At 48.8% G+C, this 121,896-nt stretch overlaps 1 protein-coding gene and 1 long non-coding RNA gene across 10 annotated transcripts; one reads left to right on the forward strand and one right to left on the reverse strand.

The window, feature by feature from the left end:
- Positions 1 to 66,936: 66,936 nt before the first annotated feature.
- On the reverse strand, positions 66,937 to 78,382 carry LOC142924341 (uncharacterized). Of its 4 annotated transcripts, none has more exons than XR_012941544.1 (4): positions 78,278 to 78,382; positions 73,213 to 78,235; positions 70,355 to 72,807; positions 66,937 to 70,195 (listed from the first exon to the last, which is right to left on the reverse strand). It is a non-coding gene; the product is annotated as an uncharacterized LOC142924341 (long non-coding RNA). The 4 variants fall into 4 exon arrangements; XR_012941546.1 differs by having other exon boundaries at positions 73,213 to 77,625; positions 78,278 to 78,344; XR_012941543.1 differs by lacking the exon at positions 78,278 to 78,382 and having other exon boundaries at positions 73,213 to 77,412; positions 77,455 to 77,559.
- A 487-nt stretch (positions 78,383 to 78,869) lies between these two features.
- On the forward strand, positions 78,870 to 120,043 carry LOC116941570 (tripartite motif-containing protein 54-like). 6 transcript variants are annotated; one of them, XR_004402695.2, is made up of 11 exons: positions 78,870 to 79,319; positions 88,280 to 88,452; positions 98,016 to 98,187; positions 99,804 to 99,899; positions 103,127 to 103,360; positions 104,296 to 104,318; positions 106,081 to 106,205; positions 109,992 to 110,212; positions 114,113 to 114,308; positions 115,810 to 115,966; positions 118,075 to 120,043. XR_004402695.2 is itself a non-coding variant. In XM_032952749.2 (10 exons), exons 1-10 carry the CDS (start codon positions 79,155 to 79,157, stop codon positions 118,101 to 118,103), a joined length of 1,434 nt encoding a protein of 477 aa, XP_032808640.1. In that variant the 5' UTR covers positions 78,870 to 79,154; the 3' UTR covers positions 118,104 to 120,043. The 6 variants fall into 6 exon arrangements, 3 of the variants coding, with proteins under 3 accessions (XP_032808640.1, XP_032808641.1, XP_032808642.1); XR_004402696.2 differs by lacking the exon at positions 115,810 to 115,966 and having other exon boundaries at positions 114,117 to 114,308; XR_004402697.2 differs by lacking the exon at positions 118,075 to 120,043 and having other exon boundaries at positions 114,117 to 114,308; positions 115,810 to 115,921.
- The last annotated feature ends 1,853 nt before the right edge of the window (positions 120,044 to 121,896 follow it).

Genomic DNA, 121,896 nt, shown 5'->3' on the forward strand with positions numbered 1-121,896 from the left:
AATGTCTGCATTTTAATTACCATGCCAAATCTGACTCGGATGTTTTGTTTTTCCAAACATCTGGTTAGTTTGTCAGTTACTCCCGCAATGTACGGTATTTTAATAGTTTTAATTACTTTGGCAGTTTCAATGCTCGTGTTATTGATTTGGTTTTGGCATTAAAAGCTCTGTTGATTTGTGCATCATTGTAACCATTGAATTGCAGCGCTTCTTTAACATGTTTAGTTTCATTTCTCAGACTGTCACCATCTGACACTTTCTTAGCCCGATGAATGAGCATTATGATGAGAGCAGATTTCTGTGCAGGGTGATGGTGTGACTCTGCATTCAGATAGGCGTCAGTGTGCGTTTTCTTTCGGTAAACGCTGTGCGGTTATTTTACCATTTTGACCCGTCTGAGTAGAATATCCAGAAATGGTAGAGTTCTGTCAGCTTCCACTTCCATGGTGAACTGGATGGATGGGTTTTGCGAGTTGAGATGATTTAGACATTCGTTAAGTGTATATTTACAGTGTGGCAAGACCATTAATGTGTCATCCACATAAACTAAGAAGAGGGTTTTAGTGTGCTTGAAGCTATCGCTTTTGTTTCAAAATCTTCCATGTACAAATTCGCTTTCACAGGAGACAAAGGAGAGACCATTGTTGCTCCTTGCTTTTGTTTATAGAAGTCACATTTCCACAAGAAGTAGGTGTTCTTTAGACAGTGTTCAGCTAGTCGTGGGATATCTTTAGCTAAACCTTTATTCGTTACCAGAGTGTCGAGTAATTTAATTGACTCATTGACCGGAACCCTCGTGAATAGAGAAGTCAAATAAAAACTTACGAGAATTTCATTAAGGTTAAGCTTAATATCTTTCATTATGATTACGAGATGTTAAGAGTTTTTGATGAACGAAGAGGTCCTACCGATGTAAGACTGTATTTGTTTCATTACGTATTGTGCTAATTTCTATGTGGCAGAGCCTATTGTACTAACTCTGGGTCTTAATGGGACATCAGGTTTGTGAATCTTTGGTAGCCCATAAAGTCTTGGTGGTTTTGATGCCCTTGGTTTGATCAGGTATTGCTCATCCTTGGGAATTGATGTCTTGGTAATGATTGCTGTTGTTTTACGTTCTAAGGTGTTGGTTGTGTCTCGTTTAATTTTAAGGTAGGTACCTTCATCACAACAGTTGATCGGCCCTTATCAGCAGCAAGAATTTGGATATCTTTATTTGCTCATAATTCTCTTAAGGCTTTTGCTTCACTGAAGATAATATTTGTTTTTGGCAATTTTCTGTTCTCACTAATTTTGGCAACCTCATTCGTAGTCATCTCAGCTTGATTATGGGGGATGTCCTGGGCCGGCCCCGGGGTCTTCACCCAGCAATACATATTCTTAAAAATCTCAGTGAAATTAGCATTGCGCCAATATATTTCAGCAGAGTTAAATATCAAATACTCTGGCCGTCCATAACACAAAAAAATAATCTAGATCGTTGTAGTCGTCAAAAGGCAAGAAACCCCTCACTGAGCATCAAAGCGATGAGTCTCGGTCCAGTCTGCATTCATTCTCGAGATTGATCCAGAACAGCCCCAATGGAGTCTCAAGACTCATGTTGATGGGGATCCTGCTCGGAACATTCGAACAAATTCCTTGAGATTTGTTTTTTGCAATGCAAGGCGAATCCAGGGTGACATCCGCCTACGTACGGTGCGAAAGAAGTTAAACAAACATACGTACGTACGCACATACATTCGAACAGCACACTGCTTGCTGTACTGCCTGCTCACGGCCATCTCACTTTCTGATCCTGGGTTTATTGTCAATATGTCCACCCTGCACGGTGTGTTTACGAACACCCGGTCAGGAACAGCTGAACCCGTTACCATCTGTACCACATTTGTCAGATTTCCTTGTCTAATCGGCCAAGGATAATACTATCGTCACTTTCTCCATTGTGTTAATTTGTCCACGACTCTCAATGCGGTCAAAGTCCAACAGCAGCATCAAGGCAACTTGTGCATTTATATCGGCTTCAGCCACGAAGGTCTCTCAGCGGCTGTGCGATGTCATCATCCACAGGGCTAGGCAACTGTGTCCTCCAGACAGGCTCGTCCCTTCACCTGATGAAGGCCGCTTGTGTTGTGGCCGAAACGTCGTGATTTTTTGTTATTGTATTTTCACCTACGTGACTTTACCCAATAGAACCAAAGAGTATGGATCCTAGCAGTCACGAAAGCTTTAAATCTAGAATTGTGTACTAACGAACCATGCTTATTCTACCATTTAAGGCCCACTGAGCCATATAGCTCTTTTTCAGAAGCGACCTGGCCGCAAATGATAGCTTAACGAAGTGGCTTATCGCGTGGAAATGTATCAAGAGCCAAATACTCTCAAAGGATGTGTGTAAATTTGGAGGGAAAAATCTGAAGAACCCAGAGAAAAAATCCACGCAACCAAGGGGAAAACATGCAAACTCCAAATAGATAGGCATTGTCAGGGTCGGGTCGTACCCACGAGCTCCTGTATACCAGGCAAGGTAGTTAACATCTCACCACCACGGCGCCCCACGGACTAGAGATATACACTACAATCACGACTCGGGAGATGGACACATTCTGAAGATTCCTAGCTTGGATACACAATTATATTATCGTCGATAGCGTGAGCGCCATCGGAAAGTACAATACAGCCGATGCCCACGTCGTACGTTTCAGCGGTGATGTTGATGGATACTGGACGGATGCAATCGGGGACCCAGACACCAGCTGGTCGGCATCGACAAGAATCACTCCTAACACACGTGACCAACGGCTCGTAGCGATGGCCCAGTGGCAACGCCGTTCGACCGCCGCTTGTTGCAAAGGTTCCGCGATTTTAATCCAGCAGGCCACCCCGGGTCTTTACTGCGATGCATAATCAACCGTAAAAAAAAAACTACGTGCCATATTCTCCAACAGTGAATGTTCAAGATCCAGTGGTGTCATTTGTGTGCTGGCATCACGGTTCAAATTTGCTAAATTCAATAAACTATCCACAAATTATTCAATTAGGGTTACGCATAGCAGCAATGATCACGCTCTACTCGCGGACTGCCCAATTGCAGGCGAGTTGCTGAGTCGCCTTGTGCCCACAGGAGCAGCTGTTACTGGGGGTGCCCATTCAAATGTCTTGAGATGAGGTGTAAGTCACTTATCACGTGGACGGCGCATTAAAACACATTCCTGTGGAGGGAGCTGGTAGGAACGTTGGGTTGCTCGGTCAATGGCCAGGGTCAATGGCGGCACCACGTGGTGTATTCCGCAAATATGCCCGACTGTGAGGGCGGGCACAAGCCGGCGTGAGTAGGTGAAACGTTGAGTTTTATAAGGGCACTACGGGGTGAGCAGCCCCTCCCCACCCAGCCCCTCCTCACCCTCCCCACCCAGCCCTTCCCCACCCTCCTCTCCCCACCCAGCCCCACCCTCCCCACCCAGCCCCTCCCCACCCTCCCCACCCACCCCCTCCCCCACCCTCCCCTCTCCACCCAGCCTCACCCCTCCCATTTTTGGATGCACGACGGACGGACACAATAATCCCCTGTGGGCTGGTGTAACCAGGAGGTTCCTACCAGCATAACAAATGCCTGCAACGGGAATGTTGAAATAGAAACTGCATAGACATTAAGGTCTCCTTCCATTGATCGATGGTATCTGGTCGACTTAACTAAACCATTGTAGATCACAGCGTGAAGCAGTGGCAGGGGCCTGGGCTCTGTTAATGGTACGACCCGACTCGTAATTGATACACACAAACCCACTACCAGCGTCCGCGTGCAGAGTACACACATTGTGTCTGTATGTGTATATAGCGGTAGTGTAGCAGTTAGCGCGCTGCGCTACAAACCCGTAACCCAAGGTCGATTCCCGCTCACGGCCAACACCAGTAACGACTATCTGAACATGTCCTGGGCCTCCCCTAGATCGACTCTGCCACAAATTATTATCTGGTGCGGTGCGTAAACATCGCCACTGAGAAGACAAAGGCGGCCGGGCGTGGTGTTGGCCTCCCACCCCCTCGTGTGCCGTTCCGGCCTTCATAGGTGCTCGCTAATAACACTTGCCCTAAAAGTTTGTTAAGGCTATACGGGGGATCTTTGTCTTGTATTTCGAGGCTGCACTAATGCACTTAAAAACGCGCCAGTCAAGTGAATGACAAACAACAAGATCCCCCGTACATCTTCAAACATACTGTTGGGGTAAGTGCTGTTCGCGATGGTAGCTGTGAGTGGAAATCGAACTTGGGTTACCCCAATACAAAATAAGACTAAGCTTCCCCGTATAGCCTGAACAGTCTGTAGGGGCAAGTGCTGTTAGCGAGCACCTATGAAGGCCGGAACGGCACACGAGGGGTGTGTGTCCAGCACCACGCCCGGCCGTCTCCCAAGTGGCGATGTTTTTACGCACAGCACCAGGTACTCATTTGAGGCTGAGTCAACCTAGGGGAGGCCCAGGACCGATTCAGATAAAAATCATCATCGGTGTTGGCCGTGAGCGGGAATCGAACTCGGGTTGCCGGGTTCGTAGCGCAGCGTAGCGCTAACCACTACACTACCCCAACACACACACACGTGCGCGCGAAACACGCGCGCGGACGCATGCGTCTCCACTGTGAATCTGGTTTTTAATCCATGTGAAGTGATTTTTGACGGGATGGACGCCCATGTAGATTCTATATTTACTTCTTGCAGCCATGAATATATGAACACGTGCAGCCATTAACGTACGTACACATGCATGCAAAGATCACCCGTGTAGCCTTAAGAGGCTGTTGAGGCAAGTGCTGTTAGCGAGCACCTGTGAAGACCGGAGCGGCACACGAGGGGGTGGGTGTCCAGCACCACGCCCGGCCGCCTTTATCCTCCCCAGCGGCGATGTTTTTACACACCACACCAGGTACTCATTTGAGGCTGAGTCGACCTAGGGGAGGCCCATGACCGGTTAAGAAAATCGTCACTGGCGTTGGCCGTGAGCGGGAATCGAACTCGGGTCACTAGGTGCGTAGCGCAGTGTAGCGCTAACCGCTACACTACCGCTCCCCACACTCACGTGCACACACATACACACGTTCGCAAACGCATGTGCATACGCTCACACGCGGTCAGAGTTATAACCGGCTCCCAAAATTTACCGAGGTCATGAGTCAGTGGTGGCACTAGTGGTTGAGGTTTCATATGAACCACGTAAGTATATGGTTTACCATGCGTGTGTGTGTATGTGTGTGTATGTGTGTATGTATGTGTGTGTGTATGTGTGTGTGCTGGGACGGCAGTGTAGCGGTTAGCGCGCTGCGCTATGAACCCGGCCACCCGAGTTCGATTCCCGCTCACGGCCAACACCAGTGACGATTATCTGAACCGGTCCCGGGCCTCCCCTAGGTCGACTCAGCCTTAAATGAGCACCTGGTGCGGTGTGTAAACATCGCCACTGGGGAGACAAAGGCGGTCGGGCGTGGTGCTGACAACCCACCCCCTCGTGTACCGTGCCGGCCTTCATAGGTACTCACTAACAGCACTTGCCCCATATAGTCTGTGAAGGCGATACGGGGTATCTTTGTCTTTGTGTGCTGGTCAGCAGACTGCTATGAGTTGACAAACGCAGGTTGAATTCCTGACCACTCTCCGTACACTGCATAGTGGCAACTGGACTCTGAACCTACCCTGAGCCTCAAATAGGTCACGTACAGCCCAATGGTCAATCAATTCCTGGATGAGGGACACCCCCCCCACCCCCGCCCCAGATCGTGTTTGTCGTGGGAGTCATTTGACCATACATCACCACGCTGGTCGGTGCAGGTTGAAAGCAATGAGCGTTGACGTGGGGCGTCCAGGAGTACAGCACAACTATGATACCCACCGCGTAACCCCGCAGCCAGTGAATCAGAGTCCGATGAGCTATGAAGCTCTTTATTTCCACAGATGTTCAGTAGTTTTTCACAGATGTCCAGTGACAGCACCCATCCCGAGTACTATCCAACCTCAGCCCTGGCCCAGCATTGGGGGTCATGGTTATGGTGACTCTTTGTCGGTGTGCTCATTCTTGGCATTTGGTGGATTGGTCTCGTGTGTGTGTGTGCACGAATCTGCAAGTGTGTCCATGGGTACATGAGATCGTGTGTGTGTGTGCACGAATCTGCAAGTGTGTCCATGGGTACATGAGTCCGTGTGTGTGTGTGCACGAATCTGCAAGTGTGTCCATGGGTACATGAGTCCGTGTGTGTGTGTGTGCACGAATCTGCAAGTGTGTCCATGGGTACATGAGACCGCGTGTGTGTGTGTGACATGCGTAATGTGTAACATGACATCAGCGTATTTACAACAAAGCGGGTAGAGTATTTAACCACGGCTATTGAGAACCGAGTCATATTTTTATTTTATTTTAGCACAACGACAAAGATCTCCGGTATAGCCTTCAACAGACTGTCGGGGCAAGTGCTGTTAGCGAGCACCTATAAAGTCCGGGACGGCACACGAGGGGCTAAGAGATCGGTGGCAGAAAGACGTTGCCACTACGTGAGCTAATCGGCACAAGACGGAGAGGAAAGTGGAAACCAAATGACGAAATGTGCAGTGGATACCGACGGGCTATCTGAACCATGGAAAGTGATGATTATTATTATGGGGCCGCCCGTAAATGACGTCACACACCTGGGGGGGGGGGTGGGGGGGGTCAGACATTTGTGACGATGTGTGACGAGGGGGGGGGGGGGGTTGAGAAATGTGACGTCACGTAAAAATGCGCAACTTTAAATAAATATAGACAACACGTTCTACTTAATTAAATATACTTTTTAATAATTGTTTTATCCTACAACATCAGAGTGCAGCGCCACATTCAATACGCACTACAATGACAATAGTTTAAAGCAATTTGAAGCATGTTTTATTTTTTTGGGGGGGGGGGGCGCAGAGCTTTGTGACGTCATATTTGAGGGGGAGTCTGACTTTTTGTGACGCTGTGTGTCAAGGGGAGGGGGGGGGTCAAAAATCCTCCAAAATCGCGTGACGTCATTTATGGGCGGCCCATTATGGGAGACGCAGCATTTGTTCAAATATTCATCCCTTCTTGGTGGTGAGCGCGGAATCGAACACGTGGTCGCGTGGATCTGTCGCCGGGTCCTCCGGGTTTTCCATCCCCACGTTCTGAGCCAACGTGCGTTGAGAGTGCTTGGCCACTGTCAATGTCCACGCGACAAGCCAGTTGGGTCGAGCTATCATTTGCGTGGCCAGGTCGCTTCCGACAAAGAGCTGGATAGCTCAGTGGGCCTTATCTGGTTAAAAAAGAAATATATAGTTTCGTTTAATAGTTTAGAACTCGGGCCACCGAGCTCAGTAGCGCAGTGCGGTAACTGCTTCGCCACCACTCCCACCCAACCCCCCCCGCCCAAAATCCGTTGAGCACACACGAGGACACGTAACGGGCATAGACCAGTTGTGAGCGCACAGCCACTGCGCACACACGCATTCACATCACGTGCAGGTCCTATGCCCAGGCTACCACTACCAGTTCCATTCACCCACCCCACACTCCACCCCCATCAACACCCCGCCCCCTTACATCCACCAACCCCAAACCTCTCAGCAGCCTCCACGATCCGCTCACAAGCGGCTAAGGAGCAGGCGGGCAAGCATAAACACATACCCAGAGCATGCAGACACACACACAGTCTGCAAGTTCTGACACACACTCGGGCTGCAACGCTAATGCGACTTGTGGTCACATTTAGACGCTACATAAATCCACATGTTTTTTTTTATTGGGCCATTGTCTTTGGGTGGCGTGAGCTGGGCAGATGCCCCCACCCTATGCTACTCCTCTTCCCCACTGTCTCTGCGAGCCGAGCCACTTCACCACGTTGCTGTGTGCGTTAAACAAATTGACTATTTTGATTGATGTCATAACATTTTTTTGCGATGATTTTGCGTGTTTATTTTCGAGTACAATTAATATATTGAGTGAGGTTCGCACACAGAGTTCAGGATCGACCGCATTAAATCCACGCGTGACAGCAACCGAGTTCAGCGACCTACACCCAACTAGTGCAGCCAGAACGGTCGTCTGCCGGGAGTTTTCCGAATTCCCAAAGCCACGTGTTATTGCTACCAAATGTGCTCACGTGAAATCTGTTTTTTTTAAGGCACGTGTTTTATATTGTCTTTGTTTTAAAGTTGTTCGCTTTTGATCGCGGAGGTTCGTTAATTTAATTTGCACACATTGCCCCTCGAGGTGCCACGTATTGTTGTTGTTGGCTCACTGCTCCTGAGACTGGGTTACCTGTGGCCCCGTAATATACGAGAATCGTTCGAGCGCATGGTCAATGTTTTCACGAATGTTAGGCTTGTTAAAAAAAAACCCATTAGAGACTTTTAATGCCTCTTGGAAACTCATTGTCTCAGCGAGATTTGAATCATTTGCGGCGTGGCAATGACCGGTAAAAAAAAAATGTCCATCATGATTTTTCCACGAGGTGACAGACGTGTCACATGATCAAAGATGGCGGCAACCCTTTCACCACTGCACTTCAGAAGTGCAGCGAGCCATTATTTGTTTTGTCTCTCTAAATGTGCAGAGGCAAGTGAGATTCATTGAAGAATAATGCCGCAATGTGGTTGCAAAAAACGCATGAATCGCGGAGATGTTTACGAACGCGTGGGGCGGCTGCAATCGTTACGTAAACTTCTCGTGATGCCGACAGGAGTTGATAGGCCATCACACAAACACATTTGGCTCATGTAGCTCTCCAGTAGATTTTCGGTTTGTTCCGCGTGGTTTGTTCGGGCACGATGTTGTCCGACGTTTCAAACGTCGCTTTATGGGCATCCTGAAGGAAGCTCCCGGCACGAGGTGAAAAACGTCGGAACACCACGCCGAACAAACACGCGGCACAACCCATAGACACGTCCGAGACCTATACAGCACAACCGCGTTGCGAGCTTCGCCTTTTAAAAGAACCCTGACGTTGATTGGAAATGCCGGGGAACTGTTGAGAACGGAGTGGCCTTTCAGCGCGACGACGCACGAGCAACGATGGACTCTTTGGGAAAACTTGGGAAGGGGACGTTCAGTAACAGCTGACACAGCTCAGACCGCGCGCCCCTTCAGGCTCCCGATCTGTGCGGACTTTCGGCAAGAGGAGCCGTTTGTGGAATGCGGTTCGCCATTGACGAGGCTGCGAAGGCGGACCCAGAGGCCCACGGATTCACATGGAGACCCTGGGCCTCTACACAGAGACCCACAAACTCATCTCTGGAGCCACGTGCGGCTCTTCGAGGAAACCGCTTCGTCACGTTATTTATCAAGGACCACCGCCGTCTCGTTTTCACCGCGGACATTGCGGCTCTTGAAATATTGAGGGTATTTTTTTGTATACCGAATTACACCACCACCCCCCCCCCCCCCCCCGGCCAAAATATGTCTCTTCTTGTTATTTTGGTTGCCGACCCCTGCCATAGACTAACACAGAAGCTACCACACTCGCATGAGGACCCATAGGCTGACACGGGCCTCAGTGGCGTGGCGATCGAGCGCGCGGGTCGTGGAACTGCACCGGTGCCCACTGGCCGGAAGGGCCTTAGGCACCGAGCTATGAAGAGGTGGGGGGCGGAAATTAAACAGGGGTGGGGGGGCGAACCCCGCTGCATCACTGCCACAGCACCCACTGAAACGCACCGGCGTCCACGCCGCGTGTCGGCCACATTGTAATGCACACCTCCGCTTAAGCCCTGGTGACCTGAATGCTGACAGCAGATAAAGATCCCAATTGCTGCGTTCCCGGCAAATGCATCTGCTCCGCGCTGCGTGGCATTGCGCGCCAGTATGACCATAGCTCGTGGGAGAGGTCCGCCCGTACCTTACGCGCAAAAATTGCTGAATTCCTGCAGGATCTGATGGGGCACGTTTGAGACTTAAACATTGCGATTACAGTGTCCGATAATCCTTTTTTTTCTTATAAAGAAGTTATCGTGCGTAAGTGAGGGCCCCCGCGGTGCCGGTGTGGTGCTAAAGTAAATGAATGAGCTGTCTTTCGCGCGGATTTAAGATTCCGGTTATTGGTCGAGCCGTTCGCAGCCCGGTTCCTAAACAATTCTACGTCCGAAAAGACCTCGCCAACAATAAATGCCTTTGCACTTTTTAAAGGTAACGAGCCCCAGTCATTTGTATCAACCGTTTGCCATTCTGTGCGGTGCAATAATTTTCACACCATCCTTGCAAAATGTAAAAATAAATATATATTTTTATTTTAACCAGTTAAGGCCCACTGAGCTACATAGCTCTTGTTCAGAGCGATGGCTCAATACATTGGCTCATCATGTTGACATTTCCAGCAGCCAAATATACTAAACTGGCGTTGATTCTAAATGCGGAGGGGAAAACCGGAGGACCCGGGGAAAAATCCATGCAACCACGAGGAGAGAGACACGCAAAGTCCAAATGTTGTAGTACAGAGGGTTGGGTTCGCACCAACGATCACCTGCATAACAAGCGAGGTAGTTAACATCTCGCCACCGCGGTGTCCAATAACCGTCTCAATGGGTCCTCACCTGGATGAATAAATATTAACAATTATTGTCGCGTGAATTGACCTACAGAAACCCCAGGAGAGGTGCAGAACACCTATTGTCACTGGTGTTTATGAATCCGTGGATCGAATCCTGATCACTGGGTGTGGGCTCAAGTGCTGTCTTTATGCAATTCATAATAGCTACAACGCGCAGCGCATAATGCCGACGTCTACACACTGCACCACGTAATCAGTTAAGGCTGAGTCCCCTTAGGGGAAGCTGTGGCCAGGACTCATGCTGTTGAGTTTGTAGAGCAATGTGCCAACCTCTGTGACACCGCTCCTGCATATACAAAGACAAAGAACCCCCATGTATAGCGTCGACAGACTTTTGGGGCAATTGCTCCATTGAAGGCTGGAACGGCACACGAGGGGGCTGGGTGGCCAGCACCACGCCCGGCTGCATTTGTCTCCCTCGTGATGATGTTTACCACACACCGCACCAGGTACTCATTTTAGGCTGAGTCTACCTAGGGGGAGGCCCAGGACCGGTTCAGATAATCGTCTCTGGTGTTGATCGTGAGCCGTAATTGAACTCACGGGTCTTCACACACAAACAACACGCACACCTACTGTTCATAAAACACTTTGCACGCTTAATTACTGGCTTAACACGCGACACGTAGACGCGCTGGCGGAATCGGATGTCTTAGTGCTGGTGTTTTCTAAACACCGAATCGCTGTGCGTTTGTGCCGTATCCAGGGGCAGCAGTAGCTGCTGCTACTCCCTCTGCCAGAGATGAACTCTTCTGCACGACTCCCCCTCCACCCCCCACAAAGCCTCGCGCGATGCCGGACACTCCGGGTTAATGTGCCGCCGCTTCCGAGCGAACAAGAATTTCTGCTCGTTAAATTCCCGTGAAATATTAAACTCGGCTGGTGAAATGATCACCAGAGTATTTATTTCATGGGCCAAGTCTTGCCCGACATTAATAACGCTAATTATTTACCCAGGGAAAAAAAAACTCGGATGAGTCTAGAGACTCCTCTTTTTTCTTTTTAGAAGGGTGCTGCGAAAATTGGGGTGTTTGGCCGATATCATCAACGAGTAAAACACGTGCGGCTTTCGCGGTCAATAATATGACTTGGGACGTCACCGTGACTGCCCGGATTATTTTCACTCTGCTGGACATTGTCCTGGAGATGTCTGGCGCAGTTTCAAGCGAAACGTCGCCCCGTTATCTTTTTGCTGCTAAATCTGCCTCTGGGATTCGCTCAGCTCCCGCGGTGAAACGATCACAGTCGGCGCGTCGTTGTCAGACGCGTGCACATCGCGTGATAAATTAAGTCTGTCTCAAAAACTCCCCCTTTTTAAACTGACCTCTAGCCCCTAGTTCCTAGTTCTGGCCGTTTACCCGGCAGGTTCTGTTATTTATCCTATGATCACCGTTATGTTGTTTTTATCGCTCTATTTAGGTGATTTCGAAAACGTTTTGGTTTAGCCATATTTGTTTGTTGTAGTACAGTGTTAGACTGATAACTTTAATCTAAATTATCTTATGGTTGTTATTGTTTGCCTTGCATCCCACTGGGATTTTTCCACACAGCGTTGATACACGGTGCTTTTTCTGGAAGACTTTGCTGGGTTTTTTTCCTGGATTTTTCTGTTTGCGCGTAGTCACTTTAAGATGTTTTCTTGTTCATGTTTTTGTTTGTTGCGGTTGCACCTGAGTCAAGAGCCGCATGGCTGACAGGGCTATACCTAATAAATGGACTGAACTGAACTGCTTTACATATACGGTGGCGTATTGGGATCTACGGATGAAATACCCCTTACAAATGTAAATTATTATTATTTGACTACATCAGGTGGTGGGTGGGGGGGGGGGGGGTCTTACGACACACTAAGTATCCAGATCATTGTTAATGGGTGTATTGGCTTCTTGTGGGAGGAATCGAGAGCGCTCAGAGAAATCCCACCACCACCGCATGCAAAGTGGTGCCACTCAACACTGCCATCCACTGGTGACCACCTCTATGGAGATTAAGCCACTGCAAGATGGGACAGGAGTTAACGGTCCACCAAGTAGGGGTCACTGTCCCATGAATACGCACTTCTGAGTTGTCAACCCCATCGTATGCATGGCTTTTTTTCTCAAATGGGATTGTGCCCAGCATCTCACGGGTAAATAAAGCACGACGTGCCTTCATATTAACACGTGGGCTTTTGCTATCAATATCATCCGTTAGAGGTTTGTGCGTTAGATCGCCTAAAACATAAATTTGTCAACGACATAAAGCCATACCTTCATATGTGTGTGTGTGTCATGTAAAGCCGCGCATAGATTACGCGAGGCAGGTGGACGCAGATGTTGTCTGTGTTCACGGTGGCGAGATGTTAACTCCCTCGCCTGGTGTACAGGAGGTTTGCCGAATGTCTCTCTCCCAGTGGTCGCGTGGATTTTTCTCCGGGTCCTCCGGTTTTCCGTTCCACATTTAGAAAACACGCGTTTAGGGTATTTGGCCGCTATAAATTTCCACGCGATAAGCCACTTCATTGAGCTATCGTTTGTGGCCAGGTCGCTTCTGAAAAAAAGCTGTAAAAAAATCGTTTAGTTTGGGTTATTGTCACAAGAAAATCGAGCGATACCACAACGGATCGACAGTTTATTAAAATCGTATGGTATGTTGAGCTTCTTTCGCACCAACCGTGCTAATCGGAGGTGTGAAATAGTAACCCGCTGGTATCGCTGCAGCGGAGCGAGGGTGACAGCCCGGCTGTTAGGACGCTGCACCATGAACCCAGCCAGCCTGAGTTTGAATCCCCGATGAACCATTGCTGACAGCCCATCCTACACCAACCCACACTCGTTAGCGTGGTCAAGCAACCCCCCCATGACTTACGCAGCATGGGGAGGCCTTCATCCAGCAAAGGGCCATCAATTAACAAACATTATTTGATCACTGGGGCATATGAACACCGTATGCGTATTTTTTTTACGCATCCTAAAATAACGTTAACACCCCCAAATCTTCGCGTATGTAAAGTTTGCTGATTTAAATCTGAAAGCCCGTCATGTTTATTAAAAGGTGTCCGCTTCACCGCAACACTGCACGCACGCGCCTACAGTACGGCGTGTTGTGTAGCATGCAGGGCTGTGTTGCGTGGCTGTCTAGGGGCCTCATAGCCAGAGATATGACGCCAATGTTTGACGGCACCGGGGCGCACTCTGGGAGCCACATGTGCGCGCGACACTCGGGAGGCTAAACTCGACGCGCTCATGCACACGCACGCACGCGCGCGCACACACCAAGATAAAGATTCTCCCCGGGTATAGCTTTCCAACAGGATGGTGGGGTTACAGTGCTGTTAGCGAGCACCTATAAAGGGCGGCATGGCACCACGCCTTTGCCCCCCCCCCCACCCCTCCCCACCAATTCAGCAGTTTACGCGTCCACACCAGGTGCTCATTTAAGGCTGAGTCGACATAGGGGGAGGTTCCCAGGACCGGTTGGCAGATTCTTCACCGACATCGGTTGGCCGTGAGCGGGGTTCGTCGTGCGGTGCGCTAACCACTGCGCCACCGCTCTCCCCCCCCGCCCCCACATCCCCACCCACTGAAACCACACGGCACACACAGAAGGAGGCCCCATACGCACACGCGCACACAAAGAACCCATGTAGATATGATGAGTGTACAGGCTGCCAGGGCAAGTGTGGTTAGCGAGCACCCATCACTGCTGATAGGGCACACGCCGTGGTTTTGGGTGTGTGGCCCCGATCAAACTCGGCCAGCCTCGTCTCTCCTATCTGCGCACTCGGCACCCACCTTCGTGTGCTCATTTTAGGGCTGAGCCGACCTAGGTGTCGTGGGCGCGGCCAGGACCGACTCAAGAGACGTGATCACTCGCCGCTGACGTTCGGCCATGCAGGGTTCCGCATGCGCGTGAACACGGCAACGCGCGTGGACACGGCAACGCGCGTGAACAAAGCAAAACGGCGTGCACACGGCAACGCGCGTGAACACGGCAACGCGCGTGAACACGGCAACATGTGTGGACACGGCAACGCGCGTGAACAACGTTGCGCACAGCCCATGGTGGTTGGTGCATTAGAGGGGATGGCCCGGCTCTTGTTATTTATTGTGTGTCCCCCTCTTTGTGCCTGAGATTATCAAAGGAAGAAGATGCTTCCCTGTCCATGGCAACGTGAGTTGGACTATGGGGGGGGGGGGGGGTGGAACTGATTCAATCCGCAGAAATAACCAAAAAAGAAACGTGCACACTTATCCGTGCATCGTTACGGATACTACGATCGATTATTTCGTGGTGTTTTCTGATTCGTGGGGGTAATCGAAGCAGTTATCGGCTGATTAATCAATTACTGAAGTCATGTGATAGCCCAGCTGCAATGTGAGTATATTCCTTTGTTAATTAGCAGTTACTTTTATTATGTAAAAAAAAATGAGACGGGGAATTGTGACCCAAAATGAGAATCCGTCGTTACAAAGTGGTGTGTGTGTGACACGGTGTGTGTGTGTGTGACACGGTGTGTGTGTTGTCCGGCAAAACAACCCCCTACCTCCTCGCGGTGTCGTGGACAGTGCTGTGGGGGGAGGCCCAATTTTGATTGGCTCCTCCCCTCATGGCATATGTGTCCACCACAGGGGCTAAACGGGGGCTCTGGACGGGTGCGAGGGGCTGGTAACCCCTCTACCTTCAATTAATTACCACTAAACCACGAGTTAAACTGAAATATGTAACTAATAAGCTTGTGCCGGAGGCCCCGGGGGGCCAGGCATCTATGACGTCTCCTGACCAAACCCTAATTGGCGGAGCCAGGAGATTGAATATCTACCCTCGGGGTTCCTCCAGAAACAACGAAAAGCCACTACGGGTGGCCACGTGGAATGTTCGAACGCTCACTGCGGAGGAGAAGCTGCCACTCCTCTGTCGGGAGCTGGACCGGTACCGCCTGGATCTATGTGGCATTCAGGAGGTCCGGTGGACCGGCTCTGGCTCCTGCCACCATGAGGGGTGGACAGTCCTCTACTCGGGGCAGCAGACTGCCAAAAAACAGGGTGTGGCTCTTCTTTTGAACAAAAGAATGAAGGGGGCGTGGGAGCGTGGCGGTGAGGTGTGGGAAGATGTAAGCTCCAGGCTACTTTGGGCTCGCCTTCCCATCAACCGGAGGCGAGGAATGGTGGTCGTGGTTACTTATGCCCCCACCGAAGATGAACATCCGTGGAGGGATGCAGGCAAAGCCGATGAGTCAGATGCCTTCTATGACCTCCTGTCACAGGTGCTGGCTAAAGTGACCCCTCGGGATAGAGTCATCATGTTGGGTGACTTCAATGCCCGAGTTGGTCATGATGCTGGCACCTGGTCTGGAGTGATTGGAGGGCATGGGCCAGATCAGCTCAATAACAACGGTAGGAGGCTGCTAGATTTTTGTGCAGCCCATGGGCTTGTAATTACCAACACGCTGTTCCGGCATCGGCGCATCCACACAAAATCATGGATGCATGCTGGGTCCAAGCAAGAACATCTGCTGGACTACATAGTGACGGACCAGCGGATGCGAGCCGATGTCCTTGACACCAGGACCCACCGTGGAGCTGATCTGCCCTCTGACCATCGACTAGTCATCTGTAAGATGCGCCTGCCATTCTTCCACTCCGGTGGTGGGTGTACACCCAGGACCCCATTCCAACCTAAAGTGGCCTGTTCTCAGTTATCTGATGAAAGTTGCAAGCGAGAATTTCATCATTGCTTGCGGCTGGGATTGGCATCGTCCCCGACTCCTCCTGATGTCGAGGGTAAATGGGCGAGGTTTAGGACTGTGACTCATGCAGCTGCAATGGCTGCTTTGGGTACGCGGTCCAGACCTCCCCAGAGACCCTGGCTGACAGAGGAGGTGTTCAGGATGGTTGAGAAAAAGCGACAGGCCCACTGTCATCGGCTACAGAATCCCACGTCAGAGAATGAGGAGGCTTACCACAGCCTTCGCTCGGAGGTTTGGAGAGCCGTGAGGCGCTTCAAGGATGGGTGGTGGTCGCGGGTTGCTGAGGAGATGGAGTCTGCCTCAGTGGCCCGTGATCACAAATCTCTATTTAACTGCATCAAAAAAGTAACCTGCAGCGCCACACCTATTACCATCATTAGGGGAAAAAACGATGATCCAATCTCCGACCCCCAGGAACAGGTTTGCAGATTTGCTGAGCATTTCTGTGAGGTCCTGGGGGAGGAAAAATCCCTCAGCCAGGAAAACATCGTGGCACAAAGTGAGGATGACCCTTCTGAGGCTGCGGTGCCTCAAATATTGGAAGAAGTCACCCCCTGTGAGTGACAGGCTGAGGTGCCATCTGTTGAGGAAGTACTGAAGGCGATCCGGAGTCTGGGACCAGGAAAGGCAGCGGGCAGAGATGATCTCCCAAGCGAAATGCTGAGGGAGGGTGGCGTTTGTGCACAGACTGCCCTATATGACATCATAAGAACGGTCTGGACCACTGCACGGGTTCCACAGGATTGGAAGGATGCCTTGGTGGTCCCCCTTTTTAAGAAGGGGGACCGCACAAACTGTAACAACTACAGGGGCATCTCACTCCTCAGTGTGCCGGAAAAGGTCCTGGCAAGGATTATTCAGCATCGCCTTGCCAGGCACGCTGAGGAGAGGCTTGCGGAGCCCCAATGTGGTTTCAGGAAAGGGCGGTCCTGCACAGATGTCATATTTTCTGTTCGTCTGCTGCAGCAGAGGTGTAGGGAATTCCAACAAGACCTACATCTCTGCTTTATTGACCAGGTCAAGGCCTATGATACCATCAGTAGGCGTGGGCTCTGGGTTGTTCTTCGCGCTTTTGGAGTCCCTGACCCTCTGCTCACGATCATTAAGGACCTTCATGATGGTGAGCGGGCCCGGGTAAAACTACGTGGCCGGGAGTCAGAGCCATTCCCTGTACACCTTGGGGTGCGACAGGGATGTCCTCTGGCTCCCACATTATTTAACATCTATTTTGACCACGTAGTTCGTGAAGCCTTCAATAGCTGTACCGGGGGAATCTCCATATGGTACAGATATAATGGGAGGCTGATCGATGCCCGGGTGCGGTCAAGGGATGGCTCCCTATTGCTCAACCACGTTATGTATGCTGATGATTTGATAATAGCTGCTCAGTCAGAGGAGGAGTTGGAGACGCTGCTGCTGAGACTGGAGCGTGCCACTAAGAGGTGGGGCCTTACCATCAGCCCCACCAAAACTAAGCGCCTGCCTGGGTATTTTGTACCATCGGACACTCCACCCCCACAACTCCCAATCGGTGATGGGGCAGTTGTGGAGAGAGTGGAGAGTTTCCCATACCTGGGCAGTGGGCTTATGACTGGCTCCAGTTTAACAGCAGAGGTCTCACTCCGAATCAGACGAGCGGCAATATCTTTTCATCGGTTGCGTAACGCTGTGTGGAAGCTACCTGGTCTGTCGCTCTGCACTAAGCTTCAAGTCTTCTCGGCCACGGTCATTCCCTCCCTTCTCTACGCTTGCGAAACGTGGACCCCCCTAATGGAACATCTTCGCCGGTTAGAAACATTTAGGCTGGCCTGCCTACGATCCATCCTGGGTTTGACCAGACTAGATTGTGTGAGGAGCTCACAAATCCTTGAAAGATCTGGGCAAGGTCCCATCGGTGAGCTCCTCCGGCGGGCAAGGCTGCGATGGCTGGGTCATGTAGCCCGCATGCCCAGCCAACGCATGCCGAAACAGCTTTTGTTCGGCCGGATTGAGGGGGCAAAGTGGGCGCGGCACGGGCTAGAGAAGAGATGGAGTGATGTGGTACAGGAGGACGTGGAGCTGAGTGGACTTGCCGATGACTGGTACCAGCGGTGTCAAGATCGGCCTCTGTGGAGGAGGCTCGTGAAGGACGCTACTGGGCAGTTGGAGGTAGTCGCCCTCCAACAACAACGGAGGGCGGAGGAGCGACGCTCAGAACAACGAGCGGAACGCCGGGTGGCTAAAGCACAGCAGGTTGGCACAGTAGGGGGCACAGGTGGTGCATCAGCCAGTCATCTCAGTCAGTCGACCCGTGGCACCTGGGTCTGCCCCGTGACCTCATGCCAGCGAGCGTTCGACACTTCACGTGGCCTCAGGGTGCACATAGCCTGGCACAAGCGTCGTGGTGACGTCACCGCCACTTAGTGGCGAATGGCGGTTGTTGTTGTTGTTGTGTGAGACACGGTGTGTGTGTGACACGGTGTGAGAGACACGGTGTGACACGGTGTGTGTGTGACACGGTGTGTGTGTGAGAGACACGGTGTGTGTGTGTGACACGGTGTGAGAGACACGGTGTGACACGGTGTGTGTGTGTGACACGGTGTGTGTGTGTGTGACACGGTGTGTGTGAGACACGATGTGTGTGTGTGCAGGCGACGCTAATGTGTTTCTTGGTGGACGCACTGTGTTGATCTGACGCGATAACATGGAAACAGCGACAGGCGCACACACAGTAACTACCAATCCAGCATCACCACAACCACAACCACCACCACACGATACGCACACACAGTAACTACCCATCCAGCATCACCACCACACGACACGCACACACTACAACCACCACCACACGACACGCACACACTACAACCACCACCACCACCACACGACATGCACACACTACAACCACCACCACAACCACCACACGCACACACTACAACCACCACACGCACACACTACAACCACCACTACAACCACACGACATGCACACACTACAACAACCACCACCACCACACGACACACACACTACAACCACCACTACAACCACACGACATGCACACACTACAACCACCACCACCACACGACATGCACATACTACAACCACCACCACCACACGACATGCACTACAACCACCACCACACGACACACACTACAACCACCACCACACGACACACACACACTACAACCACCACCACCACCACACGACACTACAACCACCACCACACGACACACACTACAACCACCACCACACGACACACACTACAACCACCACCACCACACGACACACACTACAACCACCACCACCACACGACACACACTACAACCACCACCACACGACACACACTACAACCACCACCACCACACGACACGCACTACAACCACCACCACACGACACGCACTACAACCACCACCACCACACACACACACTACAACCACCACCACCACACGACACACACTACAACCACCACCACCACACACACACACTACAACCACCACCACACGACACGCACTACAACCACCACCACACGACACACACTACAACCACCACCACCACCACACGACACACACACTACAACCACCACCACCACCACACGACACTACAATCACCACCACACGACACACACTACAACCACCACCACCACCACACCACACGACACTACAATCACCACCACACGACACACACTACAACCACCACCACCACACCACACGACACTACAACCACCACCACCACACGACATGCACTACAACCACCACCACACGACACACACTACAACCACCACCACCACACGACACTACAACCACCACCACCACACGACACTACAACCACCACCACACGACACACACTACAACCACCACCACACGACACGCACTACAACCACCACCACACGACACACACTACAACCACCACCACACGACACACACACTACAACCACCACCACACGACACACACTACAACCACCACCACACGACACGCACTACAACCACCACCACCACACACACACTACAAGCACCACCACCACACACACACTACAACCACCACCACACGACACACACTACAACCACCACCACACACATACACTACAACCACCACCACACGACACCACCACCACCACACACACTACAACCACCACCACACTATAACCACCACCACCACCACACGACACGCACTACAACCACCACCACCACACGACACTACAACCACCACCACACGACACACACTACAACCACCACCACACACACACACTACAACCACCACCACACGACACACACACTACAACCACCACCACACGACACACACTACAACCACCACCACACGACACGCACTACAACCACCACCACACGACACACACTACAACCACCACCACACACACACACTACAACCACCACCACACGACACACACACTACAACCACCACCACACGACGCACACACTACAACCACCACCACACGACACACACTACAACCACCACCACACGACACACACTACAACCACCACCACCACACGACACACACTACAACCACCACCACACGACACACACTACAACCACCACCACCACCACACGACACACACTACAACCACCACCACACGACACACCCTACAACCACCACCACACACACACACTACAACCACCACCACCACACGACACACACTACAACCACCACCACCACCACCACACGACACACACACTACAACCACCACCACACTACAACCACCACCACACGACACGCATGCACGCGCGCTGCCCCCCCCCCACGCTCTGCAGTCACGCACGGCTTGAAACAAACAGCGCTGTGGGAGAGAGCGCGGCTCTCCAGCTGCCTTGCACACACACGCGGACACACACACACACACGGACACAACACACACACACACGCAGACACACACGGACACACACACACGCACGCAGACACACACACGGACACACACACGCAGACACACACACAACACACACGCAGACACACACGGACACAACACACACACACGCAGACACACACACGCAGACACACACACACGGACACAACACACACGGACACAACACACACGGACACAACACACACACACGCAGACACACACACGCGGACACACACGCAGACACACACACACGGACACACACACACGCAGACACACACACGCAGACACACACACGCAGACACAAAGATAAAGACAAAGATCCCCCATATAGCCTTAACAGACTGTAGGGGCAAGTGCTGTTAGCGAGCAGCACTTATCAAGACCGGAACGGTACACGAGGGGGTGGGTGGCCAGCACCACGCCCGACCGCCTTTGTCTCCCTAGTGGCAATGTTTACACACCGCACCAGGTACTCATTTGAGGCTGAGTCGACCTAGGGGAGGCCCGGGACCGGTTCAGATAATCGTCACCGGTGTTGGCCGTGAGCGGGAATCGAACCCGGCTCGCCAGATTCATAGCGCAGCGTAGCGCTAACAGCTACACTACCGCTCCCCACACGCAGGCACACACACACGCAGACACGCACGCAGACACACACACACGCGGACACACACACACTCCCACACACTCCCACACACACACGCACACCTACACACACGTACAGTACTCGCAAACATACTCACACACACAAAGACGACCATCCTCCACATGGCCTGTGACAGGCGGTTGGGGCAAGTGCTGTTAGCGAGGCTTTAGAACACAAGGACACACGCACACACGTACCGTACACCTACACACACACAGACGTACACACACGTACGGTACTCCCACATACACACACACACGTACACACACGTACGGTACTCCCACATACACACACACAAGTACTCACACACACACCGTCTCACACAACAACAACCGCCATTCGCCACTAAGTGGCGGTGACGTCACCACGACGCTTGTGCCAGGCTATGTGCAGCTTGAGGCCACGTGAAGTGTCGAACGCCCGCTGGCAGGAGGTCACGGGACAGACCCAGGTGTCACGGGTCGACTGACTGAGATGACTTGCTGATGCACCACCTGTGCCCCCTACTGTGCCAACCTGCTGTGCTTTAGCCACCCGGCGCTCCGCTCGTTGTTGTGAGCGTCGCTCCTCCGCCCTCCGTTGTTGTTGGAGGGCGACTGCCTCCAACTGCCCAGTAGCGTCCATCACGAGCCTCCTCCACAGAGGCCGATCTTGACACCGCTGGTACCAGTCATCGGCAAGTCCACTCAGCTCCACGTCCTCCTGTACCACATCACTCCATCTCTTCTCTAGCCCGTGCCGCGCCCGCTTAGCCCCCTCGATCCGGCCGAACAAAAGCTGTTTCGGCATGCGGTGGCTGGGCATGCGGGCTACATGGCCCAGCCAACGCAGCCTTGCCTGCCGGAGGAGCTCAACAATGAGACTTTGTGCAGATCTTTCGAGAATTTGTGAGCTTCTCACACAATCCAGCCTGGTTAAACTAAGGACTGATCGTAGGCAGGCCTGCCTAAATGTTTCTAACCGGCGAAGATATTCCATTAGGGGGGGTCCACGTTTCGCAAGCGTAGAGAAAGGAGGGAATGACTGTGGCCGAGAAGACCTGAAGCTTAGTGCGGAGCGACAGGCCAGGTAGCTTCCACACAGCGTTACGCAACCGATGAAAAGATATTGCCGCTAGACTGATTCGGAGTGAGACCTCTGCTGTTCGTTTTGGTGGGGCTGATGGTAAGGCCCCACCTCTTAGTGGCACACTCCAGTTTCAGCAGCAGCACCTCCAGCTCCTACTCTGAGTGAGCGCAATTACCAGGTCGTCGGCATACATAACGTGGTTGACCAATAGGGAGCCATCCCTTAACCGGACCCGAGCATCGATCAGCCCCCCATTGTATCTGTACCAGATGGAAATTCCTCCAGTAGAGCTACTGAAAGCTTCACAAGCTACGTGGTCGAAATAGATGTTAAATAATGTTGGAGCCAGAGTACATCCCTGTTGCACCCCAAGGTGTACAGGGAATGGCTCTGACTCCCGGCCAGGTAGTTTTACCCGGGCCTGCTCACCATCGTGAAGGTCCTTAATGAGCGTGAGCAGAGGGTCAGGGTCTCCGAAAGCACGAAGAACAACCCAGAGCCCAGGCCTACTGATGGTATCATAGGCCTTGACCAGGTCAATAAAGCAGAGATGTAGGTCTTGTTGGAATTCCATACACCTCTTCTGTAGCAGACGGACAGAAAATATGGCATCTGTGCAGGACCGCCCTTTCCTGAAACCGCATTGGGGCTCCGTAAGCCTTTCCTCAGCGTGCCTAGCAAGGCGATGTTGAATAATCCTTGCCAGGACCTTTCCCGGCACATTGAGGAGTGAGATGCCCCTGAAGTTGTTACGGACTGTGCGGTCCCCCTTCTAAAGAGGGGGACCACCAGGGCATCCTTCCGATCCTGCGAAACCCGTCCAGTGGCCCAGACTGTTGTTATGATGTCATGTAGGGCAGTCTGCGCACAAATGCCACCCTCCCTCAGCATTTCGCTTGAGAGATCATCTCTGCCCGGTGCCTTTCCTGGTCTCAGACTCTGGATCGCCTTCAGTACTTCTTCAACGGATGGCACCTCAGCCAGCCACTCACAGGGGGTGACTTCCTCCTCCAATATTTGAGGCACCGCAGCCTCAGCAGGGTCATCTCCACTTTGTCACATGATGTTTTCCAGGCTGAGGGATTCCCCCTGCCTCAGGACCTCACAGAAATGCTCAGCAAATCTGCAAACCGGTTCCTGGGGGTCGGAGATTGGATCACCGTTCTTTCCCTTAATGATGATAATAGGTGTGGCGCTGCAGGTTACTTTTTTGATGGAGTTAAATAGGGATTGTAATCGCGGGCCATTGTGGCAGACTCCATCTCCTCAGCAACCCGCGACCACCACCCATCCTTGCAGCGCCTCACAGCTCTCCGAACCTCCGAGCGTAGGCTGCGGTATGCCTCCTCATTCTCTGACGTGGGATGCTGTAGACGATTAGAGTGGGCCTGTCGCTTTTTCTCAACCATCCTTAACACCTCCTCTGTCAGCCAGGGTCTCTGGGGAGGTCTGGATCGCGTACCTAAATCAGCCATTGCAGCTGCATGAGTCACAGTCCTAAACCTCGACCATTTACCCTCGACATCAGGAGGAGTGGGGGACGATGCTAACCCCAGCCGCAAGCGATGATGAAATTCTCGCTTGCAACTTGCATCAGCTAGCTGAGACCAGGCCACCTGGTCTCAGCTAGCTGATGGTTGGAATGGGGTCCTGGGTGTACACCCACCACCGGAGTGGAAGAATGGCAGGCACATCTTACAGATGACAAGTCGATGGTCCGAGGGCAGATCAGCTCCACGGTAGGTCCTGGTGTCAAGGATATGGGTTCGCATCCGCTGGTCCATCACTATGTAGTCCAGCAGATGTTCTTGCTTGGACCCGGCATGTGTCCATGATGTTGTGTGGATGCGCCGATGCCGGAACAGCGTGTTGGTAATTACAAGCCCATGGGCTGCACAAAAATCTAGCAGCCTCCAACCGTTGATATTGAGCTGAACTGGGCCATGCCTTCCAATCACTCCAGACCAGGTGCCAGCATCATGACCAACTCGGGCATTGAAGTCAACCCAACAAGATGACTCTATCCCGATGGGCCACTTTAGCCAGCACCTATGACAGGAGGTCATAGAAGGCATCTGACTCATCGGCCTTGCCTGCATCCCTCCACGGATGTTCGTCTTTGGTGGGGGCATAAGTAACCACGACCACCACTCCTTGCCTCCGGTTGACGGGAAGGCGAGCCCAAAGTAGCCTGGGGCTTACAGCTTCCCACACCTCACCACCACGCTCCCAAACCCCCTTCATTGTTTTGTTCAGAAGTATAGCCACTCCCTATTGTTTGGCAGTCTCCTGCCCCGATTACAGGACTGTCCACCCCTCATGGTTGCAGGAGCCAAAGCCGGTCCACCGGACCTCCTGAAAGCCACATAGATCCAGGCTGTACCGGTCCAGCTCCCGACAGAGGAGTGACAGCCTCTCCTCCGCAGTGAGCATTCGAACATTCCACGTGGCCATCCGTAGTGGTTTTTTGTTGTTTCTGGAGGAGTCCCGAGGGTAAAGATTCAATCCCCTGGCTCCGCCAATTGGGGTTTGGCCAGGAGACGTCATAGACGCCTGTCCCCCCGGGGCCTCCGGCACAAGCTTGTTAATTAAATTTTTTTGTTCGTGGTTTAGTGGTAATGTATTGAAGGTGGAGGGGTTACCAGCCCCTCGCACCCGTCCAGTGCCCCCATTTAGCTGCTGTGGTGGTCACAGACGCCATGAGGGGCGAGGCCATTCGGAATTGCCCCCCTCCTCAGCACTGTCCACGACAGCATTGCCCATCCATACACACACACGTACTCACGCGCGCACGTGCACACTCACTCACGTCCACCACGAAGCTCTATCGGCACCAACGGCATGGGTACGAGAGCTCTGGAACCCATGCTCTTGCCTTTTTGAGTCCACGTTCGTCTCGTGTTATTTTTCGAGGAATGTCCGGTATGATGACGTTAGTTACATGTACAGTATGTTTAACTTCTTTCGCACCGTGCGTAGCCAACCGTGCAAATCGGAGGTGCGGGGGAAGGACAACACACTAAACACACAAAATGCAATCCTGCAGAAATGAGTTTTCAATTTAGATTTAGAAATGCATAGCCCGAGTGGCTTCTTAATATCGGACGATATACGACTGAGGATGATGATGCTTCTTTGCCGTAAGATGATGATCCGGTAGAGTTAAATTCTACAACTTACAGCGGTGCGAAACATCCTCTTAATCTGTGGAATATATTTGATTAAGATCGTACGTGAAGTTCATATTGCAGCATGAGCGGAGAGTATAATATAGCGGATAGGACTGCTCTTCACGAAGACAAAGCCATAGGATCAGAGAAGGTCACTGTTGCTTCCGCACGCACCAAAGACAAAGTTCCCCCGTGTAGCCTTGACAGACTGTAGGGGCAAGTGCCGTTAGCGAGCACCTACGAAAGGTGCTCAAGCCTCACACGCGGCCGCCTTTGTCTCCCCCGGCACTGACGTGTTCGCTCACCGCACAAGTGACTCAATTTAAGGTTGAGTCGACCTCGCTGCTTGTCGCAGACCGGCTCCGAATATCTTCCCCCAACCGCTGTTTGGTCGCTCCCCTAAAACTCGAGCACACGCAGCCCACAACACAAGCGCCGTGCATACATCATCCTGTCACTTACGCGCATGACTACACAATTAAATGGAGAGAAACACCCCCCACCACCACCACCACGCGCACAGGCGAAAGCGTCGCAGAAGCTCCTCGACCTCCCCCTTCGCAGGGGAGGCAAGGGAACCTTGCAAGACTCCGTGCACTCACGGCACACACGAAACGCACCACCCTTTATGGACAAAGACAAAGTTCCCCCGTGTAGCCTTAACAGACTGTAGGGGCAAGTGCTGTTAGCGAGCACCTATGAAGGCCGGAACGGTACACGAGGGGGTGGGTGGCCAGCACCACGCCCGACCGCCTTTGTCTCCCCAGTGGCGGTGTTAACACGCCAGGTACTCATTTGAGGCTGAGTCGACCTAGGGGAGGACCGGGACTGGTTCAGATATTCGCTATCACTGATGTTGGTGGTCGTAAGCGGGATGCGAACTCAACGTTTGGATGATGCGGTGGTGGTGATGGTGCACACTCCCTCGTGATCCAGCACTTTTTTTGGGGGGGGGGGTGAGAATTGGTGGATCACGCAGAGAATTGTGAAGCTTTAAACCCCACGGAGATGGCAGCACAGACAGTGGGTTGGAGGCATTGTCGGCGTCTGTGGCCGTTGTTTTGAGTGTTGTCGTCACCCCTTGAGAGGGTGAGTTTTCTCCGGGCACTCCGGTTTCCCGCCGCCGAACACTCTAGAATGGAAGTGGTAAAAAAAAAAAACAACCCCCATCACAGTGCAGGGTCTGAAGACTCGTGAGGCTTTACGAGACGAACGATGGCTAGGAGATGTTAACTGCGTCGCCTATCGTGCAGGAGGTCGTGGGTTCGATCTCGACTCCGACGCCTGCTGTGTGTGTGTGTGCAGTTTGCATGTTCTTCCCGTGGTTGTGTGGATTTTTCTCCGGATCCTTCGGGTTCTCCCTGCACGTTTAGAAACGTGCGTTCAGAGTATTTGGCTGATATAAATGTTCGCGTGATTAGCCGATTCCGTTGGGCTATCATTTGTGGCTGGGTCGCTTAGAAAAAAATGAGCTATATTGCTCAGTGGGCCTTACCTGGTAAAATAAAAATAGCTTAGAGTTTATTTTTTTAAAATAGTTTTATTGATAGTACAATATCATCATCATCATCATCATTCGTGTTATCCAACTCTGTAGTGCCCAAAAATTGCGCTATTTGTAAATAATTTTTTAACGTCAATTGTAACGTCAAGTACATGCTGTAAAAACACACACACAAATAGCTGTTATTATTGAATTACATATGATTATACATGTAAATATATATTCTAGCCCAGTGTTCTTCATTGCAAGGCCCGCGAGCCATTGACGGCCCCCTGGTGGCCTTTAGTGCGGCCTCTCAAGAGCGGCCCCCAGACAAGACACAAATGGTAAAAACACCCCCCACATAATCAGTTTAACACGTAGGCTTTCGCGACCAATATCATCCATAATAAGAGGTTTCACCATCATCATCATCATCTTGCTGCTGTCAAACCCCCCGATGGTTTCAAATGTGTGCGGCCCTCACACTGACGATGTCTTTATTAGCGAATGTGCCTCCCCTCCCCCCACCACCACCTCTGAAAATCAGTGAAGAACTCTATTCTAGACTGTAATGCGTTCATGTTTCACGCAACCACCACTCTCTGGAGCAAAGTGGCACTGCAGACCCAACGCAAAAAAAAACACACACGCGCACAGTCAGACACAAATATCTCTCGGCATCACAAGGTGACGGGACCCGCGCCACCAGCAAGAACCTCTTATTCAGAGCCAGCACAGCAATACAATGGGGGTTGCTGTTGCCAGCGCAACACCTGGCCAACTTTGTCTTCACGGCGCTGATGTTTACACGTTGCGCAAGGTACTTGTTTACGTCTGAGCGACACCGGGAGAGTGACCCAGGGTGCAAGGTTTCAGATGCCAACTTGCCACGCGCTCTTCCATTGTTCAAATCCGCGACTGGGAGTTGAACCCCGGTGGCTATGATCGGGAACGTGTCGCAGTGGTAGTGCTGCTGCGTGCTTGGCCAGCCACCGTGGGCCACCACTCTCCCACCCCACCCACCGATACGACATTCGCAGACACTGCAGATACACAACATATCCAACCACCGCCACTCACATATTCATTCGCACGCACGCAAGCGAACACAAGCCATCCCCACCACAGGCACGCACGCACCGAGACAAAGAGCCTCCTGTATAGCCTTAACAGACTGTTGGGGCAAGTGCTGTTAGCGAGTAGCGCCTATGAAGGCCGGCACTGTGGCACACGAGGGGGTGGGTGGCCACCACCACGCCCGTCCACCTTTTGTCTCCCGAGTGGCGATGATTACACACCGCAAACCAGGTACACATTCGAGGCTGAGTCAACCTAGGGGAGGCCCAGACCCGGTGCAGATATAATCGTCACCGGTATTGGTGGCCGTGGGACCGTGATCGAACCCCGGGTCGCCGGGGTTCGTAGCGCAGCGCGCTAACCGCTGCGCCACCGCTCCCCACAGTGGCACGCACGCACGCACGGACGCGCACAGACGCGCGCGCGCGCGCCCGCACGCACGCGCACACGAGCGCGCTCGCCGCCCCGGGGCATTGCAGGAGTAACAAGCCCACGCCGCACGCTCCACGGCAAAATGCCATTCCAGGCACGCAAGGTGGTGGTGGCGGCGGCGGCGGCGGCGGTGGTGCTTAAGTTGCATTACAGCTGCGTTTTAGCAACGCACGGTCAATGACCACGACTCAAATCGTGCCTCGCACTGTACGGTACACGCTCGGGGTAAGGCTGAATTGCCATCCCAATAATAATAATAATAACAACGAAGGCGAGGATTCCGACAAAATTCATGTTCGCCGGGGGACAAAAGAAAAACGCACACAGACACACACGGTCGTTTTACGTTTCGCCCCTCGTGGCATTTGTGTGCGTGGCGGGCTGCGTTTCAAGTAACGGGTCCGTTTGACCCTCTCCGTGTGTTGGTTTCAGGGGTTTGTCGCACGAACGGAATTTCATTCTCATATATTAACGAATCGTTTTGGCTTTAGTTGTTGTTGTTATGCGTGTCTCTATCCCAGATGTATCATGTGGGGAGCGATGGTGCGACGGTTAGCGCGCCGCCCTACGAACGCGCCCCCTCCCCCGGAGTTCGATTCCTGCTAACGGTCGCCAACATCCGTGGCGAATGTCTGAACCGGTCGTGGGCCTCCTCCAGGTCGACTCTGCCTAAAATGAGCACCTGGTGCGGTGTGTAATAAACATCGCCACTGGGGAGACAAAGGCGTCCGGGCGTGGTGCTGGCCACCCACTCCCCTTCGCGTGCCGTGCCGGCCTTCGTAGGTGCTCGCTAACAGCACTTGCCCCTGCTGTCTGTTTCGCCTATACGGGGGATCTTTGTATTTTTGTCATGCGGAGCTTTGGGAGGGGGGGGGGTGTTGACTCTGCAACAACTAATGGGATCTCACACCGGGAAAGGAAGCTATGGCGAGGCGTGGTGGTTTAAACGCAATTGGTTGATGACCTCCTGCCGTTGGGTGAGGTCAGACGAGCTCAAAGAGACGTCCTTGGAAGTCACGCAGCCAGCAGAAGACCCCTTGCGCTGTGTGAGCGAACATCCCTGGAAGATGATGGCACAGGACTACCTCGGGACCCACCGCAGTCGACCTCCCTCACCCACAACTTGGTGCCAACCCTTTTGTGCGCTGTCATCGTCAGCCATGGTCGATCCACTGCTCGATGCAGGCCTCTACAAGCCGCCGCCTCTTAACGACGCTGCGATGGATGAATCCACCCAGGACCTGCACCCTTAACTGGTTTATTCGTTCCATCTCCCCGGTCGATGAACCTCTCCGGACGCGTTCCATGGCCTGAAATCAATGTTGATCACACAGCAACGACCGTACGCTCTGTACTTTGTTATGTCTTTGAGCAAGGAAATTCATGTTTTTCGTCCGATCGTCCATGAAGAAGAGGCTGGTTTGAAAAATGAAGTTCCTCGTCTCCGATTGGCACATTTGGCTACGTACGGTGCGAAAGAAGTTCAACACACATGCATGCATGCATTGTGTCCTGTACAGCATTAGACGGGCACTCCAAATCCGCTCCTTGTACATCCTTCCTCACTGGGTTTTCAAAAGAACCAGGAAGTTACCATTACACATAAGAAACAAAGCCATATGTATTTTCCCCGCATAAGAACACAACTCAGAGAGGTGGTGTCTTCCCTTTCAGGCAGTTGAAATGTTAATTGTATTTTTAGGCTCGTTTAACCAAGAAGGCCTCACTTGAGCAACGGTAATTTGGGTCCTGCTAAATTCTCGCAGAGAGGGGGCGATTATCGCGATGTATACTCCAATTGAGTCTTATTTGGGCGCAAACATTTAGTGTTTGCGCGCAAAAAATGTGGCAAATTTGGACCGTGACGCCGCCATGCGATGGGCCGCTCTTGGGAATGACGTCACGGGACCTTGACGTCACTGTGAAGCAGACGGCGCATGGAATTTTTAATGATCGCTACACTCGCAGCATTAACCAGGGCGGCCGCTGGAATTCGAACCGTGAACTTCTGCAACAACAAGGAGCGGCGGAAGCTCTACTAGTGGACCCAAGATCACGGACCAATTGGCACGAAATGTCATCTGCCCTCAAACACTTGATCAAATGGCGAGCTGAAGCTTTAAACTAAAACTACGCAATTTTTTGTTTTATTTTACCAGGTAAGGACCACGTGAGCTATATATCTTTTTCAGAAGCGACCTGGCCACAACTGATAGCTGAATTAAGCGGCTTATCACATCAACATTTTTTTATACAGTGAGGGAAAAAAGTATTTGATCCCCTGCTGATTTTGTACGTTTGCCTACTGACAAAGAAATTATCAGTCTATAATTTTAATGGTAGGTTTATTTGAATAGTGAGAGACAGAGTAACAACAACAAAAATCCAGAAAAACGCATGCCAAAAATGTTATAAATTGATTTGCATTTTAATGAGGGAAATAAGTATTTGACCCCCTCTCAGTCAGAAAGATTTCTGGCTCCCAGGTGTCTTTTATACAGGTAACGAGCTGAGATTAGGAGCACACTTAAAGAGAGTGCTCCTAATCTCACCTTGTTACCTGTATAAAAGACACCTGTCCACAGAAGCAATCAATCAGATTACAAACTCTCCACCATGGCCAAGAACAAAGAGCTCTCCAAGGATGTCAGGGACAAGATTGTAGACCTACACAAGGCTGTAATGGGCTACAAGACCATTTACAAACAGCTTGGTGAGAAGGTGACAACAGTTAGTGCGATTATTCGCAAATGGAAGAAACACAAAAGAACTGTCAATCTCCTCGGCCTGGGTCTCCATGCAAGATCTCACCTCGTGGAGTTGCAATGATCATGAGAACGGTGAGGAATCAGCCCAGAACTACACGGGAGGATCTTGTCAATGATCTCAAGGCAGCTGGGACCATAGTCACCAAAAAAACAATTGGTAACACACTACGCCGTGAAGGACTGAAATCCTGCCGCGCCCGCAAGGTCCCCATGCTCAAGAAAGCACATATACATTCCCGTCTTAAGTTTGCCAATGAACATCTGAATGATTCAGAGGACAACTGGGTGAAAGTGTTGTGGTCAGATGAGACCAAAATGGAGCTCTTTGGCATCAACTCAACTCGCCGTGTTTGGAGGAGGAATGCTGCCTATGACCCCAAGAACACCATCCCCACCGTCAAACATGGAGGTGGAAACATTATGCTTTGGGGGTGGTTTTTTGCCTAGGGGACAGGACAACTTCACCGCATCAAAGGGACGATGGACGGGGCCATGTACCGTCAAATCTTGGGTGAGAACCTCCTTCCCTCAGCCAGGGCATTGAAAATGGGTCGTGGATGGGTATTCCAGCATGACATTGACCCAAAAACACACGGCCAAGGCAACAAAGGAGTGGTTTAAGAAGAAGCACATTAAGGTCCTGGAGTGGCCTAGCCAGTCTCCAGACCTTAATCCCATAGAAAATCTGTGGAGAGAGCTGAAGGTTCGATTTGCCAAACGTCAGCCTCGAAACCCTAATGACTTGGAGAAGATATGCAAAGAAGAGTGGGACAAAATCCCTCCTGAGATGTGTGCAAACCTGGTGGCCAACTACAAGAAACGTCTGACCTTTGTGATTGTTAACAAGGGTTTTGCCACCAAGTACTAAGTCATGTTTTGCAGAGGGGTCAAATACTTATTTCCCTCATTAAAATGCAAATCAATTTATTAAATTTTTGGCGTTTTTTCTGGATTTTGTTGTTGTTGTTATTCTGTCTCTCACTGTTCAAATAAACCTACTATTAAAATTATAGACTGATCATTTCTTTGTCAGTGGGCAAACGTACAAAATCAGCAGGGGATCAAATACTTTTTTCCCTCAATGTAGCAGCCAAAAATACCCTAAACGCACGTTGATTCTCCATGTGGAGGGGCAAATCGAAGGACCTGGATAAAAATCCACACGGCCACGGAGAGAGAGAGAGAGAGACATGCACACTCCAAATATACAGGAGTCCGGGTCGCGATCGAACCCACCAGGCGATCACTGGAAAGCCTACATACGTCCGTCCCTATGTTCATCCATCCAAAGACACTCGGCGCATTTTCACGAAAACAACAAAAACCCAAACCCTATCGTTTACAGGGCTCACCACAGCTCACCACTACCAATGCTCAGATCTATATTGTGTGTTCCCCCCCCCCCCCTTTCAAGATCGACAACAAATAATGAAACAAAGCGCTTCTATATATATTTAAAAAAGGAAGAGGTCAGGAACGAGATGAACGGGGACTATCAGCGATAGAGGACATAATGGCAAGGCGATGATTGACGTGGTTGGGGTATAACACCTCGAGCGTACGGCCGAGAACAGCATCGTGAGACGCGCACGATGCAGGGACGCAGAGAACGGGCGCACGGGAAAGAGGAAGACCGGGAAGGGGAATTGTTTGAGGCGTGATCGACAGCGATTTAAAGGTCAGCGCGTTGTCACGGAACGGCGCGGCCAAAGCTGGCCGAAGGCCGCACAAGTTGTGGCCAGGTGGTCTGTGCTTCCCTCTGGCCCCGTGCTGCGTCTTGGGCCGAGTGGCTCGACACCGGCACGGTTGCCGGAACGCGAGAGCGAGGGCGTGAACGCACGACATTTTAACGTCGCGGGCGTCCGCTCCTTTTGCGTTTTGCGCGTGTCTTTTTTTGTTTGTTTGTTTGTTGTGCGTGTGTTTCAGCAAGCAAAGCACAAGCGTCGGCGGCGTGTTTGTTTGGACGTTTTTTGCCGCAAGCACGTGCGGACTTGATGCATCGCAAACGGGTATCTAGCATTAGTTGATCATCGATTATCCAGCTGCTGCGCGATTATCCGGATGCTTCCAACATTATCCGGCGGTCCCGGGCCGATCCCGGCGAAACCGCTCCAAAGGGCTGTAACCAGGTAGGTGATGAATAAAAAAAAGTAGCTACGCTTGATTCATCGTGAAATATCATGAACCCCCCACCCACTTTACGCAAGAGCGCAGAAGGGTGGTCACCACATCCACGTCTCTATATAAGGAACGAAACAGTTCGACTTCTCCACACATCTGCCTGTCGCCTGATGAAGCTAGTTGTAATTACCTGCGAAACGTCGTACTCAGATTGTAAATGTTGTGGCTTGGCTCTCCAACACACCGGTGTGCTGTACTAGTGACGAATTGGCCACGTTCTGTTTACGAGACAACCCTTACTAGTTGGCCGTGTCGGGTGGTGGCGGGTTTTAACGACACAACATTTATATATTTACGCGATCTAACCCAAACAAACCTCTATTATGGATGAAATATTACATACGGCACATTATAAACTACATACAGCAATGTAAAACAATGAAAATGCTGCATGTAAATACATTTTCAATTACTAAATAACTAAGTTCCTAAAAACATAATATATATGCATAGTGCGATCTGGCAAAAAGTGCGTGTAATTCGATATGAGGCCGCATAAGTCCGGTGATCGACAAACATGGTTGTGTTGAAACAAGAGCATAGTACGCACATCATCTTCGAGATTGGAGTGGTTAGTACGGTGCAGAAAATAGGTCATTTTAAAAGTCTTTTTTTTGTCTACCTGTATGTTTATTTACGACAATTTCATAGAGTAAACACATTTTAAACACGAAATAAAACACATGCACAACATCGAAAAACATAATGGCATGCAAGAATGTGCAATAATAATGATGCTATTTGCCATCTTTTGCAATCCGGCGCCCCCCTCAATTACCCCCCCCCCCACCCCCCGAAGTCGCCGGATAATCGATGATCTACCGTATTTTAAAATCTTAACAGCTCCTTTTTTATTGCCAGAAAGCGTAAAGCCAATTATAATTTTTCATCATTTTTCAAAACTATAGCCAAGGGCTCACGGTAGCTCTAAGGCCCCCACTGCCCCCCTCCCACCTGGCAATGCAACTCCCTGATACAAATATGTAACCACCATGAGTTCATCACAGGTAATAAGATGCCAACATAATTAGAATAGTAATCAGCCAATTGCCTGCATTAGTTCACGCAACTATACGATCATAGCTTGTTCAACGTATCATGTTTGTCGCCGAGCAACGCACCAGACAAAATTGAAGTGTCTGGCTTTTTGGGGTCCCCAACAATTGGCTGGTAACCAACGCTGCTGGATACTAATTGGCACCGTCAAATCGTCCCGCAAAAAAAAACCACACACACACACAGAGGCTCCCTCAATGCGCTGGTGGCCTGGTCAGCTTGTTGACAGCGACCACGTGTTGTCATCGTCGTCATCATCCACGTCACAGAGGGAAAAGACAACGGAGCCACGACTTTCTGCGGCGTCTCCCTCTCTAATAACAACGCGATTCATTGCGTCGTTGTCCCCCCGCCCCCCCCCCCCAGTTGTCAATTGTCGTCTCATTGTTTAAAGAGGCTCTGGGACGGCACGGGGAGAGAGGAGCACGAGGCTGGGGAAGGAGGTGACGGCGGTGGCCGGGCAGTAGAGAGGTCCCAATTGCGTGTGACGTCGGGCAGTAGGATTAAGTACAGTGCGGTTAATTAAGGTACGGTACTATATATATACACACACACAGCGGGCGGTAGGCTTTCCAGGCCAATATTATCCAGCAGGATTTATTTAAACAAGAAAAAACTCTTGAGCGATGTTTTTTTTTCCCTCTTATTCACGGGTTTGGATCTCGTGACCAGAGTGAGGCTTGACGCTTTACTAATATCCCAAGCAAGCCTCACTGAGTTCGCAAGGCTCTTTCAAAGAGGGTCCTGCCAATGTTATACCGGACGTCTGTGAAAAAAAGAGCTCCATAGCTCATCGGATTCTTCCAGTTTAAATAAATATTCTGATTCTGTTTTAGCAGTAGGGGATGGAGGTTGCTGTACGCAATGTAAATTGAGTCAGTTGCAGTGTTTTTATTCGAACGACTAACTACTCTCTTATTTGACCAGATAATGCCCGCTGAGCTATATAGCTCTTTTTTTCAGAAGCGACCTGGCCACAGATTACAGCTCATGGAAACGTCTTATCACGTGGAACTTTATGGCAGTCAAATACTCTAAACGAATGGCGATTCTAAATGTTGAGGGATGAAGACCGCTTGTGTTGCGATCGAAACGTCGTGGGGTTTTTTTTGTTGCTTTTATTTTATTTTAAATTAGATTTTTTTAAATAATATTTTTATTTATTTTTGAAATTTTTTTTTTTTTTTTATCTACGTGACTTTACCGAAAGAACCAAGAATATGTTGAGGGAAATCCCAGAGGACGCAGAAAAAATCCACACGGACACGGGAAGAACATGCAAACGCAATGTACAGGCATCCTCAGGGTCGGGATCGAACCCCATGTCTTGTCAATCCCTTACCAGTGCCCTCTACCTTATTGCAGACCAATTTAGACCTTATTGGTCACTCCGTGCCCCTTATAAATTTCAACGTTCATCATACAAAGTCGCATCACGAGGGAGAAACACAAACAAATATAATTTTTGTTGAAATATTTTTCTTCACCGTGTTGAAACGGCCGCACGCCGTATGGACCTTGAAAACTCAATTTCCTTGTACAAGAATACGGGTAAACCGTATGGGTTGACACGTATAGAACCCACGACCTCCTGTATACAGCTAACATCTCATCACCGCGGTGCCCAGATGTATGCTGCGTGAGCTTCAAGATGTTATAGGCAAGAGCACTCCATCTAAACCACGGATCTTGTCACTGCAATGAGTTGCCGTTCCGAATTATGCATGTGAAAATAGGTTATCAAAAAAATGTTCCCACACTTGTCTATCCACGTAAATATTACATTTTTTGCCGATCAGACTATTGACTTTCCAGATCTCTATGTGAACCAGAGGATTTAATACAAACAAGCAAACTCTATCAGTTTCGCCCTCTTGGGTCTCATTAGCAGAGTGAAGATTGTTGAACCACTGATGCATTGGTCTGGAAAGTTCATAGGCTGATGGAGGTAAAAAAAAACACGTAAAATTTAAATTTAGATTTAAAGCTTTCGTGACTGCAGTAATTCATATTCTTTGCTCTTTCGGTAAAGTCACGTTGAAGGGAAACAATAAAATAAATATATATATAAAACAATACAAATATATAACACAAAAAATTGATATATTTTATTATTTTATTGTTTCCCTTCAACGTGACTTTACCGAAAGAGCTAAGAATACGTAAAATTTAGTTTTAATTTGCAGAGATAATCAAAGGTCCGCTCATTGTATATCCCTTTGAATATTGGTGTGCTCACAGCACCAATTGACATTGGGAAGGTTGTGAATTAAAATCCTGGTCAGGGGTAAATTCAACTCATCATCTCTCTGGGGTTAATAAATTAAGTACCACTTTGTGAGAAGTCAACAGTTGTTGATCTGTGGATAAAAGTGTCTCTGCCGTAGCAATGTGGAATTTCGACTAATATTTGTGAAATGGAGACATGTACATTGAATTGTCACAAACAGTGGCAATTCAATCTACACTCCATTGACACTCATAACTTTAGATTGTTACGTTTCAAGGTATGCCGTTGTTGTTCTTGCTCGGTGCTGATACACCACGGATCTCCCCTGCAAACTATATGGGTAACTGGCTAAATGGAACTTTCCGTGTATCAAGTAAATGCTGATTGATTTATTGATAAGCGGCTCAAGATGCTGCAGAGAGTAATTAAGATTTTAAAAAAATACAAACTCATGCACGCAGATACAGAATACAATTGATACAATAAATGCATAACAGACTCAACAAAATGACATCAGAGCGAATGCAGAGGGTGTAGTCAACATTATTGGATATTATTGTTGAGAATATGTGGCTTTGGGATTGAGTGATAGTCGGTGATTAGCAACTTGCGCTATAAACCCAGTCACCTGGCTATTTCTGGCCACGGCTAAAATCTCTCCACAACCACCACCTTCAGCAACCCGCATTGACCAGCATGGTCAAGTATGGTCGAAACAGCCCCCAGGGCTGTCAGTGTCACAGGGAGGCCTTCATCCAAAAGTATTTTGCCGCTGGTCTGTTAAATAATTGATTGCATAATTAATCAATTACTAGACTAATGAAAGATTTAACTAAGTGGCTTTCCAAACATGTATCTGATATTCTTCTTGATATGTGCGCCACTAATATAACGCACACATTTTACTTAATAAATGTTACTTTATTCATATAATAAAAATACTGATCATTTTGCATCCTGCAAAATATGGATTTGGAAAGGTAAGCACACAAAAAAGTCAAATTTTCAATCGAAGACATCTGTCGGAGGGGCACAACTGAGAGACTCAAGAGAGTCGGTACATGACCAGGGCGCTTACTGAATGAATGAATGTATGTGTGTAGAACTTCTTTCGCACCGTACATAGCCAACCGTTGCTAATCGGAGGTGCGGGGGGGGGGGGAACAACAAACTCATTTGCGAAACAGCAGTTCTAATTAAATGAGTTTTCAATTTAGAGGCACGCCAGCAAATTTTACTGAAGGCACACACCAGCATCGGAATGATGACAGAGAGGCGGACCGGAGAATCTCGGAGCGCTTTTGTAAAACTGATCTTCAGAGTGAAAAGCAGCATTGCCATTTATTCAGAGCTTATACTGTCTAGGAACCTCCTGGTTACACCAGCAGCCTACAGGGGATTATTCTGTCCGTCCGTCGTGCATACAAAAATGGGAGGGGCGGGGCTGGGTGGAGAGGGGAGGGTGGGGAGGGGCTGGGTGGGTAGGGTGGGGCTGGGTGGGGGGTGGGGCTGGGCGGGGGGTGGGGCTGGGTGGGGAGGGGCTGGTCACCCCGTGGTGCCCTTATAAAACTCAACGTTTCACCTACTCACGCCGGCTTGTGCCCGCCCTCACAGTCGGGCATATTGTGCGGAATACACCACGTGGTGCCGCCGTTGACCCTGGCCATTGACCGAGCAACCCAACGTTCCTACCAGCTCCCTCCGCAGGAATGTGTTTACTTTGATTTGTCCCACGGATGACGGTGCCGTTCAGCCAGTTGCCCGGCTCTTTCACACGGGAGATCCGTGGTGCTGCGTGAGTACAGCATAAGGAGCAGCAGTAATAACAAGAACAACAATCACGCTACAAAAACCGTCAACATTGCATCGAACGAGTCCTTAAATAATATTTCACAACAAACGAGGTGTTTAATGGTCGTAAACGAACTACTACGCGAATAAATAAATAAAACTGTGCAAATATAAAAAAACGACAGCAGCAAGAGGCACCAGAAACAATTTTAGATTACAGGGGCAAAAGAAGGACATTTTTAATCAGCGCATGAACACGGATGGACAAAAATATCGTCAAAGACAAAAACGAAATGGAACAGATGCTGACAAATGCGTGCCGAAGCATGGAGAGACACGTCACATCCGCTTGGAGTAACTCTGAGACACAAAGGGGTGCACGATGGATCGGAGAACGCACGTTAGGGGGTCCTCCATAAATGACGTCACGCACCTGCGGGGGGGGGCGGGTTCAGACATTTGTGACGATGTGTGACGAGGGGGGGGGGGGGTTGACGTCACGTCAAAATGCGCAACTTTAAATAAATATAGACAACACGTTCTACTTAATTAAATAGACTTTTTAATAAATGTTTTCTCCTACAACAGCAGAGTGCAGCGCCACATTAAATACGCACTACAATGACAATAGTTTAAAGCGATTTGAAGCAATTTTTTTTGGGGGGGGGAGAGAGCTTTGTGACGTCATATTTGAGGGGGAGGGGGTCCTGACTTTTTGTGATGCCGTGTGACGAGGCGGGAGGGGGGGGTCAAAAATCGTCCAAAATCGCGTGACGTCATTTATGGATTGCCCCTTAGGGACATATCGGATTTTGAAGGAAAGTGGGCTTGGGGCAGGTCACGGCACGAGAAGGGCTGATGGCCATTGGACGAGACTGGTAGCAGAGCAGCAGCCAAAGGAGAGCGAGGCCACCGACACAGAGCTGAAGAGAGGGGTGCTGCACGTGGAGGACGGATTGTTAGACGGACCGATTGTCAGTCACATCGCGAGACCGTGAAGGATAGCGACAACTGAGGAGGCATTCACGTGGCAGTGGATAGAGACCGTGGCTGATGATGATGACGATGATGACTGTGGGTTGGGTTCCAACCCTGACGCGACGCCCGCTGTGTATGTGGAGTTTGCATGCTCACACGATCGATGATAATAATCTAATTGTGACTCCAATCTCTGAATTTTGAGAATGTGCCCATCTCTAGTTGTGGTCGTAGTGTCCATCGCTAGTCCGTGGGCTGCCAAGGTGCAGAGATATTAACTACCTCGCCTAGTATATAGGAGTGCATGGGTTCGATCCCGACCCTGACGCTTGTAGATTTAGAGTTTGCACAAAATCCCCGTGGTCGCATGGATTTTTCTCCGGGTCCTCTAGTCTTTCCCCTACACATTAAGAATGAACATCACGCGTTTTGAGTATTTCGCTGCTAGAAATGTCCACACAATGAGCCACTTCTTTGAGCTACCATGTGTGGCCAGATCGCTTCTGAAAAAAGAGCTATATAGCTCAGTGGGCCTTACCTGATTAAAAAAAAAGTTTCGTTTAGTTTATACGATTTTACTACATTCACTGCCAAGCTGTGTGCGCTGAATGGACAACGCAAGGCCCTCTCTGTCTTCCCCCTAGTGGCCAGTTTGTGTAAGCGCACGCGCGGTGAGTGGGTATCTGTCGGCGGCTTTGAGTGATTTTCAGGTTAAATGTGGACTTTGTTATCAGCACTGGCAGCCGGGCAAGAGCCAAGCGATTTTAATTATACACAGATGCTCACGCTCTTTGATATGGCGCTCATAGGTGAAACCTGCTTCAGGCGAAACACAATCAGAAACTTTGCTATACACACACGGTATATTCTGTGCACGTGTTGGAGTTATTACATGATTATGCGCATGCGTTTGTGTATGTATGTGTATACGTGTATACAGAATTAAAAAAGTAATTATATTATGGATAGACTAGCCCCTGTCGTCAAAATGTGAAATTTCCACTGCTGGTTCATGGATATCAATGGAGATGCAACACGACCCCCATGCGAGTTTTGAGGAGAGGAAATGTCAAATCTCTACCCAGGAAATCCTAATCGAGTCCCAAGACTCGTTTCAGGAGGCCCCGGCACTTGGATGTTTTTGTCCAATTTCGCGAGTGAGCGTTTGGCATTTCGAATGAAATGAAAGAAACCTGGGGATCACCCACGCGCACGCGGGTGTTATCACTTAGAGCGCTTCTCTCTCCACGCCAACTCGGAGGGCCCACGCCTTGAACACATGCCTGCATCACCGTCAGAAAAGTCGCTGCTGTCACAGTCCCTGGTACAAACTGCACACCAACCACTGCCCCACCCCCCTCCTCACAGACCTTCAGGCCATGCTTCCACCCCCATATGAATGACGCCGTGCCACCCCCGGTTGTGCACAACCCTGCCAAGCCACGCCGTTGCCCTCCCCCCAACTCCCCGCAGTTTCCAGAACATCGCTCCCTGGACAGAAGCTCCCTTCTTCACTCTGCTGCCCGGATATGGAACTGACCTCCATGATGAACACTGTCGGCGAGATCACTTGATTCTGGTCTGCAGGCCCTCAAATGCCGAGCACATGGACATCTCCTAACTTCACCACACGCTTTGTAGGAGTGAGTCTTCGAGCTGCAGTGAAGCAAAGATTATGCCGATGAGATGTACTCATGTTCGATGTGGCTGTTGTTCAGAATTGCACCCAATAAAAAAAGCCTCTTCGTCATCTATCCGCATACCTAATTATCACAATATGTGAAACGTTTAAGCTGAAGGCAAAACTAAACTTCACAACTTTTGATGATACCAGGCAAGGCCCATTGAGCTATATGGCTCTGTTTCAGAAGCGACCTGGCTATCACAAATGATAGCTCAATGAAGTGGCTACGGTATGCGACAATGTAGACCAGCACAAATACTCGGAACGCACGTTGATTCTAAATGTGGAGGGGGAAAAAAAAAAAACAGAGGACCTGAAGAAAAATCCACACGACCACGGGGAGAACACACGAAACTCCAAATACACAGGAGTCAGGTTTGGGATGGAATCCACGACCTCCTGCATACCAGGCGAGGTAGTTAACGTAGCGCCCGAAAGACAACCAGCAGGAATACCACTGTAGCTGTTATGTCAGCTAGCACCGATTAAGATCAGCGCGGGACTCAAATGTGTGGTGTGACCGTAACCTCGCATGCCCAACCACGTTTCGCCCCACGGCTGACGATGAACACCCCACCACAGGCATCGACCCGATGGAGGTCCGCTCGCCCGTATGCCACGTCGCTCGGACCGAATCTTCCTGATCATGAGACGCACCGGCGAGTAAGATTCACCCCAAACCCGTGTCTCCGGTGTTGACAAAGTTAGACAACAAAAATTCCGGTCACACACGCGCGCACGCACACATCTGTCTAACGGAGTGGCTCTGAACCTGGGATGCACGCACCCCCTGGGGATGCGAAATGCTCTCTCTGAGGGTACGAGACATGCCAACAAAATGTTTTCGAAGGTAAATAATCCAAACATAATTCAAGCACGGGCACGTAAATACAACTACTTTTTATTCTTGGTTCTTTCGGCAAAGTCACGTAGAAGGGAAAAAATAAAATAATAAAAATATGTTTTTTTATTAAAAATATTTTATATTAATTTTTTCAAAATATTTTATTGTTTCCCTTCTACGTGACATTACCGAAAGAACCAAGAATATGAATCCCTGCAGTCACGAAAGCTTTAAATAAAAAAAATACAACTACTTTGTTTCATCAAAACCCTAGATATTTATTTACATTGTACATTTTTTTTACGATTGAGAAGCAACGGTATGCAAAGGCTGCAGGAAAGGTAAAGAACCACTGAGCTATCGGATTATAAGACGCACTCTCAACTTGTAAATAAATAACAGGGGGGAGGAGGGAATGATAATCTAGAGAACAAAACTCGATGCTTGCTAACACTACACACACACGCGTGAAGTACGTGCACTCTGTATTTATATATATTTATTTTAAAAGTATTGTCTCGCGCATTGAAGTGAGGGAACACCGAGCCTCTGATGAAACTAATTAATCAATTAAGTAATAACGCCATCAATCACACTAATCTCCAAATCACTCAATTCAGCGGCAGGAATGTATCTGGCCCCGGGAGAGAAAAAAAACAAAAAATCAAAACCAAAAAATCGGAGTGAGAGGAATGTTGGGCCATTTGCGGCCGAATTTCACTCAGCGGCTCAATAAACGACGCTCCCCAGCCTCCCTCGGCTGATTCTCCTCGCACGGCTCATTGGTTAAGCCAATTCTTTTCACTGACGCGAGCGGTACAGAGAAGGAGAAGCCCCCGAGGTTGCTTCGGTTTATTTATATAAATTATCATTAGGAGGGTCACGTGGGGGGAGGGGGGGAGGAGGGGGCGCACACTTGGCCGGCCTGGGGCGGGTTCAGAAATGCTCGATGCTCGTTGCGTTGTCATTCACAACTAACCCGCTGCCCCGAGACCTCGGTTACCAAAATCGCGACTCGCGAGTGGGCCACCTGAGGTTAAAAGGAATAGATTATTGCAGCGTAAGGTAATCCCCGCGGTCTTCATATGGTCAGAATGGCTGCTCTTCATTCAGCCGAAGGGTAAATTTGTATACTGGCAGATTTGGTGGCTGGCGCGCGCGTGCAATCTGGACACTCACTGGACTCGAAGGCGGGGGATTGGTGGCACAGGAGCCTCGCGCCAGACACACCGGTCGGGTATGGCAGCGGTGAAGTATGTTCGTGACCTATCGGCGTGTTCGAGTGAGGTTTTCATTTTTTCCCATCATCGGAATGAATTTTCATCCGGGCACATCGTCACGCCAATCGAAGCGTCGTGCTGCCCTGCCCCGAACGAGCATCGCATCGCCTACTCGATGCCTGTCTCGACTCCTGAGCTAGCGGTGGAAATTCCACAATACTGTGACGGGGGTGAGTAAATTAATGGGACAGACACTCTTCACTTGGCACAAAGGTCATCAAAACCCAGAGGGATGCTGGGCGCGCTTTAACACCCGACCGGGACTTGAACTGAAAGATTTCCGACTGTGAGCCGTAAACCCTAACCACTACACCACCCACATGGAAAACTAAAAATATTCAAGGAGTAATCGGTCAATAGGGCAATGAATCTCAAGGTGGGTTTGTTTAGCGGTGTCTAAATGTGTGCACGTATATGTTGAACCTCTGTCGCACCGTAAGCAGCCGATCGTGCTCATCGGAGGTGCGAATGCGACATCGTCTCAAGATTTTTTAACCAAAAGCAGTGTACGCATTTGTTCTAGAAGTACTCTATTCTATGTAGAGTTAGTCCTTAATAGACAATGGGGGGGGGAGGGGGAAGCAAGGTCCTTGAGACTCGACTTGTGCTGTACATGAGCAGGGAGCTCCCAGCATAGATTGCTGAGAGGTGGGGGGTGAGGAGTTCCAAATTGCAAGGACAGCAGAGGAGAATGATCGACTTCCTACTGAGCGAAGAAGTGATTGCGTTCTTTGAGAGAAAGCCCATCGTTGCCGGAGCGAAGCGTGCGTGGAGGAGAGTGGGGGGAGATGGGAGGGGAGAGACAGCAGAGTGAGTGGAGGGGAGTGGAGGGAGATGGGAGGGGAGAGACAGCAGAGTGAGTGGAGGGGAGTGGAGGGAGATGGGAGGGGAGAGACAGCAGAGTGAGTGGAGAGGAGTGGAGGGAAATGGTAGGGGAGAGACAGCAGAGTGCGTGGAGCGGGGTGGGGGGAGATGGGAGGGGAGAGACAGCAGAGTGAGTGGAGGGGAGTGGAGGGAGATGGGAGGGGAGAGGCAGGCAGTCGCAAAGCACATGAACAATCTTGAAATTGATCCGGGATTGGATTGGGAGCCAGTGGAGTTATTGAAGTATTGTGGTCTCGTTTATGGATGTGGGTGAGGAGTCTGGAATTTTGGATCTGGAGTTTGGAGGTGAAGGCTATTGGGGAGGCTGCAGTGAAGGAGTTGCAATAGTCCAGTCGATATCAGATGACAGCATGAATGCCGGTCTCAGGGCGCCACGGTGGTGAGATGTTATCGCCATCGCCGGGGACACAGGAGGTCGTGGGTTCGATCCTGACACGTGCATATTTGAAGTTTGCATGTTCTCCCCGTGGTCGCGTGGATTTTTATCCGAGTCCTCCGGATTTTCCCACCACATTTATAATCCAAGTGTCTTTCGAGTATTTGGCTGTTATACGTTTCCACGTGACAAGCCAACTTCGTTGAACTATAAGTTGTGGCCAGGTCGCTTCTGAAAAAAATAGCTATATAGCTTAGTGAGCCTGACCTTGTGAAATAAAATTGAAACATTAGCAGCAGCTGGAGTTCGGAAATTACACAAACAGAGCATAAGTTCAATCTTGATTTGTAGCTTTCGTGACTGCAGGAATCCATAGTCTTTGGTTCTTTCGGTAAAGTCACGTGACTTCACCGAAAGAACCAACGAGTACAGAGAATGTGTTTGCGCAGTGGTCATTCTACGGCGAAACTGGCCATGGTCATATACTGTCGATGGAATTCCAAACCACTGGTACTGGACCACCGTCAGATTTGAACGCCATTGCATTGCTTGTTCGCGCAAGGGAGACGATTTCACTTTTGCTGTTCGAGAATACATCGTGTGTGTTGTGCGGATATGGGGGATCGACGAGTTCGTTAGAACACCCGGGGCAGCACCGACCCGCAGCCCGAGCGCAGATTCCAGGGGGCTGACTTCGTCACAAACTGCAAGCACTGGGGCTCGAATGCTGCTCTGCGTGCGCGCCCCTTGCATGAGATAGCGAAACAAAGTGTGACGAGCGGTACAATGTATGTATCGTATGTTGAACTTCTTTCGCACCGTACGTAGCCAACTGCGCTAAACGGACGTGCGGGGCGGGGGGTGGGGGGGGGGGAGGACAAACTGAACACAAAATGCGGTTCTACAGAAATGCATTTACAATCTCGACTTAAACGTGCAAAGCTCCAGTGGCTTCGTGATGTCGGTGGGGAAGAACGTTCCAGACGGCCCGCGGAAGCGCGTCTGAGAAACGCGCGATGCAGTGGCAATGGTGAGAGGCGAAGCAATGCGAGCCAATGCCGACGCGTTAAACCGATATGATGCTCGTGTGATCATATTCACGCCTCCACATTCTCTCTGCCACCACTTGAGGGCAGGGTGCCCCAACTAGACCTCGCTCAACGGTGCAGCCCTGCAGCACAAGAAGCGGGACTTGGATTGATGACCTTCATTGAAGCCACACAGAAGCCCATCGACTTTCATTACCAAGCCAGGACCGCTGGCTTTATCCGCCTTTAGAATGGGCTCCTAGGCAATGCATTCCGTGACCACCGATTACACAGCCGACAGCAGTCATACTACAGCCTGCAGCACTGATAATATTACAGCCTGCAGCTCTGAGAATACATCAGTCTGTAGCACTGATAATATTACAGCCTGCAGCTCTGAGAATACATCAGCCTGTAGCACTGATAATATTACAGCCTGCAGCTCTGAGAATACATCAGTCTGTAGCACTGATAATATTACAGCCTGCAGTACTGAGAATACATCAGCCTGTAGCACTGATAATATTACAGCCTGCAGCTCTGAGAATACGTCAGTCTGTAGCACTGATAATATTACAGCCTGCAGTACTGAGAATACATCAGTCTGTAGCACTGATAATATTACAGCCTGCAGCACTTTGAATACTACAGCCTGCAGGACTGAGATGACACTACAGCCTGCAGGACTGAGATGACACTACAGCCCCCAACACTAATACTACAGCCTGCAGCAGTGAGAAGACTACAGCCTCCAGCACTGAAATAATACTACAGCCTCCAGCATTAAGAAAACACTACAGCCTCCAGAATTAAAATAATACCGCATCATTAAGCACTAAGCAAACACTACAGCCTCCAGAATTAAAATAACACTGCATCCTTAAGCACTAAGATAATATAGGCGTGCCTCGCTTAGCGAGCGTTCTGATTTACGAGAATTCACGATAATGAACAATTTGAATTTAGCCCAATTTGTTCGCAAAACGAGCAAATGTTCGCATAACGAGCGGAGAACGATCGATCAAATGCGCCCCCTGGCGGCAGGGGGCGCTCCATGGCCCGAAGCTATTAGCAGCTGTGCTGCGTGATCACCGTATGGGTGCGGGGGTGGGGGTTACGGGAAGGGGTGGATGGCGGGAAGGGGGCCTCGTGGTGTCATTGCAATGGGTGAGTGGCAGGAGGGGTGGGTGGATGTAGGGAGCGGTGGTGCAATGGTTAGCGCGCGGTGCTACGAACCACCGGCCACCCGAGTTCGATTCTCGCTCACGACCAACACCGGTGACGATTATTTGAATCGTTCCTGGGCCTCTCCAGGGCGACTCGTGCTCAAATGAGTACCTGGTGCGGTGTGTAAACATCGCCACGAGTGAAACAAAGGCGGCTGAGCGTGGTTCTAGCCACCCACCGCTCGTGTGCAGTAACGGCCTTCATCGGTGCTTGTTAACAGCACTTGGCCCAACAGTCTTTTAAGGTTATACGGGGGGTCTCCTATCTTTTTTTTGGGGGGGGGGGTGGTTATGTGTCCATGAAAGACGGAGAGAGCGAGAGAGACCCCGAGAGAGCTGTGTGATTGAGTGGAGAGATAGTGTGTGAGAGCGTTTATTTCAAATGTGTGGCTGTAAGGAGGTGATATCATAGGCTACATGGAGGATCTTGCACTGTCGATTTCACGTGCGACGTTACATTGAGTGTTTTATTACTTTATTTTAAAATGTGTACAGTCATTTGTAGTTCTCATGTTTAAAAAAGAATTGAGAAGTTGTTCAAGAGTGCAGAATATTGGGGCTGAAAAACCTCATCTCAGCTGTTTTTCATCGGAGGGAGTCAATGGGGAAGCGGTGATCATTTCACGAGTTTTCGTTTTGACGAGCAATTTTGCGCGGAACGTGTCTCGCCCGTTAAGCGCGACGAACACGCCTGTACTCCAAGCCTCCAACACTTAAGATAAATAATACGAGGCAGCAGCCAGCCTACGGGTGGCATCAATCCAGTCTCAGCGGTGGAGCGAACGGCTCTCAAGGGGAAGGTTGCGAGGTCGCCTCTTGGTTGGGAGTTTGACTCAGCCCCATCAGTCCTCTGGGATCGATGACATTACTACCACGTCATGGTGAAGTCAACAGTATCTTCTTTGGTTCTTTCGGTAAAGTCACGTAGAATGAGAATAAAATAATAAATAAATAAAATTCCACAATCAAATTCTCACGACGTTTCGGCCACAACACAAGTGGCCTTCTTCAGGTGAAAGGAACAGACCTGTCCGGACGACAGAGCTTCAATGAACGTTGTTAAGATTCGTAGCGTCTCATTAAATCGAAAAGTCAACAGTACTTTAATTTCGATTTAAAGCTTTCGTGACTGCAAGGATTCATCTTCTTTGGTTCTTTCGGTAAAGTCACGTAGAATGAGAATAAAATAATAAATTGATAAAATAAAATAACACAATGATATTCTCCAGCGCTGTCCTCCAGACAGTCTCGTCCCCTTCACCTGATGAAGGCCGCTTGTGTTGTGGCCGAAACGTCGTGAGAATATTATTGTGTTATTTTATTTTATCAATTTATTATTTTATTCTCATTCTACGTGACTTTACCGAAAGAACCAAAGAAGATCAACAGTACTTGTTGCGAAACTTACCCCCCCCCCATACCCCGCCATAGGAATGTGTAATTTCCAGCAGCGGCTCGGCAGAAGTACAAACGGATCATGAGCACTTCACGCACGTGCTGCAGGAGACTTTTGACTTTAAAATAACAACTTTTATTGCCGCCAGCAGCAGCAGCAACAGCACTGGAGGCGATTCCGATACGAAATACACAAAGTCACCGGCAACACAAATAAACAATCACGATACATCCACGAGCTGTGGCGCTAAATGCACCGCGCACAACACACGTGGTGGTGGTGGTGGTGGTTATCGCGCACGCCACGGTGACGAGCGAGCGCTTCAGAAGGTGAACATGAGGGTGCCGTCCACGCTGGTACAAAGCGCTTGTCCGGCTCCCCAGAGTTTGAAGAAGACGCGCTGCACATCACCGGCACGTGTGTGTGGTACGTGGCGTGCTCCAGCCGGAGCCGCGCCTCCAGCAGGCCCCCCCTGAACACTGGAAGCAGCACAGAGCAGCCGTCAGTGTCACTTTCCAGCGTCGATTTTCTCGTTCTGTACACCGCCATCACTTCACCTGAGCACAGGCGAAGTTGGCGAAGTTAGGGCGCTTGTTAGCCAGGTAAGGCACCCCATATACGAAGCTGCTGTTGTAGAAGGGCATCCCAAGTTTCCTGAAGATGTCCCCCAAAAGGCGGAACATTGGTTTGAGCCGCTGGCAGCGTCAGTACTGGTGGTGCTGCAGGAGAGGGCCCAAGGCAGTCCTCGTGCCAGCGGCGAGTGCCCTCAGCCGCTGCGGCTGCAGCAGATTTTATTCCTGGTCCCATTGAATTTCGATTGGAAAGTGAAAAAAAATCAGTCGACACGGAGCCACACGGGGACTGCCTGGGAGCCGCGCGTGGCTCGTGAGCCACGTCTGTCCACCCGCGTCATGAAGACAATGGAGTCACGCGGTCTCAAAATTCCATCGAAACGTAACGAGCTCGGTCGGGTTCCTTGTTGACAATTATTTGGCTTCAGTCACTCAAGCGGTAGCTGTGCCGGGTGGAGGCCTGGGCTCAGTGACGGACTGGGACTAGGAATCGACCCAGGCATTTTGTGAACACAGCGGGCCAATATTTGCCGTGCGATTTCATTCGCCCATTTGGGCAGGTCCAAAAAAACAAATGGAACGGTGAGAAAGAATCATTCGTGATGCCTAAGATTAGACTTAATGTCAACTCACAGCGTACATAAGCAATGAAGCGTACGTATTATAGGTAACACAATATATTAGCACAAACTTTTTAAAATATATATTTCGATATATATGTTTTACTCTGATCACATTTGCAATTTCCCCACAGACCGACCCAATCGCTCCTCGGAATGGACCGACTCACTGGGCATTTGCCCGAACTGCTGCCCGATGGCCAGTCTGGGCCTGCCTGGGCTGCTGAACCTATTTTGGACCCTATCTCCACTCAGCTAACCCGAATATGATATCGGTATAAATCAGTACAGCTGTGAAAGCCTAAAGCAGAATGTTCATATCACCTCCTCAGTACACGTGCAGCGCCGGGTCAACGTTGGCATCTGAGAGAAACCTGTTGAACCAACGTTGGCCCAACTTTACATGTATACTGGGTCTCCACCACCGGCATCTAATTCTGCTCTCACTCGGCAATCTCACAATTGTGTACGGGGACGAGATTGGAAATGACTGCTACACCTACTACCAGTCAATGTAACGGTATTCCAGAGTGCCTCGCTGATCTCGTCAAGGGGCATTAACGATTATGCAAACTCCGATCATCCTTGCAGCAGCAGCGGCTTTTGGCTCGCCATCTAACAAAGGCGGTCACCGCATCGCGCGCTTTCAGATGCGATTCCGCGGCCATCTGGAACGTTCTTCTAATATTATGAAGCCACTGGAGCTGTGCATTTTTAAATCTAGATTTGAAAACGAATTTATTTAGAACTGCTTTTTGTTTTTCCTCCGCACCTCCAATTAGCACGGTTGGCTATGTATGGTGCGAAAGAAGTTCAACATACATACATTTCTTCCGCGACCGTGGTATTTCTGAATTAAATTCTCACCGAAAATCATGACAATTCATGGGCTCAGCGAGACAGATGCTTAAGAACATCCAAGGCTGTCCCACATAGGTTTGAAGAGGGTTGAAGCTTTCAAGCTCCCGTATTCGTAAAAAAATGTGTTTTAAAAGGCAGTCAATTGTACATCTTACACAGTTCTAAAAGCCCAAAGAGTCTCATGTAAACAATAAACAGGGAGTGAGGTCTTCAACAGTCCTGGGCCAGTGGTAAAAAATACAAATTACACATTCCCATTACTTTGGCCAGTCTCTCTAGAGGACAGTCACTGTTGGCTGCCCATAAAGAGGTACTTATTTTTATGAAACTCAGAGTGATGATCGGCTGGTGTGGAAGCCTGTACTTGGACAGGGTGAAGTTGTTGTTGCCATTGTCGTTGGGCTGCGAGTGCCTAAAGTGTACGTGGTGAGTTTTAAACTTCACCGTCGGAGAAATTAAATCCCATCATGAGCCAAAACCTCGGAATGTTTTCCAGGAATAACGCAAGTCCCACTGGAAGTATCTCTCTCTCTCTTCAAATGGCATCACGTGTCGACATTCTGAAGCAACACATTTTAAAAGCGTGCCTGTATTCCTGTGGTGTCCTCACAGCGCACTGCAACTCACAATTGAAACTTTTTTAAAAAATATATATATTTTAAACAACACAGATTTTGTAAATTAGTAATAGCTCAGAAATACTATCATCTTTACATTATTGTAACCTACTCTTAGGCCCGATGAATTTTTTTTGTTTAATAATAGCATCTACATTTGAGTACTCCAACATGTGACACATCTTTTTTCCTGAGCCATGATCCTAAAAAATGCGATTATTGTGCACGATACTCTTGAGTGTCACACACGCTTGATAGAATCTAAAACTACTCTTTGGTTTTTTCGGTAAAGTCACGTATAAAACGTGACGTATAAAACGTGACTTTACCGAAAAAAACAAAGAGTAATTCCTGCAGTCACGAAAGCTTCGAATCAAGTCAGAATCTAAAACTGCCAGTGACCTTCACCAAAACTGCGGTCTGCATGCCCCACACATAAGACAAACGTCCACATCGTCTTAAGAGACCATACCGGCAAGAGCTGTTTGCGAGCATCTATTAAGGCTGACGTGACAAAATGAAAGGGGGGTAATGTGATCAGCAACGTGACCAGCCGTCATTGTTCTCTTAGTGCTGATGTTTACCAGGGGCGGAGCCAGGATTTCAGGCCGGGGTGACATTCAACAAATGTTAATTTCAAGAATGATTTAGAGAGTCAGGCTGTTGAGCTAGACGCCATCGGTTGGCGACACACTCTGACAATGCAGTTGCACGGAGTCCACCAGACCGAGTGTCGTGCACTTACACGCAGAATGTCACCTCTGTCACCACCCCCCCCCCCCCCTGGCTCCGCCCCTGATGTTTACACACCGCGTTAGGAGGTAATTTCAGTCTGAGCCAACCTAGGGGATGCGGCAAAGAGACGCAAATACTATGTACAGGCTGCTTCAAAAAAATGTTGACACTTCGGATAATTTGCAACAACGCCACGTGACACGTGCTGCCGCCTGCGGGCTCTGGAGATCACGTGGAGAAGATTCCAGGCCACGTGTTGACAACGATGGCGAACAAGTGGGAGACTCTTTGACTTTTTTAAAGCTATTAACATTACACTTGTTATCATGTTACAGTGTATTATCAGTTCTCTTTTTTTCCATTAAAAACGATAGTCCCATATAAGTGTTACATAAATGTGAGCAGCCTGTATAGAGTAAGACTGATTGGTGATGCTGCTGCATTGGCAGGTGCACACAAGCATGGTTAGCAATACAAGTCGACAGGTTCGTGCAGAGTAACACGGGCCTTACAAATACATAAATACGTCATAGGCAACAATCACGGACATGGCCCTACAAAACTCAAAGTGATGTCCGTAGCAAGCCATGTTTGTCCAATGAGGCAGTGTTTCTCCACTTTGTAAAGCATCTATAGCTGCTACTGTAAATGATGATGATATATATAGTTAGGCAGAACAAACATTATATGAATGTATACAGCGCATCAAGGTATAACATCCTAAGGTTGGATTTCTATCTATAGGGATAAACAGAGCAATGCATCGACTATATATATTTAAACAGAAGAGATGGCCAGTCTTTGCCAGAGGAGAAGAGCAAAGGTCTTGGGGTGTGGACTTCAACAGGGGCAAGGATCTTGACAGTTTGTATGGCCTGTGGGATAACGTTCCAGGCAACAGGAGCAACGGAGGAGGAAGCGCAGCTTTCCCTCTCAGCCTGTGTTCTTCATTGCCAGGCCCGCGGGTGCCAGTGGCGGCCCCTGACGCACCCCCATCATCATCGTGCTGCTGTCTGAACCCCCCCCCCCCCAATGGTTTCAAATGGGTGGCGGCCCTCACACTGACGATGTATTATCGGCGAAAGTGGTCCCCCCTCCCCTCTGAAAATTAGTGAAGAACACTGCACTAAGCCACGGCTACCTGGAAGCTTCAACAGAAGGCAATGCCTGGTTACTTTAGAGGGGAGCACAAAGAGCGGATCGAGGTGAAAAGAGAGAGAGGCATGGCAAGTGGTGAGGCCGATCTTGAGAGTGATTCGGGATTGGATTGGAGTCAGTGCAGGGAACGGCACGTTGTGGTGGTGTCTCATTTACGGTTTGCGAGAAGGTTGGCAGCAGCATTCTGACGATGTTCCTGTTGATAACAATGACGATGCTTTAGGGAATCTTGCTTTTCGCGCGATAGTAATCAGCCTTGCTTCGTAGTTAACACGCATTTAACAACAAACACGTCTGGCAGTGTGCGAATCGTGGCGGTGTTTGTGTCGTGGCGTTGGGGAGACGGGCACGGGCTGGAGGCTTTGGTGGTGTCGTGTGATCGTTATGACGCATTTTAGAGGTTCACAGCAGCCTCCCATGTGCACAATTTGCAGAAATCAGTCACGAGTCAAGCCAAAATAGACGGGGCACCCCGGCAACAGTCGCAGGCTTGCGTAAACAGGGGGCCGCGAATCAGCACAAAGGTGCCGCGTTTAAGAGGCCCGATGGGGCAATGTTGTTCAGCAGCGTTCGCTTAATATTCGACTCATCTGTTAATCGTCAGCAGCAGGGCACGATCCATTAAGTGAACGTCGCTGGGTTGGCAGGTGTGTTACGGGCAAGAGTCACACGCCACCGTAGGTCGCGTGCCCTGGGTCACGATGTCTGCTCGCGGCAGTCGCTCCTGTATCTGGCCGAGTGCCTTTGTGGTGAAGGTTAAGAAGTTCAACTCCTGGTTGTGATGCCGCCAATGTGTATGCACGTATTGTTGAACTTCTTTCGCAAGCGTACGTAGCCAACCGTACTCGTCGGAGGTGCGGGGGAAGGACAACACACGACACACAAAAAAGCATTTATTGAGAAATTAGTTTCAATCAAGATTTTAAAGTGCATACTGTCGCTCCGGCGGCTTCCCAATATCGGAAGGGAGAGCGTTCCAGACGACCGCAGAAGAGCATCTGAAAGCGCCACGCGATGCGGTGACCGCCTTTGTTCAATCGCGACCCAAAATCGGCTGCCGCTGCGAGGATGAACGGAGTGCGCGTGGTGGTTTACGCTCCTTAAACGAGATCAGCGAGCTGTTGTGGTTCATCTGTGGCAAGCACTCTTTTTTTGCGTAATGAGTGCGACCTTCTAAAAATAACACCGGCAAGCCTGCCATCGCCAGCCATGATCTATCCCCCGCTGGATGAACGCCTCCCGACGACGGCCTCGCGGTGCAGCAATCCGTGCGATCTCCTCCGCCGCGCGAGTTGATCTCATCACTCCGTCTCCGCGGTAGACGTCCCCGCCGTGCGGGGTTCACGCCTCCTCCGGCTGCCACTCTGTCGTTCGGAATGAAAAAAATTAAACATCGTCCCTCCGAGCAACGCGTCCTCTTCCAGCCCACCAACTTTTCTTGAGAGTCGATACGATGTTACAGCAGGTGGCGGCCAACCTGGTAACAGACCAAGAGCCAATACGTACCCATGAGTTCTGTAAAGAGCTAAGTGTACATATATAGTGTGTGTGTCTGCCCCGTGACCTCCTGCCAGCGGGCGTTCGACACTTCACGTGGCCTCAAGGTGCACATGGCCTGGCACAAGCGTCGTGGTGACGTCACCGCCACTTAGTGGCGAATGGCGGTTGTTGTTGTTATATTGACAGCACGGGAGACAATTCATTATTCTTCGCTACTGCTGTGTTAGTGCGTGCCACCGTTATGCTGCTTCGATAGAGCCTCGTGTGGGGGGATTAAAGGGCCACATGCGGCCCGGGAGACGCCAGTTGGCCCACAGCTGATGGGCAGTATTGAACTACTTGCACGCTCTCTAATCCACGTGGTGTTCCTCTTCCTCACTTGAAGCGCTCGTCTGAACGCTTCGCTATGCACACACTTTTTTGCTGTTTGTCGATGGCCGTGCTTCTGGACCGCGTTTCACGGCAGGTGATGCGTGCTGATTTGCGCATATTTTCTTGCATCGCACTCGCATGTTGCTTTTTATTATTTATAAGTTATCCAGCACCGCTCCAGCCTACTCTCGTGCGCCCCTATTATTGCCTCCTACGACTGGCCTTGCTGAAACAAAAATTCTCCCCTCGCCTGCCTCATTTTCTCCACTACACTTTTATGGAAAGCATCTGCTCACGTCTCTTGATTACCAAAACAAAAAAATCACGTCTCCTCGTCTGAATTCCCGGTTGGTACTTTCGAATGGTAAATGTTGTGGGTTTACTCTCCAACACACCGGTGTGCTGAACTCGCAACGAATTGGCATGTTGTGTTTTACGTCACAAACCTTTCTGATTGGCTGTGTCGGGTGGTGGCGGTGCTTAACGACACATTTATATTTACACGTACTAACCCCAAAACCCACGACTATGGACTTTCTGCATGCGATCTCTGTCTGGCTGTACCATTTATGTGAATGCACTAGCCGTTATTATCCTAGTCGACTCATCATTAAATTAAATATCGTGACATACCTTGAATAATCTTGCTTCTCGAGGCATGTTCATCTATTATTGAGAGTTCCTCTGAAATCAGCTGCCTCTTGACCTCTCCAGGGTCAAATAAAATGAGTGCCACATTGTGGCCAAGTCAACAGTGGTCCTCGCAAGGATATACCTCACCTTGGCGCGTGAATGTGCAATTTATTTCACTTGCTCGGGGGTGTAAACAGGAGATGAGTGCTTTTTCATACTCGTCGGAGCAGGGATATAGTGGCACGTTGTCACGTAGATTATTCACACCATACGATTTTAAACTTTTAATTTTAATAGCTAAGGCCCACTGAGCTATACAGATCTTTTTCCAGAAGTTAGCAGGCCACAAATGATAGCTCAACGAAGTGGCTTGTCACGTAGAAATATATAGCAGCCAAATACTGTAAACACGTGACGTTGATTTTAAATGTGGAGAGAAAAATCGGAGGACCCTGAGAAAAATCCACGCCACCACGGGAAGAACATGCAAACTCCAAATATCTGGGCGTCAGGGTTGGGATCGAACCCACGACTTCATGTATACCAGGCGAGGTAGTTAACATCTCACCACCGCGGCGCCCCATACAATCGCGTACGTGAAAGCACTAATTCATGAAGAAACATGTTTACTCAGATCTCCCTTGAAAAAGAGAAGTTTGGTCTCAATGGGGTCTCTTTTTGACTTTTAATAAAAAAATATATTAAATAGAAATAACGACCTTCAGTTATCCAGAAAGGCCCTATTGGGCCTTAAGACCTTCTCCAGGTGATTCTCAATTCGGATGTTTTGCCAACGCCACATGAATGAGTATTTGGAAAGTACGAACCAGGATGATGAAATCCAGCTGAGCTTCCGTAAGCTTCTGGTCAAAGGTGACCTAAACACAGGGATATGATTAACACCTAATAAATTTTGATTTAAAGCTTTCGTGACTGCAGTAATTCATATTCTTAGCTCTTTCGGTAAGGTCACGTTGAAGGGAAACAATAAAATAATAATATATAAAACAATAAAAATTCTCACGACGTTTCGACCATAACACAAACGGTCGTTGCTTTTCACACCTGATGACGACTGTTTGTGTTATGGTCAAAACGTCGTGAGAATTTTTATTGTTTTATATATATATATTTTATTATTTTATTGTTTCCCTTCAACGTGACTTTACCGAAAGAGCTAAGAATATAACACCTAATAATCAGTCTTTGTGGAGAATATACGAGTAACAACATACATAAGCAGACAATATGTATCCAATGTAAATGTAAATGTTGTGAATTTGCTCTCCAACACACCGGTGTGCTGTGCTAGTAACAAATTGGCATGTTCTGTTTACTTGACAAACCTTACTCATTGGCTGTGTCGGGTGGTGGTGGGTTTAACGACACATTTATATTTACGCGATCTAACCAAAGAAAATAAACCTATATTAACAATATGTATCCAAGTTTGTACGTGATTATATTAATGATTAATTCATTAGCATTTGATGAGTGCCATGTTAACGTGAAAAATAAGCAAATAGCTCAGTGGGCTTTACCTGGTAAAATAAAATAGTTCAGTTATATTTGTATAATTTTTTTAGTTATTTGCTTATCTTTCCTACACTTTGCACTCCGATCGTGTTTCGGTATCGTTTGGTGTTGTAACGTTCACATCCGCCCCTACCGGGCATCTGTACAAAAAAATAGCAGCACATCTCATCAGATTCCTCCAGGATAATTACATATTCTGATTCTGAAATGAAGCGAATATTTAGTTTATAGCGTCCATCTGCTTCACTTTGTTAACTGTGCAGACTGTTCCACGGCCTCGCCACACTCGTTACGAAGCTCGGAAAGTGTGCGTCAGTGGGCCCTTTCTGGAGAAGCCCCGTGTGGGAGCATGGGTTTTGGAGCATTCGCATTAATAGACCGGGCAAATGGTAACGCGACCCCCACCCACGGCTCTCCCTGCAGAGCACAAACACAGACTCTCTAATCAGATGTCATTCGGAAACACTTCCACCCCTCCTCAACTCCCCCCCCCCCCTTCCATCCAATACCATGACGGTGACGTCGCCACGGCGCCCGTGCCAGGCTAGGTGCACTTTGAGGCCACGTGAAGTGTCGAAGGCTCGCTGACTGGAGGCCTCGGCACAGACCCAGCAGGTGCCATGGGTTGGCTGACTGAGATGACCGGCAGATGCACCACCAGCTGTGTACTCCGCTGTGCTCACTTGCTGCGTTTTAGCACTCCGCTCGTTGATCCCCCCCCCCCCAATCGCTCCTCACCCAACCCCCCTTACCCACCCCCATCCCCCTCACCTACCCCCCTCACCAAACCCCCTCACCCCCCCCCCCCCCTCATACCCCTCACCCGTGCGTTTATTCTCAGTACCAGTTTTCCACCACAAACCAAACGCTCTTTAGTAAAATTGGACAAACACCCCTCTGCAGGATCCTCCTGAAAAAAAACCCAACATCCTCGCGACTCAGTGAGAATTTTTCCTGAACAAATAAAGCCATTGTTATTGTCAGTACGCAGTGACCAAACAACAGAACTTGAAATAATCACGAGTGACTGAAACCTGCATTCAAGCTCAGGACTTGCCAGAGTTCTGGCTCATTGCTCCGACACGCAAACGTCAGCCTCTTGAGCCAGAATCCTAATGTCCCTCTTACAATAACCGGCTGAACAGCTCAGGGCCACAGGATATCCATGGGTGGAGATTTGAAGAGTTGAACGGTTTATTTAGAATTGCCCTGTGAGCTAAGAAGCGCTTGCCCAGGTAATGTGCAGGCCTGTGCAAAGACTACAAGTGCTATATATATTCTTGGTTCTTTCGGTAAAGTCACCACGTAGAAGGGAAACAATAAAATAATAAAAATATAAAACAATAAAATTCTCACGACGTTTCGACTGCAACACAAGCAATCATCATCAGCTGTGAAAACCAATTCAATTTCAAATTTTCTTGCTGTGGGTTTCACACCTGATGATGATTGCTTGTGTTGCAGTCGAAACGTCGTCAGAATTTTATTGTATTATATTTTTATTATTTTATTGTTTCCCTTCTACGTGACTTTACCGAAAGAACCGAGAATATGAATCCCTGCAGTCACGAAAGCTTTAAATCAAAATGTAACCACAAGTGCTGTTAGCGAGCACCCATTATAAAGTCCCTGCCGCCTTTCCTTCCCCGGCTCTGATGTTTATACACCGCAACAGGTACACATTTTTTTTAAGGCCGAATCGACGTAGGGGAAACCCAGGACCGGTTCAAATATTCGCCACTGGTATAGGTCGTGAGCAGGAATCGAACTCGGGATCGCCCGGTTCGAATTACAAAACGCACACACGCGCACGCGCAAAACGAAACGCGCGTACGTAACGTTGTAAGTTGTTGCAGATTTTTTTTTTGCGTGAGCATAAAAATTCCGAGTAGTTTTTTTTTTTTAGCACCAACGCCCCGAGCCCAGGCCGGGCTGCGGTTGCCTCTACACCGCCGAGGCTGCTGCTGCTGCTGCTGCGTGGTTACAACGCGCTCGCAGTCTCTCCCACACAGACGGCCCACACAGACGGTGCACGTGTGTGCACGCGCGGTGCCAATTACGACGTGCACTCATTCATCATTCGTTCCTATAAGGTCGCCAACGGCCTTGCCCCCAATTATCTCCTGGAATTGATCCCCCCCCCCCACTCACCTACCCCCCACCCCCCCCCCCCCTCCGCATGCCCCGGCACACAACCTCTGCTCGACAACCTGCCCCCCCCCCCCCCAACTCACACCACTCTTGTCTGGCAAACGTCGGATAGAAATTACTCAGGGGCCGTATAATGGCTGTCTGAGAGAGAGGAGGGCCGGGGAAATGCCCAGGTCCTGAATTTGAATTTGTGTCTCAGCCAAACTTCATTAAACCGGGCCCCTCAGGTTCAGTGCGGTTGATGGTCTCATGCCCGGTCATCAAGAATCGCGCGAACAAAATCCATTTTCTAAATTTGGTGAATTTGCTTAATTTGGCCTAACTCACCTCTAATGACCAACATGAAGTATTGAAGTATTGTGTCTTACTTGAAATATCATTTATGACCACCACCTCAATAAAGTCGGACAGCACCACTTTGTGGAAAACCAGCTGTGGCTGGCTATAAATAGACTGAGCCTTGTCACAAGAGTGTGGAATTCACACCACCAGCTTATCGATATGATGGCGTGAAGAGGCAGATGAGGGCAGGTTGGGAGCGCTTTCCAGAAATTAGCTTAATAATTAAAAGCAACGTAACAACGTGCCTATAGAAGCACGTGTTATAAGCCCACGTGTTAAACGTGTTACTTTGTCGTCATCTTTTTATACTGCCTAGCTAATACGTAAGGATAAGAAACGTGCACACGGAACAATGCAATGGGTCAACAGTTCAAGAGCGTGCAAAGAATCACGGAGGGTTTTGCTGCTTAAGAATGATACATACTTGGAGTTCTACCACGAGACAGAAAGGCCAGATGTTGACTCCCTCGCCTGCTGTATATTTGGAGTTTGCGTGTTCTCCCCGTGGTCGTGTGGATTTCTTTTTTGACGCGGTTTTCCCGTCCACATTTAGAATCAACGTGTGTTTAGAGTAGTTGGGTCCTATATATTTCCACAGGATGATAAGCCAGTTCGTTGAGCTTCTGAAAAATAGCTATACTGTATATCTCAGTGGGCCTTCGCTGGTAAAATTTAAAGTTTAGTTTGTATAAAATAAAAGTTTAGACTAGAGAACACATGTATTCAAGTAATAGACCTCTTTGAATATTGGGAATGACACAGTTTGCATGGTCCTGTGAATGCCATACGCTACTCGAGTATCTATAAAGCACCCACCTGATGATGATCGCTTGTGTTGCGCCCGAAACGTCGTAATTTATTTTATTTTATACCTACTACGTGACTTTACCGAAAGAACCAAAGAGTATGCATTCCTGCAGTCACGAAAGCTTCAAAACCAAAATTAAAGCATACAATATTATTCATAATAAAGGTTTTTTGGGTTATAAATGTGTCGTAATCCTCCACCACCCGACACACCCCGACACAGCCAGTAATCCAGCTCATTGTGGATTTACTCTCCAACACACCGGTGGGCTGAAGTAGTAACTCATTGGCGCGTTTTGTTTACGTGACAAACTCACTGGCTGTGTCGGGTGGTGGAGGGTCACGACACATTCAAACTCACGTGATCTAACCCGCCAAAAAAACCTTTATTATGAAATCATAAACACTTTGTTTGATTGTACTCCACCGTAATTCATTTGCAGGACATATCAAAATCCGTGTCATTGGGGACAGTGACGGAGCCAGGATTTTCAGCCCGGGGTGACATTCAACAAATGTTAATTTCAAGAATGATTTAGAGAGTCAGGCTGTTGAACTAGACGCCATCGGTTGGCGACACACTCTGACAATGCAGTTGCACGGAGTCCGCCAGACCGAGTGTCGTACACTTATACGCAGAATGTTTCAGATTTTCGATTTTTTTCGGGGGTGACAACTTTCTAACCTGTCACCCCCCTGGCTCCGCCCCTGATTGGGCACCTAAACGTGCCACTTACGGAGTCGCTTCATCAGCAACTCTATTCAGCTGTATAAGCGCGGCCTCGTTATGCGATCAAGATTCGCATTGAAATCTGCGCGTGGGTCACGTCCGCCAATGGCTGCATCTCGCGTAACGATTCTGCCGTCTGAAACAACGGCCTTAGGAAATCGAGAGCATCTGGAGAGCAAGGGAACGGTACCGCCAGGTGGCTGAAATTGCTCTTAATTTTTTGTCCGCCTTCTAAAAATAGCCAGAGTCTGGTGTGGGTCTTTTGCTAATGACCTTTCAACAACGTTGGACCAAAAGGGCCGTCTAATAATGGCTGCTTAAAACACACGCACGCGCGCGCGCGCGCGCGCGTGCGTGTGGATCATCGCGAAGAGCACAGCTGTGCACTGCCTTGTGTTCAATGAATAAGTATGTGTAGTTCATGTGTCTCGTGTTCTGTGTCGTGTTGTGTCTGTCCCGTGCTCTGTATCGCGTTGTGTCTCGTGCTCTGTGTCATTCATGTACCCCCTACACTCAGGGTGTTTTGTATAGGAACCCCAAGAGCTAAACATCAACATTGTCCACTGTGAAAACCTGGCAGGACATTGCTGAAAAAGTATTGATATCAGTGAGTCTCTCCTGTTCCAACAAACGTGATAACAACAACAATATGAAAATACAAATAATCATTGTCCTTCCCCACTCCCCCCCTTCCTTCCTCCTCTGTGCCTCCTATCTCTCTTTCTTCCCCTTTGTAATTATCTCGCTTCTCCGATGTTTCCTACAAGCGTAGCCAGGGGGTTCTATTGTTGTGCGTGTTCATGTTGGTCGTTTGGACGCTGTGTATCATCCCAGTTCTGTGACATCCCATTGCTCTCGTTCAGTGTTAACGACGTCAAATGCCTCTCTGGACAATCTTTCAGCATGGCAATGTATCGTACCGGAACAATTGACAAATTGCTAATGGGGAATTGTTGCACGTGGGAGAAAAGCCATAATACTCAAGAGAAAACTCATGCATATGTGGGCCAGACCTGCAGTCAATTACAGTCGTAATCAAACCCACGATGAATTGAATTCACAATGTAATTGCCGTTGAACTTTTGCACACCTGCGCAACTGTAATTGTAGCTAAAATTTTACCGTGCAAGTGACACAATAAATAATCTACAGTTCAGTTACCTACCTCAAACTCCTCAGCTATGAAGTTATACCTGCCAAATCCGCGAGCCTTCAATGACCTTGGTCACTGTGGACCCTGTAGTGAGGGCATACGTATGCTTGCTCATTGGCATCACTGGTCACATTGTCCACAACTTCAAAATCTAGAGCATGTCCTTCTGGCTTGGATAAGAAATTCAAGGGCGTTCCACAATTGCAGGCAAAACTCCTCTCAGATGACCAGCAGATTTGCTCTAGGGGGCCGTCCATAAATGACGTCACGCCCTTGAGGGGGAGGGGTCAGACATTTGTGACGATGTGTGACGAGGGGGGGGGGGTTGAGAAACGTGACGTCACATCAAAATGCGCAACTTTAAATAAATATAGACAACATGTTCTACTTAATTAAATAGACTTTTTCCATAAACGTTTTCTCCTACAACATCAGAGTGCAGCGCCACATTAAATACGCACTACAATGACAATAGTTTAAAGCGATTTTAAGCATGTTTTTTTTGGGGGGGGGAAGGGGAGGCAGAGCTTTGTGACGTCATATTTGAGAGGGGGGGGTCTGACTTATTGTGACGCCGTGTGACGAAGGGGGGGGGGGGTCAAAAATCGTCCTAAATCGCGTGACGTCATTTATGGACGGCCCCTAGGCTTCTGACTGGAGGGACAAGGGTGTGCCCACGGTATCTGCTACCAAAAGAAAATCACAGTTTTTGCTCCAGCAGAGCCATAAAACAACAGCTGAGTGTGCAGACCTTCTGAGAAATCAGCATCCCAGAGAGATTCATTCTTGGCCACATTCTCTTTGCAGATCACGTGTTTGTAGTAGGCAGGCTCATACAGAGTCTCGGTGTATCCGTACGTCAATATGCTGATTCAAATTAGACTATTTTCATTTTACCAGGTAAGGCCCCCAATGAGCTACACAGCTCTTTTACAGAAGCGACCTGGCCACAAATGATAGCTCAACGAAGTGGCTTATCACGTGTGGAAATGTATAGCAGCCAAATACTCTACGTACCCATTTCTAGACGTGGAGGGAAAAACCGTAGGACCCAGATAAATATTCACACGACCACGGTGAGAACATGCAAACTCCAAATATACGTGCATCAGGGTTTAGGATTCCGTCGAGAGAACTCACTACTCGCACTCGCAGCTTACCCACGGCCGTGGCTTGCCCCCCCGTAAGACCCTCTACTATCTCTTTAAAACTTATTTGTGCGTGTGTGTGTGTTTCAGGATTTTGCCGCTGCAACGTCCGGAGACGAACTCACTCCGGTCGTGGAAAAGAATCTTCACGGTGAGACCTTCCCTCGCCTATAATCATTAAGACGTTCAATCGAAATCCCTGCCGCCGTAGCGAATGTTTTATTCGTTCTGTTTAACATCAGCACAACGGAATGAAAGTTCCATCCTCGAGCGGAAAGTGGCTTAAGCAAAGCAGCGGAAATGCCCGCGATTATAACAAATTACAGATTGAACACTAATTTCTTTAGAGCTGCTTTTTGTGTTTAGTGCGTTGTCATTCCCCCGCAACTCCGATTAGCACGGTTGGCTACGTAAGGTGCGAAAGAAGGTCACAGTACACGAGGGGGTGGGTGGCCAACACCGCGCCCGGCCACCTTTGTCTCCCCAGTGGCGATGTTTCCACGCCGCACCAGGTACTCATTTGAGGCTGAGTCGACCTAGGGGAGGCCCTTGACCGGTTCAGATCATCTTCAATGTGGTGTTGGCCGCGAGCGGGAATTGAACTGGGTTCGCCTGGCTCGTAGCCCGCTACACCACGACCGCAATGACAAGGAGACAGTCGTATCTGACGCACGCGGAACAAATGAAGACACACAGGGCACAGATGTATTATTGCCATTCAATGACGAGATAACGATATGCAATTATGAAGCTCGCTAGGTGTTTTTCTGTGTGTGTGTGCCACGATTAATGCCGTAACAATCCAACCATTTGAATAATTTGCGCGTGCCCTGGCATTGAACACCGTGGGGAATTAAGGGGCCTGGCAGCTGCCCCTTAACGGTCACACAGCACACACACACCACCACCACCAATCTTTAACGGTCACACAACACACACACCACCAGCACCAATCTTTAACGGTCACACAACACACAACACACCACCACCACCAATCTTTAACGGTCACACAACACACACACACACACCACCACCACTAATCTTTAACGCTCACACAACACACACACCACCAGCACCAATCTTTAACGGTCACACAACACACACACACCACCATCAATCTTTAACGGTCACACAACACACACCGCCACCAATCTTTAACGGTCACACAACACACAACACACACACCACCACCACCAATCTTTAACGGTCACACAACACACAACACACACCCCACCACCACCACCACCAATCTTTAACGGGCACACAACACACAACACACACACCACCACCAATCTTTAACGGTCACACAACACACACACACACACCACCACCACCAATCTTTAACGGTCACACAACACACAACACACACACCACCACCACCAATCTTTAACGGTCACACAACACACAGCACACACACCACCAATCTTTAACGATCACACAACACACAACACACACACACACCACCACCACCAATCTTTAACGGTCACACAACACACAGCACACACACCACCAATCTTTAACGATCACACAACACACAACACACACACACCACCACCACCAATCTTTAACGGTCACACAACACACAGCACACACACCACCAACCTTTAACGGTGACACAACACACACCACCACCGATCTTTAACGGTCACACAACACACAACCACCACCAATCTTTAACGGTCACACAACACACAGCACTCACCCACCACCAATTTTTAACGGTCACACAACACACAGCACACACCACCAACCTTTAACGGTCACACAACACACAACACACACACCACCACCAATCTTTAACGGTCACACAACACACAACACACACCCAACACCAATCTTTAACGGTCACACAACACACAACACACAGCACACACCACCACCAATCTTTAACGGTCACACAACACACAACACACCACCAATCTTTAACGGTCACACAACACACAACACACACACCACCACCAACCTTTAACGGTCACACAACACACAGCACACACCACCACCAATCTTTAACGGTCACACAACACACAACACACACACCACCACCACCAATCTTTAACGGTCACACAACACACACACCACCACCAACCTTTAACGGTCACACAACACACACACCACCACCACCAATCTTTAACGGTCACACAACACACACCACCAACCTTTAACGGTCACACAACACACAACACACCACCACCAATCTTTAACGGTCACACAACACACAACACACACACACCACCACCAATCTTTAACGGTCACAGAACACACAATACACACACCACCACCACCAATCTTTAACGGTCACACAACACACACACCACCAATCTTTAACGAACACACAACACACAGCACACACACCACCACCACCAATCTTTAACGGTCACACAACACACAGCACACACACCACCACCAATCTTTAACGGTCACACAACACACAACACACACACCACCACCACCAATCTTTAACGGTCACACAACACACACCACCACCACCAATCTTTAACGGTCACACAACACACAACACACCACCACCACCACCAATCTTTAACGGTCACACAACACACAACACACCACCACCAATCTTTAACGGTCACACAACACACACACCACCACCACCAATCTTTAACGGTCACACAACACACACCACCACCACCAATCTTTAACGGTCACACAACACACACCACCACCACCAATCTTTAACGGTCACACAACACACAGCACACACACCACCACCAACCTTTAACGGTCACACAACACACAGCACACACACCACCACCAATCTTTAACGGTCACACAACACACAACACCACCACCAACCTTTAACGGTCACACAACACACACACCACCACCACCAATCTTTAACGGTCACACAACACACACCACCACCAACCTTTAACGGTCACACACCACCACCACCAATCTTTAACGGTCACACAACACACACACCACCAATCTTTAACGAACACACAACACACAGCACACACACCACCACCACCAATCTTTAACGGTCACACAACACACACCACCACCACCAATCTTTAACGGTCACACAACACACAACACACACACCACCACCACCAATCTTTAACGATCACACAACACACAACACACACCACCACCACCAATCTTTAACGGTCACACAACACACAACACACACACCACCACCACCAATCTTTAACGGTCACACAACACACAACACACACACCACCACCAATCTTTAACGGTCACACAACACACAACACACACACCACCACCAATCTTTAACGGTCACACAACACACACACCACCACCAATCTTTAACGGTCACACAAAACACAACACACACACCACCACCAATATTTAATGGTCACACAACACACAACACACACACCACCACCAATCTTTAACGGTCACACAACACATAGCACACACACCACCGCCACCAATATTTAACGGTCACACAACACACAACACACCACCACCAATCTTTAAAGGTCACACAACACACACACCACCACCACCAATCTTTAACGGTCACACAACACACAACACACACACACCACCACCAATCTTTAACGGTCACACAACACACAACACACACACCACGACCAATCTTTAACGGTCACACAACACACAACACACACACCACCACCAATCTTTAACGGTCACACAACACACAACACACCACCACCACCAATCTGTAACGGTCACAGAACACACAACACACACACCACCACCAATCTTTAACGGTCACACAACACACACCACCACCAATCTTTAACGGTCACACAACACACACCACCACCAATCTTTAACGGTCACACAACACACAGCACACACACCACCACCAATCTTTAACGGTCACACAACACACAACACACCACCACCAATCTTTAACGGTCACACAACACACACCACCACCACCAATCTTTAACGGTCACACAACACAACACACACACCACCACCAATCTTTAACGGTCACACAACACACAACACACCACCACCACCAACCTTTAACGGTCACACAACACACAACACACCACCACCAATCTTTAACGGTCACACAACACACAACACACCACCACCACCAACCTTTAACGGTCACACAACACACAACACACCACCACCAATCTTTAACGGTCACACAACACACAACACACACCACCACCAATCTTTAACGGTCACACAACACACAACACACCACCACCACCAACCTTTAACGGTCACACAACACACAACACACACACCACCACCAATCTTTAACGGTCACACAACACACAGCACTCACACCACCAATCTTTAACGGTCACGCAACACACACACCACCACCACCAATCTTTAACGGTCACACAACACACAACACACACACCACCACCAATCTTTAACGGTCACACAACACACACACCACCACCACCAATCTTTAACGGTCACACAACACACAACACACACACCACCACCAATCTTTAACGGTCACACAACACACAACACACACCACCACCAATCTTTAACGGTCACACAACACACAACACACGACCACCACCAACCTTTAACGGTCACACAACACACAACACACCACCACCACCAAGCTTTAACGGTCACACAACACACAACACACACACCACCACCAATCTTTAACGGTCACACAACACACAGCACACACACCACCACCAATCTTTAACGGTCACACAACACACAACACACCACCACCAATCTTTAACGGTCACACAACACACACCACCACCACCAATCTTTAACGGTCACACAACACAACACACACACCACCACCAATCTTTAACGGTCACACAACACACAACACACCACCACCACCAAGCTTTAACGGTCACACAACACACAACACACACACCACTACCAATCTTTAACGGTCACACAACACACAACACACACCACCACCAATCTTTAACGGTCACACAACACACAACACACCACCACCACCAACCTTTAACGGTCACACAACACACAACACACAACACACCACCACCACCAATCTTTAACGGTCACACAACACACAACACACCACCACCACCAACCTTTAACGGTCACACAACACACAACACACCACCACCAATCTTTAAAGGTCACACAACACACAACACACACCACCACCAATCTTTAACGGTCACACAACACACAGCACACACACCACCAATCTTTAACGGTCACACAACACACACACCACCACCAATCTTTAACGGTCACACAACACACAACACACACACCACCACCAATCTTTAACGGTCACACAACACACACACCACCACCACCAATCTTTAACGGTCACACAACACACACACCACCACCAATCTTTAACGGTCACACAACACACAACACACACCACCACCAATCTTTAACGGTCACACAACACACAACACACCACCCCCACCAACCTTTAACGGTCACACAACACACAACACACCACCACCAATCTTTAACGGTCAAACAACACACACCACCACCAATCTTTAACGGTCACACAACACACAACACACCACCACCAACAACCTTTAACGGTCACACAACACACAACACACCACCACCAATCTTTAACGGTCACACAACACACAACACACACACCACCACCAATCTTTAACGGTCACACAACACACAGCACACACACCACCAATCTTTAACGGTCACACAACACACAACACACACACCACCACCACCAATCTTTAACGGTCACACAACACACAACACACACACCACCACCAATCTTTAACGGTCACACAACACACACACCACCACCACCAATCTTTAACGGTCACACAACACACAACACACACACCACCACCACCAATCTTTAACGGTCACACAACACACAACACACACACCACCACCAATCTTTAACGGTCACACAACACACAACACACACACCACCACCAATCTTTAACGGTCACACAACACACAACACACCACCACCAATCTGTAACGGTCACACAACACACAACACACACACCACCACCAATCTTTAACGGTCACACAACACACACCACCACCAATCTTTAACGGTCACACAACACACACCACCACCAATCTTTAACGGTCACACAACACACAGCACACACACCACCACCAATCTTTAACGGTCACACAACACACAACACACCACCACCAATCTTTAACGGTCACACAACACAACACACACACCACCACCAATCTTTAACGGTCACACAACACAACACACACACCACCACCAATCTTTAACGGTCACACAACACACAACACACACACCACCACCAATCTTTAACGGTCACACAACACACAACACACCACCACCACCAAGCTTTAACGGTCACACAACACACAACACACACACCACCACCAATCTTTAACGGTCACACAACACACACCACCACCAATCTTTAACGGTCACACAACACACAACACACCACCACCACCAACCTTTAACGGTCACACAACACACAACACACACACCACCACCAATCTTTAACGGTCACACAACACACACACACACCACCACCAATCTTTAACGGTCACACAACACACAACACACACACCACCACCAATCTTTAACGGTCACACAACACACAACACACACACCACCACCAATCGTTAACGGTCACACAACACACACACACCACCACCAATCTTTAACGGTCACACAACACACACACCACCACCAATCTTTAACGGTCACACAACACACAACACACCACCACCACCAACCTTTAACGGTCACACAACACACAACACACCACCACCACCAAGCTTTAACGGTCACACAACACACAACACACACACCACCACCAATCTTTAACGGTCACACAACACACAGCACACACACCACCACCAATCTTTAACGGTCACACAACACACAACACACCACCACCAATCTTTAACGGTCACACAACACACACCACCACCACCAATCTTTAACGGTCACACAACACAACACACACACCACCACCAATCTTTAACGGTCACACAACACACAACACACCACCACCACCAAGCTTTAACGGTCACACAACACACAACACACACACCACTACCAATCTTTAACGGTCACACAACACACAACACACACCACCACCAATCTTTAACGGTCACACAACACACAACACACCACCACCACCAACCTTTAACGGTCACACAACACACAACACACCACCACCACCAATCTTTAACGGTCACACAACACACAACACACCACCACCACCAACCTTTAACGGTCACACAACACACAACACACCACCACCAATCTTTAACGGTCACACAACACACAACACACACCACCAATCTTTAACGGTCACGCAACACACAACACACCACCACCACCAACCTTTAACGGTCACACAACACACAACACACACACCACCACCAATCTTTAACGGTCACACAACACACAGCACACACACCACCAATCTTTAACGGTCACACAACACACACACCACCACCACCAATCTTTAACGGTCACACAACACACAACACACACACCACCACCAATCTTTAACGGTCACACAACACACACACCACCACCACCAATCTTTAACGGTCACACAACACACACACCACCACCAATCTTTAACGGTCACACAACACACAACACACACCACCACCAATCTTTAACGGTCACACAACACACAACACACCACCCCCACCAACCTTTAACGGTCACACAACACACAACACACCACCACCAATCTTTAACGGTCAAACAACACACAACACACACCACCACCAATCTTTAACGGTCACACAACACACAACACACCACCACCAACAACCTTTAACGGTCACACAACACACAACACACCACCACCAATCTTTAACGGTCACACAACACACAACACACACACCACCACCAATCTTTAACGGTCACACAACACACACACCACCACCACCAATCTTTAACGGTCACACAACACACAACACACACACCACCACCACCAATCTTTAACGGTCACACAACACACAACACACACACCACCACCAATCTTTAACGGTCACACAACACACAACACACACACCACCACCAATCTTTAACGGTCACACAACACACAACACACCACCACCAATCTGTAACGGTCACACAACACACAACACACACACCACCACCAATCTTTAACGGTCACACAACACACACCACCACCAATCTTTAACGGTCACACAACACACACCACCACCAATCTTTAACGGTCACACAACACACAGCACACACACCACCACCAATCTTTAACGGTCACACAACACACAACACACCACCACCAATCTTTAACGGTCACACAACACACACACCACCAGCAATCTTTAACGGTCACACAACACAACACACACACCACCACCAATCTTTAACGGTCACACAACACACAACACACACACCACCACCAATCTTTAACGGTCACACAACACACAACACACCACCACCACCAAGCTTTAACGGTCACACAACACACAACACACACACCACCACCAATCTTTAACGGTCACACAACACACACCACCACCAATCTTTAACGGTCACACAACACACAACACACCACCACCAACCTTTAACGGTCACACAACACACAACACACACACCACCACCAATCTTTAACGGTCACACAACACACACACACACCACCACCAATCTTTAACGGTCACACAACACACAACACACACACCACCACCACCAATCTTTAACGGTCACACAACACACAACACACACACCACCACCAATCTTTAACGGTCACACAACACACACACACCACCACCAATCTTTAACGGTCACACAACACACACACCACCACCAATCTTTAACGGTCACACAACACACAACACACCACCACCACCAACCTTTAACGGTCACACAACACACAACACACCACCACCACCAAGCTTTAACGGTCACACAACACACAACACACACACCACCACCAATCTTTAACGGTCACACAACACACAACACACACACCACCACCAATCTTTAACGGTCACACAACACACACCACACACACCACCACCAATCTTTAACGGTCACACAACACACAACACACCACCACCACCAATCTGTAACGGTCACACAACACACAACACACACACCACCACCAATCTTTAACGGTCACACAACACACAACACACCACCACCACCAATCTTTAACGGTCACACAACACACAACACACACACCACCACCAATCTTTAACGGTCACACAACACACAACACACCACCACCAATCTTTAACGGTCACACAACACACACACTCCAGCACCAATCTTTAACGGTCACACAACACACAACACACCACCACCACCAATCTGTAACGGTCACACAACACACAACACACACACCACCACCAATCTTTAACGGTCACACAACACACAACACACCACCACCACCAATCTTTAACGGTCACACAACACACAACACACCACCACCACCAATCTGTAACGGTCACACAACACACAACACACACACCACCACCAATCTTTAACGGTCACACAACACACACACACCACCACCAATCTTTAACGGTCACACAACACACACACCACCACCAATCTTTAACGGTCACACAACACACAACACACCACCACCACCAACCTTTAACGGTCACACAACACACAACACACCACCACCACCAAGCTTTAACGGTCACACAACACACAACACACACACCACCACCAATCTTTAACGGTCACACAACACACAACACACACACCACCACCAATCTTTAACGGTCACACAACACACAACACACACACCACCACCAATCTTTAACGGTCACACAACACACAACACACCACCACCACCAATCTGTAACGGTCACACAACACACAACACACACACCACCACCAATCTTTAACGGTCACACAACACACAACACACCACCACCACCAATCTTTAACGGTCACACAACACACACACCACCACCAATCTTTAACGGTCACACAACACACACACCACCACCACCAATCTTTAACGGTCACACAACACACAACACACCACCACCAATCTTTAACGGTCACACAACACACACACACCAGCACCAATCTTTAACGGTCACACAACACACAACACACCACCACCAATCTTTAACGGTCACACAACACACAACACACCACCACCAATCTTTAACGGTCACACAACACACACACCACCAGCAATCTTTAACGGTCACACAACACAACACACACACCACCACCAATCTTTAACGGTCACACAACACACAACACACACACCACCACCAATCTTTAACGGTCACACAACACACAACACACCACCACCACCAAGCTTTAACGGTCACACAACACACAACACACACACCACCACCAATCTTTAACGGTCACACAACACACAACACACCACCACCACCAATCTGTAACGGTCACACAACACACAACACACACACCACCACCAATCTTTAACGGTCACACAACACACAACACACCACCACCACCAATCTTTAACGGTCACACAACACACACACCACCACCAATCTTTAACGGTCACACAACACACACACCACCACCACCAATCTTTAACGGTCACACAACACACAACACACCACCACCAATCTTTAACGGTCACACAACACACACACACCAGCACCAATCTTTAACGGTCACACAACACACAACACACCACCACCAATCTTTAACGGTCACACAACACACAACACACCACCACCAATCTTTAACGGTCACACAACACACACACCACCAGCAATCTTTAACGGTCACACAACACAACACACACACCACCACCAATCTTTAACGGTCACACAACACACAACACACACACCACCACCAATCTTTAACGGTCACACAACACACAACACACCACCACCACCAAGCTTTAACGGTCACACAACACACAACACACACACCACCACCAATCTTTAACGGTCACACAACACACACCACCACCAATCTTTAACGGTCACACAACACACAACACACCACCACCAACCTTTAACGGTCACACAACACACAACACACACACCACCACCAATCTTTAACGGTCACACAACACACACACACACCACCACCAATCTTTAACGGTCACACAACACACAACACACACACCACCACCACCAATCTTTAACGGTCACACAACACACAACACACACACCACCACCAATCTTTAACGGTCACACAACACACACACACCACCACCAATCTTTAACGGTCACACAACACACACACCACCACCAATCTTTAACGGTCACACAACACACAACACACCACCACCACCAACCTTTAACGGTCACACAACACACAACACACCACCACCACCAAGCTTTAACGGTCACACAACACACAACACACACACCACCACCAATCTTTAACGGTCACACAACACACAACACACACACCACCACCAATCTTTAACGGTCACACAACACACACCACACACACCACCACCAATCTTTAACGGTCACACAACACACAACACACCACCACCACCAATCTGTAACGGTCACACAACACACAACACACACACCACCACCAATCTTTAACGGTCACACAACACACAACACACCACCACCACCAATCTTTAACGGTCACACAACACACAACACACACACCACCACCAATCTTTAACGGTCACACAACACACAACACACCACCACCAATCTTTAACGGTCACACAACACACACACACCAGCACCAATCTTTAACGGTCACACAACACACAACACACCACCACCACCAATCTGTAACGGTCACACAACACACAACACACACACCACCACCAATCTTTAACGGTCACACAACACACAACACACCACCACCACCAATCTTTAACGGTCACACAACACACAACACACCACCACCACCAATCTGTAACGGTCACACAACACACAACACACACACCACCACCAATCTTTAACGGTCACACAACACACACACACCACCACCAATCTTTAACGGTCACACAACACACACACCACCACCAATCTTTAACGGTCACACAACACACAACACACCACCACCACCAACCTTTAACGGTCACACAACACACAACACACCACCACCACCAAGCTTTAACGGTCACACAACACACAACACACACACCACCACCAATCTTTAACGGTCACACAACACACAACACACACACCACCACCAATCTTTAACGGTCACACAACACACAACACACACACCACCACCAATCTTTAACGGTCACACAACACACAACACACCACCACCACCAATCTGTAACGGTCACACAACACACAACACACACACCACCACCAATCTTTAACGGTCACACAACACACAACACACCACCACCACCAATCTTTAACGGTCACACAACACACACACCACCACCAATCTTTAACGGTCACACAACACACACACCACCACCACCAATCTTTAACGGTCACACAACACACAACACACCACCACCAATCTTTAACGGTCACACAACACACACACACCAGCACCAATCTTTAACGGTCACACAACACACAACACACCACCACCAATCTTTAACGGTCACACAACACACAACACACCACCACCAATCTTTAACGGTCACACAACACACACACCACCAGCAATCTTTAACGGTCACACAACACAACACACACACCACCACCAATCTTTAACGGTCACACAACACACAACACACACACCACCACCAATCTTTAACGGTCACACAACACACAACACACCACCACCACCAAGCTTTAACGGTCACACAACACACAACACACACACCACCACCAATCTTTAACGGTCACACAACACACACCACCACCAATCTTTAACGGTCACACAACACACAACACACCACCACCAACCTTTAACGGTCACACAACACACAACACACACACCACCACCAATCTTTAACGGTCACACAACACACACACACACCACCACCAATCTTTAACGGTCACACAACACACAACACACACACCACCACCACCAATCTTTAACGGTCACACAACACACAACACACACACCACCACCAATCTTTAACGGTCACACAACACACACACACCACCACCAATCTTTAACGGTCACACAACACACACACCACCACCAATCTTTAACGGTCACACAACACACAACACACCACCACCACCAACCTTTAACGGTCACACAACACACAACACACCACCACCACCAAGCTTTAACGGTCACACAACACACAACACACACACCACCACCAATCTTTAACGGTCACACAACACACAACACACACACCACCACCAATCTTTAACGGTCACACAACACACACCACACACACCACCACCAATCTTTAACGGTCACACAACACACAACACACCACCACCACCAATCTGTAACGGTCACACAACACACAACACACACACCACCACCAATCTTTAACGGTCACACAACACACAACACACCACCACCACCAATCTTTAACGGTCACACAACACACAACACACACACCACCACCAATCTTTAACGGTCACACAACACACAACACACCACCACCAATCTTTAACGGTCACACAACACACACACACCAGCACCAATCTTTAACGGTCACACAACACACAACACACCACCACCACCAATCTGTAACGGTCACACAACACACAACACACACACCACCACCAATCTTTAACGGTCACACAACACACAACACACCACCACCACCAATCTTTAACGGTCACACAACACACAACACACCACCACCACCAATCTGTAACGGTCACACAACACACAACACACACACCACCACCAATCTTTAACGGTCACACAACACACACACACCACCACCAATCTTTAACGGTCACACAACACACACACCACCACCAATCTTTAACGGTCACACAACACACAACACACCACCACCACCAACCTTTAACGGTCACACAACACACAACACACCACCACCACCAAGCTTTAACGGTCACACAACACACAACACACACACCACCACCAATCTTTAACGGTCACACAACACACAACACACACACCACCACCAATCTTTAACGGTCACACAACACACAACACACACACCACCACCAATCTTTAACGGTCACACAACACACAACACACCACCACCACCAATCTGTAACGGTCACACAACACACAACACACACACCACCACCAATCTTTAACGGTCACACAACACACAACACACCACCACCACCAATCTTTAACGGTCACACAACACACACACCACCACCAATCTTTAACGGTCACACAACACACACACCACCACCACCAATCTTTAACGGTCACACAACACACAACACACACACCAGCACCAATCTTTAACGGTCACACAACACACAACACACACCACCACCAATCTTTAACGGTCACACAACACACACACACCAGCACCAATCTTTAACGGTCACACAACACACAACACACCACCACCACCAATCTGTAACGGTCACACAACACACAACACACACACCACCACCAATCTTTAACGGTCACACAACACACAACACACCACCACCACCAATCTTTAACGGTCACACAACACACAACACACCACCACCACCAATCTGTAACGGTCACACAACACACAACACACACACCACCACCAATCTTTAACGGTCACACAACACACACACACCACCACCAATCTTTAACGGTCACACAACACACACACCACCACCAATCTTTAACGGTCACACAACACACAACACACCACCACCACCAACCTTTAACGGTCACACAACACACAACACACCACCACCACCAAGCTTTAACGGTCACACAACACACAACACACACACCACCACCAATCTTTAACGGTCACACAACACACAACACACACACCACCACCAATCTTTAACGGTCACACAACACACAACACACACACCACCACCAATCTTTAACGGTCACACAACACACAACACACCACCACCACCAATCTGTAACGGTCACACAACACACAACACACACACCACCACCAATCTTTAACGGTCACACAACACACAACACACCACCACCACCAATCTTTAACGGTCACACAACACACACACCACCACCAATCTTTAACGGTCACACAACACACACACCACCACCACCAATCTTTAACGGTCACACAACACACAACACACACACCAGCACCAATCTTTAACGGTCACACAACACACAACACACACCACCACCAATCTTTAACGGTCACACAACACACACACACCAGCACCAATCATGTTTTCCTCTCTTCCCCTCCCTCCCTCGCCCTTCTCCAAATAGAGCAGCCTCCCGCAGGGAAGTCTATCAGTAGAGCGGCACACACGAAGCAACAGCACACAGAGAGGGAGGGAGAGTAACGCACAACTTCTCCTTACACGCTGTCGCCACTTTCCGCCCTGTTGCCCTGGTCGTGTAAATAGCCTGAAGGTTACGCCAGCTAAACCGATATTGTATTAACATCTGCAACAAGAACAACCGCAACAACAGCAGCGGCAACATTCGAGTCCGGTTATTTTTTTGTGGCGGGTTTTGTTGTTGTTGTCGTTGTCGATCCCGGTGCACCGACCGTGTGTCTGAACGTTCTCCGCTTGGCGAGTCAAAGTGGCCACGTCAGAGATGTCGGCGATGGAGCTGAAGGCCCTGCTGAGGGGTCCCCACACCCTGGACCACTTAGAGAAGCAACTCATCTGCCCCATCTGCCTGGAGATCTTCTCCAAGCCTGTGGTCATCCTGCCCTGCCAGCACAATCTCTGCCGCAAGTGCTGCAATGACATCTTTCAGGTGAGCTCCAGGCCCATCATCGGCGTGTTCCGTTCGCGCTGAGCTTGTCACGTTTATATATATAGAGAGAGAGTGAGAGTGTCCAAAACAAACTCAGCGCGTTCGTCAATGACACCGGGGCCTTCGAATGGGGAATTATATCTTCGGTGACGGGGGCAGTGGATCTTCTTCACAGCTTTAAATTTGCTTTGAAGAAGGGCCGTCAGCCGAAACGTCGCCTATTATATACTCGTTTTCTTTTATAAGCCACGGTGTTTCTTGACAGAGTTGTTATTTTGTTGTTTGTGCTTGTGCACCACGCAGCATCACCAACAATAGTTTGTTTTTAAATATTTAAAAAGTTCAAGTTTATTTGTTTAACCGGGTGAAAACTCAAAAGAGACGAGGATGATGTCACTTGTAAGAGCGACCTGTCCACGAAGCCACGACACTGGAAAGGGATGCGTGACGAAACAACGACACTTTGCTGTCGGAGGTGAAGGTGCAGCCCTGCAACTTGTCACTCACGACACTGCTGGCAGACGAGCCTCGACTAGAGGGAGCTCTACAGGGCTCCCTCTCTCTAGGTTCGAGGGGACATTTAAACCTACTCTTCCACACTGGCCGGATGGCTTGGAGGAGGCGGCAATTACTCACACTTTACCCCACGTGACCTTTGCAGCCGGAGTGCAGGCGAATGCCAACAAGGGAGGGATATTTCGTTCCCGGACCGGACTAGTTTTTTTTTAATTACAAAAACCGCATCGCCATCGGCACCAATGCCCCCCCCCCCCGCCTAATGGAGACGTTGCCACGTTTATTCAAAAGGAAAAAATATACTCGTGAAAAACTAGCACTCATCAAGGTGGCATTGATACCCAGAGAATCTGCCTGCTCACAAATAGCCACACGGCTGCACTCCTATTCGCAGCATTCAGCCAGTGGTGATCGTTCCACATTTGTATGATGGGACCAGACCAATACGGAGGGCAAAATAAAATAAATAACAATGAATGGGCTGTATTGGTAGTGCACAAGGATAGATTTGATTGGTTTTTTTTTCATCTACCAAAATGTGAGTTTAACACATAGGCTTTCGCGACCAATATCATCCATAATACAGCGGGTTTTTTTGGTTAGATCGCGTAAATGTGATCTCCAACTATGAGTGCAAATCTCTGCCCTCAACTTTGAAGGACAGTTACCTAAGAACATGTTCCTGCTCTACGTTTCTGTTACATGGCAATGTTAATGATGGGCCGAGGAAGATTTTTTTTTAATCAACAGGAGTCACCGTTGGCTTTACAAAAAAAAAAATGAACTTCTTTATTTTTTTTTCCCCTGCTTGATGGATGCAATTTTCGGATTTGGCAAATTTGGCAAATCCTGAAACCGGCACACAATGGCATCCTCTTGCACAATTACGTCAGGGGATATTTCGTGTCCGCCGTGAGTGAAGCAGACGACGTGTAGTCGTATCACAACGGATCACACCGCGGTGGCGAGATGTTAACTACCTCGCCTGGTATGAAGGAGGTCGTTGGTTCCATCCCGACTCTGCTGATGCCTGTTTGCATGTTTTCCCTGTGGTCTCGTGGATTTTTTTCACCGCGTCCTCCGGATTTTTCCACCACATTTAGAAACCTGCGTTTGGAGTATCGGGCTGCTAAAAAATGTCCACGTGATAAGCCACTTCGTTGAGCTATCATCGCGGCCAGGTCGCTTCTGAAAAAGCGCTATACCGCTCAGTGGGCTTTACCTGGTACAATAAAAAAAATAGTTTATAATTTATAAGCAGCGCCTGGGCGCTGGATTCGAACCACGAACCTCAGCAACAACAAGAAGTGGCGATCGCGCCACCGCTGGGCGGTGTCGCGACCTCTGGTTCTCAAGCTGTGGTCCTGCAGACCGCCGGCGCTCCGCAAGCTGGGTGAAGTAGTCCGCACAACGATCGCGGACACCGGGACCGCGGCTTTTGCGAGGCTTTCCCCGCTCGCGAAAAAAAAAAACATTCCCCGGGGTATTGCCTCACCGGCGTGGCTCTTGCGGGAATGGGAGCGTCGATCCTCAATGTTATTCCCGGTTGTTGAGTGACACAGTGGCCACACTTATCCGACGACGAGCAGGTAAACACAGGCGCTAATTAAACGTTTGTTTACGCCGGCTCGGTGCTTGGAGGCGTGCTGTTCTGTGTGGCAATATAAACGCAGGCCTAATTTAAAGCCACACACCTATTTGAACACTCACTCAGCGCTTGTTCGTTTGAAACACATTCATACCGCATACAACTCAACGAGACACGCAATACGTCTATTCCGGAGCTGTAGTTGGGTTCTCAGCAAGGGCTAACATCAGTGGCGACTGATGCCTGAACCGGTGCTGGCTTCTCCTCTTACTAACCTGCACTGACCAGCGTGGTTACGTATGGTCGAACAGGCCCCACGGCTGCACGAAAAGACGATGATCCAGACGTGGATTGGCAAAGTGGCAGAAATTATGTCGTTCGACAACGGAAATGAAATTATCCAGGACGTCACTTGATTGAACAACAGTGACAATTTTCACAATCATTTTCCTTTATTTTTCCAGGAATCCTCACAACGATTCTTTTCATAATAATACATTACTTTTATATATATATATGGTCCAGCTTGTGATGTTTAGCCAGTTACTTGATGAGTGTTCATTGTATGGGGGAGGAAACAGGAGTCTCTGCGGACTTAAAAAAAAAACATTCTGACCGCCCCAGTCCCCGCACTTTGGGGGGGCCCGCGCTTCGGCGTCACAGTGTCAGATGTAATACTTCCGGTTTAGTTTGAAGGCGTCGGGGGTGGTGGGGGGCCACACAGTATGCTTAGCCCCGCCGCCCCCCATGGACAGCCCTGCCGATAGGTCAGCAACTCATTAGCTCTTCCTACATCTACCGTCCACGTGGCAGCACAGCAAGCCGGGCATTCTCACGGGTCCCGGGATACGGGACAAAACGCGTGACCCAGACCCTCGCAGAGCGCCTGGGGTCACTGACGGCATGCGCCGCCACGGAGAACCCGCGCAGCTCTCAGCAGCCGGTGCTCCGGGCGGTCAGAGCCGATGGTGATTGAGCGGCTACACGAGGCCCGGTCCCCATAACTCGCCGTGGATTATAAACTATCCAAACATTTAATACATATATTTATTATACCAGGTAACAAGGCCCACTGAGCTGCGTAGCTCTTTTTCAGAAGCGACCTGAACACAAATGATGGCCCAACGAGGTGGCTTGTCACGTGGCAATGTACAGCAGGCGAATACTCGAAACGCGAGTTTCTAAATGCGGAAGCAAAAAACTGGAGGGCCTGGAGGGAAAAAATCCACACGACCACGTGGAGAGAGACACGCGAACTCCATTTCGAACCCACGACCTCCTGTATAGCAGGCGAGGGAGTTAACATCTCGCCACCGTATTTATTTATTTTAGGGAGTCACGATCCAAACAGCTGCAGAAACCTTAATCCGTCACCCAACCGCCAGATTTATCCGACACCCTCCCTCTAGACCCCCTACCGCCTCCACCACGAGGCCTCTCCCCCCACCACCCAACAGCCCCATTAACCCCCCCACAGAACCCCAAGGCCAAGACTCCACTTACAGAGCCCTGGGGGTCCAGACGAAGGAACGCATTTTAACTTTGGCTATTTGCAGCCGTGGAAAAAGTGAAAACACAATTTTACCAAGGGTGCTATTCACCCTGCGGACGGAATGTAAGGAATGCGCGGAGTTATTTAGTGGATTTAAACTGCTGTGGCGCCGCGACATTCACAATTACAATTTGGGAAACTGTACAAAATTCCAAATGATTAATGGCAATGCGGCCTATTTAATAATGCACCGTACACTACTTGTAATACGTAATACGGTATTAATAAATAATAGCCCTTATATGCCCTCATGCGCATGTCCCCAATCACGTGTGAGCGAATGCCTGTACGTACACATGTACGTATGAATGTTTGTACGAACAGTATACATAACGCATGCGTGCATGCGTTAATTTGTGGATGTGCACACTCGTAGTGGAGTAATCCTGCGACTCCCGTGAGCCAGGGACCGGAGCCGCATGCGGCTTCTTTAAGGACTGCCTCGTGACGGTTATTTGCCAAGGATCCACCGGTCTCGTATCCACGTGCAATGCGGCTCTTGAAATATTGAGGGGGGAGGGTGGGTGGGGGGTTGACAAAAGTCGAATTTTGACGGCCTCTACGGACGCCGAAATTCTAACTCCTGCGGAAGACTTCACGGCGCTTGACACCTCGCCCGTCGTCCCCACTGATGTCATCTACCCTCACCCCTCCCTCCGAATGTGTGCACATACTACTGACTATTCCATGTAGGGTGTGTAGGCATGTATGCCTACAAAAGAAGAACAATTGGGGGGTGGGGGGGTCGACAATTCTTTGAGACCTGTTTGGATCAACTTTTTACCCCCACATCTGGTGGCGGGGGTGGGGGGGTCCACTTTCTATAACTTTTTGATTCAGGCCTTCTGAAAGGCTCTTTAGCATTTCGTTGTCGAACAAACGGACCGCCGGGCTTTTATAATAGATGCGAATAAAAATGCCTCTTCTTGTTATTTTGGTTGCCGACCACTGGGCACGTGGGAGTAAAACGGAGTACCTGGAAGAAAAAAAACCCTTGCTTATGAATGGATAACAGCCAACACTCCACACGGATAGATTAAAAAAGCACTTTTTTTTACTAAACTAAACTTTTTAGTTCATCAGGCAAGGCTCACTGAGCTCTATAGCTATTTTTCAGAAGCGACCTGCCCATCACAAATGATAGCTCAACGAAGTGGCTTTTCACGTGGAAATTCGTAGCAGCCAAATTACTCTAAACGCGTGTTGTTGATCCTAAATGTGGAGGAAACAACCGGATGACCCGGAGAAAAATCCACGCCACCACGGGGCGAGAGAGAGGGAGAACACGCAAATTACAAATATACAAGCATCAGGATGGGGTTTCCCCTTTCTGGCAATAAAACAGGTGTTAAGATGTTAAAACACAAAACCGAAACCCTTGCAAGGAATCATGTCTGCATTAACCACATATACTTGTGGTGAACATGCAAAATAAAACCATGCTCTGACAGTACGTGCATTGTCTTTGCAACTGATTGGTCCACACCAGAGACAGCTTTATTTAGAGCCTTGTCTCAAACCGTGTTAGACCAGACGACGCCAAAGGCGAACAGCACAAAGACAATGCACTATCAGGACATGCAGACATGATTCCTTGCAAAGATTTCAGCTTGGTATTTTAACATCTTAACAACTGTTTTATTGCCAGAAAGGGAAAAAACCCCTATTATCATAATTTAATACTGTCAAAGGAGTTCTCATGATACATCACGATCGGGATTGTACCCACGACCTCCTGTATACCAGGCGAGGTAGTTAACACCTTGCCACCGTGGCACCAGCGTTGCAGCCTAACCCGACATCACCCGGTCGTGCTCGGCAGCCTCCCATGCAAATCGCTAACCCAGGCTCAACCCACGCTTAAGCTTTTGAGATCCAACGAGACTGGGGCCACCCCGAGGCAGATGGTACCGTCTGGGCCGTGATGTAGCCAGCCCCACGGTGCTATGTGGGCCGCAAAGGGGTGGGCCGAGCCACCCCCAACCCCACCTGACTTTATAAAATGCTTACAGCAACGTTCTTCACTCATTTTCAGAGGGGGGGGGGGGGCACTTTCACCGATAAGACATCGTCGGTGTGATGGCCGCTGGACATTGGAACACATTGGGGGTTTGGCAGCAGCACGATGGTGATGGTGATGATGGGGCGGCGTTGCCACTTGTTGTATCGTCGGGGGCCGCACTAAAGACCACCAGGGGTCCGCCAGTCGCCCACGGGCCTCGCAGTGAACGACGCTGGTGAATATCAAATGCAATGTGCAGTATGTAGGTACAATATTTAACGCCAGTAGTGGATGTCCTTCAAAGGTCACCATTTGGGTCAATACCCAACTCCGTGCGCAGCCGTCCCTCGTCTTGTATGAGGGCCTCGGAACGTGAGCAGAATGCGGGACGTGGCAAACGAGGCTCGTTTCGTCCCTCACTCTGATTGAGTTACGCTGAGCCGTGAGCTTCCTTCGTTAACAAGGCCACGCGATGGGCCTTGTGCATGTGTGTGGGATACGCGTGCTCGCCCAATTTGAAAACTGTGAACTTAAAAAAAAAATATACAGCTGGTGTTAAACGTTGCATCCACATTTTGCTAAATTGCGTACAATACGGTATTTCGTTGAATCAGCTATTTACACGACAAGGCAAGGGCATGTGTGCGTACTTTTTTTTTAGGAATGTGGAATGTCCACCGCTGGTTCGTCACTGTAAAGTGGAATAAGCAATACCACGTGCTCAATTGAAACTCTGATAAAAAAAAAATTGCTTCATCTTTTGCCATTTTGGTGACTTTCCCAGGTGATGACTCTTGCAAACGAGTCACTCATCCACGTGTCACGAGTTCTCACCTCACGAGCCACCCTAAATCGCATCCCCACAAACCGTGGCAGATGCGGATATCTGATGCACAAATGGAAAATTTAAAATTATCCAGTGGTCACCCAGAACAGGACCGTACAATATTATCATGGCGCAAATGCCCCATCCACAAACACGAAAGAGACATCACAGCGACACACTGTGCGAACTGATTTTTTTGTGTTCAGTGTTGTTGTGGTCTTTCCACAGCACCTCCGATTAGCACGGCTGGCTACGTACGGTGTGAAAGAAAGAAGTTCAACAGGCATAACGCATACTCCGCGGTTGGCTGCCTTGACCAGCTGAATGTTGATTTTGCAGTTGTTGCTCTTGCACGTCCATCAGCAGCCATGCGGAAAAACATAATGAAATAAGTAATCTTTAAAAATACTTTCTTAAAAACACGCTTTAATGAAATGTACCGTACGAGTAATGGCAGAACTCCACGACTCCAGGAAGTGGTCCCGAAACTTGCCACAACGTAAGGGGGCAGTGGTGATTTATAGTCAACGTCAGTTGAGCGTGGACAATTAGACCCAAGCCGAAACATAACATATACAAAAAGATTGTTTAAAAATATCTTTTTAATTTTTAATGATAGAATATAGTATTGTCACCAGTATGACATCAGTCGATACCACATTGGGAAGTGGGTGAAAATTGATTGACAAGATTTGAGGATACAATAACAACAACAACGGACAGAGTGAGTTAAATAAAAGCGCGTGAAAAAAAAGAGCCACGTGCTTCAACACAATCAGCGACTCGGCCACGACTGCCAAGATTTCACAACTACTCATACTGGCTCACCCCCCCATCCAGCACCCCACCCCAGTGCCACATTATCATAGTGGAGTGCTGATAAATGGAGATACACACGGCGTGGTTGGAGGCAACCCGTTAATGAACACTTCCTTAAATCGGGACTTTTCCGGAACTGGCTCTGTAGTCGGTGTAGACGTCTCTGTCACGACGGAACCGCCTAAACACGAGGCCATTGAAGATCCACGACCCGGCGACGTGACCGGACCCACCGAACGTCAGGGGCCGTCCATAAATGACGTCATGCACCTGGGGGTGGGGGGGGGGGTCAGACATTTGTGACGATGTGTGACGAGGGGGTTGAGAAATGTGACGTCACATCGAAATGCGCAACTTTAAATGAATATAGACAACACGTTCTACTTAATTAAATAGACTTTTTTCATAAACGTTTTCTCCTACAACATCAGAGTGCAGCGCCACATTAAATACGCACTACAATGACAATAGTTTAAAGCGATTTGAAGCATATTCTTGGTTCTTTCGGTAAAGTCACGTAGAAGGGAAACAATAAAATAATTATAAATATAAATATATATATTTTTATTCTTTAATTGTTTCCCTTCTACGTGACTTACCGAAATAACCAAGAAGGGAAACAATAAAAAAAATTATATATTTTTATTCTTTTATTGTTTCCCTTCTACGTGACTTACCGAAATAACCAAGAATATGAATCCCTGCAGTCACGAAACTTTAAATCAAGATTTGAAGCATGTTTTATTTTTCTTGGGGGGGGGGGGGGGGTCTGACTTTTTGTGACGCCGTGTGACGAGGGGGGGGGGTCAAAAATCGTCCAAAATCGCGTGACGTCATTTATGGACGGCCCCTTACCCACTAAATCAACCCTCGATCATCTCCGCGTTTCCCTTTTATCTTGTTGAGCGCTCTATCCCCCTAGTGGCAGATAGAGCGTCACTACACTCGTAGCAAAAGTAGCATACGCAACGGGACACGTTTTCCTTCCCTCTTTGTTTAATGTTTGGGCGCCTAGTATAAAACGATTGCAGCATTCCATACAAACCAAGTCAGCATACTCGGGCATCATGAACTACCAACGAGCCGTGCCGGATTCATGATCCGAGTAGCAAAAGTAGCTACAACACGTGTAGTAGCTACACGTGTTGTAGCTACTACACGTGTTGTAGCTACTACATATAGTAGCTACTACATGTAGTAGCTACAACACGTGTAGTAGCTACAAGACGTGTAGTAGCTACTACACATGTAGTAGCTACAACACGTGTAGTAGCTACAACACGTGTAGTAGCTACACGTGTAGCTATAACACGTGTAGCTACAACACGTGTAGCTACTACACGTGTTGTAGCTACGGGCCCCGCACTTTCAAGGGCCCCGCGCTAAATGCTTTCAAGCTATCAATTCCCGGTTCAGTGATTCTACACTTGCTCTATTGCTATAGTACTATACCGCCTAAATTTTTGATGAACGACTGGGTGTTTAAGGTTATCGATTTGTCGTATTATCTGGCCTGTATAGCAAATGAAATAACTACAATTACTTTACTGTGCAAGTTAAACATTTATGTGTTTTAATATTTAAGTGTTTTTTTTTTATTTAGGGCACCCTTTATAACATCACATGCTACAGGCACTGACCCCCACCTCTCTCCCAGGCGGCCAACCCGTACCTCCAGGGCCGCACGACGTCCGTGGGCTCGGCGGGGCGCTTCCGCTGCCCTTCGTGCCGCCACGAGGTGGTCCTGGACCGCCACGGCGTCTACGGCCTCCAGCGCAACCTCCTCGTCGAGAACATCATCGACATCTACCAGCAGGAGTCCACCACGCGGTGCGCATTCAATCGCACGCGGAAGGGGGAACAACGATCAGCCAACCGCGTAGCCATCATGCGCCTCCGATGAGCACGGTTGGCTGTGTACGGTGCGCGCGCTTACGGAAAGTGTCGGGGCAAGCGCTGTTTCGTAGCGAGTAGCAACGTACACAGGCGGGCATGGCACGCGATGGGCTTGGGTGGCCAGCGCCACGCCCGACCGCCTTTGTCTCCCACGCACTGCACCAGGTACTCATTTGAGGCTGATAATCGTCACCGGTGTTGGCCGTTGAGCTTTCCAATAGCGCTGTTGGCTGCCCTTGTCCTCTTTGTTGAATTAATTCGATTCTGGACCGCCGCACCTTTTCAATATATGAAAGCTACCAACATTTATTTGAGTCTCTCCTGGGACACATGAGGATCTGGCGGCCCCTCCCTCCACGGGCCCCACGTACTTTTGCATGACCATGCTCACTTAATAGCGAGCCCAGCCAACAGAGTGAGTGGCCTCCCTCCCTCCTACTGACACAGGCCCCCATCTACTCCTCTGCCAACCCACGCCCACTGCTCAGGTAGCGTCACCCTTTGGACCGTGACTCTATAGCGAGGCCCGGGACATTTTTAACCGGGAGGGAATCATGGTTAATTTTTTTTTTGCAAATGCTTCGACACGCCGGAACAGCCTTTACCGTGGTATAAATGCTCATTAATGGAGCTGACCTACCTCCCCAAAATAGGCCCGCAGATCTTGGACAATGGTTGGCGCCGGTTCTGGCTGCCTTCCTGCTCATCTGTGTTTTCCCACGCCTCTGAATCTAATGAAAAATGTGCAGCGCATTACAAATTTGCGTAATTATTTGTATCAGTTATTCCGGATTGTCCCAGCAAAAACCACAGCTATATGGTACGCTGAGTTATGCATAGGCTGCTGGCTCAAGCGCTGTTAGCCAGCAGCTGTCAAGGTTGGAATGGCACAAAACTGGTTGCTCTGGTCCGAATCGTGCCGGACAGTCTCTGTCTCGCCAGTGCTGATGTACACACAGCAGCACGGACCACCGTGCTGCTGGGGAAACCCGGGACATGTCCAGAGAGCACTTGAAGACTCACGTTTGTCGATGGCGAGTGTCAACGCAGTGTGCCAACCACTGCACCACCGCTGCGCGCACAACAACATCCAAGCACCACTAAACCGTGCTCATTGGCTGTCGGGTCGGATCGAGGAGGGCTTGCCTGAGAGGTTATATTAACAAAAAGAGAAGCGGCTCCGTCCGTGCGTGTCTCCACATGGCACCGTGGGACCGACACGGGCAGCGCAGAATCGGCCACAGAGCTCGCACGTGATAACTGACGGATGCCAGGTCCCTTCTGGACGCGTGAAGGGTTGTTGTTGTTGTGGAGGGCAGAGGGGCTTCCGTGCCGCTCTCTCTCTCTCTCTCCCCTCAGCAGCTGCTGTCGCTCGTCGGCTTTCAAATCCTGCCACGGCGCCGCGAGGCACAGACGATCGCCACGGGAACCTTTTCCTCGGCGCCGTCCGTCTCGTCGCAGTCACCCCGCTGCCGGTGTGGCACTCGGGAGGCGGTGGCTTTCGCGTGGCCTTGCAAGCGTCCGATTTGTCCATCGGCAGGGCGCTTGCCCACGCTCAGTTCTCCCCGTGTGGCGGGAGTTTTATGGAAACTGCCAGGTGTCATCCGTTCGGAGAATGTGTCAACTCCCATAAATAAATGCACCGTTTAAAAATAAATGTATGCAAACCAACACACCTGAAGACGACCGTTTGTGTTATGGTCGAAACGTCGTGAGAATTTTTACTGTTTTATATATATTTCATTATTTTGTTGTTTCCCTTCAACGTGACTTTACCGAAAGAGCTAAGGATATGAATTACTGCAGTCACGAAAGCTTTAAATCAAAATTTAAACTCCCATCTTATATGTGCCCTGGGTACCAGGCCCTGTCCATAGGCGGGGTTGGGAGTGTGGAGCCCGGGGCGAATCACGCCGTGTGGGCCCCCCCGACGGCCTTCGAACTAAACCCGGAATATTCCATCTGGCACTGCGATGTAGAAGTGCGTGGCCCACCCGCCCCAAATCGCGGGCCCCTTGGAGGCCGCCCCGACTCGCCGTGGCACCCTCAGGGCAACTCTGCCTGAAGGGGTAGGCTCAGTGCGGGACTAAGCTAGTGCGGGGACCTGTAGCATGTGTTTTAAAAGGGGCTCTAAATAAAATAAAAAAACAACACGTTAAAACACAAATTATTTACTTGTAAAGTAATTGTTTATTTTAATTTGTTATACAGCCAGATAATACGACAAATCACTCACCTTAAACACCCAGTCGTTCATAAAAGTTGAAGGAAGTATAGCACTATAGTGATAGAGCTAGTGCAGAATCACTGCACTGGCATTGATAGCTTGAAAGGATTTAGCGTGGGGCCCATGGAAGTGTGGGGCCCGTAGCTACTACTACTACATGTGTAGCTACTACTACATGTGTAGCTACTACTACTACATCATGTGTAGCTACTACTACTACATGTGTAGCTACTACTACTACATGTGTAGCTGCTACTACATGTGTAGCTACTACTACATGTGTAGCTACTACTACATATGTAGCTACTACTACTACTACATGTGTAGCTACTACTACATGTAGCTACTACTACATATGTAGCTACTACTACTACTACATGTGTAGCTACTACTACATGTAGCTACTACTACATGTGTAGCTACTACTACATATGTAGCTACTACTACATATGTATCTACTACTACATATGTAGCTGCTACTACATGTGTAGCTGCTACTACACGTGTAGCTACTACTACACGTGTAGCTACTACTACTATATATGTAGCTACTACTACATATGTAGCTACTACTACATATGTAGCTACTACTACATGTGTAGCTACTACTACATATGTAGCTGCTACTACATATGTAGCTACTACTATATATGTAGCTACTACTACATATGTAGCTACTACTACATGTGTAGCTACTACTACATGTGTAGTAGCTACTACATATGTAGCTACGACTACATGTGTAGCTGCTACTACATGTGGTAGCTACTACTACATGTGTAGTAGCTACTACATATGTAGCTGCTACTAGATATGTAGCTAATACTACGTGTGTAGCTACTACTACACGTGTAGCTACTACTACATATGTAGCTACTACTACATGTGTAGCTACTACTACATATGTAGCTACTACTACATGTGTAGCTACTACTACATGTGTAGCTACTACTACACGTGTAGTAGCTACTACTATATATGTAGCTACTACTACATGTGTAGTAGCTACTACTACATGTGTAGCTACTACTACATGTGTAGCTACTACTACATGTGTAGCTACTACTACATGTGTAGTAGCTACTACTACATGTGTAGCTGCTACTACATGTGTAGTAGCTACTACTACATGTGTAGCTACTACATATGTAGCTACTACTACATATGTAGCTGCTACTACATGTGTAGCTGCTACTACATGTGTAGCTACTACTACATGTGTAGCTACTACTACATGTGTAGCTGCTACTACATGTGTAGTAGCTACTACTACATGTGTAGCTACTACTACATATGTAGCTACTACTACACGTGTAGCTGCTACTACATGTGTAGTAGCTACTACATGTGTAGCTACTACTACATGTGTAGCTACTACACGTGTAGCTACTACATATGTAGCTACTACTACACGTGTAGCTACTACTACATATGTAGCTACTACTACATATGTAGCTACTGCTACACGTGTAGCTACTACTACATATGTAGCTACTACTACACGTGTAGCTACTACTACATATGTAGCTACTACTACATGTGTAGCTACTACTACTACATGTGTAGCTACTACTACACGTGTAGCTGCTACTACATGTGTAGCTACTACTACTACACGTGTAGCTACTACTACATGTGTAGCTACTACTATATGTGTAGCTACTACTACATGTGTAGCTGCTACTACATATGTAGCTACTGCTACACGTGTAGCTACTACTACATATGTAGCTACTACTACACGTGTAGCTACTACTACATATGTAGCTACTACTACATGTGTAGCTACTACTACTACATGTGTAGCTACTACTACACGTGTAGCTACTACTACACGTGTAGCTGCTACTACATGTGTAGCTACTACTACATGTGTAGCTACTACTACATGTGTAGCTACTACTACTACACGTGTAGCTACTACTACATGTGTAGCTACTACTACATGTGTAGCTGCTACTACATATGTAGCTACTACTACACGTGTAGCTACTACTACACGTGTAGCTACTACTACACGTGTAGCTGCCACTACACGTGTAGCTACTACTACACGTGTAGCTACTACTACACGTGTAGCGGCTACTACATGTGTAGCTACTACTACACGTGTAGCTACTACTACACGCGTAGCTGCTACTACACGTGTAGCTACTACTACACATGTAGCTACTACTACATGTGTAGTAGTAGCTGCTACTACATATGTAGCTACTACTACACGTGTAGCTGCTACTACATGTGTAGCTACTACTACTACACGTGTAGCTACTACTACACGTGTAGCTGCTACTACATGTGTAGCTACTACTACACATGTAGCTACTACTACATGTGTAGCTGCTACTACATGTGTAGCTACTACTACATGTGTAGCTACTACTACTACACGTGTAGCTACTTCTACATGTGTAGCTACTACTACATGTGTAGCTGCTACTACATGTGTAGCTACTACTACATGTGTAGCTGCTACTACTACATGTGTAGCTACTTTTGCTACGAGGATAATCCGGCACTGAGTACGCTTCGAGGCTTTATTGTTGTTGTTGGTGGTCGGGCGCGTCGCAACACCTCCTCGTTTGCGATAATTTTTATTTTGTTTTCCCTGCACATTTTTTAATTTGTCGAATTCTCCACAAGAGCCGCGCGGGTGTTGTGAAGAGAGATTCCCAGCTGTGGATGACACGTTTCGCGGCCGCAGACAGCAGCCACCGACGACAGCCTATGCCTCGGTAGACGTCGATCTTCACCAAAACTCTCAGTCCGTGTTTCCGTGTTTGTGCAGACGGCCAAAACTGTTGCCGGCTTCACGGACGCGTGCAACGGCCACCTCGCTGTCCGAGAGAGAGGGCCCCGTTAGGCAGGGATGCTGGGAAGGTTGGGTGAAAGCGCCCTCGTCAACCTTACACTGTCGATAGCGACGTTCATCTCGCCGGGTCGTCGCATCGCCTGGTGGACTCCGGGTGCGGTACCCGCGGTCTCAATGATCTCAAACCGAGATTATATAAAAAAAAAGGCCGTCGCAGCTCTGGCAAGCAAAGCAAACAAATAAATAAATGCGCCGTCGTTTCTTTCGGACTGTTTTTTCTGGCTGGGCGAACAACAGGGCGAAGTGCGTGAGGTCTTGTAAGCCGACCCTCGGATCGAACAGTTTTGCCCAGACGTGCGGAAAACGCGTGCAGATCCCAGCGTCGTCGTCCACGTGGCCTCCCGCGGCATTGCCGCGTCGAAGAGGATGCGGGGGAACCAGGAGGCAGAACGGTGGCCTCGCTTCAGGCCGCTTGCGATCACAAATCAGCCAGAAGAGCGCTCGCCTCTCGGGGAGAGAGAGACTCTTCCGCGCAAGTTGTCGCGGACTGCGCCGTACTACGTCGACAAATTTAGCTGGGCATCCCAGTTTGGATAGCGAGGCCCCGCAGGGCAGCTTTGGTTATAATCGTCAGGGCGCTTGTGCTAGGCTAGGTAAAGTTTGAGACCACACGAGGTAGTGAAAACTTGCTGACAGGAGGTCATGGGACAGAGCTCGCTGTTACGGGAAACCTAAGATGACTGACTGGCAGATGCACCAACTGCACTTCGCCCTGTGCCAGCGCACATTTGTGTGGGTGTGTTTTGTGTGGTTTGATTCAGCTGTTGCTTAACTCATTATTGCGAGCATTGCCCCTGTCTCCCGGTGTTACTGCTAGCTATCTTACACACGCAGGAGCGTACAAAGACATAGGCCATGATCCCCCGCATAGCCTTAACAGACCTGTTCGCTAGTAGCACCGATGAAGGCAATGACAGCACACGAGGGGGTGGGTGGGTGGGCCAGCACCACACCCGGCCGCCTTTGCCTCCCCAGTGGCGATGTTTACACATCACACCAGGTATTAATTTGAGGCTGAGCCGACCTATGGGGAGGCCCAGGACCGGTTCAGATCATTGTCACTGGTGTTAGCCGTGAGCGGGGAACGAACCAGGGTTGGCCAGTTCGTAGCGCAGCGTAGCGCTAACCGCTGCACGACCGCTTGGACGTACAAAGACAAAGATCCCCCGTATAGCCTTAACAGACTGTAGGGGCAAGTGCTGTTAGCGAGCACCTATGAAGGCCGGAACGGTACACGAGGGGGTGGGTGGCCAGCACCACGCCCGACCGCCTTTGTCTCCCCAGTGGCAACACGCACAGTCGCACACACGGGCCTAGGCCTCACAACCGCACGCCACCCTCTCCTCGTGTCCCACCACCCTCCTCTCGTCGTACTTTAACCCCACACTTTTTGCCCAACATCGTTTGTTGGTGGGTATTTGCTCCTGCACATGACTCCACGGCACCCAGTGGCATTGGCTCATGACACCATGGCACTGTTGATGAGATTCAATAAAGTTAATACTGGTAGTGGGTCTTAACCGGGGGTACAGGTTGCGTGGCAATGTCCCAGGGGGGTACGTGAGGTCATTTGTACATGTGTGAAATTATATAGGTGAAAGGCATTGGTGAAAAAAGTCACGGATGAATCTGCCAATATAAAATAACAACGAAAAATGTAAATCCATATGGTGACCGTGAATTATATAAAGGGCCTTTATAAACTCATTGATTATGCACAATGTGGTTTCCAAGAGTAACCAGTGAGCGCTGTCACCAATAACTGCACAAAGAAACACATTGAGCAATATATATTTGTTTTAGTTTATTTGTGAAAATTTAGGCTCTGAGCGTAAATGATCGGCTTGACCATCATGTGGTGAACATTTCTCGTGCCAGGGAATGTGGGAATGTGTGCACCCGGAGTGTCAATTAAAAAAAAAACACGTGAAAGAATTTCAGAAGTAGTTCTGTGTTACCTCCTTCTGCAGGCCGTTCTCTAACAAGGGGGTTCCACTGCTCTACAAGAATTCCAAATTGATAGTAAGCATGTGGCAATGCATCGATTATCCATACATATAAATTCGTATGCATGTTACATGCACTGAATCGTGCGTGTGAGAATGTTTCATATATAATTCACCATGCAAATAATATGCCAATGTGACATTCGGGCAAATGTATACGAACAGAAATGTGCATACGAGAAAAAAATACAAATAAGAGGGTGAAAACAAAAAAAATGTATGAACAAGAAATACATTTTCGAGTCAAACGGTCACCGCAGATAGTAATAATTCATTGAAATGCTACAAAGGTCACCCGTTCCGTGTCCACAACTCGATGTCATGTGACATCGACGACACAATTTGGATACAAACGGTCACACAATCCGTGGAAGAGAAAGGAAAGAGGCGCTAATTGTCAATTACTGTGCTCCCCCCAACTCCCTTGATCACCACCACCACTCCTACCACCACTACCACTCCCACCACCACCACTCCTACTACCACTACCACCACCACTCCTACTACCACTACCAACACCACCACTCCTACTACCACTACCAACACCACCACTCCTACTACCACTACCAACACCACCACTCCTACTACCACTACCAACACCACCACTCCTACTACCACTACCACCACCACTCCTACTACCACTACCAACACCACCACTCCTACTACCACTACCACCACCACTCCTACTACCACTACCAACACCACCACTCCTACTACCACTACCACCACCACTCCTACTACCACTACCAACACCACCACTCCTACTACCACTACCACAAACACTCCTACTACCACTACCACCACCACTCCTACCACCACTACCACTCCCACCACCACCACTCCTACTACCACTCCCACCACCACCACTCCTACTACCACTACCACTACCAACACCACCACTCCTACTACCACTACCACCACCACTCCTACTACCACTACCAACACCACCACTCCTACTACCACTACCACCACCACTCCTACTACCACTACCACCACCACTCCTACCACCACTACCACTCCCACCACCACCACTCCTACTACCACTCCCACCACCACCACTCCTACTACCACTACCACTACCAACACCACCACTCCTACTACCACTACCACCACCACTCCTACTACCACTACCAACACCACCACTCCTACTACCACTACCACCACCACTCCTACTACCACTACCAACACCACCACTCCTACTACCACTACCACCACCACTCCTACTACCACTACCACCACCACTCCTACCACCACTACCACTCCCACCACCACCACTCCTACTACCACTCCCACCACCACCACTCCTACTACCACTACCAACACCACCACTCCTACTACCACTACCAACACCACCACTCCTACTACCACTACCAACACCACCACTCCTACTACCACTACCACCACCACTCCTACTACCACTACCAACACCACCACTCCTACTACCACTACCACAAACACTCCTACTACCACTACCACCACCACTCCTACCACCACTACCACTCCCACCACCACCACTCCTACTACCACTCCCACCACCACCACTCCTACTACCACTACCAACACCACCACTCCTACTACCACTACCACCACCACTCCTACTACCACTACCAACACCACCACTCCTACTACCACTACCACCACCACTCCTACTACCACTACCACCACCACTCCTACCACCACTACCACTCCCACCACCACCACTCCTACTACCACTCCCACCACCACCACTCCTACTACCACTACCACTACCAACACCACCACTCCTACTACCACTACCACCACCACTCCTACTACCACTACCAACACCACCACTCCTACTACCACTACCACCACCACTCCTACTACCACTACCAACACCACCACTCCTACTACCACTACCACCACCACTCCTACTACCACTACCACCACCACTCCTACCACCACTACCACTCCCACCACCACCACTCCTACTACCACTCCCACCACCACCACTCCTACTACCACTACCAACACCACCACTCCTACTACCACTACCAACACCACCACTCCTACTACCACTACCAACACCACCACTCCTACTACCACTACCACCACCACTCCTACTACCACTACCACCACCACTCCTACCACCACTACCACTCCCACCACCACCACTCCTACTACCACTCCCACCACCACCACTCCTACTACCACTACCAACACCACCACTCCTACTGCCACTACCATCACCACTCCTACTACCACTACCACTCCCACCACATCCACTCCTACTACCACTACCACCACCACTACTACCACCACCACACCTACCACCACTACCACCACCACCACTCCTACCACCACCACTGCTCCTACCACCACTTCTATCACCACCACCACCACTCCTGCCACTACGCACTTTGATTCTCGCCAGCCCCATGAAGAACCTGGAGGAGCACCACCCCATGTGCGTGGAGCACGAGGACGAGAAGATCAACATCTACTGCGTGTCGTGCGAGGCGCCCACGTGCTCACTCTGCAAGGTGTTCGGGGCCCACAGGAACTGCGAGGTCGCGCCGTTGGCCACCGTCTACAAAAAGCAAAAGGTTTCTCGACAGTCGTGACGTCGTCTTGTTTCTGTTCTCTATTTCGGAACGCAATTGTGACAAAATCGAGGGATGGTGCCGGTTGTTGGTAATCACCAGCGAAACGTCGCTGTGCTCAAATTGTCGATGCTGTGGATTTACTCTCCAACACATCGGTGGGCTAAAGTAGTAACTCATTTTGCACGATTTTGTTTAAGTGAAAATCCATACTCATTGGCTGCGTCGAGCGGTGCTGGGTTAACCACCCTTTACTTGCGGCAAAAATGCAAACATGCTCTGATAATATACGCATTGTCTTTAAAACGGATTGGCCTACGCCAGCGACAGACTTATTTGTGGGTTTGTCTCACCACAAGTATTAGACCAGAGAACGCTAAACGGCAAACAGTACATAGGCAAATGCAAGTATCAAAGTATTAATAGCTCGGGTTGGTTAATGCGGACGTGATACCTTGTAATATTAATCTATTTGGTGTTTGAACATCTTAACACCTGTTTCATTGGCAGAAAGGGTCACGCTTAGTCTTGTGTTTTTCATCATTTTGAAACCGGCGAAAAGGTTCCCATCGATGTTACTTTGCTTCTTTACTCCGGGAAATCCACCAGACTCCCTTTCAGGAGGGTCCTGCCAAATGTTCTCTTATTGTTGCTGCGTGTGTGTGTAGTTTCCAATTCAGTCATTTGCGGGCATCTTTTTACATTTGGCAATTTTGAACCGTAACGTTGCCATATGATGGACTTGCATTTTTTTTACTGTCCACATCTTTAAAGTCCACTGTGAACCAAACGCCGCAAAATATTTTATAATTGACAACCCCGAGGTGTTCAGACTTATAGAGCGTCTAAATGTGACAGCATCTCAAAGACGCTATACGAATTTGGGCATGTGGCCATTGAGTTAATTTATAGAAGAGGATTTTTTTTTTAACAGAGGGAAGAGAGTCAGTGGGCCGTTGAAAGGCTGCTATGGGGGAAATAACGAAAGGAGTTGACGGAATGGTAAAGGTGCGAATGAAGTCAGCCGGCAGGTATATCGGGAGGGAATTCCAACAGGTGGGAACAGCTGCAGCAGCAGGGAAGGAGCGTGCGGATGAATGGCGATGAACGTTCCACTCATGGAATGCACTGTGAGATGTCGAGGCCCCCTCTGTGCGTGTGTGTCCGATAATCCCCCTGTGGGCAGCGGTAGCCAGGGCCGTCCATAGGGACGTACGGGGCGTTGAAGCGAAGCGTGGGGTCCCCCAAAGCGCGGGGCCCGGGACAGTCACCCCGATTCACCGTACCTTAGGGAAGGCTCTGGCGACGGGGTAGTAGTTAGCACGCCGCGCTACGAACTTGGCGACTGGAGTTCCATTGCCGCTCATAGCCAACGGTCACGAGCGATATCTAAACTGCTTCTAAGCCTCCCCTAGGTTGACTCAGCCTTAATTGAGTGCCTGGTGCTCTGTGTAAACATCAGTCCTGGTGAGACCAAGGCGGACGGAGGAGTGGAGTTATCCGGACGCACCACCCCCTCCTCGTGTGCCGTTCCGGCCTCCGTGGGAAGCTCGCTAACCTTGCCCCAACAGGCCCGTGACCTTTAATTGGTTCCGACACTCGTAATTGTGTCTCTGCAGGTTGAGCTCAGTGACGGCATCGCCCTGCTGGTGGTGGGGAACGACCGCATGCAGCTCGTCATATCTCGTCTCGAGGAGATGTGCAGAAACGTGGAGGCGAGTGGCCACCTCCGGCAGTCCGATTCTTCTCCGATTGCCTTCTCTGCCCGAGCTTACCAAACAAAAAAAAAGGAACCGAACTTTCTGTTCTCCATCTCCGTATATATTTAGAAACGTTCGGTCCATTGGCCTTGTTGGCTTTCCAGACCAAATGTTACGGAGTGGAATTTGTGTAAGCAAGCACACTCTGCGGTGGTTACGACCTTCTGGTTATCATCAGCACGGTTTGCTTGCTTCAACGAATGCTGCTGGATAGTTTTGGTGTGGGAAGCCAATATGCCTCTATCACCCGATGCAAAATGGCATTCCTTCATGCTTTGTGATGAAGGCTTTCCATTGGACACATAGAAAATGCAATCTGTAAATATATGGTTGATCCTCTAAGCTGGGATATGTGATTTTTTATATATATATAACCATAATTGTGTTACATATTTTAGCTTGTTCGTTCGTGTCGATTTTGGACCGTGGACCCATCACGCTTGAGAACCCAGTCTCTGAGGCGCTGGCTCAGCGCTCTGACCCGGTGCTCGTTCTAGTTCCCTCCGTTCTATCCGATCGTCCACTTTCCTCTTCGATTGTTCAGGTCGTCTGCAAGCATCTTGGTTGGCTACGTACAGTGCGAAAGAAGTTCAACATACATACACCTTCACTTTTACACCACCAGCTCTTCTCATCAGCAGTCTTCTTGCTGGGTAACCTGGTTCAGTTAAGCCTTCACTTCGAATAGTCACAATACAGATCGTTTGCCTTCCCTGAATCATTCCAATCTCACTTCCCGTCTCTTGAGCTCGCTCGACCACTTCCTCATTTTATTTTCCTTCCAATCAACCGATTTTCTCCCTCCAACGCCACTCCCCAAATCTCACTTGGCAGTCGCCTGCCACCGGAGTCTCATCTCGCTTGCAACTGTTACGCTCAGCTGGCACAGCCGAGACCCTGGGATCGATTCCAGGTTTCAGGTTGCAGCCACTTGTGATTAAACAGGATTTTACAGTGTAGAGATTTATGGTCTATGCCTGGTTACGAATGACTGCACAACAAGCACAAAATCAGAGCATTAAATTGTTTTTACTGAATTTTTATAAATTCGACCTCTGAGGATCGCAACACTTCTCAGTCCTATTTCCAATAAACACGTCAGCAGCAGGGTTTTGATGCTGCTTTTGTGTTACGGTGAGCACAGCGGACTCTCAGAGGTCGTCGGTTCCATCGCCTGGCACGGCAATTGAAATGCTGGAGCAGGTTTCTCCGATCAACCAGCCTCTGTCCGCCAATCAGTATGAGTGGCTTCACCACAGTTAGCCGATCGGCACGTGGCACGTGATGCGGTAAAGTACGGGTACTCTTGCTTCCTTCAAGGCATTTGGCCGGCATGGAAGGGTAGGCCGAATGCCCTCTAGAGGGCTCTCGAGAACTCGCTCAGGTGGAGGCCGCTCCATCAGAAGTGACGTAAGCAGATCCGCGCCTCGCGCCCGCTTTCATAACAGGGCTTAAGAGAAAGAGCAACACCTAGTGTGGGCGGCAGGGAAGTGAAGAGACCTAAGAAGGACATTCTCTCGCACGGGGTGCATGATGTTGTGACACTGCTTTCCTGAAAATATTATTTACGAGATTTCATGATGTGGCGTGGTGCTAATAACACAATTTTAAAATAAATTGTAGAAAAGATTAAACAAAAAGGGATTAGTATCTTGTGTTTGTTTAAGGACAGTTGGTCTGGTGGCTCAAGAAGTTCATAATGGCTGTGTTAGAGACGCTGAGATGCTCGGTTTGAATAAGAATAATAATAGCTTCAGAGCTCATTGGATTTTTCCACTAAATACAGATGCTGATTCTGAATCTTGAGTTTCTGCCTCTCGCGGTGAAACTGGCTCCTTCAGTGTCTCACAAAATACATGGTCACATTTCGATTTCAATTTGTTGACCAACGCGAATCTAAGGGCTGAAAATGTCAATACAGTGAACGTTTCTTTAACCAGAGGTGAGAATTCTAGAGACCAGGACGGGTCCCGTTTACAAGGGAGAGGCCTGCAGTTGCCAAATGTTAAAAGTAGAACAAACTAACCTCGAACAACGCAGCGCATCGGAATCAGCACAATGTATGTATGTTGACCTTCTTTCGAAGCGCATGCAGCCTACCGCATTAATCGGAGGTCAAGCAAAATTAAATCAGAGCTCCAACATTTGCTACTGACATAGCCATTTACTATACGTAATGGAACTGTGATTTTTATCCGTAAATTTATAAGTAAATGGAACTGCTTTGCCAGTGGTGCAAAAGCACAAGTGCATGTATAAGTGTAACAGAACAAGATGAGGCTGTGTTTCATTAATAAGGGTTTTTGCCCATAATCCGTACTTATAACTCAGTGTGAGCAAAAAACACCCAGAGTGTCTTTTAATAATTATGCCTAATATCCGGTTCAATGTGAGGCCCAAATAAAGTGAATGAAAGTTATCTTACGTGCTGGATAAATATAACGATTTTCCACCGGCTCACAAATTTGCTTGGGATGCGGATAGTTTTCGTCATTAGTCTGCCAAAAAAATGAAATTGTCAACTGCATGCATGAGGCAACTGCAGTGACGGGAGGAACCCCACGCACATGCAAGAGAAGCGTGTTCAAGATTTCACATTGGTCTGCGACGGAGATGGGCAACGAAGATGAGCACTTCCTTCCTTTAGGAATTGCATATACGATTCCACCCTGCAGGATTTCCCACGGGAATCGCGATTACCACATGGGCAGTTCCCGTGTTAAATTCACCATTCATCGGAATGGGATTCTGACCGGGACTGTGCCATGGAAAGGTTGTGCAATCGAATGGAATTCTACGGCAAATAGGTTGAGATTCGCCCTGTCTCTCGTGCATGCAACTCACTCTCCCGGAAACCCACTGACTAACCCCCTCTCTCACCCACTCACCCACTCTTCTATTCATCCACCCATTCACTCTCCCACTCTCCAACTTGCTCATCCACCAAGCCGCTAACTCACCCACCAACGTATTATCTCATTCACCTTATCTCTCACCCAACAACTCAGCCATCCTCAACCCACCCCACTCTTCCATTCACCAGCTCCCTCACCCACCTGCCCACTCTCCCACTAACCCACCCACTCATCCATTCATTCACTCACTCTCCAACTCCTCCACCCGCAACCTTACAATTCACCCATCAACCCACCCACTCGCCAATATCCCCCCCACCCCCACAGGAGAATGGGCGCAGCATGAGGCAGGCACTGTGCGGCAGCTTCGACGCGCTATACGCCGCGCTGGAGGAGCGCAAGCGCGAGATGCTGCAGATCATTGGCCACGAGACAGACAGCAAGACGCAACGTGTGCGGACGCTGGCCGCGCAGTGCTCCCAGCACCTCGAGCGCTCCTCCAAGCTCGTCGAGAGCGCCCTGCACTCTATGGATGAGCCCGAGATGGCCGTGTTCTTGCAGGTGTCAGACCCGGGGGTTAACCCACACTCTCACTCACCATTACACTCAAACCACATGCCCACTCACCAACCCACTCGCTCACTCACCCATTCATTCCCTCTGCCACCCACCAACAGAGCCAGACACTCACTCGCCCACTCACCAATCCACTCGCTCACTCTCCTGATCACCAAAAAATCCGCTAACACGCTCATCCACCCACCCACCAATCCGCTCACTCATTTTTCCCACCCACCAATCCGCTCACCCACTCACCCACTTACACTCTCTCCAATTCACCAACCCACCCACTCACCCACTCTCCCATTCACTCACTCACACACGCACCCACTCGGACCGTCTTCCACCGAATAGTGCCACTATCGCATTAGGGGCGGGGTGATCGGCTGCTCAGATTTTCATTCTCTGTGCGCTTCTCCTCTGTCCTCTGCATCTAACAAAGTCACTGACTCACCCCCTGTAGGCCTTACCTGCAGGCCTGGCTGGGCAGCCCCACGGGCAGCAAAGAGCTCTTCTGCCACGTGTGCCGTTAGGGTCCACTCTGACCTTCCTCCGCCATCTGTGCCACTTGGCTTCCTCGCCTCCCTATTTCTATGCTCCCGATATTTGAGCGTTAACTGTATTAGTCACATCAAGTTATTTTGCAGGGCTATGATTTGACATTGCTACCACTTTGTTTGAATAAGTTTCTTAAAAGTATCCGGAGTTCGGACCGGGAATTCAAAAGGCAAATACTTTGAGCGTGATATTATTTTCACTCCGAATATTAATTGTGTATGTACAATGAAGAGCTATGCCTTTGACAATAATGTAGGGCAGATGTTCAGCAATTATTTGAGTAATTAGCAGTTACCTCCGCTTCTACTAAAGGTCGCTACTTACAATGCGTGGTCATACCTTTAACGTTGCATCTTTTTTTTCATTTTATTTTTCAGAATGCAAAACCTCTCCTGAAAACGCAAGTACAATTTTACTTAACTATAATTTATTTAACCGCTGAATAGAAATGCTGGAATTTCACAAATGTAAACATCTACTTACGGGGATAGTCAGACCTCATCGCGGGTTCTCAGAATGTTGACAAATGAACGACTTTCACAAATAATCTCTACACCGCATTTCGTTTTATTTCGCTTTTGTCATCTTGGCAACCCAGGTCACTCTTGCAAATGAGACTCATCCTGGTCTCTTGAGATCTCACCACCTGGTTAAAAAATAAACGTGACTTGATTGAATATCACAGGTAAACAATACTATGCACCTTGTGGTGTCCATCAGATTCACACCTAAGGCAATGCATAATCTCCTAACCTATGACCTCCACTCTAAGAGAGATATTACAGACGTAGCCAACCATGCAGGCATGAACAATTTTACAGTTCACACACTGTAGGTGAAATTGGAAAAGAGGAGTTGCTATTGAATGGGGCACGTGTGCAGGCTGGAGGGAGGGCAGGTTACCGAGACTGGCCTCGGAGTGGGTGCCAAAGGGTCAGAGAGCAGGACGTTAAGCAAGACAGCGGAGGGGGGTGAGGCTGTTAGAGCAGACTTTGGAGGTCAGATGTTGACTGCAAAGAAAGGTAGGAATGGCAGTGATGGCTAGTTATGGTGACATCATTGGAACGGCTGTGATGACCTCTTGACCTTGACTTGAGGCTCTCTCAAGCAGGAGTCAGCAGTGCTGGATGCTGGACAGCACTTGGTGCTCATGGGACGTGGCCCAGCGGTCGTTGTGTAAATTTGCAGTTCGAGCCCAGCGGCTACCCTGGTTAATGCTACGGATGTATTGGCAGTTTGAATTACCCAGAATACTTTGCCCTAATTGGGTAGAGGAGGCGTAGAACACAGTAAAATAGAACGTCTTTGCCACTGACCCAGAGAGCAGGTTCTCCCGCCTAAGATGTTACAGCCACCGCTGCTGCCCGATGTCCACAGCCGTTGAGAATACATTGTATCCACTGCCGCCTGTTCTGCAGTTAGGAATGGCGCCGCCCCCGGGGTTACCTCCGTGATACGTGAATCAAACAAATCACTCGAGACATCGCTATGGCATCAAGATCAGTTCATGCGAATGCTGTCGCAAGAGGTCGCACGTTTGGCGCAGCGAGCGGTCCTTCGCCGACCATGCGTGATGAATGAATGAATGAATATATTGGCCTAAAAAAAATAATCGCCATCACCGTCACGGTGGACGTCTTGAATCCCATGACGTCATTCGGGTGAACAAAAAGAGTAGGCAATGGGCGATTGCATCATAACTTCAGCACTCGCTAACCACCAGATTGGGAAGCCGCGTGGCAACTTCGCTCCCCGCTACTGGCAAACTGACGCCCACCTCTTCTTTGGTTCTTTCGGTAAAGTCACGTAGAATGAGAATAAAATAATAAATTGATAAAATAAAATAACACAATAAAAATTCTCACGACGTTTCGGCCACAACACAAGCGGCCTTCATCAGGTGAAGGGACGAGACTGTCTGGTAGGACAGCGCTGGAGTGAAAGAGCCACGTTCAGATCACGGCCTTTAAGCTGTGCGAGAGGAACAAAGCGCCTTGACAAAAAGCTTTAAATCGAAATTTAACGCCCACCTGCTGTCCGGCGCTGCTCTCAGAGACAGCTAACACCGGGGGGTGGGGGGGTGGGGGGGGGTCTCCTCGAGACTGGAGGTGCGCTATCAGGCGATGACGACGTTGCTGTGCCGCCGCTCGTGTGCGGTGCAGGATCCTGGAGACGTCGGAGGAGGCCGACGTGCAGGAGATGGAGGGCGGATTCTCCAGCATGGATCACTTCTCGTGCGACTTCACCCAAGTGGAGGAGAAGCTCCGAGGACTCGACTTCAATCCGGGTACCGCTGATAGTACAGCAGCGGGCTGCTGATGCTCATCAATGTGAACTATGATCATGAACAGCCCTTTTGGTCGATCCACGTGGGGATGAAGACCATCCAGTGTCACGGTTGGTGTAAGGGTTGTTTAACCACACGTCACCCACGTTGGCCGGTGAAGGTGGGAGGAGATCCAGGAAGCGCTTTCAGATATAGCTCACCACTAATCTCAGCCGTTGCTGGGAAATGGAACTCATGGGTTTATAGTTCGGCATGGTAATTGCTGCACCGCCACTCTACCACGTGATGCGCATTCAGGACTGATTTCCCATGGTCACCCTGGGAACAGAGGACTGCTTCTTGATGGGCACCGGTGATTGCACAGAACTGGTCACGGATCGGGACAATGATTAATTGCGCAGTTGTGGTCCCTGGTGGACACTCTTTACACCTTCAATTAATCACAGCTCAGATACATAAGTCATCAATAATAAAAGATCAAACGGATTGAAAGTCACGATTTAAGGAACGTGATAACAAACGGCACTCAATTAATAAAGTATATATATTAACTTTCATATTTATCAACATAAGCCTGAAACACAAATGACTGGATGACTGGCGGCTCATGTCGCCCGTGTCAGAGAATCTCGCAAGCCCCACATGGACCTCGGTTTGAACCTGGGTTTCAGCAGTGTCGACAGGATCAGCCCGGCCCCCAACGGCTGAACGAAACAACTATAACACTAACATTGGTTAATCACTTGGACAAATGAAGATTATTAAATAAAGTATACGTTATTAGTCGCCATGTGTCCTGCGGTAAGTCTTCATTGTGAAGAATGAAAGGGCCCCACCTAGTGTGAGTGATGGAGACCTTTTAATGTGACGTTATAAATACGGGCCAGTCCTCGGGTTACGAACCCAATTCGTTTCTGATACCCGTTTCGTAGGTCGTACGGTTCGTAAGTCGGAACACAATAATTATTAACTGTATTTACATTTCGATTTAAAGCTTTCGTGACTGCAAGGATTCATCTTCTTTGGTTCTTTCGGTAAAGTCACGTAGAATGAGAATAAAATAATCAATTGATAAAATAAAATAACACGATAATATTCTCACGACGTTTCGGCCACAACACAAGCGGCCTTCATCAGGTGAAGGGACGAGACTGTCTGGAGGACAGCGCTGGAGTATTTAAATGTCAATACGGTTAGTGTTATGAAAAATGTTACGGTTCAACAAAAAGGGAAGCATTGTTAAACTCGTAATTAAGAAGAAATATTGAAATATTGTACATTTGCATGTAACACTGTACAAAATGTTGTACAGTAAATAAAACATAAAATAAAGTAGCATATGTAGAAGAAATCAGTTTTATTTTCACTTGCCCTGAGTCCTGATGCATAGCTTGCTTGTCGGAAGGGGGCAATGAGTAACCACAATTGCACGCACACACACACAGACATACATGCACACAGGCACACACCCCAAGGACAACGATCCTCCGTGTAGCCTGTAGCAGACTGTAGGGGCAAGTGCTGTTAGCGAGCACCTATGAAGGCCGGCAAGGCACACGAGGGGGTGGGTGGCCAGGGCCACGCCGGGCCGCCTTTGTCTCCCCAGTGACGATGTTTACACACCGCACCAGGTTCTCACTTGAGGCTGAGTCGACCTAGGGGAAGCCCAGGTCCCATTCAGATAATTATCGTCACTGATGTTGGCCGTGAGCGGGAATTGAACTTCGCTCGCCAGGTTGGCAGTACAGCACAGCGCTAACCGTTGCACAACCGCTCCCCCCCCACACGCACACAAAGACAGGCTGGAACGATACACGAGGGGATTGACTGACACCACGCCCGACCGCCTTTGTCTCCCGAGTGATTAATTTGCATTGAGAAATGCTGTAACAATGCGCGCTTATGCACAACAGTGCATATCGCGAGACCTTGTATTCAACGTGCACAGATTTCAGCACTTTTAATTGAAAGCATTTATATCAACAATGATCATTAGTAGAACATTTTGCCAATTAATATAGCGATAACATTAGGGCATGATTCAAAATCGTGATCGCGGTTCTCACCTGCTCGCTCCACTTCAGCATAACCATGTTGCCCTCGGCGCGTCTGAACGGGTGTGACAAAGCTAATGATAATACTACTTATTACGATTATAACTGCGTAATTATTTTTGCAACTGCAATGATATCATTCCTGTCAATCCCTTATCAGCGCCTACCTTATTACAGATCAATTCACTCCTTAATGGTCACCCCGTGCCCCTTATAAATTTAAACGTCCGTCCTACAAAGTCCCATCACAAGGGAGAAACACAAATAAACAGACACAACAAATGTGCCCTTATTGAAGCGGCTGTATGCCGTATTGGCCTTGAAAGCTCAATTTCCCTGTACAAGAATACGTGGTAAACCGTATGGGTTGACAGCTGTGTTTTTAGTAGCTTTGCCCGGGTACTTGCGGTTATCTTTTGTGAATGTGGAGTGGCTCAATCAATGTTCATAAGGTGGTGAATGGCGTTACAGCAACGGTTAAGATTCTGCTGTGCCATGGGGCCCGTTATAACGTGCCCACAATGTTGCGCGAAATAATACCGCGCGTGCGATTGTAGGCAAGTGCGCTGATTAAATCACGATTCATCGTGTAATCTGCAAGTAGCAGCGCAATGCAGCAGGCCTAGCAGTAGCTGGGTAAAGGGTCTCTGATTGACCAGTCTGGGCCACGTTTGTTTTATTGAAGCGTGAGCGATGGGGCGTTGGTCGTCTCGCCATGTGAAGACAGCGGGGCGTGCTCACGGAGGTTGACCATTAATCGGGGTGTTTTTGGGTGATGCAATCAAAGGCAATTGTTTAGATGAACTTCAATAGGGGGTAGGGGGTAATTGTGTAACTCACAATAAAGGTTTTTGGGATAGATCACGTTATTTGTAAATGTGTCGTAACCCTCCACCATCCGAAACGGCCAATCAGCAAAAAAGTGTCACGTTGACAAAACACATTTAGTTCACTACTTTAGCCCACCGGTGTGTTGAAGAGTGAATCCACAACATTTACAGTTTGAATACAACGTTTCGCTGGTAATTATATCCAGCATCATCGGGCAATTCGCCAGAATGGTAAAGCCCTCACTTGCTCTCGGTCTTAAATAGTGCAGCAGGGTAACGTCATCATTTAACTCATTTCTACGTGTTAAACTGAATTGTGTAACTGTTGGATGTGCGGGGCCAGGTTAACCGTGTGCTGGGTTAGGGATGGTGCCGTTTGTGGGGCTCTTGGCCCCCCCTAAATGTCGACTCGCCGTGTAGCTTAAGGTTTTCCCACGGGGTTTTAAAAGGCAAACCTGCCAAGCCTGGTGGCGTTAGCATTTAACGGCATGGATTTGTATTCAGGACATTCACAGCGGACCTCTATGACTGGACAAGAGGTTTCCCCTTGTAGCTGGGCACGACCGTTCGTGATATAATATAGGGGGGCGGGGGGGCGATATGTGAGTATTAATTCCAAAAATTAAGGGGAAAAAAACACAAAAAGGCCCAGGATCGGAGGGACCTGGACCGGTTCTTTAAATTAAATCTTGAATCGCGAGACGACGAATCTGTGTGTACAACATGTCAGCTCGTCGGGCTTCGTAGATCCGCAGATATCGAGCGTCAAGGATTTGAAAGGATATAAACAGATGACAGGTCAAGTTCAATGAAAGTGTGCTGCAGTAATGATAAAAAATAACGTTGATTAAAAAAAACACACACACAATCTTTGACGACGATGATGAAATCACTGAAACCAGGGCCAGAGCCGGCGCAAGCCTCAGGCGAGGACGCGACGGAGGCCGAGTGGCTGGCCAATGAGCAGGCTCAGTGGGCGGAGCAAGAGGCGGAGCTCGGGCAGGACGTCCAATCAGGATGGAGGTCGCCTCGGCCTGACCAGAAAGAGGAGGAGCCACAGACGCAGCCGCAGCCGTCGCCGCCAGAGGGCGCCCGCGAGGAGACGCTGGGAGCCACGGCCGAGGTATGGGCAACGCAGCTCCTCCGGTGAATTCAACAAGAGACGGGAAACGTTCCAGGTCCCAGGTTCATTGGCCACTCGGTTGGATTTCTCTATATGGGAACGGGGGGGGTAGTATTTTATTGAATCCTCGTGGATTCGCTTGAATGTGGAAGCCGGTGGTTCTTAACCGCGCCCATGCTCCTTTTCTGGGGGTGCGAGACGTGGCCAGATGAATGTTTTAGAAGGTAAATCATCGCAACACAAATTAAGCACGGGCACGTAAGTACAACTGCATCGTTTCAAAATAAAATTACGATGGCGGACCAAAGGGGTGCAAGGCTGCACTAAAGGTTCAGAACGACTGGTCTAAGCGGTCACTCTTCAATGGCCATTGGGCACTGGTGGCATCACAAGGGAAGGAAAAACCCATGCCTCTGCTTGGATTATCTGAACACTTTTTTTTACATGATGGGACCTCCTTTGCCAGTACTTATTAACCAACCCCAGAAATATATATTTTAACAGTACAGACCATGACAGTGCCTGTCATGGTAAAGTGTGTTTGCTGGATTGAGTCTCCACATTTTTGAGCAGCCCAATGATCAATGTGACCGATTTCCAATAGGGCGGGTCCCCCCAATAGCAACACGACTTTGTACTAAAGTTCTGTTCGTACCGAATCATTTTAACAAGAGTTAGTGTGGCCTCTCTCTTAAAAACAAACGGACGGACAGACAGCGAATGCATGAACGCTTTCAACCCAGAAATCATTACAAATGTTACAATGAAAGACCCTTTGATGGCAGTACAGTAAGTTATGTTAAATTATGTAAAAAAAAATCTACAGGTGGATATGACATACCATGTATTTCAAAAGCACAACTTAACTTTTTGGAGCAAGAACCTGTTCCTTGGCAGAGTTTAACTTTTCCACCCACAGCTAACCCAGTAGTGTGTGTGTGCAACTGCGGGAATGAATGACTTCACCACTGGCATAATTTGTTGTTGATAGCAGTCTAATCACCCTGTCTTCCACCACCAAGTTGTGAATGGATTGTTAATTAAGAAACAATTTTTTTTGTCAAATCCATATTAGTATGGTGTTTGAGTTAGAGGAGCAGCGGGCGAAGTGGTTAGCGCATTGCACTGTAACCCCAACATCCTGGGTTTGATTCCTGCCCATGGCTAACATCAGCAGTGACGCCTCATATGGACTTCCACTTCACCAACCCGCACTGACTAGTTTGATGATGTATGGTCAAACAACTCCCACGACTGACACAGCAGTGGATTGACAAAGGCCGGCTGTAAATGATTGCTATTAATACTTATGAAGGTGTGAATATCAGGAGTTCAAAAATAGCAATTCATATGCATACTGTGTTTGGATAAATGATTCAACATTGGTTTTAGATATACATTACAGTAAATACTAACCCCTGAATGCTAATACCTCCAAAAATGTTGATCCAATGTATGGTGCATGCTTAGATACTTTCCTCAAACTCACACATACATGCATTTTTATCTATCGTATTCCGTGTGCAACCTGTGTATGAACACACTGTTTAGGATGAATATAGTTTAGAAATGTTATCATTAAACAAAAATTGGTCCGTACATTATCATGTTAGGTCAATTGACTTGTAGCTTATTATTTTCTATGAATGTTTATGTTGCAAGGCAGCATTGATTGTTAAAGACGATTCCACATCCACTGCCAACGTAACCAGTGAATATCGCTATACAGTGGCAATTATATTGCCTGTTCACCCCTGCCATAGGAATGTGGAATTTACACAACCAGCTTAAGGGTTATTTGCGAGCACCTATGAGGGCTGGCACAGCACACAAGAGGGTTGCATGGCCAGCACCACCCCCAGCTACCATAATCTCCCCGGTGCTGATGTTGACACACTGCACAATGTACTAATTTGAGGCTGAGTTGACCTAGGGGAAGTCCAAGGCTTGGTGGGAATTGATCTTGGGTTGGTGGGTTCGGAGAGCAGTGTGATATCCAGTGCACCACTGCTCCCCTTTCATATATTCCACGTATATATGCATACACAAAGACAAAGTTCCCTGCATAACCATAAAAGACTGTTTGGGCAAGTGCTGTTAGAAAGTACCTATGAAGGCCAGAGGGGGTGGGTGGCCAGCAACACGCCCGTCCGCCTTTGTCTCTTGAGTGGCGATGTTGTTAAACACCGCACCAGGTACTCAATTGAGGTTGAATCGACCTCGAGGAGGCCCAGGACCGGTTCAGATAACCGTCACTGGTATTGGCCATGAGCGGAAATTGAACTCGGGTCACCGGGTTTGTAGCGTAGCGCTAAACGCTACACTTATATTTATATGCATGCACACATACGCAAGTGCACGTGCTAAATGTTTTTACTCGACTTTCGATTGAAATAATAGCGAATAGTGTTACGTGATATTATAAAACAGAATGGATCAAAAGGCCCAATGGAAGTGCATTGAATGTGTCACATTTCACGGCTCCATGTCACCACCACATCGCGGTCCATTCCACGCTTTACACAAGCCCACTGCACGCTGCCCGTGTGTTGCTGCCGATGCATCTAAGATCGATGTTTGGGTTTCTATGACCTCGCTTCTCTCGTAAATACAGGGAGCATTAGCAGTCCTTGTCTGGGTGCTGGCACGGTCATCGGGCATCTGTCCTGCGCGCAAAGTGATGCCAAATCTCAATAACCTCTCACCTGGCTGAATTAATCACATAGGACTTCATGTCAATTTCAGAAATCGATCAGCGACGGAATGATTCAAGCAGTCCTGTGAGAGAGACATATTGAGATGAAACTATCTATTGCACGAGGGATCCATAAGTGAAACCATGAGAATAAAATGCCCGGTACAAATAAACACTTCAGCGGAGGGAAGCAGCATCAATTAAAACACGAATCTAATAAAACAAAGATTTGCGAAGATGTAAACAAATTGATGTAAATAGCAAACATTAACATTTTTAACATGTTTACATGCGGTGTAAACGACAGCAAATATCATAAACAACTGAAATATACCGTTTATAAGTGTATTCAAGAGATAAAGTGCAACGGTAACTGGAATTTAAAACGAATAATGCATTTGACTGCCAGGTGAGAGCAATTTGAGGAAAGAGCCTTTATGTGCATAAGGGAGATTCTGAGTTCAACATAGGGAGGGTCACGTGCAAATCTCATTGCATAAGCAAAAACGATTAATCGAGCAATTATAAACGAAACATGGGGAACATGTGGAAGTCATAGAAATAACTACAATGCAGAGTAACAGTGTACATAGCTAAGGTAGTTAAGTTTTGCGATCCATGGCAATAATCTGTCATTGTAAACGCATTGCGAGGTGTGGGTAGACACACTTCACCCACACGGGTATAAGAGCATCGACACAACACGTTCTGACAAGCGAATGGGATGAAACGTTGCAGCACTCATCTCTTACGGAGTTCAAAATCTCAGTCGATGGTTGACCCGGCTAAATCACCTCTCTTCAGGGTCAACGAAATGAGTAACCCCCGTGTGTTGAGTGACCAGCGGTTGTTGCGTACAGAAACCAGACCCTGGCATAGGACATGTGAAATCTCCACTGCTGGATCGGTTGCACTAATGTAGACGAACACCACCAACCCAAACCCATACCCATTTGGCATGGGGGTCACTCTGAAGTGTCTCCTTCAGATTGTACAATTTTGAAAGAGAGGACACGGAAGCGAGCGGCGAGCGTCGTGACGCAAATTGCCTTGGCCGAGTCCGCGTGGGTGGCGGCTGTCTCTCTCTCTCTCTCTTGTCTCCATTAACGGCGAGAGAGACGCCCCCGTCAGCAGTGACCAACTCCCCCCCCCTCCCCAACCCCCCGAAGACCCTGGTAACTGTCAATGGGATTTGTGGCGGCCAGGCAGCAGGGAGCGCCCATGGGGGACATGAGGGTGACAGGCAGCCCGAGGCTCAGTTCTGGTCGCGCGGGGAGGAGGAGAAGGAAGTGGCAGAGGACCCGGTGCCGCAAGTGACCAGGCCCTGGGGGCCCGGGGACGCGCGGCCTCGTCCGCCGGAGCCCCGTGTCGACAGCGCCCCTGAGCCGGCCCTGCCCACAGGTCAGTGCTTGCCGTCACCCCCCCCCCACCCCCCGCCGAAAGTTGCCGCGTTGGACGAGTAGAGTAGAGCGGGAGGGGCGGGGGGGGGGATGGTGGCAGTAAGTAGCCTAGTCACCTGGCTCGCATGGGCCCTGGGGCCTCCCCCTGTCCGATTTGCAACCGTGTCTTCGTAGTCCCTCGGGTTCGCGGAACCTGACGCGGCTCCAACCGCCGGCACACGCTTAATAGCTACGCGCGCTGGGTCCTGTGTTAGTTTTGCCGGTTCTGTATACTTCTGTGGGGTCCCTTTGCGAGTCTGTGGATCTCGTTGTAAGTCCACCGGTCTGCGTGTGAGACGACAGGTCCTGTGGGTCACGATGTAAGTCTTTGGGTCTCAGTGGCCTAGTAGGGCGGGTCGGCATGAGCCCCGATGCAAGGACTGAAATGGGCCTTCCCCTGTCCGAATTCCAACCCCAATCGTCGTGACCCAACGCCTCGGGCCCCTTGTGGTCCACGGGCCCCAGGACAGTTGCACCGCCTCCACAGGCATTAGCTACGCCACCGCATGGCACACGGAATGTGTCAACTCAACCTCAATTGAGTACCTGGAGGTCTGTGAAAAAGAGCTTCATAGCTCATCATATTCCTCCAGTATAGATACATATTATGATTCTGGTGCGGTGTGTAAACATCGCCACGAGGGAGAAAGAGGCGGTCGGGCGTGGTGCTGGCCACCCAACCCCTCGTGTGCCGTGCCGGCCTTCATAGGTGCTCGATAACAGCACTTGCCCCTACAGTCTGTTCAGGCTACACGGGGGATCTTTGGTGCTGCCGACTGCTGTGGTGTATGTTGGTCTTGGATGGGTGAACATTGTGCAGAGTTAAGCGCCTGGCCGAGGAACTGTGTTCTTGCTATAAATTATTTGTCCTCCATGGAACGATTGTAATTATAAAACCTACGGTGCTCAGGAGGCATTGGCATTTCTTTAATGATAGGAAGGAAAGTTATTGGCCGGCGGGTCTTTTTACAATTTTGTATTTTCCCAATAACTTTAATTTAATAAGCAAGGTGACCTTGTTCCGGTTTATATTTCTCAGAGTCTTGTTAGCAAGGTATGGCCATCCTCAACCAAAGCCACTCGGTGCCCCTCAACATTAAGGATGCAGGAACTGTCACCCAAAAAACAACATTTAGTCACAGGTTGAATCGCAAGAAAATACCCACAAGGGTTTCACTCGTAACAAAAGAATCGCTGGAATAAATGCACACAGTACACGTAGGTAGGTAGGGTTTGCCTAACCACGAAAACATAACATTCAATTCATTTCATTATGATCGTTCCAGTCTCGCGCACTTCTTGCCATTTTGCGAATGTCTGCTCCACTCGTATTACCCGTCTCACCACAAATGTCTCGTCTCATCGCGCGCCGCCGTTCATTGTGTCCGCACCGCCGCTCGCGCCGCGCCCACGCTCGCTTCCCATCTCACACCACCGTGTGCTGTTGTTGCGTCTGCCATCAGGAGTTAGCCTTCTGCATTGCAATCATGGCTGGACTGCTCATTCTGCTGCAGCTTTGGACTCAGGTTGAGAAGGCCGTGGCTCTCACCCGCTCTGCCATCCCATGGACATAGGTCCACCCTTCATCAACATCATCATGACCATCACCATCATCGCCAGGTACTCGACCCAGAGCCATGAGGAGTTAAGTGCCGTGTACCTCGATCAGGCCCTCCCATGCTGACTGAAGGGTTCTTATGGGCAACCCAGTGAACGTTGAACGTTAGACCAACGTTGATCGAACACGTGCCAACGTTGACCGAGCGTTGCGTGTTTACTGAGAAAGCATGGGGGGCAGTGTGATCACGTATCTGCACTAATTCTGTTTACGTGTAAACCCACGTCATTTGCTGCGTCAATCCAAGCACGGAATAAAGGTTAAAGGAGCCGCATTACATTTTGCTCCAATATTTATTGCTGCTAATTTAGTCCACCATACATTCCATAATTCCTAAAATGATAATACTGCTTTGTGTTCAATCGAAAGCACCTGCCCTGTGGATAACTTTTATTGTGGTACTGCTTTGGCAGCGGTGCACAACCACAAATATCACAAAGCTCAACCGCGTACGTGTTGAGTTTTTGTTTTGTGGCAAAACTATCCCCCTTCCATATAAATGTCGAATTCCCGTGACTGGCAGAGGGCCACAGATGGAGGAGGGCACTGCCCCCTATTCATCATTTGAGAGGGGAGACAATTTGACTTCTTCACCAGGCCAATCAAGAATAAGTGGCTGTCCTTTGTACAACAGCCATTAACTATATACTATGGCCTATCACGGCATGATTTTCATAGAAAATTTAGATATTGTAAACAAACGAATGGCAATTAAGGCGCTGGTTATATCATTCAGGGGTGGAGCGGTGCCGCAGTGGTTAGCGCACTGCTCTCTTGTAACCCGCTAACCTGAGTTCAACTCACGGCCACGGCTAACATCAGTGGCGAGTGGTATTTGAGCCAGCCACGGTTATCCCCTACACCAGCGCACGCTGTCCAGTTTAGTGAAGAATGGACAAATAAAACCCTATGACCCGACATGGCGTGGGAAGACATTCAGCCAGCAGTGGAAATAAATAAGGCTGTATGCAGATGACCAGATTCAAGCCAGCACATTTACCGGTGATAGGACGTATTTTAATGGGTTATGAGAGGGCCCATAAACCATTAATTCACGTACCACTGTCCCCTTGTGCCTTGTTACCATGAACCCAGATTGCTACATCATGTGTTGACGTGGCTCCTGGTTTTTAAGCGAGCAGCCCCTTCCGGCAGAGCAGACTGAGCAGCCTCAAACTCAGTAACAGGGCCCAATTAAAAACTCATATCAGGTTTGACCTCAGGTGCTGAAAACCGAGAGGTTAGCTCATCGCATAAGGACGCCGCCTAACAAAATTCCATTACCATTTCCATTCCACTAACCATAGGTGAACGATGCACCGCAGACTGACCTTTACTCGGAAATTTTAGAGAGACACCGGGAAGTATGGTGAAAGGTTGTCTCTGAGAAAAATTACCTTCATTGACCTGCTCCCACTCCTAATATTAAATCCCAGGAACAGCTTGTTCCAGTATGGGAATGCGTCTAACAGGAAGGTGGTTCACATCAGAGCTGTATAAAGAAGCGCAGGGCTCCCAATGAACACTGTCAAGTCTGCCCACTTATACATAGGTTACACTCGGGGGCATTTTATCCGCACTTACGGTTAATTTGGCGGTTAAGTCTCACCTGGGTCTCACCCTGTCCAGCCACGCTACCGCACCACTTGCAATCGGGCATTGAAATGCAGTCGAAGCTGGATATAAGCACACCCGATAAAAATAAGCGCAGTTCTGAGACTGTATAAGCAACACATGTTGACATAGTGGGGGCAGATGGCAAAGGGCAACTTCAGATACAAGCACAACTGTCCTTGCTCCCAGGGGGGGGGTGTGCTTATTTGCGGCCCATACTGCATTGAATTGAATTGCCAGTCAGGCTGTTATTACTGCAGCGTGTGGATGATTCATCACCCCTTCCGCCACTTTAGTCGTCCTCAAGCATCGTCTAGCGTGGCTGTAATGAGCTGCCCATGTTAACACTGTCCCTGAGAATTCCGCACAGAACTCGCGGTGCCAGTAACACTGCTACTGCAGCCTTGAATTTGTCTTCATATTGATATCTTTGTTGCTGCAAGGTGTGCCGCTGATGAAACGTTTGATCGCAGCGCTCCTGTGTTCTCTTCGCCAGGTGTAGATATGTCCGAATTTGAGTTTTGAAGTGAAGAAAACTCCCAAGGAAAATGCAAGGGAATAAAAATGTGACGTCAAAGGAGCCGCGATTGTCGCAAGAGCCTTGGACGCCGAACGTCAATCACCTCATCCTGCTTTTAATTTTAGAGTTCGTGTTTAACCGTTTTGTTATCATATCTGCATGACAATGTGTTGATCCACTGGGGGGAAAAGTCTTTACAAATGGCCCACCGAAGTTTCAGCTTCACTTTGGATTTCATGCAGAGCACAATGGAATGTTTGGCCTTGGATAAGCACGAATGGCGGTGTAGAAATGTGCACGTGATGATAATCTGCATTGACGGTAACCAGGGTCGCCACATGTTACACAGTAGAACAAACCCAGACACAGTTCTCAGTCGGCCAAGGTCCATCGTCAAAACTGTGCAAATTTACTGCAATAAGGTTCTATACGATGCCACCAGATCTCGGTGCAAAATAAATTCCTGCCAACCGACACAACCACTTGCCAGACTGTCAAATCCGTACAGGTGTTAACCCGAATGGCAACAGTATGTCTATGTGCATAATTACAAACGATGCCCTTTGCTTGTATTACACTACACAGGGTCGATGGCTTGATTTCTAACCCGATATGTTCCCGTAACACTGCTAGGCTGACTTAGAGCATGGACTATCGGCGTCAAAGAACTACCACTAGATTACAAGGTACGGCACATCCAAAATAATCCTATATTATTGCACCCTATATTCGGAAGGCGATTAGGTTTATACCTTTCTAGGCTTGATTTAAAGGTTGGCAATGGAGATGAGTACTGCCCCATTGCTTGTTTGGGCAAATAAATTCGAACATGTTAAGTGTAACCATGTGTGGTCGCGCACACCTGTAAAGAAGTCGGTTTGATTGATGAGTCAGCACTCGCTGATTGACTACAGTCACCCGTTTACCGGCAGTAGTTGCCTCCGTGTCACTCTACTATCGATAACTGCCGTGGTCACAGTTCCCACGCATGGATTCCTCGCCCCCTTTTTGCGGATTTTGTTTACCGTATTGTGTTCAACCAGCACACTGCAAGTCATAAGCTCCCACTCGCCACAATGCAGGTCACAAAAACTCACCCACTCACCACACTGCAGGTCACAAAAACTCACCCACTCACCACACTGCAGGTCACACCAACTCACCCACTCACCACACTGCAGGTCACAACAACTCACCCACTCGCCACACTGCAGGTCACAAAAACTCACCCAGTCACTCACCCGCTCACCACACTACAGGTCACAAAAACTAACCCACTCACTCACCCACTCACCACACTGCAGGTCACAACAACTCACCCACTCACTCACCACACTGTAGGTCACAACAACTCACTCACCCACTCACCACACTGCAGGTCACAACAATTCACCCACTCACTCGCCACACTGCAGGTCACAACAACTCACCCACTCACTCACCACACTGCAGGTCACAACAACTCACCCACTCACTCACCACACTGCAGGTCACAACAACTCACCCACTCACTCACCACACTGTAGGTCATAACAACTCACCCACTTACCACACCGCAGGTCACAACAACTCACACACTTACCACACTGCAGGTCACAAAGCTTATCTTTCTGCTTCTTCCCTCGAACTGCTCCACTTTGGAATTCCCTTCCGTAGACTCTTTTCCCAAATTCTCACAAGCGTGCTCAATAAATAAATAATCCAGCATGTTGGAGTTGGATTGTATTATTGGGCCTTATGGAGATGGAGCCTGTGCAAGACACATTCGATAAATGATGCCCAGAGTAGCGTGCACATTAACGATGGTGTCGCGTGATGCCGTGCGTTTGTGGAACCCAAACTGGATTGAAACAAATTTTGATTTAAAGCTTTCGTGACTGCAGCAATTCATATTCTTAGTTCTTTCGGTAAAGTCACGTTGAAGGGAAACAATAAAATAATAAAATATATATAAAACAATAAAAATTCTCACGACGTTTCGACCATAACACAAACGGTCGTCATCAGGTGTGTCGGTCTGAAGACGACCGTTTGTGTTATGGTCGAAACGTCGTGAGAATTTTTATTGTTTTATATATATTTTATTATTTTATTGTTTCCCTTCAACGTGACTTTACCGAAAGAACTAAAAATATGGATTGAAACACCCCAAGAAATGCAATATCATTTCTTCACACGCATCACAAATCTACCCTTTCCACTGCACGACTTCATAAAACACACACGTTAAACCCACTTAAAATAAATCTACTTTTTCACCTATATCACAGACTGGCTAGACTGCATTGGAAAGCCAAATCAGAACATGTTGAGGTGGGTCCTGGAAAGCGCAACAATCAGTCTCATGTGTTCGCCGAGAAATCGTGCCGGAGTGACATGTTCATCATGTATTTGAGTGCCGTGTTTAGGTAAGTTGTATTTCACCCTGCTCATTCCCATTCAGAACAATGTTTTTTTTTCTTATTAGGCGTTAAAAAGACAAACGCACACTGACCTGCGTGTGTCAATCAACTGACGCAGCATGACGGAGGCCTTCATCCAGCGGTAGATTGGCAATAGCTGGAAATTAGTGTCGTGACAATATTGAACACTAAACGGCTAACAACAGCGACAACAACAACAACAGCAACAACCATAGTTCGCTTAAAATATTCCAAACACAACGTCATCTTCCATCCAGAATTCTCCTTCTCCAAACGTGTATCGGTATGCCGGGCTCGTTCAGTACTGTGCTGCACGAAGCGAATCCCGCGAGGTGTCCCGCGCCAGTTGCACGAGTGAAGGGAACTGCGGGGTCGTTGCTTCGTGCTCACGACACTTGTCAACAAGCGTACCACGTGATGGACTTTGGTCATCAACCACGGGCTTCATTTCTCGTGGATTGATTTCTGGAGGCTCTATGAAACGATACTCGTTGGTTCTTTCGGTAAAGTCACGTAAGGTACAAATAAAAAAAATATAATAATCAAATCACGGCGGTTCGGAGGCAACACAAACTTCCGTCATCATCATGTGTTGCCTCCGAAACGTCGTGATTTGATTTTTTTTATTTTTACCTACGTGACTTTACCGAAAGAACCAAAAAGATCATTGCAGTAACGAAAACTTAAAATCTAAAATCTATAAAACGATATTGTATTTTAATCATGGTAAGGTCCTCTGAGCTTTCTAGCTCTGGCTATTACAAACGATACATTACTTGGGCATTTATTGAAGTCAAATTATCTAATCGCGTGTTGTTTCTAAATGTGGAGGGGGGGGGAAACTGGGGGTACCTGGAGAAAAATCCACGCGACCATGACCGAGAGAGACACGCAAACTCCTAATATACATATTCCTAATATAAAGCAAGCAGGCGTCAGGGTCGGGATCGAACTCACGACCTCCTGCATACCAGGCAAGGTAGTTGACATTTTGGCCACCGTGGCGACCCCTCCTAATGCCCCCAAACCGTCAGGACCCCCGCTCCGACCCCCCTCCACCCCACCCCGGAGTTGAGCTGTGGACAGCTCCAGCTGAAATGTCGCCCTGGTCATCACAGTTTGGCAGAACCCCAGCTTGAGTCGGATGTAGACTACTGGTAAAGAGGAGGGATTATTCAATTGTATTATTCTGAGCGTGACGGGGTGGCGAGAACGATGTGTCCGAGAGAAAAAGAGGAAAATTGTGGAATCTATTTTAAGAGTTGAATGGAAGAGGCAGAGGTATAAGAAAGTGCCTTGATATGTAAAGCAATGATTGCAATGATTGCATTACTATGCAAAAATACGTTAAATTAATTATAATAACTCGTTTCAA

This window comes from Petromyzon marinus, chromosome 12, assembly GCF_048934315.1.
Source record: "Petromyzon marinus isolate PM22_M1 ecotype Great Lakes invasive population chromosome 12, UKy_Petmar_22M1.pri1.0, whole genome shotgun sequence".
Taxonomy (NCBI): Eukaryota; Metazoa; Chordata; class Hyperoartia; order Petromyzontiformes; family Petromyzontidae; genus Petromyzon; species Petromyzon marinus.

Coding starts and splice junctions, on each gene's coding strand:
- LOC116941570 (XM_032952749.2), top strand. CDS start 79,155: ATGTCGGCGATGGAGCTGAAGGCCCTGCTGAGGGGTCCCCACACCCTG. Junction 88,453..98,015: donor CAGCAGGAGTCCACCACGCG/GTGCGCATTCAA, acceptor GATTCTCGCCAG/CCCCATGAAGAACCTGGAGG. Junction 114,309..118,074: donor TGAGCCGGCCCTGCCCACAG/GTCAGTGCTTGC, acceptor TCTCTTCGCCAG/GTGTAGATATGTCCGAATTT.